The 141,744-nt window shown below is 48.7% G+C and overlaps 3 protein-coding genes across 7 annotated transcripts; 1 reads left to right on the top strand and 2 right to left on the bottom strand.

Moving 5' to 3' along the window:
* The first annotated feature begins 35,659 nt into the window (after window positions 1-35,659).
* On the top strand, window positions 35,660-78,937 carry ANXA11 (annexin A11). The gene is made up of 15 exons (XM_039240525.1): window positions 35,660-35,862; window positions 60,663-60,725; window positions 62,532-62,644; window positions 63,575-63,964; window positions 65,264-65,351; window positions 65,564-65,658; window positions 66,397-66,510; window positions 68,090-68,180; window positions 68,553-68,632; window positions 68,773-68,829; window positions 71,274-71,367; window positions 74,593-74,688; window positions 75,670-75,728; window positions 75,893-76,015; window positions 78,104-78,937. Exons 2-15 carry the CDS (start codon window positions 60,671-60,673, stop codon window positions 78,161-78,163), a joined length of 1,515 nt encoding a protein of 504 aa, XP_039096456.1. The 5' UTR covers window positions 35,660-35,862; window positions 60,663-60,670; the 3' UTR covers window positions 78,164-78,937.
* Window positions 78,938-90,434: 11,497 nt separating this feature from the next.
* PLAC9 (placenta associated 9) lies at window positions 90,435-103,221 on the bottom strand. 4 transcript variants are annotated; one of them, XM_039240516.1, is made up of 5 exons: window positions 103,003-103,221; window positions 102,351-102,440; window positions 92,507-92,604; window positions 90,976-91,102; window positions 90,435-90,538 (listed from the first exon to the last, which is right to left on the bottom strand). In XM_039240516.1, exons 1-5 carry the CDS (start codon window positions 103,052-103,054, stop codon window positions 90,492-90,494), a joined length of 414 nt encoding a protein of 137 aa, XP_039096447.1. In that variant the 5' UTR covers window positions 103,055-103,221; the 3' UTR covers window positions 90,435-90,491. The 4 variants fall into 4 exon arrangements, with proteins under 4 accessions (XP_039096447.1, XP_039096448.1, XP_039096450.1 ...); XM_039240517.1 differs by lacking the exon at window positions 103,003-103,221 and adding an exon at window positions 102,601-102,891; XM_039240519.1 differs by lacking the exon at window positions 102,351-102,440 and having other exon boundaries at window positions 92,507-92,601; window positions 103,003-103,201.
* A 20,401-nt stretch (window positions 103,222-123,622) lies between these two features.
* TMEM254 (transmembrane protein 254) lies at window positions 123,623-131,845 on the bottom strand. Of its 2 annotated transcripts, XM_039240512.1 has the most exons (4): window positions 131,713-131,845; window positions 129,559-129,662; window positions 129,305-129,364; window positions 123,623-125,323 (listed from the first exon to the last, which is right to left on the bottom strand). In XM_039240512.1, exons 1-4 carry the CDS (start codon window positions 131,800-131,802, stop codon window positions 125,203-125,205), a joined length of 375 nt encoding a protein of 124 aa, XP_039096443.1. In that variant the 5' UTR covers window positions 131,803-131,845; the 3' UTR covers window positions 123,623-125,202. The 2 variants fall into 2 exon arrangements, with proteins under 2 accessions (XP_039096443.1, XP_039096444.1); XM_039240513.1 differs by lacking the exon at window positions 129,305-129,364.
* Window positions 131,846-141,744: the final 9,899 nt, after the last annotated feature.

Here is a 141,744-nt window from a genome sequence, read left to right as displayed (position 1 = left end):
ACGCATGCTTTTGGGGAGTGCTGAGATTTGCTGGGAAACCTTGAGATGTCAGAGGAGAACAAGAAAACAGGAAGGTGACAGCATATGACGGCTGGGGGTGGGGGCATCATTTGGGGATGAGTTTGAATCTACAGGAGGAGCCTCTTGCACAGCTGTTGGGCCTGTGGCCAGGCTTTGGGCTTTAGGCCACCATCCCAGAATCTTAGAGGCAGAGACTCCTGTGCTCCACCCCATTCACAAATTTCCCAAACACTTTTGAATGCCCGGAGGCAGGCCCTGGGGTGGGAGCCGGGGTACAGTGTTGAATCAGACGCAAAGCTCTGCCTTGAGGAATCCTCGGTCTAACAAATGAGACAGTAAGACGGGCAGACGTATGAGTAGCCACATAGTTCTGATCCAGTGGGGTCGGAAATGAACATTATAGTAGAGGCAGGGACTGTACCAGAGAGGGGCAGGGGAGGAGGATCAGAGAGAGTCTAGTCTCGAAGGAATTGACTTGGGCTGGGGTATGGAAAATGAGCAGGTACGTGCCGAGGCCAGGAGCCGGGAGGCACACCCCAGGCAGAGAAAAGAGCAGGTGCAAAGGCATAGTGCCCCGGACGGCTGGTGAATCCTAGAGGCAGAGTGAGAAAGAATTCTTCCCTGGAACAGCCCCAGCGAGCTCAGGGGACCTGGCGTCATGAAATATGGTTTCCGTTCCTGGTCCTTCCTTGCGGTTATCACCTAAGGAAAGTCACCTCCTCTCTCAGAACCTCAGTTTCTTCACCTCTTTAATGAGGAGGGTAGATTTGAACTTAAAAAAATAATACGAAAATAATATACTACATTGTGTTCTTTAAAAAAAAGATATGTCACATATATACGTGTGATAAAAAATACATTTCTTGGTCCAGTCCTCCCTCCGACTTACATCCCCAAAGCAGAGTCTTTTAATCATTCATGTTTTTGTTTATTGAGGTGGTTAACCTCTAAAACTTTAAATTAAATGTTTGTGGATCTGTTTCTTGATTTGCCAACTTTAGGTAATCTATTGATGGTCATTGATTTTCATGGTATAATGAAAAGAATTTAATTCACACAAACTCCCTCCTTTGTCTCTTCTCTGTCCATTCCATCCATCCATCCATCCATCCATCCATCCATCCGTCTATCATCTATTATCATCATCTAATTCTGTCTTCTATTGGTTACATTGGAATATTTAAACAATGTACCTATACTTTGGTTTCTTGTTTTCTCACCTTTATTCAGTATCTCAACAACCCTGTTTGAGAATTTAGCTCTTAACTCCTCTACCTTTTATTTCTTTGTCTCCACAACTCCAGGATTCCATTGATTATATGTGTATGTTTTTATATTGTCAAGATTATTAACACTGATATCTGTCTTTAATCATAACTAAGTTTCTGTGCATTGTCTACAAGTTGCTTTAAAAATCAAAAATAACATGTATATTGTTATGACTGCATTAATATGATTTAGTCTGTAGTCAATATCTGCTATAATTACATTGTCTCTATTGTTTTTCTTGCCTTTTTTCCTGGGAGTTGATAATTGCCTTTTGTCCTTGCATTGTCTTTTTTTTTTTTTTTTTTTTTTTTAGTGTTTACTTATTTAGAGAGAGAGGAAGAAAGCATAAGTGGGGTAGAGGCAGAGAGGGAGAGAGAGAATCCCAAGCAGGTGTCACACTGTTAGCGCAGAGCCGAATGCGAGGCTCAGTCCCACAAAGCACAAGATCATGACCTGAGTCGAAATCAAGAGTCAGATACTTAACCCACTGAGCCACCCAGGTGCCCCCTTCCTTACATTGTCTGGTTTTGTCCTATCCCTAAGCCCTTCTGGTGTCACAATGATAATATGAAATCCCTGGAAATCTCTAGATTGTAAGCTCCACTAGGCAGGCATTTTTATCTGTTTTGTTCAGTGCTGTGTCTCCTCAACCTGCTATGTTGAACCTGAAATAAGAATAATTTTTATCCACCTCCCAAAACTATTAAAAACTCAGTTGTACCGAAACAACTTTTTTTAAACCTTTTTTTCTTTAAGTGTAAGCAATCTCTGCACCCAATATACAGCTCAAAGTCATGACTATGAAATCAAGAGTTGCATGCTCTTCTGACTGAGCCAGCCAGGTGCCCCCTGATAAACTTATTATGTTTTAATTTAATTTATTTAGTTCTATTATTTTTCTTTAGTAGGCTCCACACCCAACAGAAGGTTCAAACTCACGCCCTCAGGATCAAGCATTGCATGCTCTATTGACTGAGCCAGCCAGGGCCCCTTCAAAACAACTTCATAAGCATCAAGTACCGTAAACATAAAATGGTTTTCATTATTTCTGCTTAATTTCCTTATTTTTATTCAAATGTAGTAATCCTCTCCATCACCTCCCAGGCTAATGATGATTAAGCATCTGTATGCAGTAATGAGAAGCTCACTTTCTGTATTTGGGCATCTCTGATTCCCAGAACATCGTTCCTCTATTAAGTTTAAAATGATCTCTCCGTAATTTCTTTTTTTTTAATTTTTAAAAAAAATGTTTGTTTATTTTTGAGACAGAGTAACTGGGGGAGGGGCTGAGAGAGAGAGAAAGACACAGAATCTGAAACAGGCTCCAGGGTCTGAGCTGTCAGCACAGAGCCAGATGCCGGGCTTGAACTCACAAACAGTGAGATCGTGATCTGAGCTGAAGCCAGGTGCTTAACTGACCAAGCCACCCAGGTGCCCCAGTCTCTCTGTAATTTCTCACCCATGGGCCTTGCTCATCTTTCCATGGCCTTAGACTGTCAGGCAGCTGGTTGCCTCCTGGGTCAGTCCTTCAGAAATAGGATCGCTGTATCATGACCTTCTTTGGGCTTATCTTTTGGAAAGTGTTTTACTACAACTTCTCCCTTCCTTCCCCACCATACAGGGTTCCATCCTTCAACATCTGACCATGTGGCCCAAAGGGCACTGTCTATAACTGCCCACAGGCTCGAGGCCCATTTCAACATTCACAGTAAACATATGACTGGGCCAAAGTCAAACATTTAATGGTCTGAGCCACCCAGGTACCTCTTAAAATTTGTATTTGATCATTTTATAAAATCATGAGTGATTCCCAGGGTAGCTGGTTGGCTCAGTCAGTTAAGCATCTGACTTCGGCTCAAGTCATGACCTCACAGCTCATGGGTTCGAGCCCCGCATCGGGCTATGTGCTGACAGCTCAGAGCCTGGAGCCTGCTTCTGATTCTGTGTCTCCCTCTCTCTCTGCCCATTCCCTGCTTGTGCTCTGTCTCTCTCTCAAAAATAAACAAACATTAAAAAAATTTTTTTTAATGTTGAGTGATTCCCATTCAACGGCTTCAGGAACATTTTTGGGAAAACTGAAGTGCAGATCAGATAATATTTTAAAAGGTTTCTTGGAAATATTAACAGTTAGAAACCTTATTTGGTCTTCTAAATTGGGAATGTGGGGGTGGGTTTGCATATAGGCCCTTGAAATCCAAATGCCAGGAACCACCTGACTAAATAAATGGGGAAGGGGAAGAATGGAAATCCTGGCAGTCTCTGACTTCCCGGACAATGCCCTTAGGTCCTCTCTGAGCACAAGCAGTTACCTTCCCGGCTCTGAAGGCCAGCCCAGGGCAGGGACGAGTGAGGCAGAGCAGCCCTGACTGATGAGATAGCGAAGTGGGCAGGGACCAGGGCCAGCATGCAGGGGCTCGGGCTACAGAATGGGTTTGGCTTGTGCAGCACTGGAATGAGCCTTGTTATCTTTTCCTGTCTCGGAGGTCCGGGAGGTCCTGTGACTACTTCTCCCCAATAATGAAGGGAGGGGTACAACTGAGCGCCCAGCACAGCTGAGCACCCAGTAAGTGACAAAAGAGGAGATATAAAGGGGAGTTATTTGCCGGAGTCCTGAGAAGCCCCAGCCTTTGACTGGGGAGGGCTTACAGAGATCTGGGAAGCCTTCCTGGGGAAGGAGTCAGTTTAAGACTCTGAGAGTTACGGAGAGGTACAGAAGTGGCAAAGTGCATGATGTCTACAGGGACCAAGAGGCAGCAGTCAGGTCAGGCCTGAGAGTAGGTTAATCTGGAGAATGCTATGTTTAAGAAAGTCACTTAGTCGTCTTCACCACAGGGCTATCAACATGGTGGTATGACCTGTGAATCTCCAGGAATCAAATATTCCATGTCCCCCCACCCCCACCCTCCCACCCCATCATGGACCCTTTACCCAGAGAATGCTGTGGAAAGTCGGGAGAAAAGACGAAGAGGCTTGACGGGCCAAGATCATGACAAGCCCGACTGAGGTGCTCAGTCTTTCCTGTGTACGAGAGGAATGTGGGCTGAGTACTAAACATACAGATTCCAGGGCCCCATCTCTTGAGGAGAGCTTGGGAGCAGGGCCCAGGAATCTCTGTCTGACAAGCTGATGCCCACGTGAGGGTTCCAGTGACCACACTTTGAGTACTGGGAGTACAGATGAGACAGTAGCAGTGCTCAGAGGGCCCGGGAGCTACAGGTCAGACAGCAGTCACGGATTCGAGCCTCTGTAAGGGTAAAGGGCTGAGAGCTGAGAGCCTGCAGTCGGTCACTCCACCTCCCTCTGTTTTAAGGGGTGGGGGTGGGGAGAGCTGAGCTGCCTACCTTCTGTAGAGCAGAGGAGGTCCCAGCAGAGCCACTCGTCTCCCCCCTGGTGTCTGAGATCAGGTACTGCAGACCCAGAGAGCACCCGCAAGAGCCCTAGGAGGTGGACAAGACTCCCCTCAAAGCTTGCTTCTTCCAGGAAGCCTCCCCTAACTCCCTCCTCCTTTCTACGCTACTGCAGTGCTCATTTCTGAAACATACCGTCTCCCTTGGATCCACCTCTTCCTGATATCTTTACGACAGTCATTTTCGAGCTTACGCAAACACTGATAGCTTTCTGTCATGAAGCGGGGAGACTTGGGGATACTCTGGACAGCTGAAGGTCTACGGATTGCAATTAGAGTTACAAAAACAGCAACCGAGAAACAAATACCAGTGATGTACTGGCCAGGGAGAAGGAGGAGGGGAGTCAGAGAAATCTTCCATCCAATACGACCCTGCTTCAATAAAGTAGATCTACCAAGAGACGGCAGGGGCGTGTCTGGATGGCCCAAACTCTTGGTTTTGGTTCAGGTCACGATCTCGCAATTTGTGGGTTCCAGCCCCACATCGGGCTTGCGCTGACAGCACGGAACGTGCTTGGGATTCTTTCTCTCCCTCTCTCTCTCTGCCCCTCCTCTGCTCATGTGCACACATTCTCTCTCTCTCTCTCTCTCAATAAATAAACATGAAAAATTAAAAAGAAAAGAGACAGCAGAAAGGCAACCTACTGTCAGGCTCATTAGTATGACATTGTGGAAAAGGCAAACCCATGGAGACATAAATGAGCTCAGTGGTTATCAGGGAAGGTTTGGGGATGAGCTGAAGAAAGGAAATGCTTTGCAGTCAGGCTTGGAGGCAGGAGGAGGGATGGGTTAGAGAAGGCCCCAGAAGGCACCCTACCTCCACAGACCACAGTAGTGGGGAAAGATGCACGCTCAGCCAGCACACAGAACCCTCCCAACCCTGCCTTGGCCACTGACCAATGTCTGAGTGATGCGAGAGGTCCAGAAAATATGCTGCCGAACATTCTGTGAGCTGTGGGTCACAGGATCTTGGGTAGAAAATGAGATCAACAGTAAGAGCAACTGACTTGATTAGAGCTTTCTGTGTGCCGGGTGTGATGTGCTACAGGCTTTACATATATTATCTCATTTAATCTTCACAACAATCTCTGGAGTTATTATTATCCCCGTGTAACCCAGGAGAGGCCTGGAGTCCAGAGATGTGAGGTAATCTGCACAAAGTAACACAACAAGTAAGACAGATGGGATTTGAATACAGGCACCTCTGGCTTCAGAGCCCCTGGCCTCAAACACCCCTGCCTTTTACTGCCACACAGGCCACCTGCCATCACCCCAATGACAGGGGAGTCTCCTCCCCTACCTTCCTGCAGAGCACCCATCCTGCCTTCGTTTGCGCACCTCTACTGGCGGGTACTCACGATTTTCCCAGGAAAGTCCTGCTTAAATGAACTTAAAGTTGACTTCTGAGTACGTCCACCCACACTCGGTTACCCCTTTGGGCCCTGAGATAGTTGTTAGTGCTGCCCATCAAACATTCCCACCTGGTCTCGGGTACTGGGTAGGATTGCACTTCCCTGCCTCCTGAAATTAGGTATTCCCACATGACTTCCTCTGACCAAGGAAATATGAACACTTTATTTTTTTTAATGTTTATTTATTCTTTGAGAGAGAGATAGAGGCAGAGCATGAGCACAGGAGGGATAGAGAGAGGGAGACACAGAATCCGAAGCAGGCTCCAGGCTCTGAGCTGTCAGCACAGAACCCAATGCCAGGCTGGAACTCACGGACCGTGAGATCATGACCTCAGCCAAAGTCGGTCACTCAACCACCTGAACAGACACTTTAAAAGCCAGTATACAGTTCACCACATTCTTATGAGGCAGAGTTTGGGGGCTCATGTCTGTCTGGAGGAAAACCCACTTGGCTTGGACCCCCCCCGCCAAGTGACTCGGATGAACAGAGCCCCCTCCTGATCTGTGCTGTGAAGGGAGTAAGAAATAAGTCTTGGCTGAGTAAGCCTGAGATTCGGGGATTGTTCATTACAGCAGCGATGCCTAGCCTATCCTGGCTGACCTATCCTGGGTCCCACAGGGCAAGTCGATCTGCTCAGGACCACCAACAACCAGCCTCCTCCCAGTCTTCTCTAAGTTCTACAGCCCCAGTTTTTGTCAGCTGAGCCTCCCATGACTCGGGTAGCTGATGTCTTACCTGCTCTTTTCTTCTGGACACATTGCCATGTGCGAACTGGGCACAATAGCCCAAGAGCAATTGACCAAGCCCATTGCCTCTTCCCTCCTCCTCGGTCCCCTCCCCTTGTGATGCAGCCAGTGGTTTCACTAGGCCTTCACCAGCTAGACAAGGAAGCTCCAGCCCCCGATTCCATTCCCACCTGCCTGGTCCTAACTCTTTGGGCCCTGGATAAAGAGACGGCTTGGGATGTAGAGTAAGACTGACCTGGGTTTTTTTCTTGGCTCTGCTACTAACTGGGTTACTGTGGATGAGTTACTTAACCTCTCTGAGCCTTTTTGTCTCTCTCTCTCTCTCTTTTTTTTTAAGCTTTTGTTAATGCTTATGTATTTTTGAGACAGAGGGAGACAGAGCATGAGCGGAGGAGGGACAGAGAGAGAGGGAGACACAGAATCCGAAGCAGGCTCTGTGCTGACAGCTCAGAGCCTGACATGGAGCTCGAACTCATGAACTAGGAGATCGTGACCTGAGCCGAAGTCGGATGCTCAACTGACTGAGCCACCCAGGCACCCCTCTGAGCCTTTTTCTCAAATGAAAGACAGAAATACTAAGGCTGACCTTGAGATAGTTTCAAGTATCAGGTAAAGTACCCAGAACCTCCCTGGCATCTGTGGGTCTGTGCAGATACTATTTTCCTTCCTTTCCCCCTCACCTCCATCTCCTTCAGGCTCCCAAGATGGGGAAAGGGGAAGAGATTTCTGGAATGGGGCCCTGGGTGACTCCTGTACCACTGCTGTGGTCTGAACCAAGCCTCAGGCCAGTCAGGGGCCCCCCACCAACTCCCTTTTCCAGGGCAGCTGTCTGCTCCCTCAGCCCCCATTCCAGGGGGCTGCCCCGTGGGGCTGGGAAAGAAGGAAGTGGACTCCAGGCTGCAGATGTTCAGAGCTCAGAGCAGGCTGCTGGGCTAATCCCGAGGCTGCTGGCGAGGCTGGGCCAGAGCCTCAGAAGTAGGCTTCCAAGCGGCCCCCTCCTGCCTGCCGGCTGCCTGTGGCTCGGCTCAAATTTCCGAGGCCCCCAGCTCAGGAACAGCTGCATGGCTTCCCCTCCCGGCCTCCGAGTTCTCTTCCCCCGACGTGAGTCAAACGGACAGCAGAGCAGCGCTAGCCAGGGGTCTGGACGGAATCCAGACGTCTCCCAGCCCCTCAGCCCCGTTCTCTGAAGCCTTAAGGAGCTCAGACCCACGAGGTTTCTTGAGGCTTTCAACTTGGAGACGCATTTCCTGCTGCTCTTCATTGGGCGGAAAACCTCAGGCCCCGCTGTGATGCTCGGATTTTTGTCTGCCCCCCCTGCTCCCTGGCCGGGTGGGCTTTTCAAGATACCCTCTAACCAGCGTGGGGGGGCGGAACTGGGCTGGGACTGCGGCCATTAAGTTCAACGGCAACCCCACCTCTAAGCCCTCCCCCCCAACCCCCCCTCCCCCAAGCCTCCGCTTGCCTCTTCTAACTGTCTCCTGGGGCGCTGGACTTCTGACCTTCCCTCCCACGTCCCCATCATCACCACCCCCAGCAGAGGGGCGTGCCTGCGCGTGCACGTGCTCGTGTGTGTGCGCGCACGCGCGCTCACTGCCATTTTCTGAATGCTTGTCACCTGAAAAGCTTGTTTTATTTTATCCTCAACCATCTCGCTCTTTTCTCTTTGACAAATACGGAAATAGAGGAAAGAGAGGGTGAGAATCTTGACTGGTTCACAGAAGTAGGAAAGGACAAAGCCAGGGTTTGATCCCGGATTTGATGTTCTGATGATTTCGGAGCCCACTATGTCCTTTCTCCAGCCACTCAAGGGGGCTGGTAAGGACCCGACCGGTCACCTGCTCCGGGAGCATGCAGGGCAGCTGTGCGATGAGCCCGCATGAGCCACAGATGTATGTATGCCCTTTCAGGAGTGACAGCGAGGAGAGCCTGATTTAGCTGGCGGGCGATCCCCACCATCCCAGTGTGTGCCCGGATGGAGCATGGGGAGGGGCGGCAGAATCTGCTGCTATCCGCCGGGTCCCCAGTTTCTGGCACAGAGCTGTCCCTTTTTGTGTTGGGAGTGATTCCAAGTGCACTTTTCATGAATGACGTCATCCACTGAAGCTGGTGTCCACCAAAGAAACCGGGTTCTGAGCCAAGGCAGGGGAGCACCTGTCCTCACGAGTTGTTGAAGGACTGCGTGGACGCCCCCCGTCCCCCCCCCCGGCCCAGGTGTCTGCTGAGCTGTTTTCAAGAGTAATTTTGACTCTATGCAGTCTCTGCCTCTAATTACAAACCAAGTCCAAACACGAAGAATTGTCCTTTACTCCCAGGGAACTTGCCTCTAAAATGGCGGGATTCCAGGACAGGGGGGAAGTCCAAGGAGAGACTGGAGACCTGGGGCCTCTAGAGAACCAGGCCCCCCGTGCTCCCTGTCGCTCCTCCCCGTCTAGGTTTTTGGTGTGGGGAAGTGCGGGAGGGCTGGGCAGAGAACGGGATCTGGACTCCAACGTGGCTCTGCGGAGAGCCCCTGGGCAGGCCACTTACCCTCCATCCGGCCCGTTTCCCCATCAGACACATGACGCTTTTGGATGAGTACTCCTGCTGAGATGCTGGGGAAAATACTAATTTGAAAAGATATATGCACCCTTATGTTTATTGTAACATTATTTATAGGAACCAAGATATGGAAGTAACCTAACTATCCATCCATAGAAGAATGGATAAAGAAGTTGTGTGTGTGTGTGTGTGTGTCTGTGTGTGTGTGTGTGTGTGTATACACACATACGATGGAATATTACTCAGCTATAAAAAATAATGAGACCTTGGGGCACCTGGGTGGCTCAGTCAGTTGAGCGCTGGACTTCAGCTCAGGTCATGATCTTGCAGTTTGTGAGATCCAGCCCTGTGTCAGGCTCTGTGCTGACAGCTCAGAGCCTGGAGCCTGCTTCAGATTCTATGTCTCCCTCTCTCTGACCCTCCCCTGCTCATTCTCTCTCTTTCTCTCTCAAAAATAAACACTTAAAACTTAAAAAAAAATAATGAGACCTTGCCACTTGCAACAACATGGATGGGGCTAAAGTGCATTAGGCTAGGTGAAGTAAGGCAGTGCAGAGCATCAAGAGCCAAAATCCCTCTGTCGTCATTCAGCCCATGGGGTGAGCAGAGCCCCAACCAGAGTCCTCCCCCATAAAGTGCTAGTCCTCTCATGGGGACAATGAGTGCAAAGGAGCACATCGCCTTCTCTCTGCCCAGGCAGCTTTATGACGGCCACAGTGGCTGCTGGGCGGTGCGTCCTGAAGCGTCTGACTTGCTTTGGCCTTTATTCAGATCCCGTGGCCTGGGGCTGAGGGACAAGCTGTTGGGAAGAGGAGGAAAGTGGGAAGGAGGAAAAGGGTGACAATGAGCTCCCGCGGGAGCCTCTGAAGCTCCTGGCTGGTGAGTGGAATTTGTGATGTACGAAGCCTCATGTGCCTGAGCCTCACCGAAACCGTCCTCAACACTGTCAACTGGACAGGGCTTGGGCTGTTTAGGTGGGGAAATTGAGTCCCAGGGAAGAGCGGTGGTGGCTTGCCCAATCTGCAGCCGAACCAGAGACCAAACCTGGACCTTGTGATTCCCAGTGTGGGCTCGCTCTGCCTTCTTGACATCAGCATGGGGCCAGAGTGCAGGCTTGGAGGGGCTGTTCTGCCTCCCCTGAGGGCCCATTCTACAGCTGAGGAAGGAGATGAGTGGGTGGATCGGGGGGTGCTGGAGCTGCCACCCTTGCTCCAGCTGCCCCCCACTACGGCCCCTGCAAGCCTATTCTGCCCTCGCAGCTTCCCTCTCCATCCGTAAAATGGAAACTGTAGTTCCCTGGTAGGTGGTTTGTGGGGCCAAATGAGACCAACCATACCCGTGGCCAGGGTTGCAGGCTATAAAGCAGAGGAAAGACAGGCACGCTGCCTCCTTTGGCTCATCGCGGCCCCAGCGAAGACGAGGTCAGACTGTCCTGTCCTGCTGGACCCAAGTGGGTGTTTATCTCACCCCCCCCCGGGGTTGGCTTCAGGCCCCTTCGGCCAGTAGCACACTTGAACCAAACCCTGGCTCTGGGCCGCAGCCCTGGGCTCTGGGAAAGAACTACATGCATCAGGCCTTGATCCTCCCACCTCCCCAGACTTGGGCTAAATTAAGTGCATCCCAGGGCAGTGGTTTTGTCCCTAGAAACCAAACATGCGCTTCTTCCCTCCCCCTCCCCCCACGCACAGCTGTGCCTTCCATCAGGCCAGGTGGCTGCAGAGTTGACAGGCGTCCCAGCCACAGCCCCGGAGGCTGTCCTCCGGCCCCTGGCTGTCCTCCGGTGGCAAGTAGGGGGACAGCAAGGGGAGGGGAGCTACGCCCACACCCTCACCACAGGCCGAAGCCCCTGCCTTCCCCTCTTCCTTCCACACATACTTTCCCAGCCCCTTCTGAATGCCCCGCCTGCTCCTCCAGGCACGTGAAAGACAAAACCGATCCCTGATCCCTGCCCTCATGGAGCTTACGCCCCCTCCCCCGCCCCGTGAGGGGACAAATGGGGAGCACGCCGGCTGAGTTAAGCAGTGTTAGAAGGTGGCGAGCGCTACGTGGACAGAAGAGAAAAAGAAGACGTCCACGAGGGGTCAGGAGTGCCGGGGCGGAGGGGGCAGGCCCTGCAGTCTGAAACAGCGAGGTGCGGACCCACTTCCCGGGCGAACAGCCGAGGAGGCCACCAGACCTCCCCTCACCAGCGGAGTTCAGGTCTGGGAATGCTGGCCTCCGGCACTCGTTTTGACTGTTTGCAGGGGTGGGAAGGACATCCAGCTGTTGACATGGCTCTTCCGGGTCAAGCTTGGCGACAGCTTCTCCCTGTCCTGGGCAGGGAGGAGGCCAGGCTCTTCTGTGGGTGGAAGGGCCCCCAGAGCTCAGGTGTGCCCGGGGACAGCCCTGCGGTGGGGATGAGGCCAGTGCGAAATGCCCACCTGTGCCAAGCATTTGGGCCCTGATTTAAAACCAAGGAAACCCCGGTGGCCACACTGAAACAGCCGTGGCTGGGCATGCTGACCAGCGGGGGGCGGCCACGACCCAGGCGCTCTGAGAGGCATGGGTGTCTGTCCCCGACCTACCTTCCATGCCACCACACGCTCCCCTAGGCTCCCACACACTGTGCCGCACAGGCTCGTCCGTGGTACCGGGCACACACCCGTCCACACGGTGAGAACACAGCCGCCAAGCACACACCCACACCTACCGTACCGCCACACTCCGAAGGACCCTCCATTCACACTCACATCAACAAATGCCACACAGCAGAGACCGGCAACACATATGCATACTCCGTATACACATACACAATACAGCACAGACCTGTCTCTCTCTCTCTCACACACACACACATACACACGTCCACACAAACACACAGGCCACCCCCGCCCCTCAAAACACTGTGTCATACATAAAGCACAGGCCGAAAGTCTCGAGACAAGTTCTCCAAAACTGTCCCTGTCACTTATGGAGTTGGGAGGGTCCTGACTTCCTGAGCTGGCCCCAATGAGATATCCATCGGGCACCCACTTTATGTCCCTTCCAGGGCAGCACGAAGGGAGAAAAGGTCAGAGTTATCTTTGTGTCACTTCATCAAATGCCCACTCACAAGGGACTTTTTCTTTAATCACATGGGGCTCTTTGGGACAAGGGGAAGATATTCTGGCATAAATACCAGAAGTCAGGTTTCACTCCCAGCCTGTCGGCTTCCAGTTACATGTATGTCACTGGGTAAGATACTGTAGCTCCTCTAAACCTTAGTTTCTTCATCTGCAAAATGGGAATGAAAACTGCCTTTGCCAAACTTCTCCGCTGGAGTGAAATTCCATGTGAAGTTGCTTTGCCACTTGAAGAAGTACCAATACAAAATAGGATTGTCAGTAATTTGGGCACATTGTATATGGTTTATTGTCTAATCAAGGCAGGAAGCTTGGGCAGGGGGTGGAGGAGAACATGTCTTCTTTTGCTTTGTCTCCCCTGCTGTTTCAAGAGGGATGCTCACATGGAGAAGCCAAGATGGTGCTGCAACGTAGGCCGTCTCTTCTCATCTCGGCACCCGGCAGGAAGTGATTCTTGCCAGCATCCATCCTCCCGTGGGCTGTCCAGGGCAGAGAGGTTCGGGAGGGTGAGAACACCAAGGCAGGGCAGAGAGCCCAGCCAAGGAGGGGAGACAGAGAGCTACAGCATCACCAAGGCGCGGCCTGCCCACCCTGCTCAGGGCTGACACCAGCACTCTGCAGAAAGCACTGGAAGGCCCTCTGCACTGGAAGACAGCTTCTCGGTGCAAGGTTACAGTTGCTTTGAGCAGTCTCGGGGCTGGGGGTCCCAGGCAAGAAGGTGACTAGATCCCTGTGGCACGCTGTAAAAACACGCAGTAAGCTCTTAAAGCTTCCTGGCAAATGGGGACTCTGTCCTTCTCAAAATCCACAAAAGGTTGTAATAGTCTGGGTGGGGGGGCCCAGGTGGGCAGCTCTGAGCCACTGTTACTTTGTTGGGGTCTCTCTCAGGTAATAATTCTAATGGCACCCTCTGGAGCGAGGGCAACAGCCCTGTGGCTTTGAGGACCAGGCTCGCTCATTCTAATTTCTCTGTCCTGTTGGGGGCCTGCCTCATCTTCCGATGTGTCTGCGTTCCAGTCCAGGAGACCGTGGGGCAGCCTGGAGCCTCTGCCCCGAAGGGAGGGGGAAGGAGCCCTCTTGCTGGTCATTCTGTTTGTCGCCCCTTCCCCCACTTCTCTCTTCCCCTTTCTCCTATGAACTTGGGGAAGCTCATCCCTGTAGACTGAGTCTTTCTGGCTCCTCTGCCTCTGGTTTCTGATCAGGTTGGCCAAAGGGAGCCACAGGGGGCTTCTGGAGGGCAGGAGGAGCAAGCCCAGGGGGCATTCCTCCCTGGCTCCCTTCCCTCCCCATGAGCATGTCTCCAGTGGCAGATGTGACCTCCAGGATGGCAGTTCCCTCGGGAGACCCCTCCTCCGTGGCTCCGGCTCTCAAGGGGTCCAGAACAGTTTCCTCTATTCCCAGCAGCCTGGGGTGGTAAAGGATTCCCACTGTGGCTAGTCTTTGGAGCCTCTCCATTTCCTGCTTGTTCCCCACCCCGCCCCCACACCTCTGTAAGTAATATATTATAGCATCTTCATGGGTGTCACCTGAGGTGACTCTGTGTCCTGTAAAGACCCTACTGGATACAGCCCTTAAGGGAGAGTGATGTATAAACATCTGGTCCAGATGGAATGTTCTTGACTCTTGCTGCCTAAGCTCTGGGTCATTATCACCCTCTTCTCTCCCTACAGATTCTGCTTCTCCTGTATTTCTTTCTAGATGTACCACGTGACACCCAACTGTTGGTCTGAACACCTTCTATTAAATAAAAAATGGCTGTCTCGGTGCCTGAATGAATTGACTGAGAACCCGACGCGATGAGGCTGCCTTTTCCAGCCTCAATCAAAAGTTTAGGGACCCCAGAGTCAGCTGTCAACATCCTTCTTAGTGCAAGAGTCATGCAAGGAGCCTCTCACGATGGCCAGCCAAGTTCTGCTTGTGTACTTCCAGAGATGGGGAGCTCAGTACTTATTGAAGCAGTCCATTTTATTTACAAATGACTTGCTCTAATTAGCTCAAAGCAAAATCTGTCTCCCTCTAATTTCTGCTCCCAGGACACAGCCGTGACCTTCCCACCAATCTGCACCATCTTCCACACAAAAGCCCTGCAAAGGCATCAGTAAAAACTGTGTCTTCCTGAATCTTCTTTTCTCCACATATTTCATGTCTAATCCACCCCCCATGCGGATTTTGAGTCTGTGTACCAGCATAGTTCACAAGGTTTTTTGTTCATTAAGGCCCACATCTGACCACTGATGGCTAAACCTTCTCCAGTTACTCCAAGGTGGAGCAAAACATACTCCATGGCCAGCAGAACATAGCAGATTCCCCTCCTTTGAAGGCCAGCTCTGAACATCTCTGTCACCTGTCTCTATCCTCAACATCAACCAAATTCCAAGACACTCTCCCATAATCTCAGACACACATTAGGTGCCCAAGAAACATTAGTTCCCTTCCACCTTACACGATGATCTCAATACTACCTTCATGTTATCATTAATTCAAAGAAATAACATGCTTCAAGTATATACTAATTCTGGAAGACACAAAGATTTTTGAAATATAGTAAGACTTTACTAAAAGAAAAAGATTGAAAAGATGTGTTCCCTACCAACAAGGAGCTTAAAATAAGATATAAATAAACAAATGAACAACGGTAAGATACTATAATAAGTGTTATTTAGTCCCTCCTTCCAAAGTTTTTAAAATTATTCTACACAATTTCCTGTAACATTTTAGAGAGAGGTAGTATTTCATCCTAGAGGTAACCAAAAACAGAACAAGCATTTGTATAAAAACAGTATCATTAGATTTTGGATATAATATATATTATAACATATCTTGAAGTATACCAAAATTATTTTTCTAATTTGTACATTTAAAAAATTCCTTGGAGGGGCGCCTGGGTGGCTTAGTCGGTTAAGCGTCCAACTTTCACTTGGGTCATGATCTCGCGGTTCGTGGGTTCGAGCCCCGCATCGGGCTCTGTGCTGACTGCCAGTTCAGAGCCTGGAGCCTGTTTCAGAGTCTGTGTCTCCCTCTCTCTCTGACCCTCCCCTGCTCACGCTGTCTCTCTCTCTCTCTCCTAGAAATAAATAAAAAATATTAAAAAAAATTCCTTGGAGTAAATAATTTCTTCTTTATTGATTTACTGGATTTTATATATACTTAAGAAATTTTCATCCCAAGAAGCCCATGGAATGACAACTTTAAAGTGTTGAAAGTAAAAAAAAAATCTGCCAACATAAGAATTATACCCATTGAAATACACTTCAAAAATCAAAGTTTGAGGCTGTAGGAAAATGAAGACAATGACATCATTTTTAAATCTCCCCTTATCATCACCAAACAGAGCAACCAGATAGCAAAACAAAAAACTCATGGACAACAACAAAAATAGATGATAAAACTCTAGCAAAAACAAAAACAAAAAATTATGGCAAGACTGATAAAGAAAAGAGATAAAAATTACCAGCATTGGGAATAAAAAGAAGATATCAGTTAAACCCTATAGAGATTAAAAAGATAATAAAGGAGGCACCTGGGCGGCTCAGTCGATTGAGTTTCCAGACTCCTGATTTCAGCTCAGGTCATGATCTCAGGGTCATGGGATTAAGTCCTGCATCAGGCTCTGCACTGAGTGTAGAGCCTGATTAAGATCCTCTCTCTCTCCCTCTGCCCCTCTCCCCTGCTCACATTCTCACTCTTTCTCTCTCTCTCTCTCAAAAAAAAAGATAATAAAAGAATATTATAAACAACTTTATGTCAATTAACTTGACAACGTAGATGAAATGAATTTCCTTGAAAGGCACAAATTACCAAATCCAAATTATCTTACATCTATCGAAGAAATCACACCAAAGAGAATCTACACCTGAGTTATTTGAATGAATAAGAATAATTATCAAGGTTGTGGGATACAAAATGAAAATATAAAAATAGCTTGCATTCTATTCACTACCCACAGACAGAAAAGAAGCCGTTCATAGTTGAAATAAAAGATACAAGGTGCCTAAAAACAAATTTTGTGAAAGATATATAAGCAGAAAAAATTGGAAATCTTTAGGAAAGATACGAAAGAAGACATAGACCATAGTCCTAGATTGTAATATTCAGTATCTTAAAGATGCCAATCCCTCCTCCAACTGATTTAAAGATATAATATTATGATTCCTATACAAATCCTAACAGGTTTTCCCATGAAATTTGATAAACTGTCTCAAAATTTTTTTGAAAGAGCCAAAAGCCAAGATCCTCTTGAAGAACAAGATGGGCGCATTACTTCACCAGACATCTAGAATTACGAGAACGCTATAGCAATTAACACAGTGTGGTTCTGTTGCCAAGATAGACAAATTAACAATGACACAGAATAAAGAGGCCAGACACAGACCTTCCTTTGTTTGGAAATCGCATTCACGACCAGATTGCAGTTGCAGATCTATGAAGAAATAATGGACTAGTCAATAAACAGTATCAGGACAAATTCTTATCCATAGGGGGGCATAATGGAGTCAGATCTCTACTTCACACCAAGGGGGGAAATCAATTTTAGGAAGTTGGAATACTTCAGTGTGAAAAAGCAAAATAACAATTTTAGAGCAGAGTATCTTCACGACCTCAGTGTAGAGAATGATTTTTTCAACCCAGGAAATGAAATAAATACAAGAAAATGCTGATAAATAACAACTGTACTTGTTTTCTATTGCTGCACAATAAATTCGGCAGAGCTTAAAAGAGCACTCCTTTGTTGGCTCACAGATGGAGTAGTCCAGAAACCCACGCACAGCATGGCTGGGTTCCCTGCTCAGAGTCTCACAGGCTGAAAGGAAGGAATTGGCTGGGCTGGGATCTCATCTGGTATTCTAGGTCCTCTTCCAAGCTCATGGTGTGTGTGTGTGTGTGTGTGTGTGTGTGTGGCAGATTTAGCTCCTTGAGGTTGTAGGACTGAGGTCTTTGGGTCCTTGGTGGCTGTCCATCAAGGTCTATTCTTAGTTCCCAGAGATCACCTGCTTTGCCATGGAGCCCCTCCATCTTCAAAGCCAGCAATGGCACATAGAAACTCTCATGCTTCAAATCTCTGACTTTCCTCTGCTCCTGAGCTCTAGACTCAGGTTTGAAGGGACCACATGACTTGGTCAGTCACACCCAGATAACACCCCACTTGATTAACTCATACTCAACTAACTAGTCATCACAGCCACATCTGCAAAATTCCTTTTGCCGTAGAATATAACATGATCCCCAATGATACCTGTCACAGTCTCAGCCTTTGTCCATACTCCAGTGGGGGGCGGGGGGACATTATACCAGGGTGACGGGCATCGTGGTCATCTTAGAAGCCTGCCTGCTACAACTGCAGTACCATTAATAACTTCTCTCCCGCAAAAGGCATTTATAAGAAGGAGGAAGGGCAAGTTACAGAATGGGGTAAATGCTTTCCAATACACATAGATGATACAAGAGTTGTATCTCAAATATATTTTAAAGCTCCTACAGATTAATAAGAAAAGACAAAACAACAGAAAAACAGAGGAATAAACAAGCATTTCACAGAAAGACCACAAAGTAACAAATGTAAAAAAACATGCACATTATTACTTGGGGAGAAGTAAATGAAAGAAACCATTAATACACAATTTCACCCCCACCAAGTTAGCAAAACTGTAGAAAAGCTGACAGCATCGAGTGCTTGCAGTGAATTTGGAGTCATGGGAACTTGCACACACTTCCAAAGTGAGTTTCCATTGGTGCAATCTCTTGGGATAATGAATTGTAATCAGCTGGAAAATTGAAAATGCACATGATCTACAACCCAGCAATTCCACCCCCTGGGTTATACATGGCAGAAATACATGCACATGGATGTCCAAAGCAGTAAAAGCCTGGAAACAATAGGAAACAATTCAAATGCCATCCGTAGCAGAATGCATAAATAAATTATAATATATTCAAATGAAAATATATTCACATAACGGGTGACTTCAGAGGCAGCAATATGGTTCCATTTCTTAAAATTGGCGGGGACAGCTCAGGTGTTGGTTCCAGACTTCCTTCAAGAAGTCTTTCCAGCTCCTCCGTCCCTTCCCCTGAGCTGAAGTCAGAGGAGGGCAGGTGCTTAAAGATCCGAAGCCTAACCCACGGCGTCACAAACACGGGCACAAGGGAAGAAGACACCTGTCAGGCTTTCCAAGGGCGTCTCTTGATGCCCTCCACCTTTCCTTCTCAGTGCCCGTCTGTAACATTCTCTTCATCTTTGAAGATTCTCCCTCCGTCTCCTTGGAGACTATCCTAGTCCATGCACCTGCTGAAAAACCTGAAGTTCAGAGAGGTCAGAGGGTGTGCTTGAGGCACACAGGCATGGAGAGGCGGCCCTGGCTCTCTGGGGTCCGTGTCCTCTTTATTGGCATCATCCAAGGCCAGTTCATATCCCCATTCATAGCGTCCTTGGAGATAGTCCCTTATAAACACAGCAGGTGCTCAGCAAATGCCTCTTCCTCCCCCCAGGTCCTTGGCTAACTGTAAACGAGAGCTTTGCAAAACTATTTGATGCTGCTACATAGGAAATGACCAGCAGATGACAGCATTTACCTTTGCTGCCTCCTAACTCTTTTCAATTGGAAGCATAAAGGGAGAAAAGTTGGCTTTTGCATTCTCCAAGCACGCTGTCGGGTCATCCAGAGGGTCTATTTCTCCCATTTGAAGCACTTCTCTGCCTACTCCTTTGCTGAAGTAAACATAGTCCACATCTGCAGACGCTCCCATTTAGCCGCAGGAGTGCACAGTCATATGCAACAGGAACATTAACCTTTTGAGACTTAGGAAATGCTGTGATACAGCAGGCGGGGAAGGCAGCTTACTTAAGGTTCCCATTTTCATTCGGGGAAAGTGAGGCTCAGAGAGGCAAGGCAATGTGCTCCAACTCACACAGCAAAGTAAAATTTTCCGACTCATAATCCAGCACACCGTATTAATTTTACCACGTTAGTTCTCGAAGACAAAACTTTCCCTGAAGGCAATTTTCAGCCTATGTATGCAGACAGGAGATCTGAAAGTTAAAAAAAAAAAAAAATCCCAAATTCTGTGTGGTGAATAAGAAAAGAACAGCACAGGAAAGGGGTGGGGGGTCAGAGGAGCAAACCGTACCATTTTCAGGGTGGGGGCTCTTACTCTTGAAAGCAGTCAAGATGTACAAAAGGAAAGGAGCAGTGGTGGAAACTGTCGACCAGGATGACAAACATGTGGCCTGGGTCTGCTAGTCTATTCCTCCACGCCCTCCAGCACCCTTGCCCATGGCAGACATTGTTAATCGATTGTGAGACTCCTTCCCCCTGAGCTCAGGGCTTCCCAGAATCCATTTTAGCACAGGGCTCCACAACCCGCAGCCAATGGAAGGCCGAGGAAGCCTCTTTGCTCCTCCCCACCCTGCCCTGTGGCCTCCTGTGTGCCCACCATCCTTTACTGCGCACTTACGGGGTATCTGGAGCCGTGCGGAGTCCTTTACACTCGCCTTCCATTTGATCCACTTGACCACGAAGTCCCAGTTTTATAAAGAAGCAAAACGGAGACATAGAGACACTAAAGGCCTCCAGGTGGCAGCACCAGGATACAAATCCAAGCCTGTGTGTCTCCAAAAGCCATGCTCTGAAACTGCTAGAGCTGTGATAAGCCAGCGTGGGAGGGGGGCTGTGATTAGGTCCTTGATGGGAAGATAGTGACGAGGCTGACTGGTCTGCAGTGGACACTGAGCCCCAGAAAAGAGGGCATCGAAGATGCTTTGTTCAGGCATTCCTTGGACATATATTTATTAAGCACCTACTATGTGCCAGATACCTTCTAGATGCTAGGAGCATAGCGGTTAACAAAAGAGACAAGACACCTCACAATCAGTGGGAAAGTCTAACAAATCAGTGAGTCAACTCTACTATTGGTCAGGTGCTGCAGGAGGAGAAATAGAGGGTGGGGAGAGCCATAAAGAGCTATAAGGGCTTTCCAGTCTGGGAGATACGGGTTAGCCTGGGGGCCTGGGGGCCTGAGCTGTTTCGAGCAACTGAGGCAAATCGAAATAAAGCCTTAATGACACAGATCTTTTTTTTTTTAATTTTTTTTAATGTTTTATTTATTTCTAGGAGAGAGAGAGAGAGACAGCGTGAGCAGGGGAGGGTCAGAGAGAGAGGGAGTGACAGACTCTGAAACAGGCCCCAGGCTCTGAGCTGGCAGTCAGCACAGAGCCCGACGCGGGGCTCGAACCCACGAACCGCGAGATCATGACCTAAGTGAAAGTCGGATGCTTAACCGACTAAGCCACCCAGGCACCCCCTTAATGACACAGATCTTGACGCTCTCTAGGCAAATCATGGTGGTGAAGAGTCAGCGTGGGTAGGGGAGATGGGGGCTTGCCAGGAATACGTGGGACTCCAGAGGCCTTCTTCACTCTGCCAAAGGTGATGTGCCCGCGGGAAGGGCAGTCTTATCCAGAATACACCGGTTCCTGGACCCCCTTTTGGATTCTGGTGGATGTGGGTTGGAGGCAGAGTTCCATTCATGCGTCAGACATTTGAGCACCTAATGGAATCCATTTCATTCTCTGGAGGTCTCTGACCACTGCCAACATCCAGCCCTGCTGATGGGGTTGGAGCAGGGTGGGAGGTGGACTTTCAGTCTCTGGGCCCTTACTCCCAGCAGGGTCATGAGTAGGAACTTAGCATGCCACGAACAGTAGCAAGTATGGCAACTGGTGTTTGTCACTATCAACAAGTAGCTTGGTGTTTTGTTGGTGGAGGAAAATGACTGTCCGTGAGTCTGTGCAGTAACCCAGGAAGCCTGTTGTTCAGAGCATAATGCCCCTCTGTGTGCCCAAGCTGACAGACAGATTAGCTAGGCTTTGGGGGGAAATGAATATGCAAACAAACAAACAAACAAAAATGGCCTGGCCCTGCTGAAGTCTTCAGGTCTCCCTTGGGCACGTGAGCAATACAGAAGGGAATGGAGAAGGAGGAAGAAATGTCACCCTCCATAACTAGGGTTTTGGAAGTGTCTTGGCCGATTCTTTCATGCCACCTTGCCCCAGAGTTCACTGCTTTATGGAGGCTTTCTTGGGGCCAATGGGAAACCACGAATGGTGTTCTTCACTTGGGGCCTGTGAACGTTCTGGAAGTATCCACGCCCCCCCCAACCAAGCAGGATGGATTAATATACGTTATACATATGTGCACCTGCATGAATATACGTATCCACACATACATATTTCCAGCTTTCTTCGAATGCCCCTAGTTATCATTTATTACTTTTCAGCTCCAAGTTCACCCATGAATACGCGCAGCTTTCCTTTACGGAGAGCATAATGCTAAGCCTGCTCCGCGGAGGGTGCTGGGAAAACTCTGCAGGAGAAGGGGCTTCTGCCGCTGGCTTTGGCAAGTGTAGGACACCTTATGGTGCGCTGCCCCAGCTACGTTCCCAGGAGGCCCCCCAGAGACCTTAGAGTCCTGTCCACCTGGTGATCACTTTCCCATGACCCTCCCAACACTGACACTGCATGTTCTGTGCCACCCACCTACACTGCTGCCTTACTCCTCTACGTGTCCACAGACCCCCTCCGGGTTGTGACTCACCTGTGCTCCCGCAGATTGCTTCATCCTTGTCTAGCAGCTGAAGACCAGTGGTGGCCAAAGCACCAGCAAATTTCTCCACCATCCAAGGGGCTGCCATGAATCCTTCTCCAATAAGGTCAGATCCACAGTCTGGAGAGGTGGACCCCTTCTGAGGTTGTCCTTCGTTGGGTACTCTGCCTCAGCTGTAGGGAGAATAGCCCTGTAGGGCTCTCCTTACATCCTATAGTTAGTCTTTCATCATAAAGTAATATTCTTCATATTAAACGTCCATTGCTTCAACCCCTATTTGGTGTCTGTCTCCTTTTTTTAAAAAAATTTTCTAATGTTTGTTTATTTTTGAAAGAGAGAGAGGGAAACACAGTGTGAGCATGGGGGGGGGGGTGCGGTGCAGAGAGAGAGGGAGACACAGAATCTGAAGCAGACTCCAGGCTCTAATCTGTCAGCACAGAGCCCAATGCGGGGCTCGAACTCACAAATGGTAAGGTCAGACCTGAGCCGAAGTCGGACCCTCAACCGACTGAGCCCCCCCAGGCGCCTCTGGTTTCTGTCTCCTGATTGGAACCAGAATGATCCAGTACTTGTGGCTCCCAGAAGACCCACCGTACCTAGTCCCCCATGTAAAACAAAAATATAGAACTCTCAACTCATTGTTCAGCACACAGAAAATAATAAATCTAAGTGGCCATGTTACTATGGGATGTTAGAGACGGACATCAGTTCTGCTGTTACCAAAGTGCTGGCAGCTCTAGAGATGGAAAAAAAGAACTAAGGACTCAAGAAGTTAGAAAGTTGCCCAAGGTTCCACAGCCAGCTCAGGAAGAGCTGGAATTTGAACCCCAGTATATCCTATTCCAAAGCCCAAACTCTTAGCCACCATGAGGCATTTCTCCATAGCCAACATCTATTGCTGCCTCAAGTTCTGTGGCAGATGATTCCCAGTAGTTACATAATGTGTGTCCGTAACAACTGTGTTTGGTGAGCAGTGTTTTTGTTCCCGTGTTACAGATGAAGAGACTAAATTTCTTACCCAAGGCCACTCAGCTACTGAGCATGGAGGCATCATTTGAAATTGTCCCTCTGACACCAGAGCTATACTTTCAACATCTACACTGTACTGTTCCCTGGCTCCCATAACAGAAGTGAACACTGGGGGCAGAATGTACCTAGATCTGGAGACCGTGATGGGGGAAGCATTGGAAAGCACATGGCCCTTGACTTCCCATATGGTGCCTATTTGTTTCCAACCATGCCATGTGTGATAAAAGATAGAAAGCTGATGAGGGAGAAGGGTAGAGAACTATAGACCTCTCTCCCTGTGTCATTGCCCCACTATACCTGATCCTCACCCCAGCTCTACATGAGAGGAATAATATGCAGGCACTTCTGTAAGACTGGTTTGGAGAGACCTATGTTGGTCTCCAACCCTTATCCGGGGAGGGGATTCCCTGACACTCAACATGGCAGGCCCAGCCCCTAGAGCACCTTGCCAACACCCCATGCGCTGATTCCATTTCATCTACTACGATTGATTAGTCCCCTTTGTACCGTCTCACGCTTGTTTATCATCTTAGCCCTAAGACCCAGCAGCAGATAGGGAGAGGGAGATATGACCTCTTATAAGATCCAGAATATTTGCAAGTTGCTAAAACACACACACACACACACACACACACACACACACATGCAATTATTCACAATTCCAGATGCATGAGACCAAATAGTGCATTCACTTCTACAAAGGGTCCTCATGGAGAGGCCACTGTGGGCATGACAAGCAATGTGCTCAACAACACCCCTACCACAGATAAGGGGTCAATGTTCAAAGCCATGTTTTGTACCATGTACCTCAGTGGAGGTTGAGGGCCACCAACCCAAACACAAGCCACTACAAGTCAGTCTTCAAGAAGCCATGAGAGACGGTCAAACGCACACGTCTGTTGCCTCTGCTGAACAGGTAATACATTTAAGAACATGTGTCTAGAGACTGAATAAAATACATATATCACAGGCCCTCATCCACAAACAGCATTTCTTTTAGCCAAGCTTTTTAAGAAAGTACATCGTGGCCGTGAGGTTGAGATCCTACTTGGTATGTTTGTACTTTCCATTGCCATTTAAGAAAGGGGCCACATGCCTTAATAATAAATTGTGCCAGAACTTCGATTCAAGCCTCTTAGGAAAATGCAGGCGCCAGCAAGAACGTGTTCCTGAGCAAAGGCCAACTCACATCCCCTCCAAAGTGCGTCAAGGGAGTCCGTGCTGGCAAAGCCAAGAACTGCTTTAGGAGAAACTTGGGGAGTTCCCTAACAATGCAACACGTGGGTAATCAAGGCCCCGCAGTTCCACACCATACTGTGCATTGCAATAAAAAATCAGCCCAGAGAAACAGTACAGGAGTGCATAACCATATACCCCATTTGGCCACGCATATAAAACCCTGCAGCACGTTTCATTTTGAACAACAGGCCCTGCTAGTTAAACTGGTTGTGAAATGCACTCCCAAGGTAGCTAAATGAGGTGAGTTACTGTTACTAATTCTTTTTTATAGATCCCCTAAGGTTGAGGGTATCTATTAAAAAGGTCGTTTCAGACCCAGAATTGGTAGTCCTTGGTTTTGGAGGCAATAAGATAGAGGCATCAACTGTCTGTTGAAACCATTCTGAGTTCATGATATCAGAAGCAGGTCATTTGCATCCCAGAGAATGCTTAGCTTTCTGTTGTCCAGTACAGAGCAGGATGGCATGGTGCCTCCACATTTAACAACCTGTAAGGCACGGACACTGACCCTTCAGAACCCACACTGGCTGGTGGGCTACACTGGGCTCAGTAGGAAAACATACCTGTAACCCACCCAAAAGTGGTATCAAGTGGTTAACAGTAATGTTAAAAATTAAAGAAGTCATCTTTGACACAGCTTTGTTTTACCCACCTGGCAATTACAAATAGTCCATATTTCCTCCTATATGTCATGTCAAAGGCTGGAAAAAGATTAGCAAAAGTCATGACCCATTTAATACCATTTTGGGTGGATTTTGCCACCAGACCCTACAAGTTATAGCAGATGACTGTGCTCACAGCCTGGGCAAGTGGGCCAGGCCTGCAGATTATTGCAAAAGCCAAGCATATGGGTCTTGCTTATACATGTGGATAGGGCGACCAGTTCATCCTGGTTTACCAGACACTTTCCAGTTTTAGTAATGAATGTCCCGCCTCCTGGGGAGCTCCTTGGTCCCTGGCAAACCAGGATGGTTGGTCACCCTCTGGAGGCTTTCCTCCCAGGACGATGATCCTAGGCTGGCTATTTGCATTTAGGGATGTGGCACACAATGGTAAGTGGAATCTACGTGGCTGTAGGGCTTGTTGACCAATGGCGTTCACTGCAGGGTGTTTAAGCATCAATCAGCTTTTGCACTGAGGGAACCAGTAAATATCAGTCCCTGGAGGACATTTGTCTGGGGGGCTCATTTTCTCCCCAGGGGAATCCTCCAGTTCCCTGCTTGTGGATTGCTTACTTCCTGGAGAATAGGTCCCATCATTCAATATGCACATTTTTGCTTGATCCTTTTAGCTCCGTTCTCTACCTCCTCCTCCCAAATGTATTGTGTCTCACATGTGCCATTCTGCAGTCCCCACAGTTCAATTTATATGACAAATGAGTCCCCTTTCTCCTTGGTAGAGGGAACCTTTGCTGAAGGGGGCAGGAAAAATGAGAAGGGTTTCTACCTATGTCCCTGTTCCCATATGCAGCCTCATACTCTACCTTATATCTGTAAGGCTAAGCCTGGCTGCGACTCTGGAGGTGGGTGGGGAGAATCAACTGACTTTCTCCTTGATTTCTCCCTCTGGTGCACGCAAGTTAAAACATCCTCCAATCTATCAATCGATTACCACTCCTCCATATGTTTTCTGTCTTCAAAACGTGTGTTGAAAGTTTGCCTCCCACTTTATTCTCTCTTGTTCCTTTTATTTTTGTACGTTTCCACTATTGCCATGGTATTGGGATTTAAGGAGGGAGAGGAAATAAACTTGTGTTGCCAATCAACCACATTTTACTGTACATCCATTGCTCTAGTCTCTTTCTGTAACACCTAATGGATGGATGATGGCCCTTCTGGAACTATCTTCCATGTCTATTATCTTTTCTTTTCTTCATTCTATACCAATCCCTTTCTGTTTTTAGGGAAAATCACTTGGTCCCTGCTATCTGCTAGTTCACTCATTCTTCAGCTGCATGCATTCTACTACATAGCTCATCCACTTGGTGTGGTTTTCTTTCTTTAATTATAAATATATTTTTGGGGGTGCCTGGGTGGTTCAGTTAGGTGTCCGACTTTGGTTCAGGTCATGATCTCATGGTTTGTGGATTTGAGCCCCATGTTGGGCTCTGTGCTGACAGCTCAGAGCCTGGAGCCTGCTTCAGATTCTGTGTGTCTCTCTCTCTGTCCCTCCCCCCTCCATACTGTCTCTCACTCTCTCAAAAATAAACATTAAAAAATTAAATATATATACATATATATTTCATTTCCAACATTTCTAATTGGCTCTTTTTCATCTTCTCTTCTTTGAGAATATTAATTATACTTACTTCAAAGCTCAGTACCAGTTGCCCTATTTGCTTTTTTTAATCTTCGACTCTGGAGGCAGACAGCCTGGGGTGACAGAATTGTGACTTCACACACTAAGCTGTATGGCTTTGTAGGAAGTTACTTAATCTCTTACACCTAGCTTCCCCCTTTGTAATGTGGGATAAAAATAGTCCTGCCCTAAAATACTTCTAGTAAGGTTAAAGTTTTTAAATATATGTAATATGGGGCACCTGGGTGGCTCAATTGGTTAAGCATCCAAGTCTTGATTTCAGCTCAGATCATGATCTCACAGTTCATAAGTTCAAGCACCACATCAGGCTTTATTCTGATGGTGTAGAGCCTGCTTGAGATTCTCTCTCTCTCTCTCTCTGCTTCTGCCATCTCAAAATAAATAAACTTAAAAAATATTTTTAGAAATAAATACACTCAGTATGTTTAGAATAGTGCCTGGCATATAAACGCTCAGTAAACATTAGCAATGAGTATGTTTCTTCAGTGATATATCTTCCTCTCATGGTGCTGGTGCTTCTCAAATGACATTTGATTTTTTAGTAGTGAACTCAGGTTTGCCCATGAGATTTCCCACAAAAAGATCTCTTTGCATAACTCACTGTGACAAAGGGGTGAAAACCACTTTGCAAATGTGTGCTCCACACATCCAGAATGGGCAGGATGGATCCTTGGATGGATGCTCTTGAACTTGTTCTTTGGAGCTTAGCCACAACCCTTTCCTCCTTGGCTTTGCCATCCCTCTGGGCCTTGTCCTATCTTTCACTCCTTCATACCTGGAGACAGATACTTCTGTCGTGGCCATCTTGTCTCCAAGGGCGGACTTAAGGAGATGCTGAGGAATCTACTCATCTAACTGCTCCCATGGGGATGCTTGTCTCACCTGCCCATCAGTAGCCTGTTATCCAGTCCTCCCCCACCTCAGGCATGGAGTGTCCTTGTTGCTGCTCCTGCTTCTGTAGTATACAGTATAGCATACACATTCCAGAATAGAATGTATAATATATAGTATAGCATACACATTCCAGAACATAAACACTGTTTGTTCACGTGCTCAGCTGAAATGTTATATCTCATCCTGTCTGCTTTCAGTTTCTCAGGAATTCCTCAGTGTTTCTGCCTCTCTGAACGCTCCTTGTCATCTTTTTTAAAAATATCAATTTTTGTCCTTTCCTGCCATTTCTGGAGTTCGGGGCTGAAGAGAGAGACAATAGCAGGTGCTCAGTCCACTAGGGTGAAAGAGGAAGTCAGAGGGATTCTAGAGAAGATGACGATTAAGCAGAATCTTGGAGGGTGAGTAGGAACAACCAGGGTGAGAAGTAGAGAGCAGGGCTCTGCAGGCTGAGGGGACAGCATGAGCAAAGGTATGGGGACAGGGCACAGAAGGACGAGGAAGATGGATCACAAGCAAGTTGACATTTTGAGAGAGGCACGACTGGCATGCATTGCCAAAGGAGAGGCAGGCGTGGGCTTATGGGTCAGGCTAAGAGTTTAAACTCATCCTGGAGAGCTCATGATGGGCCTAAAGGAGTGACAGGGTCAGATGTGCATCGTATACCGCTCTGGGGGACAGACCTGAGGAGGGTGAGCCTGGGGCCAGTAAGAACAGTCAGGCATAGAAATCCTAAGGGCCTAGAAACTACAACAGCAATGCTTAAGGGGCGGAGAGTATGGGTCAGATGCAAAAAATGCAGAAAAATCTATAGATGGGGAAGATTTTCTAATAGTATTGGTTTTCTTCAGTAGACTAGAAAGAGATGCCCGTCTTCTGCCAGTGTGGACATATGGTTTTGTAGAATTTGCACAAGTAAGTCACTTGAGCCGTAAACAATTAATATTGCTGGTAGTGTCATGTCGTAGGGGTGAGGTGCAGACTGCCCAAAATGTACCTCAATGGAGTATTGATTATTTTGAGTTGAAGCCACCTGGGAAACAGCAGGTGCAGGACATTCAGGCCCTCCTCTGTCCTCCTGAAAGCAGGAAACAAATCTCCCATTCAAAGGTACCCTCCCTGTGCGAAGAAGTAAAAAGACATCCTCATCAACAGATAGAAACTTTAAAGGCAAGAAATCTATAGAAACAAACCTTGTTACTTTTTTATTTTTTTAAGTAAGCTCCATCCCCAATGTGGGGCTTGAACCCACAACCCTGAGATCAAGAGTCGTATGATCTACTAACTGAGCCAGCCAAGTGCCCCAAACCTTGTTACTTTTTTACTGATCCACTACTTCCGCCCCAGATTCTGCTTAGGACTTCTTACTAATCAAACCTCTCAGCCATTTTCTTTATCCTGTCGAGTCCTCATAAATTTATCATCTTTGTCTAAAAAGTATAAAAACTACCTGCCTTGGTCACTTGAGGTTTCAATTTCAATATTGGGCCTCTGTGCATAAACAATAAACCCTTGGGCTTTTTTTTTTTTTTTCCTGTTAACCTGTCTCATGTATATTTAATTCTAGTCCAACTGGAAGAACTTGAAAGGTGGAAAAGGAATTTTTCTTTTCCTACAACGTAAGTTTCCATCACTATTACCAAAGTTGTAAATACTTCTGTCAAGTTTCATGTATAGGCTGGGAGGTTTCTAGGCATTTTAAGTTTTCTTGTGCAATGTCCAATCTTAGATATCTCTTGAATCGATACAAGTATTTTCCAGCTTGTTATGGATGTTCTTACTGTAGCGGTAAATTGAGTTTGGTATCATCTTTGGTGATGTAGTTCATATAAAAGTCATCTTAGGGGCACTTGGGTGGCTCAGTCTGTTGAGTGTCTGACTTTGGCTCAGGTCATGATCTCTTGGTTCCTGGATTCAAGCCCCACGTTGGGCTCTGTGCTGTCAGTACAGAGCCTGCTTTGGATCCTCTGTCTCCCTTTCTCTCTGCCCCTCCCCCACTTGCAGTCTTTCTTACAAAAATAAATAAACATTAAGAAAAAAAAAGTCATCTGAAAATTTTGTCTTTCTTGGTGTGTGCATCTAGAATTTACAGCCTCCATCCATATAAAATACATGGGATAAGTTGAGATGTGATACAGTGAGATGCAGAAAGCATTTAATTCACACACAGACAGCACTCTTACAGTTTGTGCCTTGTAACACAGAATTCTAGTAAAATATATTTCCTGAAACTGTTTTTTAAAAAGATGTATTTATGTGTGTTTGTATAATTTTCTATGTTGTCTTATTGAGTATATTCCCTATAAGAGAGAGCTTCCATTAAAACAATTTGTTTAAAGTTTTATTTATTTTTAGAGAGAGAGAGAGAATTGGTGGGGGAGGGGCAGAAAGAGATGGGAACAAAGGATCCATAGCGGGTTCTGCACTGACAGGCTGACAGCAGTGAGCCTGATATAGGGCTCGAACTCACGAACTGTGAGATTATAAAGTTGGAGGCTCAACCGACTGAACCACCCAGGCGCCCCAGGGAGTGTTTCCATTTTAAATGGGCGTGGATGAGAATAGACTTACATGCTTAAAACTTCAAACATACAATGGTTGGACGAGTTTTCCATAGACTAGTTTCTGGTTTCAAAGATGTCAAATCTTGTTTCTCTTTCACTGCCTGCATATTTCTGAAAACAGGTGTTACAGGACATAGTCATTATTGAGCCATCTCTGGTTCTGCTGGCTAAATCACAGCCACATTCCTAGAAACCATATGTGGGAAGATTAGCAATAATGTTAAGTACACACAGAAGTGATTGTACATGGCATACACATTTCCTACTAAACCCTAAGTGTGTCTCCAGCTCACTTTTATTTTTATTTTTATTTTTTTGCTAAATCCCAAAAATGCCTATGGCCCCTCCAACGTGAAAGGTTTTTGGAGAACCCAGGGTAGAGAGAGCCAGATGTCTCAACTGTTTGTGCTTAAAATAGCTTACTTTTGCAAACTCTACAAAAACATTGGACCACAGAAAAGTTTGCTGAGCCTCTCCCATGCAGAGCCCATAGAAGTGAGGGGCGCTACTGTGGTACTCATCAGAGATACAGAACCCAAGAAGAAAAGCAGGTTGAAGGGAAAAGATGATTAGTTCTTTTTTTGACATGATAAATTTGAGTTTTTTGAGGGATACTCTGGTAAGGGTGTCTAGTAAGCACTTATTTATTCATAAGTTTTTAATTCTAGTATCACTTCCTTGTTTAAATGAAGAAAATTCAAACAATTCAAAGGGAAGTAGGAAAAGAAAAAAAAAACGGAAACAAGGAGAAAGTGTAATTCACATGATATTCAAAATACTAAGCCACCTGCATGGCCCATTTGCTGACCAATTAGAGAGCAGGGAAAGGTGCTAGAGGCCCCCTCTGATAAGCATTGACCCTTTTGTTGTTAGATTAGGGGAATGCCAGGGGTGGGGACACTGTGAGGTCTCAAGGCACAGTTATTTACCAAGGAGGATGGAAGAATTTCCATTTTTTATAATATACAGCATTTTATTAATGTCTTTTAGGTCAATATCAGCCCTGAGTGTGTGTGTGTGTGTGTGTGTGTGTGTGTGTGTGTAAACAAAAAAGGGACAGAATTAAGTCCAAATACTTCTGTAATCATTACTACTATAAACCAAACTCATCAATTAAAAGCAGAAACTCAGAGGGCGCCTGGGTGGCTCAGTGGGTTAAGCATCCCACTCTTGAGTTCAGCTCAGGTCATGATCTCGCCATTAGTGAGTTGAGCCCTGGGTTAGGCTCTGCGCTGACAGTGTAGGGCTCTGTCTCCATCTCTTTCTGCACCCTCCTCAAAAATAAATAAATAAACTTTTAAAAAAGCAGATACTCAGATGGATTTTTAAAGATTTGTATAAAAATTATATGCCACTTCCAGGAGACAAACCTAAAGAAGAGTGAAGTCTGAAAACAAGAGGGAAAAAACATACCAGACAAATACTATCTTAGACAGCAACGTTAATATCAGGCATAATAATTTTTTTAAGGAGAAAAGTAACAAAAGAAGATAAATCACTGAAAGATAAAACAATTATGAGCTTGCGTGAACCTAATAATTTGTTCTTAAAATTATAAGGCAAAATGAGACCAAATTATAGAGAACTTTGGCAAAGTGCAATAAAAGTGGAAAACCTTAAATCGACTCTCTTGGAAATCAACGGATTGAACAGAAAAACTCTGGGGTATAAACAATCTAATTAACTAGATTAGCAAACTGGATGGAGAAATACATAGAATCTTGTGCACTTACAAAAACTGGGACATTAAAAAAAAGTCTATCAGGTCACAAGGAAGTCTCAACAAATTCTAAAAAGAGCACATTTTCTCATCTCTAAGCATTAAAATTGGAAATCTATGACAAAATGGTTTCTTAAAAACCATGACTGTAAATCAAAAATGGAAAAACACTTCTAAATAATCCACGAATTAAGGATAAAATCCTAATGGAAAGAAAACCCCAAAATATTTATAACTGAGAGATAACAAAAGCATGGCATATTAAAAACTTGTGATATGTAGCTAAAGCGGGATGTAGAGGGAGATTTATAGTCTTATTTACATTTATTATAGCAGCAGCAAAAAGATTTGGAAAATAGATGGCCCTAAAGTTCAACTCTACAAACCGGAGAAAACACCAGGGCAAATCCAAAGAAAGAAGGAACAGAACCACAAAGATAAAAGCAGAAATTAAAGCGATAGATACTTAAAAAAAAAAGAAAAAAAAGGAATAAACATGATTTAAAAATTAAAAGTCGATTGTAAAGTCTGGCCAGACTGATCAGAAAAAGCCTTTCCGGATCCCATCCTCTCCACTGGCCTCTCATTCACCCAGAACGATCCTTTTCACAAGCCTGTATTTTGTCGGGTATTTACGATTTGTTTCCCCACATGAGAAGAGCTGGGAGTCTAGATCAAGGGCGTTTGCTTTCCTCCCTATTTCTCTGTGGCACCCAGCAGAGGGCCGATCACATTGGCCACACTCAAGCATTGTTCGTCGAATGACTCAATGTGAGAAAGATTATAATGGTCCTGTACTACTCAGGGCAGTGAGCACCTGTCTTATTTATTACAAGGCACTTACTCTCCCTTACCTCATTTGATGTTCGTATCGGCCCCTTGTAGCGGTGAAGCAGTGATTACAGATTTTCACAGATCATTTTGAAGATTTTTCTAGTTGAGAAAAGCGAGGCTCAAAGAGCATCTAACTTCCAAGTGACAGAACGCAGGTGCTTGCACACCAAACCTAGGGTCGTTTCCCCCACCCTAGTCGGAGCCCCACACACGTTTGTTGAAAATAAATGGTTGAGTCACAGTGAGGTGAGCACAGGGGTAGCTATTCACCATCCCGGCCTTGAAGAGCTCAGTTCCGATGCAGGCAAGTGTGTGCTACATGCAGAAGGAATTCCAGCCTAAGTGTTTTATTATTTGTTTTGGGTTTTTTTTTTTTTTTTTGAGGGTATTTAAAGAGACAGTTGCTCATCTATGAAAAAAGTGAGCCGTTCGAAGAAGCTTGCCTTTGAGGCCGCCGGGACGCGCGGCGCAGGGATAGGGTGTCCAGACAGAGGGCTGGGTGGGCGCCAGGTGACCTTCCCCGACAACGACCTGGCCCAGAGCGCGCCCGGCCACAGGAGCTCCCTCGGAACGCCGCGGGCTAGGTGGGAGCTTCACCCCGACGCCCGCTCCTGTGTCACCGCGGGCGCCCCCACCGCAGTAATACCCAACCTTGGCAGAGTCTAACCCTCGGCTCCTCTTCTGCTGGGGTGGGGGCGGGGCATTTCCTCTGAGTCGCACTGGAGCCTTCGGCCAGGGTTTCACGGTCACCCGCCCACTCATCTCTAAAAAATGCAGTCCGGCTCCGAAAAACGGCCGCGCCTTGCAGGGTGGGGGTGTTGTACAGGCCGCGGGAAAGGACCGGGTCCCCGGGGTTCCGAGTCGGGCGGCAGCAGGCTGCTCCAGGGCGTGGCTTCCGCATAGCACCAGCACCCCTGTCCCCCGCAGAGCCGAGACCGGAGTCTCCTCTTTGGCCTACAGCGCCCAGTCCTTCCTCCTCCCGCGCGCTCTGAAAATGGAAACAGGATCAGCAGCGCTGTTTGCAATAGCCCCGAGCCTGCAGCAACCTCAGTGTCTTTCTCTAAGGAGCGAGGTGACACGCTCGACGGCTTGCACCATGCAATCCTTAGGAAGAACCAGTAAGATCAAGGTGCGCTTGCCTGGAAAGGCCATCCAAGATGGAATGAGTAAAACACGCCGCAAAAAAAAAAAAAAAAAAAAAAAAAAAGTTACTGCAATACCGTTTTAAACAGTACATCTAGGTGTGTCTGTACACAGTGGAGTGTTGCAGAGAGAAGGATCTGGAAGGGCGCGCCTAAAGGTGGGCTTGGGAAAGTAAGAAATTTCAGTTTCTAAAAAATGCTTTTAAATGACTATTTGTGGGGCACCTGGGTGGCTTAGTTGGTTAAGCGTCCGACTTTGGCTCAGGTCATGATCTCACAGTTCGTGGGTTCAAGCCCCGCGTTGGGCTCTATTCTGACAGCTAGCTCAGAGCCTGGAGCCTGTTTCAGATTCTGTTTCTCTCTCTCTCTCTCTGACCCTCCTCTGTTCATTCTCTCTCTCTCTCTCTCTCTCTCAGAAATAAATAAAAAACATTTATTTAAAATGACCATTTGTTCATTTATTACCTGTGTAACTTTTTTTTTTTTCAAAAATAAGCTTTAAAAATTTTTTAAAAGAATTTTAACTATTCTTTTTCAGAATAGTTTTATATTGGGGCATCTGGGTGGCCCAGTCAGTTAAGCGTCTGAGGTGGGCTCAGGTCTTGATCTCACAGTTGGTGAGTTTGAGTCCCCCCACCCCCAAATTGGGCTCTGTGCTCACAGTTCAGAGCCTGAAGCCTGCTTCAGATTCTGAGTCTCCCTCTTTCTCTCTGCCCGTCCCCTGCTCTTGCTCTCTCTCAAAAATAAACATTAAAAAAAAAAAAAGAATAGTTTTATATTTACAGGGAAAAACTGAGAAGTTAACACTCCGTTTCTTCTATTATTAGCATCTTCTATTAGCATGGTGCTTTTCCAACAACAAATGAGCCAATATTGATGCCTTATTTACTGACGTCCATACTTCAGATTTCTAGTTCTTGTCTAATGTCCTTTTACCAGGATCCCATCCAGGATACCACAGTACATTATTTTCCTGTCTCCGGAGGCTTTTCTTGGCTGTAACAACGTGTTGGCAGACTTTCCTTGGCTTTGATGACCTTGACAATTTTGAGGAGTATTGGCCAAATTGTTTGTAGAATATCCCTCATCCAGGGTTTGGCTGTCTTTTTCTCATAGACTGGGTGTCGGTATTCTTAGGACGAAGACCACAGTCGGCACATACTATCACTGCTGATTTCTCTCTCTCTCTCTTTTTAAAAATATATTTTTTAAATGTTTTTTATTTATTTCTAGGAGAGAGAGCGTGAGCAGCGGAAGGTCAGAGAGAGGGAGTCACAGACTGAAACAGGCTCCAGGCTCTGAGCCGGCAGTCAGCACAGAGCCCGACGCGGGGCTCGAACCCACGAACCGCGAGATCACGACCTAAGCGAAAGTCGGACGCTTAACCGACTAAGCCACCCAGGCGCCCCTGATTTCTCTCTCTTGATGTTGACCTTGATCACGTGGCTGAGGTAGTTTGTTGGGTTTCTCCCCTGTAAACGACTCGCCCTACCACCACCATTTCCGTACGGTTGCGTGGCCTTTTTAATATGGAAAGTGTTCTCTATTAAAGAGAGTGGCTAACAATGGTACGAGGGGCTAGAGGGGGCTTGGGGAACGCCCTCCCCGAGATCGCCGCGCAGGGCGCGACCGTCGGGGGACGCGGGCGGAGCTGCGGCTCCTCGCCGACTTCCGAGCCTTCCGCGGGATCCCCTGCCAGTTAGAGAGCGGGCAGGCCAGCGTCTTTCTTCCGCGGCCCCCAGAGGGCTTAGCCCTCTGGGCAATGACCTAGGGGCGGGGCCAAGGCGCGGGCCCGCCCCTCGCCCCGCCCCGCCCCCAGCGCGAGCGGCTCCGCCCTGGGGCGAGCTGGGGCCCAGCCGAGTTTTCCGCCCGGCGGGCTCCTCCTCCCGCCCCGCCCTGAGGGTTGCGGCGCCCCAGTGCCCCGAGTGCCCTGAGTGCGCGGAGAGCCGGAGTGGGACAGAGCTCCAGGCCGATCAGGGCGCCGCGGAGCCGCCGCTGCCTGCGGCCCCCACCCCTGTGATCAGTGGCCAGGTAAGTTGAGGGCTGCCCTGCCCGCCCGGGGCGCGCTGCGGGGCGGCGGCGAGAGACCTGGTGGCGGCAGCGCGCGGTGGCCCCGCCGGTGAGGCCCGGGACTGCCCCGCGCCCGCTCTCGCCCCCGCCCTGCAGCTTCCTGGTTGCAAGGCATGGTGGTGGGGGTGGATGATGGTGTCGGGCTGTCGGTTCCGGACGGGCTGCGTCGGCCTGGCTGTCAGTAGATGGCCGCCCTCCCTGTGGGGTGGGAGGTGCACAGGCCGGGCCCAGGTCGCCAGGACCACGTGATTGTGCTGCTCGGCGGGGGTCCGGGGCTCAGGGGGTCCTGGGTCGGCGTGGGACGACCGGGTGAACCTGCGACCAGAAGGTGACTGGCTGGTATGGGGAAGGCCGATGGCACGGGCCCCTCTGACCTTGCTGAGTTCTGGAGAGTGTGTGTGCCCTTCCCGGAAAGGCTTGTGCTAAGGAGAGCTAGTAGGGGAGGCTGGCTTCAGGAACTTTCCTTCTGAACCTGGGAGGACGCAGATCCTGGGAACTGCTGCTGTTGGAGAGAATGCGGAACCGTCCGGGGTGCTGCGTTCACCAGTGTGTTTACCTTCTCTGCCTTTCTCCTCGCGCACAGTTTCAGGGAGGGGTTCTTGAACTTTTCTCTCCCCCCTGGGCCCTACCCACCCCTTTGAAGGCTTAAACAGGCAGAAACCAAGTCTCTCGAGGACGGTTGAGAAGTTCGTTCCCCTTCTGAGGAGAGGAGTTAAACTAGCCAATTCTAGCCCAAGCCGGTTACAGTTGGCCCCGGGGTCATTTATGTCCCCCCTCCCTCACTCCACATCAGTGACCTTGCTGTGGAGATTGGGTGTTTTAAGACACTCTGGGTATCCTAGGTAACCAGACACTCTGCTCTCTCTCCCGAACCCCGCGCTTTGCCCCTGGCTGTCCTGATCTGGGCATGGAGTGGTGCTGTGATGGGTGAGCCTCTTCCCTGCTGGAGCAACAAGGAACAAAAGTTTCAGGGGAGAGCAGGGCTGAGTCCAGGAGCTCGACAGGCGGGGTGTGTTCTCTTGCTCACTCCTAAATGGCTCTCATTATGTTCCTTCATTCCTTCCCTGCTCAAGTCAATTGTTGGGGATTCCAGAAGGATTAACAGTGCTCCTTCCCTCACCTCAAAGGCACTCTCTGTGCCTCTGGGTGGTCCCCGACAAGACCGGCCAGGTTAGGTGCCGGGGAAATTTGTGGCCCTGGCACTGGGTGCTCAGTCCCTCGGAGTCCTACATCCCTCCCTGAGCTTATCTCTTACTAGCATCGGTGTCTTGATTTCCTTATCTTTTAAATGAAGGTATCTTTTTAATACCTACCTTACAGGGTTGCTGAGAACTTAATGAGTTAGTATGTTACAACTATACAACCCAGGCGTTGACCTGAACTGGGGACTGGTACACCACACCCGTGTGCTCCAGGTGGACAGCACCCGCAGTAGATAAAGCTTAGAGCAGGGCCTGGTTCGTAAGTCCTAATCCGTGAGTGTCAACAATAATAATAACGCAATACTAATAGCTGTTGTTTCTTTCATGCTGAAGGTCCAATCAAATTGAACTGCCCTTCGGCCAGTTCCTTTGTTTCAGGTCATGTTGTTCTGTGCTCCTGGAATGCCCTCCTTCCCCATGTCTGCCCATTATTCACCACTCTCTTGGGAGCCATCCGGGTGCCTCCTTCTAGCAGAAAAGGACAAGATATCCTGGAGCCCACAGAGCCTTCCTCTCCCACTCCTTTGGCATCATTTCTCAATACTCACCTCGCTTAGTATTTGTATGACCACTTGTCTTCTCTCTGCCCTGTTCTTCATCCATCTGTGGAGGGGAAGGGCTGTTTCTTATCCATCTCCTGGTCTCACAGTACCCGGGATGGGCCTTGCCTAATGTATATGCTTAGCAGATGTTAGTGGAGTGAAAGAGGCAGTCCAGGGAAGCAAGGTTTTCCTTGGTTTGGATCCGCAAAAATAAATAAATAAATAAATAAATAAATAAATAAATAAATAAATAAATAGAAGAAGAAGAAGAGAATGAGATGGAAATAAGTCCAGACTGAGAGGTGGGAGTAGGAGATGGCTGAAAGTCCCCTTTGATTCCCTTATGTAGCCAGGGCCAGGGTGACAGATAGGGCCCATCCTGGATTGCTGTACCTAGAAGGCCAAGATCGATTAGTGATGCCTTGGTCTTGTGATTCAGGGGAGGATGGGTAGCAGTAAGAATCCAGCCAGAATAGGTTAGTGTGGGCTCTTGGCAATTCACTGCAGAACAGAGAGGGAGAGAGAGAGAGAGAGAGCGCGTGCAAGAGAACAAGCCCGTGTAGGCAGGAGGTAAATGTAGAAACGAAATCTGTGCCGAGTGCTGTATGTTCAGAGGACCCAGAGCCTTTCTGGAACTCCCCCTCCTTCCTCTTGCATTCACCTCCTCCTCTCTCTCCTCAGTGTCTGCCTTTCCCCCTTAAGCCTGAGCAGCTCCTGGCACTTGATCCCATGGGGGTCACCCAGGGAAGAGTCTCAGGGAAGAGTCTGCGTGCGGGTGCATTACTCAGTCACAGCCAAGCAAGCAGACCAGCTTCCCTGGATTTTTCTCTAGAGCACCTTCTTGATGCCTTTGTCTCCTGGAGCACTGAGAGTTTGAAAGATCCTAGATAGGAAAGTTGCTTAGGGGAAACGAAGAAACTGAAGTTTCTTTGCTGGAAATTTGCATGTTTAAAAGGAGTTGTTGCAATTCAGCGGAACTTTCTAATAACTACCGAAACCATACCACCGTAGGCCTCCTGACCCTGGCCCCTGGTCCCCATGAAATAACAGTCTGATGTCACCCCGTGGTTTGTTTTGGGGAGGATCCTAACAGTACAGCGTGAACAGTGACTCAGATAGATTGATGGGAGAAAGTAATGGGCCAAAAAGGAGTCCATAGACAGAGTTCTGATCCATTATGGGTCCCCTGGGACAAGCCATGGACCCACACAGGGTCCCAGTGTTCTGGATGGTAAAAGTGCCTACCCCGGAGGGTTCTTTGCAGAAACTGGTGAGAAGATGTTTGTGAAGGGAGTTTAAGATGATAGGATGTGGTGATGACAATGTTGATAAGTTGGGTACTCAGCGCAAGGAACCTTGGAAAGGGATGGAGTGCACAGGTGGTTGACCCCCCGTTCTGTGATCCTGTAGTGGCTGGTCTTCTGGGGACTTGTGCTCCTGAAAGTGCCACCGCCTTAGCAGTAAAGAAAGGATGACTTGCCCCTGAAATGGAGAGGGAAGTCCCGTGACCCCAGCCTTCAACACCTACAGCTTGGGGAGAGTTGGCCGGAAGGACAGTGAGAGGAGAGGAACCTGCGTGACGGTGGGGAGGAGAAGCCCGGAGGCAGTTAGCAGGGCGGAGGGAGCCTGTGGCAAAGGAAGCCTGCCAGTGGCATCTCTGGGGAGAAAGGGTGTTTTTCCAGGGCAGGGGGCAGAGGGGGGGTGCTGGTGATAGCAGATGTGAGTGTGCTGTGTCCACCTAAAAGGTCACGGCTATTTTTAGGAAGTGGGTGAAGAGCCATGTTTCTGTTGAACTCAGCATGAGTGAGTACCCACTGTTTGCCTAGCTTTGTGCTGTGCGCATAAAAGCAAAGGCCACCCCACCCACCCTGGGTTGTCCTCCTGGGTTCCCCTGAGCCGTGGAGCACTGGGTGAGAACCAGGACTGGAGCGTGGCCGTGATCATGACTTCAGTTTTGGGCAAGTGGAGTTTGAGGTGTCTCTGAGGTACCAAGTAGGCAGGTATGTGGGGGGCTTAGGAGGGGTCCGGGCTAGAGAGCCGTTTTTTTTGTCTGGATTGTATCTGATTTAAGGTATGATGGGATTGAAGAACTCACCTTCAAAGCTGAGTAAAGGAAGATGAGCCTATAAAGGAGTGGGGGGCAGGGACAAGGGGAAGTGACAAGGAGGGTATTCAGCCCTTTAGCCGGGGCAGTTTTTTTTTTTTTAATGTTTTTTTATTTATTTCTAGGAGAGAGAGAGAGACAGCGTGAGCAGGGGAGGGTCAGAGAGAGAGGGAGTGACAGACTCTGAAACAGGCTCCAGGCTCTGAGCTGGCAGTCAGCACAGAGCCCGACGCGGGTCTCGAACCCACGAACTGTGAGATCATGACCTAAGCGAAAGTCGGACGCTTAACCGACTAAGCCACCCAGGCGCCCCCAGCCGGGGCAGTTTTGGTAGGATGTTGGAGCAGAAGCCAGAGCGGAATGAATGGGCAGAGGAGTTGCAGGAGGTGAGGATTCGGGGACACTGAGTGTAGACAGCTTTTGAAAATGTTGGCTCTGAAAGGAAGGAGAGGATTGGGTGGTGTTCAGGAGGCCTGCACTGAGGGGGTATTTGTTTCCGTTTCTCAATTCATTCTTTTATTCCCATTCCACCCAGGAAGTTAGCCCTGTGGGTGGCCTGCAGCCCAGGGTGCCCCTGGTGTCTCATCTGTCATACAAAGACACCTGTAAATGTTTGCTTCTTTCACAGAATGGATTCATGCTGCACACCTTACTCTGCAGTTTGTGGTTTTGATTAGTTTATCACAGGCACTAACCCTGGGTTCACATTCCTGCTGGTCAGTAACAGCTGTGGGCTGTTCTGTAGTGCAGATAGACCATCATTTATACGACCTTTCCCTTCTTGACAGACCCGAGACTGTGAACTGTTTCTGTAGTTTGAAACAGTGTTGGAATAAACAACGTATAGGACCCTGATTGGAACGTCATTGAATGTATTTATTTATAAGGAAGAGTGGACGTTTTTATGACATTAAGTTTTCCAAATCAGGGATAGATTACAGGCCTTGTAATACATCTGTAGTAGATATTATGAATGGGGATCCAACTGGATATGCAAACTGGATAATAATTTTTGTGTGTTCTTTCCACTTTTTCTATTTGTTGGTCATTAATTTCAACCTTTATCATTATTCATTCCCTCTTTTGGTTATTTTGTTGCTCTACTTTTAATATCTAAATTGGTTCATTTATTTTTAGTCTTTTAATTCATTAATTAATTTTTTTAATTTCTTTTTTTTAATGTTTTATTACTTATCTTTGAGAGAGAGATAGAGCATGAGTGAGGGAGGGTCAGAGAGAGAGGGAAACACAGACTCAGAAGCAGGCTTCAGGTTCCAAGCTGTCAGCACAGAGCTCACCACGGGGATTTGAACCCATGAACTGGGAGATCATGACCTGAGCTGAAGTCTGATGCTCAACCGACTGAGTCACCCAGGTGCCCTTAAAAACCATGTAAAGCTTAACATTTTTGTTTGCATGTACAGCTCTAGCTGGTGAGCCTTTGAAATGCTCACCTTTCCATTGCTTTCTGGTTACCATGTAGATCAGGGTGTTTTTTTTAAGTTTATTTATTTATTTTTAGCAGGCTGAAGCAGGCTCCAGATTCCGCCTCCCTCTCTCTCTATCCCTCCCCGCCTAGTGTGTGCACATGCACTCTCAAAAATAGGTAAACATTAAAATTTTTTTGATTATTAATTTTAGGTGTATAAAGAAGAAAGGATGAAGGGATTCTCCCAGATCGTTGGCAATCTGTTCTCCTAAAACACAGATGACATGGTATTTAAGGCCAAAGGCCAAAAGCAGTAAATGACAGAAAATACAATCCGCTTATCGCAAAGATAAGCGTGATAAACCTGTACACACCAAACAGATGCCAGATGAATCCATCTGGAACAAATATAAGTACAGCTTGTCTTAAATAAAGATCATAGTAGAAATTTCTGGAATACCTCTCAGAATTTGATAGATACTCAAGGAAATGCAGATAAGCTCAAGTAAATAGATGTATCTATAATATGTGTCCCACAGAAAATACACAGCCTTCCCCCTCCCTGAAACCTTTGGGTAGAGATCATGTAGTTGCCACCAAGAATATCTTAATGAGCCCAATAAGAAGAAATTTTGCTGATCACATTCATGAATCATAACCCAATAAAAGCCCCAGTCAACATTAAAATATGATCATACTGCCCCACCCCACAAAAATACTCAGAAATCCAGGACGCTGTCTCCTAAAATATCCTTAGATCAAAACTGATCTACAGGGTGGGGCATCTGGCTGGCTCAGCCGGAAGAGCCTATGACTCTTGATCTCAGGGTTGTGAGTTCGAACCCCACATTGGGTGCAGAGCCACCCAGGTGCCCCAATAAGTGCATTTTTTAAGACAGTAAGTGACAGACTCAGAAATGAATCAGCTAAGGGTTCACTGCATGGCCTGTTTATTTTTAATTCAGACTTATGGGGAGTAGGTGGTGCTCAGGGCTCCCCCACCTGCTTCTTCGCTCCCTGATCATCATGAAATAATCCGGTCCCAGTGATCCCATGATAGCCAGCTTCTGAGGAGGGATGGGTAAAATAGGATTTGCCTGCAGCTCCAGGTACACCTGCCCCTTCCTTTATGTCCAAAGTCACAGACAGCTCCAACCGGCAATTACACTGTTCCTTCCTCTTTGCGACAGCACATGACCTTTCTCAATGCCACAGGGATGTGACAAAAGAGTCAGTGCACAAAAATGTCCTGGGGCCAAATGTCAGATAATAAAGACTTGGGCCCCCAAATCTTATACTCTTGTATGTTGGTGTTTGAAGTCACATCAGCGATTTCAGGGGAAATCCTAGTGAGTAGTTTTCCAAGCCCTGTGTTTGCAGGTAAAGGCAAAGGGCTGAAAAACGGGCTGGAAAAAACCCTCAGCCTGCTGAGGCAGGATTATTGAAAAAGGCCTCAATGTATTTTTAATAATAAGCATTTCCACTAATAGGTTTTCTTTGTGTTTACCTGATATGTCTTTGCCGGCCCTTAATTTTTAATCTTTTGTTTTTCATTTGAAAAAAATTATTTCCTCCATGATCAGCACATGACTGGGGGGATGGAGTGGGGGATGGCAAAAGCGCTGAGAATAGTAACAAACTGAAATTGTTGGTTAACGTCTTTGGAAGAGAATTCAGACTGTTAGTACGTATATTATATATATATAATATATACAGAGTATCCATATATATGTATGTATATATGTATGGGATTGGAAGTGGCCTTCATGAAAGGCCATGAATACATATGTATTTAAATATTCAGACTGTTCATATACATATATGAATAATTATATATGTTTTAGATTTCAAGTAAGCATCCGACTTCAGCTCAGATCATGATCTGACAGTTTATGAGTTTGAGCCCACACCGGGCTCACTGCTGTCAGCGTGGAGCCCGCTTGGGATCCTCTGTTCCCCTCTCTCTGCCCCTCCCCCTCCTATATATGCTCTTTCTCTCAAAAATAAACATTAAAAAAAAAAGATTTTATTTATTTATTTTCTTAAAGTAATTTCCACACCCAACGTGGGGCTGGAACTCACAACCCCAAGATCAAGAGTCGCCCGCTCCACCGACTGGACCAGCCAGGCACCCCCCCCCCAGCCCCCCACATACCTGATATTCTTGATTTTATTCCTCGCATCTTGTTTTCTGTTCATTATTTATCATACTTGGATGTTACTGCTTTTCCGATTTCTGCTGACTTGCTTCGGTTTCCTGCTTCCCTAATCCACCTGCATTTAGGTTTCAGGTGTGGTCACAGATAAAGAGAGGAGCTTCTCTCTCTCTCTCCAGAAAAGGGAGGCCAGGGTCAATGTCCGCTCCATGAGATTGTGCAGGCTCCAGGCTCCTTCTGTAAAGTTGCTCCCAGCATTCTCTAGGGCTTTTGGTTTTCAAATGTGAGCGTATGTTCGAATAATCTGGAAAGTTTATTAGAACACAGGTTTCTGGGCCTCACCCTGGTTGTGACTTAGGCAGTCTGGGGTGAGGACGGGGAATTTTCGTTTGTGACAGCCACCCTGGGTGGCCCTGCTCTAGGAACTTCCCTTACAGGCATGGCCCACGACAGTGGGCTTTCACGGCCCTGCTTAGTTGCCAGGGAGGCCTGGAAATACAGTACTTGTTTGAAGCCACCGTGTGCCAGGCAGCAGTTTGTGTTCTGTTACGGAAGTAAGAGGGGGCAGATGGCTGAGGGGGACAACCAGAAGTTCCTGGGACACCACGCACTGCAGTCTGTTGGTGAACCCCTGCTGTGTTTATCAGTCTTGCCTTAGGCCAAGCCGGCATCGCTCAGGTTAGGAGGTGGGAATGGCATGTCCCCACGGTGGCAAGCTCACACACGGTGCTGGGCATGGCAGCCTCCAACCCTGTGGGCTGGTGAATGAACAGCCAAGCAGCTGCTGCCGCCATTTCGCTGGTGCTCTGAGAATCATTGCTCCTTCTGGGCCGCCCATCCTGTCACTTGGAGCCACCGCCTGACCTTATAGGGCCCACCTGGATGTGGGTGGTCCCTAGGGTGACCTAGCTTTGGGCTAGAGAGTCTCTTGCTGTGCTTTGTTCTCCTAGCTCGCCTTCCTCAACCCCAGGTATGACGCATAGGTGACAGTTTCCAGTAGAGCTTGGGGGAAGAGGCCATTTACACTCTGAACTGGGCTGGGGCTCCTGGGGCCCCAGACAGGTCAGCACGAGTGGCTGCCAAGCCCCACTAAGTGCTGTTGTTAATTCCTAAGGAGGGAAACCATGTCACAGAGGCTTCCCTGGGGCAGAGGATGTTGTCTGTGCTGCACAGTTGTACGAGAATTTATTTGGGAGGCCAACAGTCACTTCCTCCTTGATAGCCTGTACGTTTCCCCAGCCCATTCTCCGGCCCGGGAAGGTGGGTTGGAGCCCAGAAGTGTGCTCAGGGGAGGGGAGCCCGCATGGACCATGAATGAATCAGCCTGGAAGTCGAGAGACAAGGTTCCAGTCCGTGTCCTGCCCCTGGTCTCTGCCTGAGACGCCAGGCAGACCTCTTCTGCTCTCTGGGTCTTGTGTCCCCAGTCTAGTAAAATAGGCCGGTTGAAGCAAACGATTTCACAAAGGCCACTTCCAATCCCAGTGTTCTAGAATTCCTGCGTCATCCAATGCTAGCACGCTGGGAATGCACTTTTTATTTCTAAGAGGTGCCTTTCAGAACTGGCTTGCTCAAGTTCTGCCCCGTGGTAAGGCCATTCTCCCAGTGCCACTCTCCCGGCCTGCTTTGCCCAGAACATCTCCAGGCTGGTCAGCCACAGGGGCCAGGCCTCAGAGGACCGTCTGAGGCGCTGCCTGGATAATGATTGACGTAGGCTCCAGCGAGTCTTAATTCATGGTCTGTGGGTGGGGAGTTGAATGTTTAACCGCACCTCGCGCAGGCTTTTTGTTGAGTGCCTGGGAAAACACGGTCGGGATCTGTGGAGTGCTGCCCTGGGGCTTTCGGGCTTGTTTCTGTGGCTTAATGGCACTGTGCCCAGGCCTGAGAGGCCAGGCAGCTTCTCCCTGAAGCCAGGGCACTGAGACTCTGCGGTCCCTGCAGAGTAACGCCGCTTACCCCCTTTCCAGCAGAGTTACGGATGTTCAGGCACCCTCTCCAAACACTTGCGGCCCCGCCTTGGTGTGGGAGGGAGAGAAGGGCATGTCCTTGATGAGTCCCCTCTACCCCCAGAATTCCTGACGCCTGTGCACCAGAAGCTTTGACCAAAGAGGCCATCAGAACAGGTGCCACCCAGGATGTGGAAGAGATGAATCAGGGTCCACTCGTATCCTGTCACTGTGTGAGGACCTCGCTGTGCCCAGTGGCAGCAGGAGGAGAGGCCTGTCCTACAGCTGGGCACTCACTCTTCCTAGGGAAAAGTAATTCTGCCTCTGGCACTAGTGGGGTGTGTGACCCTTGCTTGTCAGTCATGTCTAAGCCTCAGTTCCCTTCAGGTGATTTACCGATCTTGTAGGACCCTCGCAAAGATGAATGAGGTAGCCTCTGTTGAGATCATACGCATGCCTATCTAGGAACTGGAAAGGGACAGCATTGTTAGAGCACTGGGCAACATAGAAAACGTTTTAGGCCAAGTGCTGGTAAGTTCCAGGAAGAGCAGTCATTCTGGGTGGAGAGATTAGGGTGGGCTTCCTGAAGGAGGTGGGGCTCTGTCTCAGCTAAAGGAAGGCCAGGACGGACATAGGCTTAAGGAAGGCATGAAGGAGACAAGGAGGACCGACCAGGTTGAAGGACCTGTCTGAGCAGAAGCCCTGAGGATGGAAAGTGCCAGGATAATGCGCTGGCCGAGCCACGGACGTGCATTGCCTGCGATTGTTTCCGTCACAGATGCACCTCCAGGAATCTGCCATTTTCCCGCCAGGCACAGTGTAACTCTTGGCCCAGGGCCCTTTCGGCAGAGGTTAGGATGCTACCTGTGTGGGGGTCAGCCCATACTTGAGCTCTAAAAGAGACCCTTCACAGATCTTTATAGGTCTGTGACCTATGGGCTCTGGTGGGGGCTTCTTTCCCTTCCAGCAGTACAGGGTTGGCCGGGACTTTGTCACCATTAAGCCGCTGGTAAGTGTAATTTGAAGGAGAGGTTTCCTGGGGCTTCTAGGTGAAGGGGGAGGAGGGCTACCTCAGCCATTTGGAGCTGGAATAGATACTGGGTCGTGTCTTCTAGGCTGGAAGGGGCTGAGCCTCTCCAAAGCCATTTGAACAGCCACCTCCTGCTGCCTTGGGGCTTGTCCGCTTCCCCCACTTCGCTGTGAGAGAGAATCTGTGACAGGCCTTGAGCTTTCGTATGGCTCGTTGTATCTTAACCAGCGGGGCCCCTGGGTGACATCTGTCCCTCTGACGATGTGCGCAGGTGCCTGCGGGGACAGTGCAAGTGGAAACAGTGAGCAGCTGAAGCAGGCATGCCTGACAGAAGGGGTAGCCGCTGCCTCCTTCGGTGTGCCCTCCCGCCAGGAAGTGGAGGACCCGTGTGACCAGATCTCCTGTTTTTCCATTAGAAAACCCAGGGCTGCCTGTGTGGCTCCGTCGGTTAAGCATCCGAGTCTTCGTTTTGGCTCAGATCATGATCTCATGGTTCGTGAGTTTGAGACCCCGGGCTCTGCGGTGACAGCATGGAGGCTGCTTGGGATTCTCTCTCTCTCCCTCTGCCTCTCCCCTACTTGTGCTGTCTCTGTCTCAAGATAAATAAACATTAAAAAAATTTTTTTTAACGTTTTTATTTATTATTGACAGAGACAGAGCATGAGCAGGGGAGGGGCAGAGAGAGGGGGAGACAGAGAGTCTGAAGCAGGGTCCAGGGTCTAAGTTGTCAGCACAGAGCCCGACGCGGGGCTCAAACCCACAGACTGTGAGATCATGACCTGAGCCGTAGTCGGACACTTAACCAACTGAGCCACCCAGGCCCCCTGACATTGTGTCATTTCTTAAAGAGGGCCCCTCACATTGTACAAGCTCCAGGCCCCCCCAAACCAGGACTGACCCTGTTGTAGTGGCTGGCTGGCATCCTACCTTTTGGACAGTGAGGTCTTGTTTTGGGGGCAGGAGGTAGGGGTCCGGGGCCGGCCCTCTTGGGATCTTGTTATGTCACCCAGCATGCCACGTCTTCCTCTCTGGTTGTCAGTGTCCCCATTTGTGAAAAGGGCTGAGTGGGGTGGGTAGGAATGAGCTGAGTCTTCGCTAGGGGTGAGTGAGCTTGGTGCCCCAGTTGGCGTGGTCCTGGCTGGTGGGGGTGTGATTGCCTGTGCAGAGCAACCTTTTCCCTCCCTCCCCAGAGCATTTGCATTCCTGGCTGGGTGTGTCTGGCCTGGCCTCACAGAACCCACTCGGAGCCCCAGTCTCACCATGGTGATTCATGTTGACTGATAATACAAGGAAGCCAAGCTTTATTGAGCTCTTATTCCCAGACATACGGGAGAGGTGAGCACCTGGTGCTCCCTTTCCCGGTTGGAGTGGTTTTTTTGTGGTCTTGGTGGTTTATTGCTTCCCTTAAGCTACCATAGACTTGCTCACGGATCTTTTACACAAGGAGAGCAGGAACTTTTTCAGAGAGAACACCGTGGAAGGATTTGGAAAGAATGAGATCACTGTATGCATTAGTTTACTATTGTTGCTATAACAAATTACCACAACCTTAGTGGCTTAAAGCCACGCAGCTTTTTTTGGTGGTAAAATATATAAAACATAACATTGACTGGGGTGCCTGAGTGACTTAGTCAGTTAAGCGTTTGACTTTGGCTCCGGTCACGATCTCACAGTTCGTGGGTTCAAGCCCTGCGTCGGGCTCTGTCAGCTCAGAGCCTGGAGTCTCTGCTTCGGATTCTGTGTCTCCTTCTCTCTGCTCCTACCCTGCTCACACTCTGTCTCTCTCAAAAATAAACATTTAAAATACATGTATATGTTTTAAAAATTTAACCATTTTCAGCATATCTAAAAGGTGTGTGGCTCCACGACATTAAATACATTTACATCGCTGTGCGATCTTCACCACCACCATCTGTAGAACCTTTTCATCTTTCCAAACTGAAACTCTGTCCGTTAAACAGACGCTCCCCAGTCCCTGCTCCTCCAAGCCCCTGGCCGCTCCGAGCGCCTCCTGGAAGTGGGATCACACAATATCGAGCCTCTTGTGATGGGCTTATTTCACGGAACATCGCGCCCTCCGCACTCACCCCTGTCATAGCACGTTTCTGAACCTCCGAATCCCCTTCCTTTTTAGGGGCCGAATAACATCCTGCCCCGTGTCGCACCCCACGTGTTGTCCATCCATTCCTTCTCATGGACGTTTGGGCTGTTCCCACCTTTGGGCACTTGTAAAGTGCCGTGGACAGGGGTGTGCTCGCATGTGTGGGTCCCTGCTGTGACCCCGGAGCGGAACTGCCCTACTGTCCGCCCCAGCGGCTATACCACTTACTGCCCGACCTTTGTTTTTACACTTTTGTCTCACAGGCCTCGTGGTGTTTATTCGGCCAGGCTGTATCTTTTCTGGAGGCCCTAGAGGAGAAGGCACCCTTGTCTCCTGAGGCTCCAGAGGCCATCTGCGCTCCTGGCTCCTGGCCCCTTCCTCCGCAGTTAGAATCCCTCTCGCGCTTCAAATCTGTCCTCCTTGCTCTTCCTTTTCATCCTCAATCTCTGTGTGGGCTGGATGCCTGGTGGGGGGGGGGGGGGTGCCAGACACTAAACAGGTTGGGGTGTATGTCCAGAACCCTTTTCCCCCTTTCCAAACATCAGAGCCTGTCCCCTTGGCCTCTTGGGAGAGACCAGCACTGTGTGAGTTGGTCACAGAGTTGGGAGCTGTCCCATACATTACAAAGATTTGTTTTCTTCTATTGCTTCATTTAGTACTCACGGCAACTCCAAGGTGGGTGGGCAGGTCCTATCTTTGCAAACCACATCGAAGTTCAGAGAGGTAGAGTTGCTCAGGGAAGGCCACACAGCAAGTGGTGGAGTGAGGACCCAGATCCTAGCTTCCAGGCTAATGCTTTTTTAGGGAGAAAGTTAAAATTACCTGAGTGCCTACTATATGCTCATAAGCTACCTGGTGGGTAGCTTTGCATATGGGATATCAGTGTATCGAATCCTCACAGCCATATAGTAAGATAGGTGCATCTTCCCCAATTTTCCAGGCAAAGAAAAAGGCTCAAAGGGATCAAGCCCAGGGTCCCACAGTCAGCAGGTGGTAGAGCTGGACTTGGAATCATTGTCACTTGGCTTGAAACCCTGTGTCTTCCCTCTGGTTCCTCCGCAGCAGTATTAGAAGATGATATCAGAGCTGCGTGGGCTGTGGACACATACAGCTCATACAGCAGAGCCGAGCCGTCTCTTGTGACTGTCCTGTGATATTTGTGGCTCTTGATGGGGGAGCGTGGGCTGTGTGCAGATAGGGAACCGGTTTGGGGTAGGGGAGGGAGGGCATTTGGTGGTACCTGCAGAGTACCTGGGATGGACGCTGGTGCTTGGGCTATGCGACGTGGGATGAGCCACTCGGCTTCCTGTCACCCCACCCGGGGTGTAGGGGGCGGGCAGGGAAGGAACTCCCCAAGTTCCCTTCCTGCAAGCCACTGAAAGTTGTGTTGTACAGAAAGTAACTGCACCGGGGCATGGACATGGTGCACCCCTGGGGCCCAGGTGATCCTGGGGAAATGGCCTTGGGGTGGACCTTGCGGGGGGGGGGGTAAGGGAGGGACTTGAGAGTCAAGGGGGCAGCCAGGAGGGCCTGGGCACCCCTGCTGGCCCCTCCTACTTTGTTTCTCAGGTGCTGCCGGGAGCAGCCCCTCTTGCAGCAGCAGTATGAGTGGTGTAAGCCCTGTAGACCCAGGCGGAAGTGGTGAAGCAGAGACGACCTGTCTCTCCTCAGCCTGAACTGCACTTGGAAACACAACCCACGGTTCCCCTTTTCGGGGTGGGTTTCTGCAGATCCTGATCCTGGCTTGGACTTGTCACTGCTACCGTGTCTGTCACAAGACCCTTGGCATCTGCAAGGACCGAGGCCTGAGCCCTCATCATGTTCTGGGCTTGGGTGTGGAGCCAGATGTTGACACCGTATCTGGGTTCACCCTCATTTTCCATTGCTCAGAAATCCTGATCAGGACTGGCATTGACTAAGCGCTGGCTCTTCCTGAAGCCTGTTGGGTGCGGTGTCAGAGGGAACTGTCCCCCGTGTTCCTGAAGCCTATCGGTGTGGTGTCAGAGGGAAGTGCCCCGCGTCCTCCCGAAGCCCGATCGGTGGGGTGTCAGAGGGAACTGTCCCATGCAAAGGAGCGAGACAAACCAGGCCGGTTGGAGAGTTGCGCTGTGGAGGGGTGGGGGAAGACCCCACACGCACCTCTTTGTGCGTGCTCACAAGTACCTTCACATGAAAGCTTCACTCTGTCCCCTTCTCATCTCCAAGGACCCAGTCTATAAGGGCAGCTGAGACGAGAGAAAATGGCTTCTGTCCATGTGGGGGGTCCAAGTGGAAGTACTGAGCCCGGTTCCTGGGTGCCGCAGGGCTGGAGCGTTGTGCAGGGGCGTGGGGGCTGCTCACCCAGCTCCCTCCTCCTGGGCAGGCTTCTTCTCCAAGAGGCCTTTTCAGAGATGCTCCTCTTCTCTCACCCCTTCCCTCCGCCCCCCATCAGCTTCTTGCCTCTGCTTCCCTGTCCCCTGCCATTCCTGGGGATTGGACCAGCACCCCACCCACCCACCCCTGCTGGGCACCCAGGCATGCAGAGGGGAAGGAAAGAAAACTCTGCCCGTTTTGTGTTGGTAGTTTTCCCTTGGGGAGATGAGAACATCAACACAGCCATTCCCAGGGCCTGCTGCTCCCAGGGCTGGGCTTGGTGTGGGAGAATGAGCTGGTGGACTAGACTCCATTCTTCACATCCTCTGCCCCCACCTCTAGGGTTACCCCCAACTCCACACCCTGTCCCTTCTGCCTGCACATTTCTCGTCCTGAGTATTAATCAAATGGTCCAGGATCCTCTGGGACCCTCTAATTCTGTTTGCTATTTTATACCGGGGAAACATACAATGAAAGGTAAAGTGATACAGGGTTTGATATTAAACTGTTACTATCCCCAATTTACAGATGTGGAAAACTGAGGCTCAGAAAGGTTAGGTAACCTGCCCAAAGTAACACACCTAGTAGATAGCAGGACTGGGATTTGAACCTGTGCAGCTGAGCATCAGAGTTCATTTCTTCCCACCACCCTATGCTGCCTTTGAGGAAGTACCTGGGATCGCATTGAGGCTTGATGTCCTGATTCCTAATCCCATACTATTCCATCAACTGCTCTATTTTAGTTTTTGAGATACTAGTTTCTGTGGCTGGTGGGCTCTGTGAGGAAGTATAGTATAGCAGGGGGTGAAAGTCCTGGGCTTTGGAGCCTGACTGCCTGGGTGTGAATCTTGGCTCAGTCATTTACTAGCTGTAACGTTGGGCAAGTTTCATAATCTCTCCTTACCTCAGTTTCCTTATCTCAAATAGGGGATCATTATTTTAGTGTTTTATAGAGTTATAAAGTTGAATTCCACATAAGGCACTTAACAAAGTGCCTAGCACATAATTATCCAATAAACGGTAACTATTGTTATGATTGTCTAATAAGTTTGGGAAATTTGGGCATAAAGTTAAGCAGGCTCCTTTGTTATAGGACTTCTCAGAGCCTTTGTTATGCTATTATGAATTGGCACTTTGGGGAGAGGATGTAGTAGGCAGCATTTTCCAAAGTTTTTGGACAACTCTCTCTCTTTTTAAATTGCATTCCTCTAAATTCTCAACTTGCAAGACGTTAAGCTGCAAGCCATCCAAGAACACGGCTCTGGCAGCACTGACCTGTACATCAAGCTGCCTGTTTCTGCTTGCTAAGGCCGAGCTGGGGGTGGGGGTCCAGGTTAGTGCCAAGCCAGCTCTGAATGACTGTATGTGGCATAGCTCTGGCTGTGCCTGGCTTCCCTCCTACCCTGTAGAGAGGGAAGTGGTACGAGCCTAGGCACCTTCTGGCCATATGGAATGGCCTTGACAAACCCCGGTTCAAAGTATATGTACTGCTGGAAGAGGGGCCTGAAAGTAGGTCTCCAGTGGCGGGGCCGCCTGGGACCACCCGGCAAGCCAGCCTGGCCTGGGATGAAGTGGCCACAGTTTTCGCAGCTTGGCTGTGTTAGGAGAGAGCAGGCAGCAGGCAGAGTTCTACCATGGACCCTCTCCCTAGGGTGTTAGTGGCTTGCGGAAACAGTGTCCGCGGTGTATTTTAGCTGCAAAACCAGAGGGGTTGGAAATTAGATAATCTTCATGGCCCCTTCCAGTGTGTACATTTTGGGAGTCTGTAGACCTAGGATTGGAGTGAAAACCTCAAGACCCCCTTTAGGAGTCCTAAAGTGAAAAGGAAGGACATGCCCTTTAATGTGAATTCACCCACCCCAATCCCACTTCACACCCATGGGTTAGTGAGGTCTGGGGAGATCGGGACCTGGCTCCCGGTCACATGTGGGATCCTTTTCCATATAAGATTCTTGGGAGTGGATTACTTTAGGTCGATGTTTCTACTTGCTTTGGGCCTCATTCGCATTCGGTCTGCGTCATTGTCTCCCGTTGTCCAGCCCTGTGACCCGGGGAGGAATGGCCCGCCACTCCCAGGGCAGCGTGTGGAGGCCAGGAGTTGCTCAGACTAGCTGAGGGCGGTCTAACATCTCCCCAAACAGTGCCAGGAGGAGTGCCAGGTAAGAGTGTGCACCATTAATCACACCGAGTCAGCCTAAACCTAGCCTTGTGCTGGAGCGAGGAGAGTTTGCAGAGAAGCAAATAAATCTCTTTTGCTTTAAAACAATTGTATACACATATGAACATACATAAACCACCACCACACACACACACACACACACACACACACACACACACACTCACACACACACACACACTTATGTGTATGTTTTGGGGAAGGGGATCTTGAATTATACATTAGAAACTGCTCAGTGGCAACTTTGGGTAGAGTTAGATCTTTTGTTTTCACTTTGTGTCTTTCTGGTTGTGTTTGAATTTCCCTACAGTATGTTCTAATCTTTTAATTTTATTCTTTTATTTTAGTTTTATTTATTTATGCATTTATTTTTAATGTTTGTTTGTTTTTGAGAGTGAGACAGAGACAGAGGATGAGTGAGGGAGGGGCAGAGAGAGAGGGAGACACAGAATCTGAAGCAGGCTCCAGGCTCCCAGCTGTCAGCACAGACCCTGATGCGGGGCTCAAACTCCTGAACCTTGAGATCATGACCTGAGCCAAAACCAAGAGTCAGATGCTCAACTGACAGAGCCACCCAGGCACCCCGTTCTTTTTTTTGTTGTTGTTCTATTTTTTTTTTAATGCAATTTATGTTTTAGAGCAGTTTTAGGGTCACAGCAAAATTGAATGGAAAGCACATTACTGTCAATACCCCTTATCAACACCCTCACTAGGGGTACATTTGTTACAATTGATGAACCTATGGGGACATATCGTAATCGTCCAGAGTCCATTGCTTACCTTAGGGTTCACTTCTGGTGTTGGAAGTTCCATGAGTTTTGACTAACGTACCCACCATTTTAGTATCATACAGAATAGTTTCACCAGGCCTGTTCATCCCTCCCTACTCCCTAAATTCCTGGAAACCACTGATCTTTTTACCACCGATGAGTTTTGCCTTTTCCAGTCTGTCAAGAGTTGGAATCATACATCATGTAGCCTTTTCTCATATGCACTGAAGCTTCCTGCACGTCTTTTCATGGATTGATAGCTCATTTCTCTCTAACACTGAATAACATTCCATCATCTGTGTATTTATCCATTCACCTACTTGAGGACTTCTTGGTTGCTTTCCAATTTTGACCATTATGAATAAAGGTGCTGTAAACATCTGCGTGCAGGTTTCTCCTTGCACAGCTCCCTGGAGCTACTACCAAGGATTGCTGGATCATATATGGTAAGATATATGCCATACTGGAAATATGCTGCCAGACTCTTCCAAGGGGTCTGTACCATGTCGCAGTGCCACCAGCAGTGAGCGAGACCTTCCATTGCTCCAGGTCCTCGCCAGCGTTTGGTGTCGTCGCTGTTTGGGACTTGGGGCTTTCTGATAAGTGCACGATGGTATCTCGTTGCTGTTTAATTTGCAGTTCCCTAATGTGTGCCGGAGAGCATCTTTTCATATGCCTTTTGCCCAGTTTTAAAAGGTTTTTCTCACTGTTGAGTTTTTAAGAGTTCTTTTCTATATTTTGGATACAGCCCTTTATCAGATGTGTCTTGCGTAAACTTCTCCCAGTTGGTGGCTTGTCTTCTCTTCTTTTCATTTTTAAAAATATATCAGCAGAGAATCATCTGAGCTGCATGACTTAAAGTCTATATTTAAATTCTTGCATAAAACCAGATTGAGGATTTAATATTCAAAGACGAATACACAGATGAATACTCCGGCCCCTGGGCTGGGGAAGGCCAGTAGAGAGATCACCCTCACCCCCCAAAGCTTCCACTCTGGTCCAGGGCTTGCTGCAGAGCACAGGGGTGGGGTGGGGGGGTCTCGGGTGATGCCTCTCCTCTGCTCCACGTTAGCCTGCTGCAAGCGCTGTCCCCCACCTGAGTCCCTTGCTGGCCTTCTGTGACCTTGTGCGGGCACAGCACTGCCACCACCCACCCCTCCCTATCCCTTCCTTGTCCCCGAAAGTCAGCCTGGACACCAGGAGGTGTGCACAGCCCAGCCTTGCTGGAGGCTTCTGTCTCCCTCTCCCCTTGTTAAAGTGGGGAAATGACGAGGCTCTCTGTTATGGGCAGGGTGGGGGGCAAGTGAGTGAGAGGAGTAAGGTGCTTGGACGAGGCTGTCCGTTATGGGCAGGGACGAGTGGGTGGGAGGAATAAGGTGCTTGTTCTAGATAAGTTTGCCTCTCCTGTGAACACAGCATTTCCAGATTCCTGTGTTTGAGGACTCTGGCAACTGCCCTTGCGGAGCCCTTGAAATTTAACAGTATGTGTGCACGTGTATACACAGCTTGAGGAAACAGCCCCTTTTGCAGTCCTTGAGACTGAAGGGTATCCAGGCTCCCTCTGCACCTGCTGTATACTTTCATCATTCGCCTTGATGAAATTATGAAGCAGTGTTCGTGAGCAAACAGCTAAGGAAGAATTCTTGAGACGTTGCTGGTGCATGAAGGTGGTTTTATTATAACACAGGGACAAGACCCCTGGGCAGGAAGAGCTGCACTGGGGTCGTGAGGAGTGATTTATGATACACTTTTAAGTTTGTGGAGGGAGGGGGATAGAGATTAAGTTTTAAAGGAATTTTGAAGCAAGGCTTTCAGGAGTTTGAGGGGTTAGCTGCTGTTGAGATAAGGTCAGTTGTGGTTTTTAATAAAAAGCCTGAAGGCACTAAGGCAGCCATGATTCCCTTGAGCAAGGTCACACTCTGCACGCTTCAGGTGTCTGTTAGTGGGCTGCAGGCTGTATGGAGATGTAATTCAAGCTACATTTCTCTTGCTTTAGTTTCCCTCATCAGCCTGGCACTAGGAGGCTCGGTTCTGAGGGGATCCTGGGGTACCCGGGTCTTGGGGCTTGTCCTCGGAGCCTCCTACTGGGAATAAAGGCCGGGAGTATAAACTAGAAGGTGTCCCCGTTCCTGAAAGGAAAGAGCGTCTCCTGGAGTGGGGAGCGCAGAATCCGTTACATCAGAATCACTGGGGATGGGGATGGGGTGATTGTTTAAATTGCCGATTCCTCGGTCCTTCCCAGGCTGAAGGGCCCAGAATGACTGGGGCCAAGGCACAGGCATTTTCTGCGGGTTGTGTAGACGATTCTCATGCATGATGAGACGATTCTCGTGCATGATGAAGCAGTGCTACCCAGACTGTGGTCCACAGGCAAGTGGTATCAGCACCACCCAGAAGCTTCTGTGTGGAAAATGCAGGTTAGAGGCCTGTCCCAGATGTACCAATGCAGAGCCTGTGGGGAAGGGACCCAGCAGTCTGGGTTTTAACAAGTCCGAATGGTTTTGCAGACTGAAGTTGGAGAAGCACGAATTTCACCAGGGACAGCGACAGCTGGGTGAAATCGAGTGTCCAGCGGCAGGCCGATGGCCCCCGTGAGAAAGCAAGGGTCCCACACAGGCCCAAAGGTGGCAGGTCTGGAGGGTGGAAGTTGGCCAGAGGCTGGTTTCTAAGAACCAGAGCAATCCTGGAAGAGGCCAGCGGCCTGCCTTGTGGCATAAGCTCTCTCCAGTGAGTCCCTGGGTCAGCATACGGTGACCTGAGCCACCGTAGAATGGTGGATCTGCCCCAGCCTGTTAGAACCGCATCAGCGATGTGAAGCATTCCTCCCCAGGCACTGTTTTCTTTGCTGAAAGACAGAAGTAGGAGAAGGGCCGGGTCAGTGCAGAAGGTGTGATACTTGCAGATGCCAAAGAGAAAGCAGATCTGCTGGGTTGTAACGCACTGTGTTCTCCTCTGCGATGGAGAGCGAGGGCTGGACAGGCACGGGGGGAGGAAGATGAGGGGCCCTGTCAGTGCTGGGGTGCCGGGAACACCTTCACTGAGTACAGCAGGCCCTGGTGGTGGCCTTTTTTTTTTTTAAATTTTTTTAAAATGCTTATTATTTTTGAGAGAGAGAGAGAGAGTCAGAGGATCTGAAGCAAGCTCTTCACTGACAGCACAGAGCCCAATGCAGGGCTCGAACTACAAACTGTGAGATCATGACCTGAGCTGAAGCTGGCCGCTTAACTGACCGAGCCACCCAGACGCCCCCGGTGGTGGCTCAAAGTTACGCAAAGACTGGACGATGAGCAGATTTCTTAGTGTTCACAAAGGGGAAAGCATGTGGACATGGTGAGTCAGAGAGTTGGATCCCAGCAGCCTCCTGGTTGGGTAGGCACTGGGGGCGGGGATGGAGCACCCCAAGGGCCCGCGAGGTCATCCAGCTGCCATTGCCCTTCTCCTGGGGATCATTAGGCAGATAAACCAGAGGACTGTAGGCATGGGCAGTGTGTTAGGCTCCTCGTTTGGCGCAGGCCCCCTTTAAAGCGTTGTGAACTTGATGGGGACTCCTGTGTGGCGTTGTGGTGGAGCTAGGGGCCGGAGAGCTGGCGGAGTGGCTGCACCTGCAGCTGTGGGGCTGGAGCGTGGTGGGCAGTGACGGTTCAGGAGGGTTGTCCTCGGCGCTTTTTCTCCCAGTCACTTGGAGAAGAGCAGATGTCATGCTTACCAAATCAGTGGCTGTAAAACAAAGCTGAGCACCAAGAGGTTTGGTATCAGGAGGTCAGGACACCTCAGCAGGCTGAGCAGCAGGCAGAATGATCGGGAGTTTAACAGGACTCTGCATCAGGCCTCCTTGTCCAGAACTTTCTCTCAGTGTACCCACCCAGGGAGGTGGGGACGCGGGAGGCCGTGGTCTTGCCCTGCCCTGTACTCCTGGGGGATCACCAACTGGGGCCTTTGCTTCCGCAGAGGGCTGCAAGACAGAGAAGGGAGTGAGTTGCAGACCGGAAGTGGTGGGGACGTGAGGCTGCTTGCGGGAGAGGGCGGGGACTGGAGGGGGAGACCTGCCCCCTGGATGCTGGTTTAGACCCGGCTTACTGCCAAGGGACAGATTTTGACTCTTGCTGGGAAGTCTGTGAAGCCCTCCTGGGAATGAGCATTATCACCAGATGGCGGGGGGATGGGGGAGCAGTCTGAGGTTGCCCTGTGGGCCTGCCTTGGGCGAGGACACACTAGTGGACCCTCTGGGTCTGGAACCCCCCCCCCCAACATTTCTGTAATAATGTTAACCTCAGGCTCTGAGCTGGGGCTGCCTGGGGCTGAATAGACCCTGTGTTAGTTATTTAAATCTTTGAAGAACAGCCCTGGCCTCAAGTGAGCTCAGAAATCCGCACCTGAATTGGGCCTTTTTTTAAAGCTGTTTTTTTAATAGGCAATACATGCATGTGGCAACAAAGTGTAAATATAAACCGTAAGGTTCAGTTCTATCCCCAGTTTTCCCTTCCAAAGGCAACCAGGATTACTAAATTTCTTGTTTATCGTTCTAGGGATGGTGTGTGTGTGTGTGTGTGTGTGTGTGTGTGTGTGTGTGTGTACATATACATCACCAAGTTTGTATGTTTACATTTTTTTTTTAAAAAAAAGATGTTAGCTTAGTATACACGCCATTTACACCTTGAGTAATAATGGTGATCATTGCCTGTCCCCGTATATGAGACTGGCTAATTCTAAAAATAGCTACAGCATATTTACTGTATGGGTTTGTCCTGATTCACTTAACCAGCCCATTACAGATGGTTATTTAGGGGTTTGTTATAGCAGAATGGCCCCAGTGAGATCCACATCTGTGTCGTTTCACACAGGTGTAAGTGTGCCTGGGTAATCGAATTCTAGAAGGTGAGTTTCTAGGTCAGACGGTGGCGTGTTACATTCTGACATCCCTGTGCTTGTAATTGGCAACTCTCCTCATGTATTAGTGTGTGCGAGAGCCTTCAGTTGCTTTTCTAGAATTGCCTGTTCACATCATTTCCGTTCCTCTAGTGGTTATTGGGTTTTTTTTTTAAATCGCTAAACAGTTTACTTAAATTTTTCATTTCTCTTGTCTTTCCATTGTTTTCCTTATTTGTTTCTTATTGTGCAGAACTTTAATTTTATGTCTTTGGGGCCTGGGGCCACCTCTTATGTTGAAATCTCTAGCTGAAATTAATTTTGATGTATGGAAACAGGGTAGCCTCCAGCTTTTGGTTGTTTGTGGTTTGTGTGTTTTCCCCCCTTCCTGGCTATGGATGGGGCTTTTTGGCCTCAGTCTTCTGGGAGGAGACGAGAAGGGCGTGGAGGGGTCTCTGATGCCCAAAACACCTGCTTAATGGTGATTTCCAGACATAAGGGCATCTGGGACACAACTGCAGCTCACACCGACCTCTGCAGGCGCTTCCTCTTCCCATCAGAAGGTTCCTGGCCCATCCATCATTCAGATCTCCAGGCTCTCCTCAGCAGTAGGGTCTGAGGATTCCGGCAGAAGGGACGGGCCCTGGGAGGGCTCTGTGCTAACAGCTCAGCCAGCCCCAGGGGTGAGAGTCAGACCGAGGGCAGCGCCCCCGGGACCCTCAACCTCACCATGGTGTGCAAGGGGAAGGATCTTTGGCCCACTCTGCTGGTGGTGAATTCTAGCTCTCTCCAAGGTCACTAGGCCCTCATCTGACCTCCTGCCACCCTGTGTATAGTCGCCTCTGGTGACACATCCTGTATCCATTATTCCTGTGGGGCCTGTGGGACCAGTGGCACCTTAAGGAGGCCTGTCAGCCTCCTTGCCAACAATATGCACAGACCTCCAAAGCAGCTTTGAAGGGCAACTCGAATCTTGTAGGTGAACGATGGCATGTAGAGCAGTGGTTCTCAGAGTGGGGTCCCTGCGCAAGCAGCGTCACCCTGGGGTTAGTTAGAAATGCAGATTCTGGTTCTGCAGTGGAGCCCAGCACCGGGTTTAAATGCCCCCCGGGGGTCCTGATGCACACGCTGCAGTTTGAGAACGAGGCTGGGGCCCCACATACAGGGAGACTCCCGTGCCCTGGGGTCAGCAGTTGGTGTCCCACCACTCTCACCTGTCGCCAGGGGCCACTGCAAACTGTGGCAGTCGCTGATGAGCAGGAGTGAGTAGGCTGCATGACAGTCGAGTGGCTCAGGTCCCAGCCGGTCTGTGGCCCTCCTGGGCAGTGTAAGTGGTGTGCGGCACGGCAGAGGGATTATACAGAGGGACTGTGTGAGAGCAGGTGTCCCACCCGGCACCAGCAGGCGCAAGGCCCGGGTTCCGGGCCATTCTCCTTCCCTGCTCCTGATCCTCAAGAAACTTACCCTTCCTGAGCGCCCAGGTGCCTCACTCTCCCTCCCTCCAGACCCGGGGTCAGATGGTGCATCCTAAGGTCTCTTGTTTCTAGGAATGAGGACTCCGTGCCACACGCCTGTGCCGGAGGAACCCGAGGTTGGAGAATGAAGAGTGTAGCTTGGGGCAGATGCACTTCGGGGTCCTATGGGTAGTGCGGGGTCTGTAGGTTGGGCTCGGGACAGGCGCTCTGGCTGGGTGGTGACGAAGGCACTGGAAAATAAAGACAAATAGACCCAGACCCCCCTGAGAACGCAGCAGTGTGCGCTCGCCTTTGAGGTCGGAGAACTGCTCCCCACTTTCAGCATCCTGTGTCAGCAGAGGTGGGAGTGAGGGGTGGGGAGGGGCTTTTGCCAGGAAACACGGCCACTGGTGTGTGGTGAAGCCTGTCGCCGTGGGCACGGGCACGGTCACGGGTCTGCCCCTGCTTCCCTGTTCTCGCTGGTGGCCCAGCAAGGAGAAGGTGACCTGGGCCGGCCTGGGTCCTGCCCGAGGTACCCTCTCCTGCAGTGGCCCCGGCTTGTGGCTGTCACTATTGTTGAGAAGGCTGGTGGCAGCTCCCCACAGAGCCTGAGCACGGTTTCCTCTTCCCTTTCAGATCGAACCATGAGCTACCCAGGTTATCCCCCGCCCGGAGGCGGCTACCCGCCGGCCGCACCAGGTAAGAGGCTCCGGGCTGGTGGGGAAGGGAATGCCCTGTCCGTCCTACGCCCAGGAGTGAAGAGCGAGGGAGGAATGGGGCTTTCCAGTCATTTCCTCACTACCCCAAGGTCTCAGCCAGGTGGGGAGGGGCTGGAGAAAATCCTGGACCCAGGGCCTATGGACTTGAAGCACTTCCGGAAAGCCGGGACGAGGCCTGGACCCAGTTTCTTGCTTTAGTAGCTGATAGAAGCAGGCAAACACCTTCTTTTCTCAGAGACTCTGTTTTCTCCTTGGCAAATGGTTTCCACTATCTCCCCTCCACTGGGCTGTCGCAGATACCAATGAGGCAGCCGGGTAAAGCCTCTGGCACCGTGTCCTCCCAAGCACTGTTAGGTGACCGTGGCCCCTTGTCACTTCTCCTGCCCTGTGCTCAAGCCTGCGGTTGTGCAGCAGCAGGGTCCCCCCCCCCGTCCCCCCTCCCCCCCGCCAAGGGAGGAAGAGGAGGGCGGCACAAGGGTCAGATGGTCGTGCCGCAGCGGCCCGACGCTGGGACTGAGAGCTGCGGGGCCACACCTGTCTCTTCACACTCAGAAGGCAGCTACTCTGGGCCCGCCCCCTCCTAGTTCCTGAGATGAGACTGGGCCCCCACAGCCGGGGAGGAAACGAGGTTCCCTGGGATGCGGGGGCAGAGGGGACCTGGCCAGGCTGGTCATCCTGAGGTCGCCTGAGCCGCACTGCCCGTTGCCCCACAAGACCACCAGGCACATGCATTTCCCCAGAGCTGAAGTCCTGGAGTCTGAGCGCCCGTGGCCCCTGCAGGCCATTCAGCAGGAGGCGAAGAGGCCTGGAGCTTGGCTGCCGTCATGTGGCGTACGGAGTCAACGGGGGGCGTTTCCCGGCCCCGGGATGCCCGGTGGGCCTCGTGGGCCTCTCCCAGTAGGGACCCTGCCCTTGTGTTCTACCCTTGCCGCCTCCGCCATGCTGAGCAGCAGGGAGGGGGCCGGAGGTGATTCCCGGCGGCACCTGTCCAAGTCCCGGAGCCCCGGTCAGGACCGCGTGTAACGCCCTCGGCCCGCACCGTGCTGCTGGCTGCCACAGCCCTTGTCCCAGCGCCTGCCGCAGCCTGGGAGCCCCTCACGGGCGGTAGGCCTCAGTCCTGCTCACAGCAGTGAGACAAACGGATTGTTATCCCCACTTCTCAGCCGAGGAAGCTGGACTAGAGGGGCTGAGTCCCTCGCCCCAGGGCACACACCCAGTCCCTCTGGGTTCAGAGCTGGGGCTTTGTACTGCTGTTCCCCAACTGGCCCCCCCCCTGCCCCCGCCTTGTAGGGATGGGTGTCTGTGTTTTCTGTGACCCAGCCCTGTCTCCCTCCACCCTCCCATCCTGCTCTCCCTGCCCTTCATGGACTTGTGATCGCAGGTAACCCAGGCGGCAGGACCCATACCCCTCCCTGACATGCTGTTGCCTCATTGCGGGTTCTCCGGGCTCTCTGGGCTCTACACAGTGTCCCCAAAGACCTGTTTTATGTCTGTATTCCTGTTCCATGATGGTGAGCCCAGGAGGGCAGTCTGCCCTTGGCCCTCCTATGGAGGTCCTGGGAGTGTTTGCTGAACCCCACCTTCCTCGGAAGGAGGTGGGGGTCCCTCTCTTCTCCTCCGGCAGTGGGACCAGGTTCAACTTTCTTGCCTCAGTGTTTTCCATAGGGTCTGTTGTGCTGTCCCCGAGGCCCTGCTTTGGCCTCCCCCCGACCCCTGAGAGCTTGATGCTTTGCCTTTCCCCATTGGGGTGCCGGCAGGGTGCTAAAGGGCTCAGTGTTGCTTTCAGGTGGCGGTGCCTGGGGAGGTGCTGGCTACCCCCCGCCCAACATGCCCCCCATCGGGCTGGATAACATGGCCAACTACGCAGGGCAGTTCAACCAGGACTACCTCTCGGGAATGGTGAGTCCAGCCGTCCTCTGGGGCTGCTCCTGGGGCCACACCTGCATGGCCAGAGGGACAAAGACTGCTGGCTTTGGTGGCTTCAGAGGGGTCTGTGTGTGCACCTACCTGTGGTCAGGCACTGAGTATGCAGCTGCACTGAGGACGAAGGGTTTCCATGAGGCCTTTCTCCGGTTCAGTGTCCCTGTGCATCTTGATTTACCATCTGTAAAATGAGGGGAAGGGAAATGGCGTTGGGCTGCCGGGCTCTCAAGTCCCTGTCAGCCCTGAACTGGGTAGGGCTGGTACCTTCATAGAATATGTATTGAGCACCTTTTTTTTTTTTTTTTTAAGTTTATTTATTTTGAGAAAGAGTGGGGGAGAGGCACAGGGCGAGAATCCCAAGCAGGCTCTGCACTGTCAGCACAGAGCCTGACTTGGGGCCCATGACATTGAGATCATGACCTGAGCCAAAGTCAAGAGTCTGATGCTTAACTGGCTGAGCCTTCCAGGGGCCCGGAGACATGCTACTTTTATTGTTACTTGGCTTGTAAAAGAATTAAGTTTATAATCTAAAAACAACTGCTCGCACAGTGTAAACCGTGCAGCCAGCACGCAGTCTCACTTGTGCCAGGCTTGTTCTAGATGCTATGGATATGTGAATACAACAAACAGAAATGTCAGCCCCATAGTCTGTGTCTACTGGGAAGACAGTCGCCATAAGTAAACTGTGGTGTTGGAGCAAACAGGGTTGCCCTGGGCACAAGTCAGATGAAGGGTCAGGGGTGCAGGGAGGGTGGATGGGGGACAGTTGGGTGGTCAGGCTGGGCCTCACTGAGGAATCGCTGGTGCTTGAACTATGAGCTCTGGGCAGAGAAGGATAGATGGACGGGTGTGGCCGTGCTCATCAGGGAGGGCCGTTGATCTTAGCCTCCTTTTGTGGACTTTCAGGCATCCAGCATGTCCGGGACATTTGGAGGAGCCAACGTGCCAAACCTGTACCCTGGGGCCCCGGGGGGGGGTTACCCTCCCATGCCCCCTGGGGGTTTTGGGCAGCCCCCTTCGGCCCAGCAGCCTGTTCCTCCATATGGGATGTATCCGCCCCCTGGAGGAAACCCACCCTCCGGGATGCCTTCATATCCGCCATACCCGGGGGCCCCTGTGCCAGGCCAGCCCATGCCACCCCCTGGGCAGCAGCCCCCAGGGTCCTACCCCGGACAGCCGCCAATGACCTACCCCGGGCAGCCGCCAGTGCCGCCTCCCGGGCAGCAGCAGCCGGTGCCAAGCTACCCAGGATACCTGGCGTCCGGGACTGTCACCCCTGCCGTGCCTCCGGCCCAGGTGAGTGCCCGCCCTGCACCGCCCTTTGCCCAGGGCTGGGCCCCAAAGGCCCAACACATGTGGCTCCGTGGCCTCTGCCAGCAAGGCCAGGCAGGGGGTGGGGGCCAGATAAGGGCTCGGTCCTCCATCCATAACATCTTGCTTTAACGGGGTGTCGCGTTCTCTCAAACTACCTCCCCCCCCCACTTGGCTTGTGCTCTGGAAAGACCTGAGGGAGCTGGCCTGTTTCTTTCTCCCAGTTTGGCTAGATTCTCCACGCCTGAGCTGGGTCTGAACGTCCCAGGTTCTCGTCATTCCTCCTTTGTCATTTACTGCCCGGGCTCTGTGTTTTGTACAAACTGCCCAGGCCACTGGCCTCAAGGCTTTGTGCCTAACAGCGCTTAGTCTTTAGTCCCCTGAGGTGCCTCTCGGGCTGGACTTAGAGGATTCTCAAAGCTGCCCTTGGCTGGGGAAGGGTGTTGGCGGTTCCTTCGGGGCCACTCTGGGCTCATTTTGGAGAGCATCTCATGTTTGCAGTGCCTAGAATTCATTGTCTTGGTTACGGGGCCAAACCAGCCAAGCATCCTGCTGGACTACTATTTTTAGACTGAGGGTCTCTGTCTTCCCTGCCCCCACAGTCCCCTACCCCCGCCCTGCTCTCCCTCCTCCCTGTGCCATCCACCTCATCCCCTCTCGGAGCTTCTCTCCTTAACTCTGCTAAAACCGGTGTTGAACTGGCCGCGGAGCTTGGTCCACCAGGAGACCATTTAGGCAGGGAGATTTGTGTGCCGGGGAGCGCAGCTGTTAGTGTGAAGTCCGGCAGGCAGGCAGGTCACAGAGCCTGGAAACCAGTGGGCGTTCCCTCGTGAATGCTGGGCACCCACATTTCTGGGGGGAGAGCACCTTTCTCTCATTTGCACAGAGGTGCCGCGTGGACTGCCCAGACCCTGTTCAGAGGAGCCCAATATGTGCTCACATGCACTGTGCCGTGAGGCATCAAGAAGAGGCCAGTGGCCACTGCTCCCAGGGCCTCCCCTTTCACCGGGAACCCAGGCCCAATCCTGAAGGCCCTGGGCAGGGGCCAGATTTTCAGAATCAGGGCTCAGCTAGAGCTGGGTCCCTAGCCACGGGAGCCAGGCAGAAGCCTCGGGACCAGAACATGAGGACACGTTATGATCCCAGTAGGCCCACTCAGTTATTGATTGCAGGCTCCTTCAGGTACCCCAACATGGGGCGGTAAGGTCACCTCCAGAGTCTGGGCTGGGGAAGTCTTGCATGCGGGAGAAACGACATCTTACCCAAGTCTGTCTGTCCGAGCAGTATGGAAACCGAGGCACCATCACAGACGCTCCTGGCTTTGACCCCTTGCGAGATGCTGAGGTTCTGCGGAAGGCTATGAAAGGCTTTGGTGAGAAACCCGCGGTGGCTCGCATCCTAATGGCCCCCTGGCTCGCCAGGCCGCATGCAGGGCATCCGGGGACAGGGACCCTGGTCCCAGGGGCGAGGGGAGAGGAGGTGGACGTGGGGGTGCGGTTGGCACGTCCGTGAGAATTCGAGGGCCCGGGCCACGGTGGCCCCCACGGCCGCAGCCCTGCCCACACCTACCTCGTCTTCCCCCAGGGACCGATGAGCAGGCCATCATCAACTGCCTGGGGAGTCGCTCCAACAGGCAGCGGCAGCAGATCCTCCTGTCCTTCAAGACCGCTTACGGGAAGGTGAGGGGGACTGCGGGCAGAGGGAGGCCGCTCTCCACCAGGCTGAGGCACGTCCTCCGGCACAGTCCCGCTCACCCTTGCTTTTCCTTGGTGCCAAGTGAGTCTAGATCTCCTGGATGGGCAGTAAGGCCCATTGGGTCGTTTCCTGCTGCCCACCCAGTAGTGGCCTCTCGGCTCATGGCATTTTCTAGAGCGGAAGGATACTCTGAGGGGGAGATCCCAAAGGCCAGGGGGCACTGCGGTTTGATGAGAGGCGCCTAGAGATCTGGGCTCCAGGCCTGGCTCTGCTGTGACTCCCAGAGACTACGGACAAGGCATCGCCCTTTCACCCCCTCCCGCCTGGCCAGTTTTCCCTCCAGGGGACCCAGGCTGTGAGTCCCTGCCCTCTTCACGACCGCTCTAGGAGGTGTAGCTCACGGAAGAGCTTTGAAGGAAAAGGCTTTCTGTTCTGAACAAATGCAGTGGGACATGTTTTGAACTTCTGGGCTTTTGAATCTGAGGCAAACACGGGCTGCCTTGAACAAGATGATGTCCTAGCCCCGTGTTTCTGCAGCTTGAATGTGCCCGGGTCCCTGGGGAAGCTGGCTCAGATGCAGCCCCAGCTCAGCAGGTCTGGGCTGGCTGAGATCTGGCTTCTGTGAGGTAGATGCTGCTGGTCCCCAGACCTGGCACATTGTCCCTATTAGTCACCTCCTGTGGATTCTCAAAATTGGTCTGTCTGTTTGAATATTCGACCAGGATCTGATCAAAGATCTGAAATCCGAACTGTCAGGAAACTTCGAGAAGACAATCTTGGCTCTGATGAAGACCCCAGTCCTCTTTGATGTCTATGAGATAAAGGATGCCATCAAGGTGTGTACACGTGTGCATTCGTGTGTGTGTCCATTTGCATGCATGGATGCACAGGCCAGGGAAAGGTCTGGCCTGCATGGTGTGCTTTAACCCGTTCGTTAGCTGCTGTTGTGAGTGTGGCTCCTGGGCCTTCTCGGACTAGAGTCCGAGTTCTGGTGACTTCTCCAGGAGGCAGCAAAGGGGTCATTCATCATCGGAGAACACCTTGGTCTCTGTCTGAAAAGCATGGTGACAAGAGATTCAGCCACAGAAGAGATGAGCTGTCCCTCGGTCCAAATTCCACATGGATGCAGCTTCTGACTGGCCTAGTTGGGGTTAATATCTGCCCCCGGTCTAGTCATGTGTGACCAAGGCGAGGGTCCTATACTTTCTGTACAGCCCTGTGGCTCCCGGGAGCCACAGCAGGCATCCTGTGGACGGGGAGGGGGCAGCTCCCACAGAAGAAGGAAACCCTCGTGAACTGAACAGGTGCTCCAGAAGGAATCCATCATTTTTCAGGGGGTCTGAGGGGCACAGTGGCTTTTCCTGCCCCCAAGAGGAGAGGCAGAGGATTCAGGATGGAGCCTGGAGGGGAGAGAGGACCCTGCTCTCAGATGTGCCCTCTCCTGGGGACAGGTCCAGAGGCGGTTGGGGATGGCACCCCAGACCTCTGGCTGGCCCCTGCCCCCCAGCCAGCTGCATGAGGTGGAGGTGGTTGTTGACTATAGGAAACAGCACAGGTTGGGGTCATCTGTCCTTGACAAGCTATATGTCCATGAGCATCTGTAAAGTTGGAAAGCAGACGCTCTTTCTTGTGGCGTGTGGTGAGCACTGGGCAAGGTAGCTAACAGAAGCTCTTTGTAAGCTGAGTAATGTAATAGTGTAATCGTGAAAATCGCTAGTCCTGTGTGGTGCTTCCTACATGACTGGCGTGTTCTAAGTGCTTTTCCTGCATATCTCATTTAATCCTCATGACTTTTCAGGAGGCAGGGTTAGTGTTGTTCCCATTTGATGCACAAGGAACCTGAGGCACAGAGAGGTTAAGGTGCCTGTGGTCACACAGCTAAGACCAAGGTTCAAGGCAACCTAGCAGCCATGATGCTGACCGTGTCCTCGGCTTCCTCCCCGTCCCTGACGTGGTTGGTCCTCTCTCTTGGCCTCTTCTAGCGGTCTTCAGATGATCCACATCTGGTCTAGGACCCCCATTTGTCTACACCCCTGCTCTTGCGTTATACCCATTTTTCGGTTGTTTCTTGTCTCATTTGTGGGCCGAACTTGGAATGACACAGGTCTGGGTCTACACCTCAACCCACCATGAACCGTGTGGCCTCGGACAAGTCACTACACCTCTCTGGTGCTCAGTTTCCTGGTGGCACGGTGGGGTGTCCCTTCCTGTGATCTGTTTCCGTCACCATGTTGCCATCATCCTGCCGTACTTTTCTGGGCCTGGGGCCTCCACCGCCAAGCGGGGTGGGTGTTGCTGGGGCAGCGGCCGCTGCTGCTGGGATCTGTGCTGCAGGGCCTATGGCCCTGGCTCGTTCCCGGGATGCTGGCGAGGGAGCTGTGACAGGCCTGTGGTTTGTGTTCTCTGCTGCTGCAGGGGGCTGGCACCGACGAGGCCTGTCTGATCGAGATCTTCGCCTCCCGCAACAATGAGCACATCCGGGAACTCAGCAGAGCCTACAAAACAGGTTAGTCTGGTGCCCCCCTGCCCCCGCATGCACCCATGCTCTCTGGGCCCCGGCCGCGCCCTTTCCCACGGCCTCCTCAACTTCCCTGGCCTCCTTATCACCTCGTCTTCTGCCACCCCCTCCACAGGGGGCTCCGATCCAAGACCCACCCCTGCCTGCTGTTCACGGGGCAGGTGACTGGGGTCAGGGAGGGGTGAGGGGGAGAACTTCTCGGGTGTGGTGTGGGCCAGGCCAGGTGGGCCTGGAGGTCATGGCCCTGTGTCCCCGGAGGGCTGTGTGGACCACCTCTCTCCTCGCGCCCGCGCCCTTCTGCCACGAGGGCCTGCTGTTGGCTGTGGCTGCAGGTGGGCCTCCCCTGTGTCTCCCTTTCAGAATTCAAGAAGACCCTGGAGGAGGCCATCCGAAGCGACACGTCAGGGCACTTCCAACGGCTCCTCATCTCTCTGTCTCAGGTACCCTTCCTACTACCCAACTCGGAGGCTCAGAGCAGAGGGGGGCGGACCTGTGAGCAGTGAGGAAGGGGGGGAGGGAGGGCAGAGGAGGCACACAGCTGCAGGCAGGAGCCTTGACCACACGTCCTGCTTCCTTTCAGGGAAACCGGGACGAAAGCACCAACGTGGACATGTCACTCGTCCAGAGGGACGCCCAGGTGGGTGTGCTGGCCAGGGGCCCCTCCTGGGCTTCCGGCGTCGGGGTGTACCTCCACTTTCTTTCTTTATGTTTTCACATGTATTTATTTTGAGAGAGAGGGAGCACACAGGAGGGGCAGAGAGAGAGAGAGAGAGAGAGGATCCCAAGCAGGCTCTGCACTCAGCATGAACCGTGAGATGACAACCTGAGCGGAAACCAAGAGCCAGGTGCTTAAGTGACTGAGGCACCCAGGCGCCCTGCCCCCCACTTTCCTGCTGCGCGAGGCAGGAGCTCTGGGATGGGCAGAGTGAGTCTCAGATGGGCTCTGCTGCTTATCGGCCATGTGACCTTGAGCATGTCCGGGCTCCCAGCCGTCTGTCTATCTTTATCCCTCCTCCACCTCCCCCTGCTTCTGATCCCTCTGAGCCAACGTATGAGATAAGTATTGCCAGAGTTGGTAGATTAGTTATGGGTGCAGGATGTCACGTGACCTGGTCCTCTTCCTGCCTTTGGTTGCATATATCATTGTTTGCAAACGGGCAGACTTCACACTTGCCTCACAATGCTTTTGAAGGTCTGAGCCCAGGAGCCTGCTGTCATGTTAGTTGTGTAGCCTTAGAATCCTGCCCTTGTCCCCAGCCTGGTACGATTGTGGACAAAAGGCGAAGGCCTCTGGCTGTTCCTCTTTGTCCAGGCATTGGGCTCCTCTCTAGAGGAGTCTGCGTTTCCCACCAAGGAGCTCACACCATAGCAGTTCTGGTGGGAGAGAGAGAGCTGGCTTTGCCTCGCTCCCCTTCCATCACTCTGCTGTCGGTCAGATTGAAGGGGACCTCGTGGAGGGGACAGCTGTTCTTATGCTCTGGTCCGTTTCCTTCCAGATGAGGAAACTGAGTCTCAAAACATTTGAGCCTTGTGCCCAGGGAAACCTGGAGGCAGAGACCAGATAAGGGCCTGGACTCCTGGCTTGTTCCCTGTCCCCAGGGAACAGCAGATGCCCTCCTGCAGGGTCTGCCCTAACATTCCCTGGGCTTGAGACAGCTGTTCCCATTTCTGGACTCAGGGCTGGGCCCCCCCGCAAGCTCCCAGGCTCTGGCTCTCGTCCCCATGGAAATTTTCCTATTCCCGTTTTCCTGCTTCCTAGGCAGTCCATTCTCTTGCCGAGGCAGAAGTTGCCTCAGTTTCTTGGTTTTGTGGCTACTTCTCTGTCTTCTTAGTTGTGGACCTGCTTCTGCCTCGCCTTGACCCGTGGGATCTCCACGCCCCTGGTGGCTGCCCCCCTCCCCTGCCTCTCGGTGCCTTTAGATCCATGAGACACTACTGGGGCCTCGAGGGCACCTTCAGGCCATCTGGTGCTGGGGTTGCAAGTTGGCAAATGTTTTGGGCTCCAACTTTAAAGGATTTAACAGGCAACTGCGGATTCTGCCCGTTTGCAAACATCATGGTAGACACAGTGAAGCACAGGGAAAGTTCCCATCACGTGCAATCCCACATCCACGGTTAGAGGCTATCAGCTGTCATAATATTTATTGTTTCACATGTTCCCCCTTATAGATAGGGAAGCTGCTTATAAAGACTGGGAAATTTTACATAGAAATCTGGATTTCTGGCCACTGTGAGCCTGGCTTCCCTATTAGGGGTGCATAGCAGGTGCTGGGAAGCAATCGCCCCTCCCCATGGTTGGCCTCAGTCCCCACCACCCCCTGGCCTGACAGCCAGCCCGTTTTCCTCATTTAAGGTTCCCAGCTAGGGGCACCTGGATGGCTTAATCCGTTGAGCGTCTGACTTCGACTCAGGTCATGATCTCATATGATCTTCGTGGGCTCGAGCCCCACATCAGGATCTGCGCTGACAGCTAGCTCAGAGCCCGGAGCCTGCTTCAGATTCTGTGTCTCCCTCTATGCCCCTCCCCTACTCATGCTGTCCCTCTCTGTCTTTCAAAAATAAATAAACATTAAAATTTTTTTTAAAAAAAGACTATGTCATTTAAAAAAAAAAGTGAAGTACCCAGTTAACCCTTTTGGGCTTTCAAGTTTGTGACCCTGGATCTAATCTGACCTCCACATTTTAAAGATGAGGGAGTGAGGCTCTGAGCGGGCCAGTGGCCTGCCTGGAGTCCTGTAGCAAGTTGGTAGCCAAGCCCTTGTTCTGCTTTGCCCGGTGCGGCTACTCCCTTGCTTGGGTTAAAGCTACTCCTTGCCCGTCCTGGCCCCCATCGGCCTTGGTTCTGCTAGTCCAGGGTGTCCCGTCCTGCACCCCTCCCTGCCCACCACCCTGCCTCAGAATCCCCTGCGTTGCCAGCCAGAGGATGTGTGAATGGTGTCTAGTTCCACGCGGTGAAGGGAGCACAGCCAGGGCGCTGCTCCCATTTCTTTCCCCTGTGGACCTGCAAGGCTGTCATAGGTGGCCTGGGCCTGCTCTCTGGGGTGAGGCCGGCACTGACTGCCCATCTTCCCATCTGTCCAGGAGCTGTATGCCGCTGGGGAGAACCGCCTGGGGACAGATGAGTCCAAGTTCAATGCAATTCTGTGCTCTCGGAGCCGGGCCCACCTGGTGGCAGGTAAGGCGGTCCCAGGCCTCCCTGGGGCCAGATAGATGAGGTCAGACAGGGTGACAGGAGGAGACAGCTTGCAGAAACACTGGGCGGTCCCACTCCGCGTGAGGCTTTCCTCCACCGTAAAGGTGCCCCCTGGTGGTGACTTAAAACATCTTCTTGGTGGGTTTCCTCAGTTAATGTGTGCATCTGGCTCTGGAGGAAAGCAAAGGAAGAGGTGAGAGGAATGGCAGCCTCCTGATGGCTGGTGTCTTTCTACACCAGAACGTGGAAAGTAGAGTTCAGACAGCCTTCAGGAGCACCTGTTCCAGTGCTTTCCGGCGCATGGCATAAAAACATAAGCATAACAATTGGGGGCACATGGGTGGTTCAGTCGGTTAAGCGTCCAACTTCGACTCAGGTCATGATCTCACGGTTCGTGGGTTCAAGCCCCGCGTCGGACTCTGTGCTGACAGCTCAGAGCCTGGAGCCTGTCTTCAGAATCTGTGTCTCCCTCTCTGACCCTCCCCTGCTCACGCTGTCTCTCTCTCTCTCTCAGAAATAAATCAAAACATTTAAAAAAATATTTTTTAAAACAATTAATCATACATTGTACAAAAGTAACCTTTATTTACTTCTTGACTCAGAATTGATAAGCCAGGCTCCTGCCGTGTGCCGGGTCGGGGAGGAGATGTGGAGAAGCAGGAGGGAACAGCATCATGGGATGTCTGCTGTCCTCAGGCTCACACACCAACAGTAAACAAAAATTAAATAAAGTCCCTGCCAGATGGCAAACGCTTTAGAGGCAAACTATAAAGTTGGAAACGGGGATAGAGAATGGTACAGGGGTCGACGATGGTGCTTGAGGTGGTCCTTGCTGAGGTCATGACATTCGAGTTAAAAGCATGACAGTCGGGGCATCTGGGTGGCTCCGTCGCTTGAGCGACTTACTCTTAATTTCGGCTCGGGTCATGATCTCATGGTTCAGTTGGTGGGTTCAAGCCCCGTCTCAGGCTCTTGTGCTGACAGTGTGGAGCCTACTTGAAATTCTCTCTCTCTCTCTCTCTCTCTCTCTCTCTGCTTTTTCCCCACTCGTGCGCTCACTCTCTCTAAAAATAAATAAATAAAACTTGCTTAAAAATTAAAAAGGAATAGAAATATGACAGAGTTTCAAGTGCAAAGGCCCTGAGCAGGGCGGCTCCCAGCAAAGGGGGTCTTTGAGGCCCGGGGCAGGAGGCGTGAGTGAGAGCCGGAGGAGGCGAGGTCAGAGTGATGGGCGGCCCTGGGGACAGTTGCATGGACTTGGGTTTTCATCCTGAGTAAAACCAGAAGGCATTGGAGGACTCGGGGTGGAGAAGGGATGTGGTTTAACTTAGATTTTGCCTGTTCATTGGCTGTTGTGTTGTCCAGGGTGGAGGGCTCAGTGCCAGAGCATGAAGGCAGCTGGGAGGCTGGTGGCCTGGACCGGGTGGCAGGCGCAGAGAAGGGGAGGGGCAGATACTGGGCCTGTGGGCTGATGCAGGGGGACGTGAGCGGAGCCAACCTTGGAGGATGGGGGGAGCCTGTCTCCCGGCTGGGCCCGAGGAGGAGTGGAGTGCCCGCCTCTCCGCTGCGATCAGGAAGCTGTGGACGGAGCAGGCTTTCGGAGGGAAAGAAGTCAGGTGCCTCAGTCTAGAGATTCCAGGGGGACAATTGGGTTTAGATTCTGGAGGTCAGGAGAAGAGGTCAGAAGTCTAGGCTAGGGCTGGAAGCTTGGGAGCTCTGCGTGTGTCATCGGTGCTTGAGGCTTTGGGACTGCAAGAGGTTCCCCCGGGAGGGGTTCTGGGGGCAAACCAGTGGAGGGCAGGGCCGTGGCTGTCACAGAAGACCGTGAAGGTACACCCGGGGAAGGGGAGTCCGGAGACCAGCCGTGTCGGAAAGGCAAGCATGCGAGGTGGTGAGGATGGAGAATGACAGCCACGCTTCGCAACACAGTGGGGGCCCAAGGGGAAACCCAGGCACCCGTTCTGTGCGGGCACTGAGGCTGCACTGCGTTCAGCAGGGGCGGGGCGGGGCCGCCAGGAAGTTAGGCCCCCCAGCTGGTCACGTGGCAGAGCTCAGGTCTGAACTTGGGCCCTGGCCCCAGAGCACTTCTCGACCCCTCCGCTGCACTTTCGCGGAGCACGAGGGAACGTATTTCCATCTGGGTCTTCGTGTATTTCAGTGAGCGCAGAGTATGTAAGTAGTGCATCGAACCCAGAGTTTCAAAACTATGATTACTTGGGAGGAAAAGAGAAGCTGATCTGAAGAAAATAGGAAGTAGTGAAGACCAATCCAGCTGCAGCAGAAATCACAACCAGAGATGCGAGTGACCGAGGTGTGGGGGGCAGTGGGAGAAAGTGGGACCCGGGCAGGGCAAGCGGGGTTTATAACCAGGCTCAGAGCTGGAGTTAGGACTCAGGTCCCTTCTGTGCCGCCTGCCTCTGTAGGAACCTGGGGTCCTGCTCCCGTGCCTGGCTTGTCCTGGCACAGGCTATGGGGGCTGGATAGGACTTAGTGCACGGTCCGATGGCAGACAGGACAGACACACAGATACTGGAGGAGGATTGTGGGTGTGGACGGAGGGAAGGGATTTGGGAAGAGAGCGAACCTTCTGGTGTGTGTGTGTGTGTGTGTGTGTGTGTGTATGTGTATGGAGAGGTCCTGGGTGGGGATGTGAGGTATGACTTGGCAGTCTGGTGAGGGGATCACATGAGCAGGCGGGGGTTGGGGGCACATGTCTGCCTAACGAGAGCTGGGTTGGCACGGTCGGGGGGGCCTTGTGGGGTGCTGCGGGCAGAGGGGAGGGGCGGGCCCTGGCGTTTCCTCGTGTGTCCAAATCTCTTCTTAATAGGACACCAGTCAGATCGGATTAGGGCCCACGCTAAGGGCCTCAGTTTTTTCTTATTTTTAAAGTGTTTATTTTTGAGAGAGAGAGAGAGAGAGAGAGAGCCCCAAGCAGGCTCCCTGCTGACAGCACAGAGCCCCCACATGGTGCTCAAACTCCCATATCAAAAGATCACGACCTGAGCTGAAACCAAGAGTTGGATGCTTCACCGACCAAGCCACCCAGGCGCCCCTGTAAAGGGCGTCATCTAACTTAATCGCTTCTTTAAAGTCTGCGTTGTCAATACGGTTACATTCTGAGGTGTACTGGAGGTTAGGACTCCACCATTGTGGGTTTGAGGGGGACAGAATTCAGCTCGTAACTTGTCCCTTCTCTCTTTCTGCTAGTTTTCAACGAGTACCAGCGGATGACGGGTCGAGACATTGAGAAGAGCATCTGCCGGGAGATGTCTGGGGACCTGGAGCAGGGCATGCTGGCCGTGGGTCAGTGTCCTGGGGTCGCTGGGCCGCATTGGCAGCTTTCAGTGTGCTCACCGCTCTCTCCTTCAGGGGTGGCAGCTAGTGAACCACGTGATCCAAGATTGCTAAATCCTGGGCCTACTGTGGGGGGGGGGACGGGACTGCCCAGCACCTCCCTGCCCGGCGCTGCCTGCCCAGCTGCCCCTCCCGCAGTCCTGGAGGCCTACGTGTTTGTCGTGTTTGTGTCTCAGGCGCAACTCCAGGGAAGGGAGCTGCGGTGCGGGCACCCGTGGGAGCGCCGCCAGCCCCTCTCCCGGAGGAAGATGACTCATATCCTGCCAAGTTCCCTCTAAAAATACATCCCTGCAGGCAGTTGTCAGATGTTTTTGATGGAAACACGTGGAAAGATTTTTACTTGCAACAGCAAAACAGGCCCTGGCTAAGGAAAGCTGGCTGAGCTCCCAGAACGGCTCAGGGCTGTGTGGTCCACGGCAGGGCCCGGTGGGCTCACGTCTGGCCACCGTCAGGGCTTGGGCCCCGGCCGCGTGGCCCTCGCCACCTCCCCGAACCCCGTGGGGACGTAGCGGTCTGCCCGTCCTTGGCTGTGCTTTTCTTGGAGCTGTCTGGTGGGATGGGCCCTCCCTCCTGTGCCTGTCCTTCATGGTGTAGGGATCACGGCCTGAGGTCTCTAAGGAGACATTCGTTCCACTCAGCCGTCCTTTCTCGGTGAAAGTCCCAGCCCCTTGCAGAACGCGGTTCCCTGGCACCAGCCGTGTTTCTTCCCTGCACGGCTCCTTTTGCCACATGGGTTGCCAGGAAGGAGGCTGAGATTGGTTCCCAGACCCTGCATGATTCTGTCCCAACGACCCAGAGCCGAGATCACAGATGATTGAGCCTGGAGGAGAAATGGGGAGAGGAAGATGGAGGCGGTGATGGGCCTCCCATCCGAGGTCCCTTGGACTGAGCGTTTCCTGCACATTAAGTTACGCTGTTTGTCTCTTGTAGTGAAGTGTCTCAAGAACACCCCAGCCTTCTTCGCTGAAAGGCTCAACAAGGCCATGAGGGTACGTGCCTCCCACATGCAGGGGGCGGGGCGGGGGAGTCTCAGTCCTGCTCATGACCGGGGCCCGAGGAGAGCCACCCCTCGGCTAAGAGGACAGAGGGCCCACGGGCGGGTGTGGGACAGCAAGGAGGCCCACTGCTCACGCCCTTGGCGGACTCTCTCCAGGGAGCGGGGACAAAGGACCGGACCCTGATTCGCATCATGGTGTCTCGCAGTGAGGTCGACCTCCTGGACATCAGAATGGAGTATAAGCGGCTGTACGGCAAGTCACTGTACCACGACATCTCGGTACGGGCCCCCTGGGGGATGGATGCTCGGGGACCTCCCTGCTCAGACCCCTGGCCTCTGCCATGCATGGGCATCTTGCCTGCGGGCTTCGTACTTGCTCTCTTCAGCTTCCGCTTGTTTGTAAGAGTCGCCCCCAGACTATTGTAAGCTCCCGAAGGCAGGCTGGACCTTGACCTTGTGTGGCGCCCCATCCATATCTCCTCAGCCTCCAGCACACCTGCTGCTCAGTAAATGGAAGGGAGGGGGAGTGCAAACACCAGTATCTGAGGAAACACAGGGCCTCCCCACCTTGGTATTTGTCACCCTGTGACTCTGACGTGTCGGTGAGGACCCCCATCCCCAAGCTCTCTGGAGCTCAGCCCCCTGACGGGTACTTCCTTCACCCAGCCTCACGGCAGAGGCAGCGTAGGAAGGCACTTGAGAACAGGGCTCTGGGGTCACAGCCGTTCCACACAGCCGTCCTTTCTCCATCAGGGTCACAGTCCCGAGGTGGCCCCTTGCGCTGGGGCAGGAACACGGTTCCTCATCAGGCTGGAGTCCAGCCCAGCTCTTCCCCTTGCTAACTGTGACCTTGAACAGATTTCTCACCCTCCTGGACTCCAGCTCCATCATCCCCAAGACGGGGATAATTGTAGTTCCCCCTAGGAGTTCGGGAGCCTTGAACGAGACAGCCGCTACGAAGCACATCATGTGACCTGTGGCAGGTCTAAGAAATGCGAGCTACTCTTATCACTGTGTTCCAGGGCCGGTCTGACAAAATGCATTCCTGTCGGCCGGGGGTGGGTCTGACCATTCAGTTCTGAACGGGCATGAGCCTTGAAACCAAAGCCCCCACAGCCAGGTTCCGATTTCAAACTCCCTTGCATTTGATGTTGGGCCTGTCACTGAGAACAGCTGAGCTCCATTTCCTGGCTATAAAAATGACGCTGTTGATAGCAGAGGATTAGTGATTCAGAGTGGCTCTTGTGTACCCGTGGGCACCTGGAAGATGCCACAGGCCTCACCCTTGAGGCAGGAAATGGTAGAAGGAAATGATCAGAAGTTAGCTAAGTAAGGGGCACCCGGCTGGCTCAGCCGTCAGAGCATGCAACTCTTGAACTTTTGGTTGTGAGTTCAAGCCCTGTCTAGGGAATAGAACTTACTTAAAAAAGAAATTAATTTAAAGTAAATAAAATTAGGGGCACCTGGGTGGCTCAGTTGGTTAAGTGTCCAACTTTGGCTCAGGTCATGATCTCTCTCTGTGCTGAAAGCTCAGAGCCTGGAGCCTGTTTTGGATTCTGTGTCTCCCTCTCTCTCTGCCCCTCCCCAGCTCATGCTCTGTCTCTCTATGTCTTAAAAATAAATAAACATTAAAAAAAAATTTTTAATAAAGTAAATAAAATTATTTAAAGGAAATAAAACTTCTTTTTAAAAAAGGAAGTTAGCTAAGTGTTTTCTCCATTTTTAAAAATTTCTTTTTTTAATATTTATTTTTGAGAGAGAGAGAGAGAGAAATTCTGTGCACATGCAAGTGAGGGAGGCGTAGATAGAGCAGGACACAGAGGATCCAGAGTGGGTTCTGAGCTGACAGCAGAGAGCCCGATGTGGTGTTCGAACTCAAACACCATGAGATCTTAACCTGAGCCGAAGTTGTTGGATGCTTAACTGACTGAGCCACCCAGGCGCCCCTCAGCCGGGATGCCCAGGTAATAACAGTACCCTGCACCTGACACAGGACATTACACTTCCAGAGCACACTTAGTACTGCATCAGGGGCCGTCTGCCCTGGGAAAAGACCTCCATGAGTTAGCTCAGAGCTAGGGGTTTTGGGGGGAGCTTTTTAAAATTTTTGAGCATTTGTTTTTCAAATTATGACTTTGATCACTGGGGTGAGTGCAGCTTTGTCTTTTTAGCGGGGGTTTGGGGAGGCTGAACTGCACCTCGCTGGGTTGTGCGCCAATGTGAGCCTCTACCGCCACAGGACCTGGGCGATGGGAGGGGTTACCCCTGTGGGGCCTGCCTCTCTGTAAAAGCGCTCGGGGCAGAAGATCGGAGGCCGAAACTGGCCGCAGCTCCCTCAGCCGCTGTTTTCCTTGTTTCTGTAACCAGGGAGACACTTCAGGGGATTACCAGAAGATTCTGCTGAAGATCTGTGGTGGCAACGACTGAGCTGTGACTAGTGGCTCACTTCTGTCCACCTGCGGGCAACAGCGATGCCAGGAGAAGGTCCAAACAATGTCCATCTGTTTCTAACAAATCCACAGAGTAGCCCCCCGGGTGCCCCAGGGCAGCCCGTCCGTCCGTAGAGCCTTGGCCCGTCTTCTGCCGCCTCTCCTGCTCCGTATATCAAGCTCGTGCTGAAGGACCTGGGTCCCCCCCTCCCTCAGGGTGCCTTCTCCTCCCCAGCCCTCACGGCCGCTTGCTGCTAAAGTACATGTTTTATTTCTTGACTGCTGCAGTCATTCCCTTTTGCTTGTGGCTGAGACTCCTAGCTTCATATTAGTCATCTGGTTTTGTATTTTTATTTGGAGGCGTCTTTTTTTATAATAGCCCCTGCCAGACAGACGCATACACGTCTGTGCTGTGTCCACGTTTTGGGTGAGAGAGGTTGGCCGGGGGGTACCGTGTCCTCGGCAAGGAGTAGAAGGGAAGACCTTTAATGGTAATCTTTGCATCTGGTGAGAATGTGTCATCAGCTTTGTTATTGCCAAACTCACTCCTTAGAGTTTTCTTAGAAAAGGAAAAAAAAAAAAAGAAGAAGAAGAAGAAGAGAAAGGCCAGAAAGTCTTCTGTTCCTTCCTCCGTGCAAAGCCATTGGAACACGACCAGCTCCCTGCCAGTCACAGGGCTTCGTGTAAATTACATGAATGTGCCTTAAACCTGGATGTCCATAGCCAGAAACTTTCTAAATTAAAGTCAGCCAGCTCTGGAACACTTTGGAAACGTGTCCCCGGTGCCAGCTTGTTTTCTCCTGCCCCCTGATTCTGCCTGTAGCTCCGGGTCTCGGCCTCAGTAGCCGGTGAAAGTGTGTATGACTTTAAGTAGAAGCATGGTCAGGAAATCCTGAGCGGTGGTGATTTCCAGAAACCCGGCTTGTAAGGAATGAGAAGGGAGGTTCTCGAGCTCCGTGCTCAGGGCCCAGCTGCCGAAGCGGCATGTGGGTTTTGGTCAGATGTGAGTGCGGTGTCGTCCACCGAGCGCAAGGTAGAGGAGTGTGGTTCTTCATCCGGGTCCCGAAGAAGAAGCACGGGCAGGAGGGTGTGTGTGTGTGACTCCTGGGCGCCGGAGAGGAGGGTGGGGACGTCCCGGAGAGGCACAAGACTGGCGCCTCCCTCCAGGGACCCTTTGGTCTGAGAGGGTGCCCGTGCCTGTGGTCCTGGTGGCCCTTTGGCCCCTTGGTTGGTAGTGTTAGGAGAGGGTGAGTCTAGAAGGGTCACAGTTTCGAGACATCACTGTTCTGTCCAGAAGCCTAGAGCTTGCCTTGCCGGACACAGGTCTCCACTCACTCCCGTTCTGACCTCCGCTGGGATTTAGAAAGGAGAGAATTCAGGGACTGAGGTGGGAGATGAAGCCAGCTGGGCCCTGGCAGGGGCCCCACAGTAGACGTCTGGGTGGGAATACCACCTGACCCCTCACTATCACCTGGGCACAGTGAGAGGAGAGCATGGCCCAAGGGGCATGGAGCTGCCATGAGCTAGACCCTAGCCCGTTCCCCCTAGACCCACCTCCCAGCCGGAGAGGTTGCTGTGGGCCCTGGAATCGATGGTGGGCCCCGCTCTTCACCCCTGTTTCCATGCCTGCAGCCTCTTGAACAAGGCCCAGGGTGCCTGCTAGAGGTGCTACCCGCCCCCCAGGGCAGGCCCTTTGCCCTCAGGTGCCAGGAGGGCCCTGCCTGGTGGGATGGACTGATGGGCATGACACAACTGTGAACTCAAGCTGACCCCGGCGACAGCCTCCTGAGCCGTTCCAGGGCCTGCCTTCAGCCCCCTCTAAGGTGACTGCAAATGTCTTGTGACATTACTCTGCCCTGCTGTCTGCACTGAAAGTTGCAGCCTGGTGCCCAGCAGGCTGTGTCTGACTGTATGCGCCTCTACTTTGGTCCCCGGAGAGTCTTTTCTGACATTTGAATTTATTGCTCACATTTAGGTATCGAGAGGTTTTATGTTTTTTAAAAATCCGGAATGCTGGCTTCCCTTGAAAAATCCAATTGTGGCCACCCTGCAGACCGGGAGCTGCTGGAGCCACGTTGCAGCTGCCCCCTTCAAGCACACCCTCTCTGTTTAGCCACCAGCCCCCTGCACCCTATTGCATGTTACCTCTTCGGCCCCCATAGGCCTCGGGTTTGAGGCCCCTGGTTCATACGCTCAGAGACCACCTGCCTTTGACTTGGTCTTGGTTTCTCTCTATCTTCCTGCCCCTCAGGCTGCCCCCTTGGTCACGCCCATGGGACCCAACGCGTAATGAGTATGGGCTGGAGGACTGTATGACTTCAGTGAGCTCACCTCAGGGGCAAAGGCATTTACTGCCTTCCGAGGTCAGCAGGAGGTTATTAACTGTTGATTATGCCCAGGACAAAGAAGACCGAGAGGAAGGCCTTCAGCCTTCTGGGGCATCTTTCTGGGAGAGAACTACCCTGGGTCTTTTCCTGCCTCCTGGAAATGTTGGTCACGGCCAGTTCATGCCACACATCTCAGGTCGCTTCCAGAAGAGCTACTAGAGAGTGAGATAGCAGGTAAATTCCGCCCTGAGCGAACTCTCAGCAGCTGTGGGCCCTTGGAAGGACACCGTTAGGGGCAGGAGCGTGACTGCGGCCAGGTGAGCGAGTCACCGGTTTTGGGAGCAAAATTGAAGAAATCCTCCTTCTTGCTGTATGTTAGGCCATAGAAAGGTGCTTGCTTTGTGGATGGAGAAATGGTCCTGAGACGGTGTTCTCACACCCCAGCGAGCATCAGGATTATCTGAGGCGCTTGTTCCCGTGCAGGCTCCCGGGCCCCACCTCACGGATCTGAGCAGGCCTGGGGGCCGGGAAGCTGCCTCTGCCTCCTGCTTGCCTTGTCATTCTGGTACAGATCTAAATGCTGAGCTGAGACCCAACTTCTGAGACCAGAGGTGTTTGTTCACACATAGGGCAGGTGAGCCCGAGGCAGGCTGTGTTTGGAATTCGGTCAGGTGACGGAAGATGGGGCAAGAGGGATCTGTGAGATGACCCTCTGCAGATGCCCATGGTCAGAGTGACCGCTGGTGACCATGCTATGTCCTTCCTCTTGCTTGGGCAAGGGGTCACAGCCCTAGCTTCGGACTTAGCCCCATACTTCTGCTGCCGGTTCCCTCCTGCCCTGGCTCACGGAAGTGGAGTTGGACTTGGAAACAAGAAACCAAGCTGGACCCTCACCAGTATCTTCACGGCAGGTAACAGCTTAACTTTTCACCTCATCAAACCTGAAAGCACTCTGGCCACATTACTCAGTCTTCTGCCTGGCCCCTTACGGGGACCCTCTCCATGAAAGATTCAATCCGTGAAGCCCTCAGCTTGACGAGGGACTCTTACCCTCAGCCCTCATTCCATGGAAAGCTCTCCTTGGCCCAACACTGGTGTCCATTCTGACCCTGGCTCCTTCCAACAGTAAGAGTTGACATCCTGAAGCAGAAAAAGCACCAATCTGGGAGTCAAGTATCTCGTCCTGATCTCAGATCAGCCACTGGTTTGCTCTGTGATCCTGGAAAAGTCATGTCCCCTCTTTGGGCCTTTGTTGTGCTTTTGTGAAACGAAAGACTAGATCAGAGCTTCTTAAACTTCTATGTAGCCAGTAAAAATGGAGGAGTAGGACCCCCAGAAGTATTCCTCCTCCACAAAAGCAACAAAGAAGGTGACGAGAATGGTCAGAATCAACTTTATTCGAACTCTGGAAACTAAATGAAGGTCTGCGGGAACCAAATGCTTGATTAAAAAAAAGAAAGTCCATAAGAGGGTCCTGTTGCATTTTCATATGCCCCAGCCCTCTCCCCCACGTCCCCGTGGCTCGGCAGCACCTTCGAAACCATACCCCACAGTCCTTGTATGGGTCCACAGCACTGTAGGGAACAGAATGGATCTTGTCCTCAAGAACTATGGATATTTTGATCTGTCTGGTGGCTCCCTTAAAGCAACTGGCTCACATGACTTGAGTTTATTTCACCTAATTTGGTGGAGGTGGGTGGGAGGGGGGAGGCAGCAACCCTGGGGGACATTTGAAGGCAAATGTGTTAGATGCTGATGCCTGGAGGAAGGGATAACAGTTGGGGCAAACAGGAGATAAACTGAAAAGTTTGGGGAAGAAAGGCTATGAAATAGTTCGGAGGATAATGATTTTGGAGAGCGCACAAATCGCTGGCAATCTGGAAGGGCACACACATGCCCAGGGCTGAATGCACGCTTAGCAAATACATGAGAAGGCTCTCAGCACTCACCTCTGGCTGGCCTTGGGGCTCCGCACAAGCGGGAAACAAAGGCTTGGGTAGAGGCATAGACCACTTGGGCCGGGTGTCAAACACCCCAGCACACACACAGCACATTTGCAAAGACTGGGAGATCTGGGGATGGAGGGTGAGGAGTTGGTTCCAGGAGTTTAAGGAAATGTGTGGAATCCCTAGTGACTGCTAAGCTAACTGATTTCGGAGACTTCAATAGCCACACCTAACAAAGAATACAGACTTAAACTAGTTCAGAAAACTCACTAACTTACAACTAACACAGCAAGCCGCAACAACAAATCCTGGGAAAGGGAAAGACTCCGATGTCCAGAGTTGTCACATTATAATGTTCAAAATGCCCAGTTTCCAACAAACAGTTTGAGGCATGAAAACCAAGAAAGTATGAGCCATACACAGGACACCAAAAAATCTGTGAGTAGAAACAGGAAAACCCAGATATTGGACTTCCCAAACAAAGACTTTACATCAACTCTCTTTAAAAATGCAAATTTCTTTTCGGTTCCCTTTTGTACCTTCATAACAGAAATAAAATCTGTATTAGAATAGAAGAGCGATAACATTCCTGTTATTATAAAGAAGAACCAAATAGAAATCCTAGAGTTGAAAAGTACAGTAAAAGTGAAAAACTCACTAGAGGGGTTTAAGAAGAAATTTGAGATGGCAGAAAGCATCCACAAACTTCCAGATAAGCCAGTTGAGCTTTCCCGGTCTGAATTGCAAATGAAAAGAGAATGAAGAAAAATGAGCAGAACCTAAGAGACCTATGAGACCCCATCAAGGGCACCAATATGCATGTAATGGGAGCCAGGGAAGAGAGAAAGCAGAAATATCTGATGGAACAATGGCTAAAAACTTACCAACTTTGATGGAACAAGTTAATCTACACAGCCATGAAGCTCAGTGCACTAAAAGCAAGATGAACAAAATGACCCACGAGACACATTATAACTAACCACAAGAGACAAGGAATCCTGAAAGCCATAGAGAACTCACTTGTCACGTACAAAAGATCTTCAAGAAGATTAAATCTGACTTCTTGTCAGAAGCTATGTAGGGCAGAAGGTACTGGGATGACATAGTCGGTGTGTGAAAGGAAAAAAAATGCCAACCAAGAATCCCATATCTGGCAAAATATTCTTTAACAGTGAAGGAGACGTTAAGGCATTCCTGGATAAACCAAAACTGAAAGTCTGCTTCTAGTAGACATGCCCTATAAGAAACACCAAAAGTCATTCAAGCTGAAATGAAAGACACCAGGCAGTAACTCAAATCCACATGAAGAGAGAAAAGACATTGGTACAGGGGACTGCAGAGGTAAGCATAAACTTAATACGTTTTTTGGTTTGTACCTCTTTTTTTTCCTGTATGACTTAAAGACAGTGACACCAATCAATAAATATAACTCTGTTGATGGGCACAAAATGTATAAAGATGTAAATTGGGACAATAATGACAGAAAGGAAGATGGTGGGGCTCTGTAGAAGCAGTTTTTATATACTGTTGAAACTTGGTGTTAATTCAAAATGATTGTGACAAATTAAGATTTTAATTTAGTCCCCAGAAATAACTAACACATAGTAAAAGAACTGTGAAAGGAATCAAAATGGTACACTTGAAACCATCTTTCTCACACAAAATATGGCAATAATAGAGGAATTAAGGAGCCATAAAACACATAACATAGAAAACAAATAGCAAAATGGGACACACCTTTACTTAGTAGTAATTGCTTTAAATATAAATGGCATAAACTCTCAAAAAAGTGGAGGTTCACAGACAAAAGATATTATATCCTGGTAGATGGGTTAAATCCATTAAGTTGTAACAATTATAAACATATATGCTCCTAACAGTACAGTCCCAGAAAGTTTGAAACAAAACCGGACAAAATTGAAGGGAGAAATAGTTGATGATAGTTGGAAACTTCAACACCTCACTTTCTTATTGGAGAGATCCATTAGACAAAAGATAACAAGGAAACAGAACTCTTGAACAACACTGTAAACCAACAGACGTATATAAAACAGTAGACCCAACAACAGAATAGTCATTCTTCTCAAGTTCACATGGAAAACTCTCCACACAGACCACAAAACTAATTAAAAAAATATTTTTTATGAGAGAGGGAGCATGAGCAGGAAGGGGCAGAAAGAGGGAGACACAGAACGTGAAGCAGGCTCCAGGCTCCAGCTATCAGCACAGAGTGGGACACTGGGCTTGAACCTATGAGCCGTGAGATTATGACCTAAGCTGAAGTCAGATGTTCAACAGACTGAGCCGCCAAGCTGCCCCTAAACAAATTTTAGAAGATTGAAACTATACAGGATATCTTCTATGACCACTGTGGAATGAAATTAGAAATAAGTAACAGGAAAGAATCTAGAAATTTTACAAATAGATGGAAATCAGACAACATTCTTTAAAAAAAAAAAAAGCAGAGGAAATACATAGTTGTAAATGCCTACATTAAAAAAGAAAAAAGATGGGGCGCCTGGGTGGCTTAGTCGGTTAAACGTCCGACTTTCGCTTAGGTCATGAGCTCACGGTTCGTGGGTTCGAGCCCCGCGTCGGGCTCTGTGCTGACTGCCAGCTCAGAGCCTGGAGCCTATTTCAGAGTCTGTATCTCCCTCTCTCTCTGACCCTCCCCTGCTCACGCTGTCTCTCTCTCCTAGAAATAAATTAAAAAAAAAAAAAAAGAGAGATCTCTAGTCAATAACCTAAACTTTCCCTTTAAGGGATTAGAAAAAGAAGAACAAGCTATACCCAAAGCAACCAGAAGGAAGGAAATAATAAAGATTAGAGCACAAATAAACAGAACAGAGAAACAACAGGATCAGTGGAACTAAACAGTAATCCTTTGGAAAGATGAACAAAATTGACAAGCTTGTAGATTGATTGACAGGAAACTCAGTTACTGAAATCAGAAATGAAAATGGGACATTACTGATAACCTTATAGAATAAAATTTTATTTTTAATTTATTATAAAGTCATAAGAAAATACCATTCATAGTTGCATGTCAACATATTAGCTAGCTTACATAAAACGGGAAAATTCTTATAAATACACAATTCTCAAATGCGACTCAAGAAGAAATAGAAAATCTGAATAGACCTATAATAGATTAAATCGGTAATAGAACACCTCTTAACAAAGAAAAAGCCAGGACCAGGAGGCTTCACTGATTAATTCAATCAAATATTTAAAGAAGTAACACCAAATTGCACAAAAAACCATAAAATACCTAGGAATAAACCTAACCAAGGATACAAGAGATCTGTATGATGAAAACTATAGAAAACTTATGAAGAAAATTGAAGAGACAAATAAATGGAAAAACATCCCATGCTCATGGATAGGAAGAATAAATATAGTTAAAATGGCATTACTACCCAAAGCAATCTACACATTCAATGCAATTCCAATCAAAATTGCACCAGCATACTTCTCAAAGCTAGAGCAAACTATCCTAAAATCTGTATGGAACCACAAAAGACCCCGAATAGCCAAAGTAATACTGAAAAAACCAAAACGGGAGGTATCACAATCCCAGACTTTAGCCTCTACTACAAAACTGTCATCATCAAGACAGTATGGTATTGGCACAAAAACAGACCCATAGACCAATGGAACAGAATTGAGAACTCAGAAGTGGACCCAAAAGTATACAGCCAACTAATATTTGACAAAGCAGGAAAGAATATCCAATGGAAAAAAGACAGCCTCTTTAACAGATGGTGTTGGGAGAACTGGACAGCAACATGCAGAAGAATGAAACTAGATCAATTTCTCACACCATACACAAAAATAAACTCAAAATGGATAAAGGACCTGAATGTGAGACAGGAAACCATCAAAACCCTAGAGGAGAAAACAGGAAACAACCTCCTTGACCTCCACCGCAGCAGCCTCTTACTTGACACATCCCTGAAAGCAAGGGAATCAAGAGCAAAAATAAAGGATTGGGACCTCATCAAGATTAAAAGCTTCTGCACGGCAAAGGAAACAACCCACAAACCTAATAGGCAACCAACGGAATGGGAAAAGATAGTTGCAAATGACATATCAGATAAAGGGTTGATATCCAGAATCTATAAGGAACTCACCAAACTCCACACCCGAAAAACAAACAACCCAGTAAAGAAATGGGCAGAAGATATGAACAGACACTTCTCCAAAGAGGACATCCAGATGGCCAACAGACACATGAAATGATGCTCAGCATCCCTCCTCATCAGGGAAATACAAATCAAAATGACACTGAGATACCACCTCACACCAGTCAGAGTGGCTAAACTGAGCAAATCAGAGAACACGAGATGCTGGCGAGGATGTGGAGACACGATCACCCTCCTACACTGTTGGTGGGAATGTAAACTGGTACAGCCCCTCTGGAAAACAGTGTGGAGGTTCCTCAAAAAATTAACAGTAGAACTCCCCTATGACTCAGCAATAGCACTGCTAGGAATTTACCCAAGGGATATGGAAATGCTGAGGCATAGGAGCACATGTACCCCAATGTTCATAGCAGCACTCTCCACAATAGCCAAAACATGGAAAGAGCCTAAGTGTCCATCAACGGACGAATGGATCAAGAAGATGTGGTTTATCTATACCATGGAATACTACATGGCAATGAGATAGAATGAAATCTGGCCATGTGTAGCAACATGGATGGACCTTGAGGGTGTTATGCTGAGCGAAATAAGTCAGGCAGAGAAGGACAAATATCATATGTTTGCACGTATAGGAGGATTAGGAGGAACTTAATGGAGGACAGTGGGGGAGAAGAAGGGAGGAAATAGTGGGGGAAAGGGGGAGTGGCAAAGCATGAGAGACTCTTGAATGCTGACAAAAACTGAGGACTGATGGATGTGGGGGGGGATGGGCACAGAGAGGGGCACTTGTGGGGATGAGCACTGGGTGTTATATGGAAACCAACTTGACACTAAACTATTTGTAAAAAAGTAAATAAATAATAAAGAAGTAACACCAATCCTGCACAAACTTCTCAAAACATAGAGGAGGGAACACTTCCTGACTCTGATGAGACCAATGTTACCCTGATACCAAAGCCAGACAGAGATCACAGGGGAGGTGCAAAACTCCACAATGAAATAGCAGCAAACCGAATCCAGCAGTGTATTTAAAGGATTAGCCACCACTCCCAAGTGAGATTTATCAAAGGAATATAAGAATCATTCAATATACAAAAATCAATCCATGTAATATACATGGTTAATCGGATAAAGGGGGATAAAAACCACACAATCATCCCAACCGATGCAGAAAAAGCATTTGAAAAAAAAAAAAAAAAACACTGCTTTTGGATGATTTAAAACAAAAATGTAAGAAAAGGAATATTTTACCAACCTGATATAAAGAGTATCTGTGAAAAGCCACAGCTGACATACTTCATAGTGAAAGAAGATCTTTCCCCTAAGATCAGAAATAAGACAAAAATGTTTGCTCTTGCAACTACTAGTCAACATAGTATTGGAAGTTCTAGTCAGGACAATTAGGCAAGAAAAAGCATCCAAATTGGAAATAAGTAAAACTTTCTATTCACAGATGACATGATCTTTTATAGAAAATTATAAATCCTATCCACACAAAAGCTTTAGAGCTAATAAATGAATTTAGCAGAGTTGCACGAAATAGGATACACGATCAAAAAACAAAACTCAGTTGTGTTTCTATATACTAGCAGTGAACCATCTGAAAATAAGACTCCATTTATAGTAATATCAACAACCAAAATATTTAAGGATAAATTTGTTGGTGTAAGACTTGTACACTGAAAACACACACAAAAACACAAAACGCCCTGTGCTCATAGATTGGAAGACTTAGTATTGACAAGGCAAATACTCTGTAAACTGAGCTGCAGATTCAATCTAATCCCTATAAAAATTCCAGCTGCCTTTTTGAAGACATGGACAAGCTGATCCTAAAATGTATATGGAATTGCAAAGAACCGGTCCACAAATAACCAAAAACGGCCTTGGAAAAGAACAACATAGTCCGGGATCTCACACTTCTTAATTTCAAAACTTACTTCAAAGCTACAGGAATTCAGACGGTGTGATGCCCACATAAAGATAGGCGTATAAATGGGATAGAATTGAGAAACTAAACATCTATCTTTAATTGATTTTTGACAAGGATGCCAGAACTATTTGATAGGGAAGAAATATTCTCTTTAACAAATAATGCAGGGGCAACTGAACATCCACAAGCAAAAGACTTAAGTTGGATCCCTACCTCACACCATATTCAAAAAGCAATCCAAAACAGATCCAAGAACTAAATGTAACAGCATACACTATAAAAATCTTAGAAGCAAACAGGAATAAATTATGACCTTGGATTTGGCAGTGGATTCTTGCTGACAGCAAAAAAAACAACAAAAAATTGGACTTCATCAAAATTAAAACTGTTGTAATTCAAAGGACACCTAAGAAGGTAAAAGCCCACAGATTGGGAGAAAATATTTGTAAGTCATATATCTGAAAAAGCCTAGTATCCACAATACACAAAGAACTCTTACCACCCAATAACAAAAAGACAAAAAACTCTTAAATGAGCAAAGGACTTGAATAGATCGTTCTCCAGAGACAAATGGCCAAGAAACACACCAAAAAAGATGGTCATCATCATCATCATTAGGCAAACGCAACCTAAAACCACAATGAGTTACCACTTCATACCTAATAGGAAGGCTATAATTAAAAAGACACACAGTGAAGATGTTGAAAAATTGAAACCCCTCCATACACGTTGCTGAGGGGAATGTAAAATGGTATAGCCGCTGTGAAAAAACAGCTTCATGATCCTCAAGAAACTTCAGAATAGAGTCACTCTTTGAGTCAGCAATTCCAAGAGAAATTAACACATGTTTATACAAAAACTTACACATAAATATTCTTAGTGTGATTCATAATAGCCAAAACGTACAGACAACCCAAATGTCCATCAAATGATGCATGAGTTAAATGTGGCACATCTATATGACAGACTATTATTCAGCTACACGGGAATCAAGTACTCACACATGCTACGATACGGACGACACTTGAAAGCATTATGCTCAGTGGTAAAAAAAAAAAAAAGTTTGACACAAAGGCCGCATATAATGATTCTGTTTATATAAAATGTCCATAGAGACAGAAATACTAGTGGCTTCTGGGGGAAGGTGGGAGGGAGAGTAGAAAGTGACTTCTTGGGGGGCGCCTGGGTAGCTCAGTCGGTTAAGCATCCAACTTCAGCCTAGGTCATGATCTCGCGGTTCGTTGGTTCAAGCCTTGCGTCAGGCTCCATGCTGATACCTCGGAGCCTGGAGCCTGCTTTGGATTCTGTGTCTCCCTCTCTCTCTCTGCCCCTCCTCCCCCTCACACTCTGTCATGCTCTCTCTCAAAGAGAAAAAATAAACATTAGAAAAAAAGTGACTGCTTGTAGGTACGGGGTTTCTTTTGGGGGTGATGAAAATGTTCTGCAGTTAGTGTACAACAGTGTGGAGTCACTGAATTTGTACAGTTTAAAATGGTTAAAAATTTGAAACTTATGTTGTGTGAATTTTACCTCAATAGAAAATATTTAAAATCGCACACAAATCTGCACACCTGTCCCCTAGGGATCTCACTGGAGTGTAGATTCTGATTCAGGAGGGCTGGGCTGGGCCCCAAATTCCGCCTTTGTGACAGGCTCCCTCTGCTGCTTATCTGTGGCCACATTCTGGGTAGTGAGGCTCCTCAAAGGGCCCTTCCGCTGTGTCCCCTTACAGGTCTGGGCCTCACGTGCCTCACCTCTGACCCAACCCCTGTCCTGTCTGCCCCTATGAATAAGGAGGGCAGAAGCAACCCACCCAGGTCTCCCAGGCCTGAGCCTGCAGGGCGATGTGGGCCTCGGGGCCTGGGAGCAGACAGAAGGGGCTGTGGCTACAGGGTCACTGTCACAGACACAGAAAGGACCAAAGGAGTAGCTTTTATTTTGCACAAGGCTGAGGAAGGAAGGCAGTCACGGGGTGTCACTTCCAGCTGCCGGGCAACTCGGGCTCGGGTGCTCCAAAGCCATCTGAAAGAGAGGGGACAGCTTGGGGAGTGCTGGCGGCCCCCAGCTGCCCCGCTCCCAGCACCCCCCCCAAGTCCTGTGACAGGGAACTCGGGCCCCTCCGCCGCCCCGCAGAGGGCTCGGGTGGTGCTCTGGCGTGGTGCGGGAGTGCTTCCCTGCAAGGAGACCAGGGGCGTTGAGGCAGGAAGATGGCTGGGGAGGCGGCCACTCTGCCCGGGTGGCACTAGGTGGGACCCAGGTGCAGAGGCTGCAGCGCCTCCAGGTGCGGGCGAGGGCAGAGAATATTCGGGGCGAGGCGGGGAGGGGGTGACCGGGGGAGGGGGTTTGCCTCCCCACTCTGACCCGAGGCCTCTCCGGGCCGTCCAGGCCACACCTGTGCAGTGGGCAGCCACCCCCCGCCCCCCGCCCGAGGCTGTCCTCTCTGCTACCGAGCTGCTCACCGTCTCCGAAGAGGTCGGGGGTCGGCGGGCTGAAGGACCCCGGGGGCAGGTTCCAGGCCAGCTCCTCCAGCTGACCCAGCAAGCCTTTCACTTCTGTCTCCAGGTGCTCCACCGTCTTCTCCACCATCTAGAGCGAGAGGGATGGGAGGGGGCATGGGGGAGCAGGGGGGCAGTAGTGGGCACGAGAGTGGAGCCGGGTCTTGCTCCATCGGCCACATCCCAAGGGGCACGCGGCGACCCAGTGGGGCGCAGTGGGGGGAGAACTGAGCACCCGCGGACCTGGGTCCTTCTGGTTCAGGCTCTGCCGCTGCCGGCCTCGCCATTCCCCAGATGACAGACAGAATCCTAGGGCTTCATTCTCTAAGGCCGCTGCTGGCTCTGGCACTAGGCGATTCACCCAGTCACAACAGGTTTGACCGGGAGCAACCCTCCTTTTTTTCCTTTTTTCCTTTCCGGACTTCGCCACTGGGAGCCCACATTTATTTTGTCGCCCCGCCCCCTGGTGGCAACTCTGCCGAATGATAGGTTTGGGATTTTGAAATGTCCTTTATCCAGGGTTCCTAACCTTTCCGTGAATGAATCTCATTAGCAGTCTGGTGAACTACAGACCCCCTTCTCAGAAAAAAACTTTAATTGAAAAAAAAATAAAGCATATAGGATTTCCAAGGACGCCAAGTGCATTAAAATACTATTCAAGTACTAAAAAGTAAATCTTTGGTGTCAAAATGTATGTACTTATTAACTTATGAAATAACACGATCTAACATCAGGTCTAACAAGTACTGTATGACATGCTGATAAGGATGAATGATGTCTTGATATATTCACAACAACTATCATGGAGTGAAATTATCTGATTTCTATTGAGAACAAAGTCACAATACTGTTAGTACTACTATGGCTTGTTGTCTATAGTGAATTGGAATGCTAAATTTCAGTCAGAGGTTTGTGAAAAAAAATGTAATTTTTTCCCACACAAGTTTATAGGCTCCCCCCCACCCGCCTCCCCAGTTACAAACCGTGGCTGTATAACAAAACACAGAGACTCAATTTCCACCATCTCATTGTATAATTATGTGGCGATCTCTAGCTGGATGTAAACAAGCCCTCCCCCCGCCCCCTGCCCACGGGGAGCAAGGTCTATGAGAGCTGGTCAGAGCCCAGATGGGGCAGGGAGATGTTTAACACAGTGGTCGCAGAGCAGGATTGGCATGAGGTTTTCCGATTTTCCAAAGCAAGATTGTCCTGAGCCCTATAAATCTACCAGCCTGGGGGCGCCTGGGTGGCTCAGTTGGTTAAGCATCCAACTTCTGCTCAGGTCATGATCTCGCAGTTCATGACTTCGAGCTCTGCATGGGGCCCTCTGCTGACAGCTCAGAGCCTAGAGCCTGCTTCAGATTCTGTGTCTCCCTCACTCTCTGCCGCTCCCTCGCTCGCATTTTGTCTCTCCCTCTCAAAAAAAAAAAAAAAAAGGCTACCAGCCTGCCAGGTGGTCCTGAATCTGTATGTTTTCCCAAGTCACCCTGATTACCTCCTCTATGACGTCTAAACGGTCGTGGACAGCCATGTGTCTGTCACACCCTGTGTTCCAAGGTGGGTCTCCACGGGAGGGCACGAAGGGTTCAGCTGCTGTGGAAAAACAAGCCTTGTCACCATTCCCTGTAACACCAGCGAGTCCTGTAAAGCACAGGGCTCCGTGAGGTGGGTCCTGAAAACAGTCACAGAGAAGCAATGGAAGGCTCAATGTGGGACAGAAGGGGAGGGTGCTGCCCCAATCACTTGCTTGTCTCTATGGCCATGGTGACTTCCATACCCAGGTGGGCTGCTTCAAGAATGTGCTGCCTGAACTGCATAGGGTAAGGAAGGGAGCCAAGGTTCCAGACAAAGAGTATGGTGTGGGCAAAGAGAGAGGCATACAACAGCATGGTTCCGTGTGCAAACCCTCAGGGAGCTGGTGTGGCTGGAAAGTAGAGGGTGGACTCGAGGACGCTAGGTCATGGAAAAGCCAGAGGCCCTAATAAGCCAACCACAGTGCGTATCTTGGGGTTTATTTCAACACAAGAGTCACATGGTTCTATGTGAATTTTTTAAGTACAGAGAATGGATTGGAGGGATTTGTCTTTGAAGGCAGGAAGTTATTGCAGGAATCCGTCCATGTGGGAGGTGATGAGGGGAGGCAGTAGGAATAGAGAGGATGAGTGGGAGGTATTTTAGTCATCACACTGACATTGGTGACCAAGTTATTAATACCGGACATTTGATGAGTACTTACTGTGTACCACATTGTCCGCTAAACAAGTGTGTGAACTCATTCGATCCTTACAACAACCTATTTATTATCCCCAGTTGATGCAGAGGGGTAAAATGCTGTGTCCTATGTCACACAGCTAGTTAAGTGGGATACCTGAGGTCCAACCTGTCTGGCTCTTGGTGCATCATTTTTCTACCCAATGTTGGTTCCTCCTTGGTTCCTTCTGGCACCACCCGCCATCACACCAGAAGGTTCTGAGCTTGGGTTTTGTGTCGGTGACCCTGAGAAACCTGTGAGGCATCAGAGTTGGCCGGAACCTTGGAGAATGCAGACAGTCTGGAAGAAGGCCACTGTCCCAGAAACAAAGAGAAGGAAGGGGTTTCCCTGAGGATGAAGCGGCCCACATGGCCTAAAGCAGCAGGGAAGTCTAGCAAGATAAGGATTGAAAAACAAAGCGATGGGAAAGCCACTGCCAAATTCCACCCCAGCCCTGTTCTCACAGTCGTGGAGGCAAAGCAAAGCCAAGATGCCATGGGATGAGAAGGCAAGAGAGGTCAGAAGGTGGAAACTTAGAGCCTGAAAACATTTTTTATGAAGCTTGTCTGTGAAGGAAGGGAGATCAGATCACATGGTCTACAGAATGTCTCTTGTCATTTCTACTATTTTAAATGGAAGAAACAACCACACTTACAGCCTGAAGGAAAGAACTGAGCAAAGGACTGGGAATGCAAATTGGTGCAGTCACTCTGGAGAACAGTATGGAGGTTCCTCAAAAAATTAAAAACAGAACTACCCTATGACCCAGCAATTGTACTACTATTTATCCAAGGGATACAGATGTGCTGTTTCGAAGGGCCACATGCACCCCAGTGTTTACAGCAGTGCTATCAACATTAGCCAAGGTATGGAAAGAGCCCACGTGTCCACTGATGGATGAATGGGTAAAGACGATGTGGTACATATACACAACGGAGTATTACTTGGCAATCAAAAAGAATGAAATTGGGGCACCTGGGTGGCTCAGTTGTTGGGCGTCCTACTTCAGCTCAGGTCATGATCTCACGGTTCATGGGTTCAAGCCCTGCGTCGGGCTCTGTGCTGAATGCTTGCTCAGAGCCTGGAGTCTGCTTCAGTTTCTGTGTCTCCTTCTCTCTCTAACCCTCCCTGCTCATGCTCTGTCTCACTCTCTCAAAAAATAAATAAAAAATGTAAAAGAAAAAAAAAGAGAATGAAATCTTGCCATTTGCAATTACATGGATGGAACTAGAGGGTATTAAGCTTAGTGAAAATAGGCAGAGAAAGACAAATATCATATGACTTCAGTCCTATGAGAACTTTAAGATACAAAACAGATCAACATAAGGGAAGGGAAGCAAAAATAATATAAAAAAGGGAGGGGGACAAAACACAAGAGACTCTTAAATATAGAGAACAAACAGGGTTGCTGGATGGGTTGTGGGAAGGGGTAGGGGCTAAATGGGGGAGGGACATTAAGGAATCTACTCCTGAAATCACTGTTGCACTATATGCTAACTTGGATGTAAATTTAAAAAAATAAATAAGTAAATTATTTAAAAAAGAAAAACACAAAACAAAAAAGAACTGAGCAGAGGAGAGGGGACACAGCAGAAATGGTAAAGATAGACTTCTACTCAACGGGCCAAGAAGTTGAGTGAGTTCTCACCTGCCGGCCTCTGTTCACTCTGTAAAGTAAGAGGGGACTCATCTGCTGGTCATACACATTGGCTTGTGAAAGAGGAAGCTAGCTGCAAAGCTTTCAGGGATTCTGTACAGGGGCGTGGGGGGGTGTTAAACGCAGCCAGTAAAATGGGAGGCGCGGTGGGAGCATTTATGTCATGGAAAGCACAGCCAATGGCCTGTTTCTGTTCTTGTCTGTTTTTGCGAGCCGCTTTATCAGCAGACCCCTGGGGAGGAGGCCCAAATACAGAGATGACTTCAAAAGGAGATAAGGAGAAGGAGGAGGGCCATGCAGAAGGACCCGACTCCGGGAGGCGCTCTGGAAACACCAGTCCCACAGTGTTATCTCCCAATAGGCCGGGAGTGCCCAGGATAGGTGGCTGGATGGAGTGGAAGCTGGGAGTCTGCAGAGAGGGTATGGGCATCTGAGGTATAGATGGGGCCAAAGAGTTCTTGGACTTGATCGATCTAGGTGTAAAACTGTTGTAAGACCCGAGCATTGGCTGGATTGCCCAAGGGGACATAGAGAGTCCCCCAGAAGGCTGGCAGTTCTTGAGGTGAGCATGGAGATGGTGAGCCATTTTGCTGGTGATGAACGTATAACTCTGATAGGTTGAGTGACCTGCCCAAGGTCATACAGTTAGCAAATGACTGGACCCCTAGCACCCTCCTCCTGATCCCACCGCAGCAAGCTGGCCTTCTGGATCTCTCCGCCAGAGGCTCCGCGTCCTGAGATTTTCCTGTTCCAACTCTCCCTGGATCCTAACTCTTCCACTTAGGGATGAGAACTAACAGCAGAGACAAAATTTCCTTTCACTCTGAGCATCTTTTACAGAGATCAATTTGTTTCTACATCTTCCTTTTCATTATTTCCCTCCACTGAGCTTAGAAAAGCCTCTTCAAAAGACAATGGTTTTGGGGCATCTGGGTGGCTCAAGTCAGTTCAGCGTCTGACTTTGGTCATGATCTCACACTTCATGGGTTCAAACCCCGCGTCGGGCTCTGTGCTGACAGCTCAGAGGCTGGAGCCTGCTTCGGATTCTGTAACTCCCTCTCTCTCTGCCCCTCCCCTGCTTGTGCTCTGTCTCTGTCTCTCAAAAATAAATAAACATTAAACAAAAATTTAAGAACAGACAATGGTCTTGTTGACTTAGGGGACGGGGGGAGACATTACCATGGTACTTTGGTTATTTTTTTCTAGTATATGTGCGGCTGAAGTGAGGACTGGTAATGTCTTTTAAAGGGGAGTCTTTTCAAGATCCATACTGAAATATTTAGAGATGAAATGCTATGATGTCTTGGATTCACTTCAAAGTAATCCAGGCCTCGGAGTGGGCGGGGGGACACGGGTGGCCAAACAAGACTGGCCGAAATTGATAATTGTTGAAATTGTGTGATGGGGACATTGGAGTTCATCCCACTAAGCTCTCTACTCTTGTATATATGGTTTGAAATTTTCCATAATAAAAGCCAGTCGTCTGCTAGGGTTGTTACCCAAAGGCAGAAGCCATCGTGGGGCCACGTGCACAGATGGGAAAGGTTCGGGACGAGGGAGGGGGTTGTCTGAGGGACCCCCCCTCCCCCAGGTGGTTGTGCTCCGTTCTGGGTCCTTGATAGGCAGAAGCAGGTCTAGAGGCGGCCACGCTGAAGGGACTCGAAAGTTAGACTCATCTGTCTCAGCTGAAAGAACTGGGGAGCTCACTCTAGGGAGGAAGGGCTTCCTGGGGGCCAAGAAGAGCTGCTTTTCCCCACAGGAAGGACTATCCGTGACCAGGTCTGCATCCTCCCACTTCCTCCATAGGCTCTGCCCATGGGCCTCTGGCCAAGTCTCTCCCAGAGCCTCGCCTGCCCTCTCCCAGACCCAGCGTGGGCCCCGGGGAAGCAGTCGGACCCGGCTGGCCAAGTGTGGGGATCTGCCCGTCCCGTAGGCCGTGAACACCACGAACCTACTCCCCTCGGCTGGCCTGAAACATCCTGTTTTGGACGAATCTGCGATGAGGTCTGACTTGGCCTCAGCAGCCCTCTGGGGAAAAGGACAGGCTGGAGCTGCTTTCCACACCACCCGGCACTAATCCCTCGCATCTGGACAGGGCTGCGTCCCGGGCTCCGAAGCACGGCTGGCCGGGAGCTCATCCCGCCCTCCCTGCGAGCCCATCTGAGACAGAAAGCTGCCTCGGGGCCTACGCAGCTGCCCCCTCCCTGCCGTGTGGGCCCCTCACTCAGCCCTGACCTCGCTGCACGAGGGCCCCCAACACGCTGGGGACCCCCATTCTCACGGCCCCCAGCCACCGATTGGTGTGGGCCTGTGGGAAGCTTACCTCTCCTCCCTGAGCCTCTGCAGCCTCCTTTGCTACCTCGGGGTGGGAAGGCCTGACCCACCGCCACCCCCGTGTGGCTCCTTGGGGATGCTGAAGACAAATCTCAGAGCCTGCTCAGAGGCCTCCAAAATGAGCTACCAGGGCAGAACCGTTGTGGGTAAAGGACAAATTGCTTCTTGGATCAGAAGCTCCAGCAAGACAAAAGCTGGGTGTCTTCCGTGTCTCTGAGCTTCCCCGGCAGTAGAAAGGGGCTCAGGATAATGCCTGCCTCATGGGGCTGTGGGGACACTCCAGAGTGGGGAAGGCTGAAGGGTTACCAGAAGCGTGCTCGCCAAGCCAAGGCTGGGGGTCCCCACGTTCCCTTCCTTTCTCTGCTCCCACCCTCCCCGCGCCGACCAGTTGGGAAATGGACCTTCTTGGATGCAGGGCTGTTTTCCCTGGCCTGGCTCCCACTCAGGGCCTCTGAGCACCTTGGATGGCGGCCATGGGTGGAACCCAGCGAGCTGGTGAGAGCAGGCTGTGGTGGAGGCTGGAGGCCCAGCAGAGATGCTGAGCTAACTTCTCCAGTTAAAGAGACATGGCCACTGGGTCCCCATCCTCTGAGGCAGGAAGTATGGCCCCTCCCACTTACAGGCATAGGGGACCTTTCGTGTCTGAGACTCAAACACCATGAAAGCATGCACAACTCGAAGGATTTCTGGTATGACACGTAATTTCTCAGAGGAGACCCCAAAGATTGCTGCGCCTTCTGATTTGTCAAAGACACACTCCACTTTGACCAGCAATGTCCATCAGTTAGAGGTTAATTATATTTGCCCACATGCCACATAACAGAATAATAAAATTGACCACATTTAATATTCGTATTAAAATTTGTGATTCATTTAAAACCACCAGTGGTTGAAAAAAAGTGTTTTAAGCAGGAGAATACTCTTTTCAAACAATGAAATGAAGAATTCCAGTATGTGGGACTGCTCTGGCTGAACCAGGAGAGAGACCCTTGAGCCCCGCAAGAAAGAGCTCAGATTCTGAGGCATGTGTTTGGGAGGGACATGCCCTCCTATCTCCCTTCATCTCTGGTCTTTGTTCCAAATGGGGATCTGAGCCTTGCTGATCACTCTGAGAACACATCAACGTCATTTCCAGTACATCCAGTATCTGGCTGCAGTAGGTAAGCCAAGCTACTAGAACAAAGGCCCCCATTCCCCCTCAACTTCACATGTATTTATTCATTTTCTCATGTGTGAGTTCAGAGGTAGGCCGGCTGGTGGTCAGGGCTATCAGGGAACCCTGATCCCTTCTATCTTGGAATACCAGGCTTTTTAGTCTGCGGGGTTATAGTGTACTAGAACATTCCAAAATCCCCCAAGATGGAGAAGGTGTAAGAAGCCATTCAGAATAAACCTCTCTCCGTGCACCGTGAAAAGCATACAGGGCTGGGAGTCAGAGACGCAGCCCCACCTCTGAGACTTCCTGATGATGCTCTTTGCCTCTCTCTCAGACCGGGAGGGAGGGGCGCTGCCAGGTCTACTTGGCAGGACTGGTGTGTTGATTAAAGGGACTCCTGCCCTTGGAACTGCCAAGCGATGTACAAATGGCATGGAGGGCATCTACCAGAGAAAGCTTCCCCGGGGCTCTGCCTCTCCACACGGAGCCAGGGCTCTGCTGGATCCATAGACCGGTTCTCAGGAAGGAGAGGCATCTGCTCTGGGAATACACTTAGGTAGGGGTGCATGGGATGCCGGGGAGGGGCTTCTTCAACAAGGACACAAAGGGCTGGGGGCTGACTGGCTCTCTGGCTCTTCAGCAAGCCAGTCCCACTCACTGGATTCTTGGTTTCTTCACCTTTTCAATGGGCACAGCCATGTTCCGTATGTGAAGCTCCTATCAGTTAGTGATCACTCATTATGTGCTAAGCTCTGTGTTGGGTGCTTCCGTATCTCATTTGGCTCTATGATGAGCTCAGTACTCTTACGTCACGTTTTTACAAATTAGAAAACTGAAGATCAAAGAGATTGGGTAACATGCCCAAGATTACATAGTTGGTAGGTGGTAGGGAGAGGATTTGAATCCTATCTGCCCGACACGGTCTAGACTGCACGGGCAGTCATGTGACCTTGTGTAAGTTCAGGGCCTCCCATCTCAAGGTCATAGCTGCCTCCTCTGTGAAAGGTAACGGGAAGAAACTTAGCATGTCTGACTCCATATTGCTTTTATGTCCCTTGCCTAACCTATAGCTTAGAAATGTTTGCTTAGCTTTGCACACAGGCATGTTAACCATGGAGGAATTTTGCGTACAACTGAGATTTGCAAAAACTGCTTTCTGACCTGAAACCTACCCCATTCGAAGAAATACAGAAAATGACTCCGCTACATTTAAGAGTTACAGGAACGACACGGCCAGATTTCTACATGCAAAGATCAACGGACCAAGGGCAAAGAAGTTTCGCAACTGTTTTCAACATCTACAGATAACAGTCACCTTCTGACTCAAACCTTCTCCCTGTTGCCCTTCTTCCTAAGACAGAACAAGCTTGACTCTCATGCTCTGAGAGGTGGTTCTTTGGGACAACAGTTCACCATTGCCCCGGGTTGCTGGCTTTCCAAATAAAGTCGCTTTCCTAGCCCAACTCTCAACTCGCCTATCGTTTGGCAAGCAAATACGCTTGGACATAGTTACAAAATGAGGGGCTGGACAGGTATGAGGCAAGGGGGGTTTGTTTCCATGAACTTTGCAGCTGTCTGAGGCCCCATAAGAGCCCAAATGTGTGCCTGGGATTGAATCGTCTTAGTGGTTCACTCCCATGATACCCATTTTTATAGGAAGAAATGCCATGACCCTCAGCCCTTCAGCATCTTCCTCTTTCACTTGAAGCAGAAAGCAGAACCCAGTGGAAGACAGACATCCACGGGGACCTAGAACACAAGAGGACAATGAGAGCATGCCCAAAGGGCCCCAAGGCATGGGTGACAATTGGTAAAAGAACCAGGCTCTTGGAGTGTAGATCTCTCTGATGGGAAAACAGGAAAGGAACTCAGCAGAAACCTTAACTTTTAAGAAGGGCTCTTATAAGTATCCGAAGCAGTTTGCTTTTGCAGGTCAGTATGAGAAATCGCAGTACCACAATTGAAAACCTGAGACAATTCACAAGAATTAGTAGAAATGACCAATATGCATTTAAAGAAAAAGTTCAACCTCAGTATAACCAAAGAAATGCAAATTAAAACAACAAACCATCTTAACATCTTCTTGCAGAACCGCAAATGTTTCCAGATCTACCAGTTTATAGATAATACAGGCGAGAGAAGAACATTTAAATGACTCCCAGCGGATGCAATCAGCCAAAATCTAAATGTGGAAAAACTTTGTAGGACAAAACAACCCAGCTGTTTCCACAAATACATCTTAAGGAAAAGGGGGGGGGGACGGAGAACTTACATATTAAAGGAAACGTAACTGACATGTCAGCCAAAAGCAACCTGTGCACCTTATATGGATAAAACAGAACCAAATGGAATAACATGACACGATGGGGGATGTGGATATTTGACAATATATATTAAGAAATTTTCATCCCTTTTTAGGGTATGATAATGGTATTGCAGTTATATTTATTAAAATATTACTTATCTTTGGAGCACCTGGCTGGCTCAGTTAGGAGTGCATATGACTTTAAAGAAATTTTTTAAATGTTTATTTATTTATTTTTGAAGGAGAGACAGAGACAGAGCACAAGCAGGGGAGGGGCAGAGAGAGAGGGAGACACAGAATCCAAAGCAGGCTCCAGGCTCTGAGTTGTCAGCACAGAGCCTGATGCGGGGCTCGAACTCACAGAACATAGGATCATGACCTGAGCTGAAGTTAGCTGCTTAACCGACTGAGCCACCCATGCACCCCATGGAGTACATATGACTCTTGATCTTAGGGTCGTGAGTTCAAGCCCCACACTGGGTATACAGATTATTTAAATAAGTGAAACTTAAGAGAAAAATAAAAAGATTACTTATCTTTTAGAGATACTTAAGGAAATATTATGGATGAAAATATATGGTGCCTGGCGTTTCCTTAAAAATTATTGGAGGGAGGGGACAGAATATGGGGTGATCGAGGAAGCAAGACAGGCCACGAATCGATACTCGCCGAATCAGCCTGGCAGGAACCTGGGGCTTCACCATGCTGCTCTGCCTTCACACCCAAGAGATTTCATCGTCAAACGACAAGAAAAACAGCGGTAAATTGTCTGAAGTCTTAAAGATTATACACAAAACTGTGTGAACTCGATGTGAGATTACATTCAGACATTTATACTTTCCCCCTTTTTAAAAGATCCATAGCAATGAGCACGCATAATCAGAAGGAATGTTTAAAAATGGTTTTAAATTAAGCACATATACTGGTCATGACTACCGGGGCCACAATAAAGTTAGCCACTTGTGGGTGGTGGCCAGCTCCTTCTTCTGGGGAAGCACAGACTCAGCTTTGTGCCCTCAGCTCCTGCGGGCAGGGGGGATGGGGGGGTGGGAGGAAGGGGGAAAGAAGGCCATGCCCCGTGGGCTTGGCTCTACAATCTCTGTGCTGAACACAGTCCCAGCCACTTCGCACACAGCCCATGAGGAGGCATTGTGGGTCCTCCTTAATTAGTAGGTGGGGAAACTGAGGCTCAGAAAGATCAATGGAGCTGAGGGGATGAGAGAGGGAGCCCCTGTGTGTTGCATTCCATGCTGGGCACTTCTCCTTTCATTCAGTCTCTGCAGTCAGCTTGGCAGGGAGGGTATCAGTTGCCCCAACTTACACAGGAGGAAGCAGGCTCACAGAGGTAAGGCAACTTACTCAGCCTTCTCAGCCAGGGGCTGCCCAGGACCAGCACGGCCTCCACCCTGCCCCTGGGTGCTCCCACCCACAGTTGGCTGTGCCCTGAAAGGCACTGGCCTGGGAGGCTTCCTTCCTAGTTCAGGGCGCTTAGCCTATGTGATTCATGTCCACTGGCTCCCGGCTGATGGGCAAGCAGTCTGATGGGGGCAAGGGCCTGCCTACAGGGGGTAGCAGGCTTGGGTGCTTCGTGGGGCCTCTGGGGGGCACCACTGTGAGGCCTGAGCCTTCCCCTCACCTGCACTGCTGGGATGGGCGCCAGCTCCCTCTGGCTGGGGACTGGGGAGACAGGGGTACATGGGAGGGAAGTACATAGAGCGTGCAGAATCTGGGGGTGGAAGAGAGAGCATCTGGGTGTACCCCCTGCTTGACTCTCCCCGGGGAAGGTAGAGGGGGCAGTGCAAGGCAAGGACCCCAGCCTGCGCCCAGCCAGAGGGCCTCTCCCTCCCGCCCCCCCCTCCCCAAAACCCCGGCCCAAGGCGGCTCACGGGAAGATCTCGGCAGGTGAAGCAGTGGCCTTTCTCCTGGGGCCGCCTGCCCGCGCGCTGGTTCTGCCGGGCCAGGCCTGGGTCATTGTCCGCCGGAACTCAGCTTCCCAGGGAGTGCCCTGCCCGTAAACCCAGGCCCAGACGCCTTCCACAGGTCCTCGGTGGAGGGGGTAAGGGTGGGGGGGGGTACTGGGGAGGATGTGTGCTCACTCTGCAGACTTGCCCTCCCCCTCCCCTGCGATGCCCGGCTCCTCTCTGTCCTGGGGGCGTCGGGTCTCTCTCCCGCCTTCCTCTTTCGGTCGCTCTCACGTCTTTCCCACCCCCGTCCCCGGGCGGTCGCCCCTTTCTCCATCCCTCCGCTCTCCCTCCCCCTCGGTTCCACGCGGGCCCGGCCCCACTCACCGGCGGCGCGGAGCAGGGCGAGCCCGGCCAGCGCGCAGAGCAGGGGCCGCATGCCGCCGGCCGGCCGAGCGCAGCGCGCAGTCTGCCCGCCGCCGCGCCCCCGGGGCCCGCCCGCAGGAAATGCTCGCGGCCCGAGCCAAGATTCCTGGGCGGCTCCGGGCTCTCGGGCTCGCGCGACCCGCCCCCGCCGGGGACCCCGCGCGGGCGGAGGGGCGCCGTGCCAGCCCGGGCCCTTCCCCAGCCGGGGGCCGCCGCCCCCCCACCGTCCCTGAGGCTCCCGGGGGCGCCCCGGGCGCGGGACAGCGGGAGGGGCGGGGACTGCACCCCCCACCCCCGCTCCCACCCCCCACCCCCGGGACCACCGCGCCCCGCCGCGGCTACTCGTCGGAACCCATCTCACAGACCCGCAGACCGAAGCGTAGGGGCCGCGCCTTCCTCGGTGTCACCCACAGCTCCGCGCAGGACCCGGACCCCGAACGCACCGAGGGCGGAAGCTTTCGTCAGTCCACCTACGAATAAGTAATTAATTAGAGCGGACAAGGGGCCCTGAGAGAGCCTCAGTGGTGGCGTCTGCCTTTCGTAGGCACTTCCCGTTCTGCTGACAGGCAGCAGCGATGTTAACAGGTACTTTTCAGAAAAAGGTAAAATCGTGAGTTTCATACAGATACAAAGTGAGCGTGTGCTGCAGATTTTATTTCACTCACTATTAAGGAGGGAACGAGTAAGAGGTGACACCCAGTCCGAGAACAGACACGGGCCTGGGACCCTGGCAAGAAGGTACAAGTGGACACGAGACCGGCTTCTCCCGCGCGGAGAGGGAGAGTCGAACGCTGTCACCGGAATGATTTGCCAGTATGTAGACCACACTTAGTTTGCATCGCCCTCTACAACGTACAGACTTGGGAAGTGGCTTGAAGGCAAGGAAAGACGCAGAGCCTCTCATAGAATCAAACTCAACGGGTGTTTGGCAGATACTTCAGGTCTGTACTAGGTAAGTGTTAGGTAAGCTCTGGACAAGGGAGGTGAGAGAAAATTCTCAGCATCATATATGTCTGCCTCCAGGAGTCCATGGTCTAGGAATCGCCCTAATATTAATAACCCACAGCTCAGCTTCAATCGATTCTCTGATCTTCACTGCCACTCCGGGGGGAGCATATCGTTACATCCATTCTGCAGATCAGGACATCGAGGCTCAGAGAGGTTAAGAACCTTGCCGGTAGTCACGTGGCTGATAAATGCGGACTCAGGATTTGAATCTACTTCTACCGCCTCCGCAGGCCAGGGTTTATGTATTTATCCTTAAATAAAGATCTACTTTCACACTGCCCCCGAAAGCCGGGTTTTCTTTCTCCATCTGAGCAAACCCAGAATAAGAGGTGGGTGAGTTTTTCGGTGAACTTCAAATCTGCACCTGCCCGCACAATAGTCACCCACCCAAAAAGTGCCAGAAAAGGTAACGTCCAGTGAAAACAAGAAATGAAGGCTGTAGCCCTATCATCTGCTCTGCAGAGCTTTGAGGGCCGGGCCTGCCCAGGAACACACCTTGATCCATCAGGCGTCCCCACTGGGGGGGGGGGGGGGCAGGATCACTGGCACCCTTGCACATCCAGGCTGCTCCTGTGTCTTCCCGTTCCCAGACCCTCCCTCGTCACTTCCTCCCCCAGGTAATAGCCACAGGCACAGAAATTCCTGTTCTGAGTCAGCAGATCTTGCACAGAGACTTAGGATCTAAGATTTTCTAAAAAGCTATCATGGGGATTAGGATGCCCAGAGGAGCCGGCTCAGAAAAATCCATTTCAGAATGCCAACTGTATCTCACACTCCGTAGGACATTCCTCAGCAGTTTAGCCAGGTGGGAAGGTGTCAAAGAACAGCCAAAGCCACAGGGATTCTCAAGAGCTCGGACCAAGTGGGCTACTTCCTATTTTGAACCTGCAGAGAAAACAACACGTGTACTAGTGGTAGAGTCACAAACTACTAGAGTGTGTAGAGTAAACCCGATCGCCCTCCCTGTCACCGCCTTCCCTGGTGCAGCCGTTCCAGTCCAGATCTGTCAGCCATTGTGGACTCTTCCACTTCCTCGTGCATGCATTATCAGACACAAACGTGCATACATGGGATTGAATAATTTTTTTTAAATGTTTTATTTATTTCTAGGAGAGAGAGAGAGACAGCGTGAGCAGGGGAGGGTCAGAGAGAGAGGGATTCACGGACTGAAACAGGCTCCAGGCTCTGAACTGGCAGTCAGCACAGAGCCCAACGCGGGGCTCGAACCCACGAACCGCGAGATCATGACCTAAGAGAAAGTCAGACGCTTAACCGACTAAGCCACCCAGGCGCCCCGGGATTGAATAATTGATATTGGGGGGCGAGGTTGCTTTCACATTCGTGTTTACCTCAGTCAGAACATTAAATCTTGAAGATCGTTCTGTTAGGACACAGAAATCCACTTCATTTGTTTGAAGAGTTGCAAAATATCTCACGAATGGATGCCCCCTTATTTGTGCAGATAGTCCTCTATTGATGGACATGTACTTTCTTTCCTTTTTTCCCCAATATAAAGCAGGCTTCAATGAACATTCTTTTGCATGTATCTTTATGCCCACATTACATACTCATATGTTTCTGAAAGGCTAGATTCCTGGAAAAGAAATCATGGAGTTTGAGGGCCCGTTACATTTTGCTGGTTATGCCAAAAACTGTCACTAAGCCCCGCGGGAGGAGGCAGGCACTGAGAGCATGTCTCCAAGGGGCGCTCATCTCCGTTGTAGTTAATGTAACTAATGTTCCCTGTAGTTAATGCAGTTGGGCTGCAGGAGGCGCCATTGACATATAATACTTGTGAAGTGGGGCTGGCTGAAGTCTTGGATCTAGCAGCGAGACATGCATATTTCGCAACCCTGGATACTTAACTTTTAAAATGTGGACAGTTTGACGATGAAAAATGTTAACCTTGTTTTCATTTACATGCTATTTAGTATTTGCCTAGTCAAATATTTTTTTCTATTTTCCCTTTTTACATATTTTGATTATTAATCCAATGCCTCTTCCATATGTTGGCAGTGTTTCTTTCCATTCTTCCAACGTCTTTAACTTTCTCTGTGGTGTCTTTCATCATACAGAAATTTTAGATAATTAGGTGACCAAATTTCTCCGTATTTTCTTTTACAGCTTCTAGAGTTTACAACTTGGTTGTGATTCCTCACATCAAGACTATAAAAATATTTTCCGATATTTTTTGCCAACTAGTCTAAAGCTTTTTTTAAAAGTATAATCTCTGACCCATTTAGAATTTTAATGTGGTTGCGAAGAAAAATTCAAACTTAAGTACGTTCCCAAATGGGCATCTAAATATCCTAATGCTCCTTCTTGTGCATGAAGGGTCCTTCTAATGCATCCTTTAGCCACTAATCTGAACACACAAATTAAATCGTTATTCATTCCTAAGCGGAGTTCCAGAAAAATCTCTAGCCATCGTGTCTGTCATAAGGTCAAAGAAACAAAACTCAAATGACCATATCGTTTCAACAAACACCGAAACTATTATTTGGTGAAATTAAACAGCCCTCCTAGACCCAAAACAACAACAAACCCTAAGAGGTAGAAATAAAGAAAATAAAGGGATATTTCCTTAACAAGATAGCAACTTTTACCTCACACAAGTAGTTCATGCATGCATATAGGAGAGAGGAGAGAGGCATTCCTTGTTAAACCAGGAATGAGGTAAAGAGGCGATGCTTGTCACTATTAGTTTTCCTTGGTGTGATTTATGCAACGAAACATAAACGAAGAGGTATTGTGAAGGTGACAAAATACTGCTAATCGTAGAAGGGTCCATTGCTTTCTTAGAAAATCCTTAGAAGGAACACTCGAATTACTCCATGAATTGGCTGGATTGACTTAAGTGCTTGGAAATCAATTTATTTCCACATACCACGGAAATCAGCCTAAAACACACAAAGGAAAACTTCTGGGCCAGATGACGTTAAGGACATAGTCTGTTAATACCCTCTTTCCAATGTCCTCTAGAAATGAGCAATAAAATTTAAAATAGAGGAATCAGTATCAGTGCCAGGAACTAGGGAAATATGTCAACCATACGCCAGGCCTCAGCAAGTTCATGGCCAGCTGGACTAGTGAAAATAAATATCATTACCTACTGTTACTCTGTTATCTGCTAAGCTTCTCGGAACCTGGTATTGGGCAAAGGCTGTCCACAGGTTGTCTTATTTTATCCTAGTCCCAATAAACCTGTAAGGTGAGTCTCCTTATCCCCATTTTTCAAATAAGATTTGGTGAAAGTCAGAGAGGAGCGGATCCCAGGTCGGAAGCCGGGTAGAGGTGATGTTAAAATCCATGCTCTTATGTGATATTAGGCCTCTTGACTCTCAGGGCCCAGCTGGGTAAGTAGTTAGGAGGTCTGGAGGGAGGTGGAGGGGAGTAGAAGCCAGACAGGGTATTTGAGGGTTCAGAGCGGCAGGTTCTTGGCCATTAGGGGCTCACCCATAGCATGCCACGTAAATGGAGTGCTGTAACTTGCAGAGGGTTTCATTTAACTCTCCCATCAGCCATCGCCCTGGCAGGTAGTGTCAAGATTCGCAACGTGAGGCTTAGAGAAGTTCAGAAGTGTCCCAAGGTCAGATACCACGTAGAAAGGCAGGGATCCGCTCCCAGGGAGCCCACGCCTTCACAGGCAACTCCGGGCAGTGCTCTGGGAGCACGAAGGGAGGGGAGTCAGGCAGAGGCTTGCTCTCCTAGCCCGCACCCAAGGCAAGGGGCCAAGGGAGACAGGAAATGGAGGCTGGCCATCTCTGGGGGGCTGGGGGGTGGGAGGGGGAGGGACAGCCCAGTTGAAAGGGCCTCAAGGGTCAGAGCTGGGCCTCACAAAGCCTCCTTGTCCTCTTTCTGGGCACAGGCGAGACCCATTCCAGGAGACGCCTCGGCGCTGGTGGGCCAGGCCGCCTCCTCTCAGCATCGATGGAGCAGGCTGCTAGCCCGGGGCCGTGCAAGCCGTGGTCAGAGGAAGCAAGCTGGTGGGGCCCGGCCATGGATGTCTCTGGCTAGGTTCGGGGATAGATAGTGGGGGGGTGTGGGGGGGGTGTAGGGGGGTGGGGGGGCTGGTAGGATCGACAAGCTCAAATTCAATAACTTTTTTTTTTTAATTGCCAAGTTAGCTAACATACAGTGTCTTCTTGGCTTCAGGAGTAGAATCCCGGGATTCCTCACTTATATACAACACCCAGTGCAAGTGTCCTCCTCAACGCCCAGCACCCCCTTTCCCCTCCCTAGAACTTTTTGTTTTTTAACTCTGCTCCCTTTCTTGCATGTGGTCCTGAATCTCCCCAGACAGGAAAAGATGTAAGACGATGGGAAAATCTGCTCAGTACAGGGAGCCAAGCCATCGGGGAGGGTAGAGGTTTGACATTAATAATGATAATATCAAGGGGCGCCTGGGTGGTTCAGCTGGTGAAGCGTCCGACTTCAGCCTAGGCCATGATCTTGCCGATCTGAATTTGAGCCCACTGACATCTCAGAGCCTGAAGCCTGTTTCAGATTCTGTATCTCCCTCTCTCTCTTAGCCCCTCCTCCACTCACGCTCTGTCTCTCTGTCTCTCTCTCAAAAAGAAATACGCATTAGAAAGAAAAAAAAGACAATGATATTATCAGTAATCACAGCCCAGGGAGCTGATGGTCATCGATCCTGACCGCGTTGGAAGCAGCGTGGTGTGCTCCCTTTCTCAGTACCGGTGGCAGCCGCTGTGGAAGATGGGTTCTGTGGTCATCCCAGAGTTTGGCAACAAGAGTCTCCCAGCCGGTGTTTCCTGAAGTGAGGAGTCCACATTTAAAAGTGGAGGAGACCGGCTGAGTGGAGTCTAGCGAGGTATCCCGCCTGCCCAGAGATATTTTTGCAGAAATTCACATTGCTTGGAGTCCATTCAGGTCATTGTAAGAGGCAGTGACATTTCCCAAGAGCCTGTTGATGCTTCATTCCGGTATCCTCCGTGGCTTGGTGGGTGGGGAGTCGGCTGGCATCACCCTGGCTCTTTAAGAATCTTGTCTGCAGTGCTTTCTAGGGAGATCTTATTTTGCTGCTCAAGGCTGGAGCTGGGGTAAAATGTGGACTGTAGACCCTGCTTGGCTAACTATTCAAAGCATTTCAGGTAGAATACCTCAGTAAGCAAGGGAAGGTGTGGGTTTAAACCCTGACTCTGTCCTCACTGGCTGTTTAGCCTTAGGCAGGTGACTTCCTTTCTCTAAGCCTCCATTTGCTCACCAGCAAAGAGGGGGTCCCGATAGCACCTACCTCACTGCGGAAAATGCGAATGCCCCTGCAGGCCTCTGACCTGCTTCCCCGAGTGTCCCTGAGCCTGTCCCTGTTGTTTCCTGGACTTGTGTGCATGTTGTGAGTTTCTTGGGGGCAGAAAGGGTGTGTGAGGAATGCCTGACAGGCCTGTGGAGGCCCTCGAAAGGAGTTCAGAATTTCCAGCAAGTCAGGAGAGTCGGTTGCTGACTAAGTAAGAGCCAACAGCAGATGCTGCTTCCTGAGGTCAGTTCTGAGTCACAGTCCCAGGAAGGCGATCTGTAAACATAAGGCTTTTCCCAAGCACCTCAATCTTTCGAGGGCCTTGAATGCTACCCTCAGGAGAGGCTGCTTTTGTGCTATGGGCAGAGGTACCGGAAGGGTTTTTGACCAAAGGATGACACGATCATGCCCAGTCCTTTTCTTCTTCTTTTAAAAATATTTTTGTTTTGAAATTATTGTATTGTATTTTAAGTTTATTTATTTGTTTTGAGAGAGAGAGTGCAAGCAGGGGTGGGACAGAGAGAATCCCAAGCAGGCTCCGTGCTGTCAGTGCAGAGCATAACGCGGGGCTCAATTCCACAAACCACAAGGTCATAACCTGAGCCAAAATCAAGAGTCCGATACTTGGGGGCACCTGGGTGGCTCAGTCGGTTAAGCGTCTGACTTCAGCTCAGGTCATGATCCCGCAGTTCGTGGGTTCAAGCCCTGCATGGGGCTCTGTGCTGACAGCTCAAAGTCTGGAGCCTAGCTTGCTTCAGATTCTGTGTTTCCCTCTCTCTGCCCCTCCTCTGCTCTCTCTCTCTCAAAAATAAATAAACATTAAAAAAAGAAAAAAGTCCAATACTTAACCCACTGAGCCACTCAGCTGCCTGAAAGTCATTTTAGACTTAGAAAAATAGTACAGTGAGTTCTTTTATAGGCTTCCCCAGCTTCCCCAAATACTTACATTTTGTATGACTACAGAAGAATTAGCCAGGAAATTAACAGCAATACAGTAGAATTAAAGAATCTATAAACTTTACTCACATGTGGCCAACTGTCCCCCTACTGTTCTCTTTCTGGTCCAGGATGCCATCCAAGATTCCATGCTCCTAGGTGCCGCTAATGCTCTGCAGTTCAGTCTGGGTGCTGGTCACATAGGTGTGCTGGAGTCTTAAAATGAACATACATCAATATAAATTTCTTGAAAATTTTCATGTTGTCTTCATTTCAGCCCAGCTGCTACAGCAACCCCATTAACTGAATAGAATAGGGCCAATCTCTAAACTTTAGTCTTAGAGTTTAACTCTTTCTCTCAATCCCAGTTGAGAAAACCTGAAGGCAATGATTGAAAGATCATGTAAATTGGTGTTAACTTTTATCACCTCTAATCTAGACCCCCACCTGCATACTGACATCTAAACTATACGTGTTTTTTAAAATGTTTACTTATTTACTTGAGGGGGTAGAAGGGCAATGGGAGAGGAGATAGAGAATCCCAAGTAGGCTCTATCCTCTCAGCATAGAGCCCAACATGGGGCTCGATCCCACAAACTGTGAGATCACTACCTGAGGCAAATCAAGTCAGATGCTTAACCAACTGAGGCACCTAGGGGCCCCTAAACTATACATTTTGATGCTAACCTTCCAGGGCTAGTATGCTTGACTTAGCCCCAGCTGGTGCTGTAGGGTGGGAAGGGATTATTCAAGACCCACCCAACTAGAAGGGTGGGGAGGTGGAGGGAAAGGAAGTGACTTGCCCAAGGCAACCCCATGCTGGGAAGAGACCAGATAACATGATGAAGGTCAATGCCAGCTACTGATCTTTCAGTTACCACCTTCCAGGTTTTCTCAACTAGCATTAGGGAAAGAATGAAGCTCGAATGTGTAAAGCTTTCATTTTTGTAATGAACTGTGATGAGTAGGGCTTCTGTCCAGTGTATTATTAAAAGATACATTTTTGGGGTGCCTGGGTGGCTCAGGCGGTTAAGGGTCTGACTTTGGCTCAGGTCAGGATCTCATGGTTCATGACTTCGAGCCCTGCTGACAGCTCATAGCCTGGAGCCTCCTTCAAATTCTGTGTTTCCCTCTTTCTCTGCCCCTTGCCTGCTCGTGTGCTGTTTCTCTTTCTCTCAAAAATAAATAAACATAAAAAAAAATAAAAAGATACATTTTTTTCAAAAAGGTGAAATAGTGATTCTCAAACAGATATAATGCAAACATGTGTTAAGAATTTTATTTCACTGATTCAATAAGGGAAAGAAGCAGATTATAATTGGTCCAAACAAGAAGTTTAAAAGCACAAATGTATAGAAGTAGAGGACTATGGAAACAAATGCATGAATGAAGGCCAAACCAGCTTCTTCCAGGGTGGAAACCTCTATTAGTCAGGATAGAATGTGCATGTCTAGAAACAAGGATTATTTTTCATTGCTGTCAGTTGCCTACATTTTACAGAATTGCAAAAACAGCCCCCATGGAATCAAAACCAGAGTGCAGAAGTGATACTACAACCAATGCATAATTTTCCACTGAAAGAAAATTTCCTACAGTTTCCTCCTCTTTCGATCAAAAGAAATTCCGTCTCTTTCCATGCAACTTCATCATCAATAGTAACATATCAAATAGATGTCTCTGGCACCTCTCTTTTTACAAGGCGAAGTAACAAATCCCTTGTGATTTTCCTTGGGCTTTCTGGCAAATCTCAGACATCGTTACAACGTTCTTTTGTTTTATGTTCAGGATTGATCTGAGGAAGGCAAAAATCCAAAGTTGTCAGGAGATTTGAACACTTAAGGTAGGATCATGGGTGCCTGGGAAATACTTGTCTCCCTACTTGAAAGTGACAATAAAACATTTAAAAATAAATACAGAAAGTGACATAACTGTAAAGCACACTTAGCATGCTCCTAAGTTAGAAACCTTGTTTTAAATAATTAAAGGCATGATAACATCAACATAAAAGTCAGATAATTATTCTGGTAAAACTGGGAGTCTTTGCTCTCTAGGCAGATCACATGGGAAAAAGAATAACTTTTCATATAATGGGTAACAGTAAAATAGGAAACCAAGGAAACGGGGCCATAAAAATTAAGAAAAAATTTCTAATATATTTTTTAAGTTTATTTTTATTTATTTTGAGAATGAGAGCCCAAGTGGGGGAAGGGCAGAGAGAGAGGAAGGGAGAAAACCCCAAGCAGGCTCTGCGCTGTCTTTGCAGAGCCAGGTGTGGGGCTTGTACTCACAAACCATGAGATCATGACCTGAGCCAAAGTCGGATGCTTAACCAACTGAGCCACCCAGGCGCCCCTAAAATTTCTAATATTTTAAACATGTTTCATAGTGTCTCAGACTCCAGTGTTATAAACAAGGCAAATGAATTTCACCGTTAAGTCTTTCATTATGCTCTTTCATATTCTACAACAAACTGTTTAGGAATGATCTCAGAGAATGCACAAGGTAGGAACTAATTTCCTAACATTGCTAAGACGCTATTAACTTGTGATACATTCATTATTGCTTTTTTCATTGAATTACTAAATAAGCATTACAATTTTTTTTTTCAATTTCAACTTCAAGGCAGTAAATATCACTAGTTATAGCACACAAGATGGGAATGGAAACTGGTGCAACCCCTCTGGAAAACAGTGTGGAGATTCCTTAAAAAATTAACAATAGAACTCCCCTATGACCCAGCAATAGCACTGCGAGGAATTTACCCTAGGGATACAGGAGTGCCATTGCAGGGGGCACATGTACCCCAATGTTCATAGCAGCACTCTCTACAATAGCTAAATCATGGAAAGAGCCTAAGTGTCCATCAACTGATGAATGGATCAAGAAGATGTGGTTTATCTATACCATGGAATACTACATGGCAATGAGAAACAATGAAATCTGGCCATGTGTAGCAACATGGATGGACCTTGAGGGTGTTGTGCTGAGCAGAATAAGTCAGATAGAAAGACAGATATCATATGTTTTCACTTATAGGTGGATTAGGAGGAACTTAACAGAGGACCATGCAGGAGGGGAAGGGGAAAAAAAAGTTGAGAGGGAGGGAGGCAAACCATGAGAGACTCTTGAATACTGAGATCAAACTGAGGGCTGATGGGGGTGGGAGAAAGGGGAAGGGGGGGTGATGGGCATGGAGGAGGGCACTGTTGGGATGAGCACTGGTTGTTATATGGAAACCAACTTGACAATAAACTATGAAAGAAAAATAAAAATAAATAAATAAATAAAATAAACACAAGAAAAGCTGTTTGGTGTCCTCAGTATGCCTGAAGAATATATAGGGAGTTTCACCAAACAAACAAACCAAAAACAAACAAAACCCAAAAAAGCCAATGGGAATACTGCTGCTTTAGGGAAAACTACTCTTTTTCTGGAAAAACAGAAGCACACACAATTGTCTTTCTCTGAAACTATTGCCCCGAAGCATCGTGTCAAGCATGCTCATTGATGATAACTTTCAAGCAAAGCGGTTTCCATGTCACAGAGAAATACTCGTGACTAGCCACTGTCACCCATTAGCATTTTAGCAGATGAGCGGAACTCATGAGGACTCAAATGCAATTTTCTGCAGCCTTGAGCATCCTAATAGTACAGCTTCTCCAAGTGGCGAAAATGAACACATTCATTAAGAGATGCAAAGCTATAGGCTATCTGTAGCATATAAAAAGAAAAAGAAAGAAAAGTCTATGAACTTAAATTATGCTTAGTTTGTATGCCTCCATATTCTATTTTGCTTAGAAATAATCTACACTTAAATATGGAGAACAGGGGCACCTGGTGGCTCGGTTGGTTGAGCATCCGGCTTTGGCTCAAGTCATGATCTCACAGTTTGTGGGTTCGAGCCCCACATCAGGCTCTGTGCTGACAGCTCAGAGCCTGGAGACTGCTTGGGATTCCATGTCTCTCTCTCTCTCTGTCTCTCTCCCACTCATGCTCTGTTTCTCTGTCTCAGTAATAAACATAAAAAAAATTTTTTTAAAGATATGGAGAACAAACAGAAGGTTACTGGAGGGGTTGTGGGAAGGCGGATGGGCTGAGTATTTGAATGTGAATTTCTGAGTATTTGAATTTGAATTTATTTTATCATGAGTGAGATTTAGTATCTTTTAAAATATCCAGAACTACTTGTATTTCCTTTTCTGTGACCTAGATATTTATATCATTTACTCCTTTTTCTATTGTGTTATAAAGCTTTTCCTTATTGTGGGAGTTCTTTGCATATTAAGGAAGTTCGCCTTCATCTATGAGATGAATTCCCTATAATATTTATCCCAGTTTCCTTATTGTCTTTTTAGTCTGCTTATGATAATTTGAACAAAGAATTTAAAATTGGGGTGTCTGGGTGGCTCAGTCGGTTAAGCATCTACCTTCGGCTAGGGTCATGATCTCATGGTTTTTGAGTTCGAGCCCCGCGTCGAACTTAAATATGTATTTCACGGAGCAGTGGATTTCACTGTGACTACGTTAACCCCAGGGAATGATCTTATTCTCTTTACATCTGTCATCCAGAACCAATGAGCCATGCACTGCACATTACAAACATAGGCTTTGGACTCCCAGGGATCCCAGCTTGATTCCTGGTTCTACTGCTCACTGGTTCTGACTGTTAAAGAACTACTCAATTTCATCAGACCTCAGTTTTCTAACCTGGAAAATGGGAGCAGCGCCTACTCCCTAAAGGTTAGTGAGGATTAAAGGAACGAATGCAAGCAAGGCTCTAAGCATAATGCCTGGGCCACAGGGAGAGTTCAATTAAACGTTTGCTCTTATTATCAACAGAGAAGCCATTCCGTGAGATTCTGCAATTTCAAAACACAATGGGATGACTTAAGGAATTCGGGCTTCTGGCCAACAGTATGGTTTGTAACAGGCATGACAAGACACCAGGACGATACTAGTGTCTCGTGGAACACTGAAATTTCATAATATATTTATTTTCAGTTTCCTAGGAAATATTCTGTAATCCCAGGACATAAGCCCAGCAAACTCGCCAACAGTGCAGATGTTAAAGCTTCACAAACACTATAAATACCCCTATTCTGTATACATGTGCAACATATTACTGGCGCATCTTTAACCAACGGCAAGAAAATCCCCAGGTCTGCAGAGTGTTTACAATATTTGTACGTTGCTATGGAGACGGTATCAAAGGCAGGCACCCATAACATGTACAGGATGTAGGGGTTAAGGGCAGCTAACAACAATGGAAATACTTCTGACTCTTCATGCATCATTCTTGGATAACATTTGTAAATAGCTGGGAGGTGAGGCATGCTGTTGAGAGCAGTACTTTGGACGTCTCATCCAACACTGCTGGCCGGCAGCTTGGTGAAATACGGATGAGTCAGGGACCTAGGTCTGCCATCAGACTGGCTGTGTGACACTGGTGGTGACATTGCTGCCACTCGGTTTCTCTGAAGGTAAGACGAAGGGGGTGGCTATCTGAACATTGCTGCAGTCTCTTCCAGCATTCTGATTACGAGGGCCACAGACACGATTTCATCTCATATCCTCTGTTGTTTAATGCCATTCTCTCTCAGTTGAGCAAAATTAAGATAGATTTTTTAGTTGGCCAACCTGGACTTTCTTTTCCCACTGTTACCTGTCATGTTCACAGACAGACGGGCTCCAGCTGGCTCTCACCCTATATTGGAAACAGATTCTCCCCGCTCTGAGGAAGCTTTTCTTCCCGCCAATGGATTGTGGGCAACCCAGCTCTTGTTGGCAAATTGTCAGAATTAAACAAAAATCAGATGAAGTTACCAAACTCACACTGTCCTGCAAGTCCTTCTGGAGACCAACAGTTAGTTGCAATTGACATACTGCAACATGATCTGGTCTTTAAGTCGTAATATAGCACAGTACCACTCATTTACATTAAAGATACTTGCTCACATAACAACAGACATTTTGCAAGAGTGCATGGCCAGCAAACACTTGGGAATTGTCGCCTGGGAGTGGGGGGCGGGCGGGAGATGGGGATAAAAGGAAATAAAACAAGGGGTGAGTAGATATTGAGACTCAAAGACATGATGAAACTCACCCAGGGTGACACAGGGAAGAAGTACTGGGTAACAATGTGAGCAGAGCTGTGGCTCAAAAGCAAAGACCCTTCTGCATTATACCCACTGTCTTCCGTTCTTCAGGGGAAACAGCAGGAACAGGGGTGGGGGGGAGTGTGGTGTGGCTTATTATCTATCAGTTGTCTCAGAGGGTTGCTGTGTTGTTATTTTTCCCTTGGAAAGTAAAGTACATGTGGAATTCCCTCTTCTGGAGCGTTCTCCTGATTAGATCTTGTGTTTTTTGGGTGGCTTAGCTGAAAAGGTAAGGTAAGGTAAGGTAATTCAACGTGGGTTTTCTAAGGTTATATCAGGGGCACTGTTCTGGCTCATAGAGATTTTCGAGGACGCTGGAGGGTTAGAAAGTGGAAAATTTTACAAAATTAAGTGGTTTGCTCGATATACCATGCTCCCAGGGATGGGTCCCCCAGTCTTTTGCCAGATGTTTGGTGAAAGAGCCTCAGCCCATATTTGTCTGGAAAATCTACTCCGTTGCGGGCATCTATCACAGGAATTGATACCTAAGGAAAAGGTGGAATAAGAATATTTCTTTGTTTGCATTTGCAAAACTACACACAGGAGGGATAAATAAAAATGAATACCTGTTATGGGTAAGGGTAAATAAAAGGGTTGGGGTGCCTGGGTAGCTCAGTCGGTTAAGCATCCAACTCTTGGTTTCGGCTCAGGTCATGATGTCACAGTTCGCAGGCTTAAGCCCTGCGTCCGGCTCTGCACCGACATTGCAGAGCGTGCTTGGGATTCTCTCTCTCTCTGCCCCTCCTCCCACTTGCACTCTCTCTCAAAATAAACTTTAAAATAAGCTAAGACACTCAACAACTCTTAACACCCAGCAATGTTTTTCCTAAAGGCCCTGAGCCCGCTCTTCAAAATGTAAGCATCATGGAGGCCAGGGCCCCATCTCCTGGTCACCATGGGAAGTTCACCTAGAAGCCTTGCTCCGAGATAATGACCACCTGCTCATCATTAGACTCAGACGTCTTCCCTTCCCTTACGATGAAGGTAATTGATATAGACGGCCACCCCAACTGCCAGGCGAGTTTGGGAGGAGCTATGAAAGAAATAGATTCCCCCACGGTGCTGTCGGGCCCTCCTGCACAAGGACTAGCTATGGGTTTGTCTTAAGATGGTGTGAAGGATGGAGGTGTCTGCTTGGCTGCACAGACGAGTGTGGTTTCTTTCTGTCTTCGCAATCATATGCGCTGATGTACCCCGCAGTCTGGTTTAGCGCTTATTCAATAATAAAACTGTTTTCTTTCTTTTCTGCACTTGTGGAGAGGATTTTCTGGCAGATTTTATGTTTAACTTTCCTCCCTAATGTTACCTGCAGGGAGAGGGTAGGGATGGAGAAGGGAATAAGACCTCTCTCTCTTTTTTTTTTATTAAAATGTTTTATTTCTGAGAGAGAGAGAGACAGAGAGCCAGCGAGCCAGCATGAGCAGAGGAAGCCAGAGAGAGAGGGAGACACAGAAACCCAAGCAGCCTCCAGGCTCTGAGCTAGCTGTCAGCACAGAGCCTGACGCGGCGCCTTGAACCCACAAACCGTGAGATCACGACCTGAGCCTAAGTCGGACGCCTAACCGACTGAGCCACTCAGAAGCCCCCAAGACCTCTCTAAATATGCCCCTTTCATAGGGGCACCTGGGGCACTCGGTTGGTTAAGCAGCTGGCTTCAAGTTCAGGCCATCATCTCACAATCCATGAGTTCAAGCCCTGGGTCGGGCTCTGTGCTGGCAGCTCAGAGCCTGGAGCCTGTTTCGATTCTGTGTCTCCCTCTCTCTACCCTTCCCTTGCTCACACTCACTTGCTCTGTCTCTCTCCTTGAAAAATAAATAAACATTAAAAATTTTTATATAGTTTTGCCTTCCAAGGCTTGTTGGTGTCTTCCGTATTAAAGGATGTAATGTAAAATTGACAAGTCTAGTGAAAAAGAAAACCCAAAAATTTAAATACAAGTTAGGAAATGAACCTGAAACCTAACTGAATACCAAACCAATTAATAGCATATTCACAAGGAGAAAATAAATATAACTCCATAATATATGTCATAACATATTGCAAAGACCAAATGACTGCAAAAAACGTTCGTAGTATTATTGGCTGATGAACTGAGCTCTCCCGAAACTATTTAGCATGTGCTGTAGGATTGAGTAAGTAAATACACTGAGGTTCACACAGCCCTCTCGCTGTGGGAGGAGGGGTCACGGAGAGAGGCAGAGCCCTGTGGCAGTAGAACTGCTGTGAGGAGGTATCAGTATCGATTTCTGATTTAAGAAACAAATCTATGTTCCTAAGTCTGTCCTCTGAATGATGCTGTGGCAACGACACCGTTGGCAATAAGAACACACCAGATCTTACTAAGTACCTTTCTTCGATTAAAGGAAGCCAAACAGCTTGGGGCTGATTCTAGGGTAGGTAAATCAGCTTGTTGAAAATACTCAACAATATAGGAGGACATTTCAAAAGGACACAGGGACCACCTTGAAGGGGCTCCCACTGGCCAACTTGGAACATCATGATAGAAATGGTTAAAATCAGAGCGCCTGGATGGCTCAGTCAGTTGAGCGTCCAACTCTTGATCTCAGCTCAGGTCTTGACCTCAGGACTGTGAGTTCAAATCCCACAATGTGCTCCACACTGAGCATGGAGCCTACTGGAAAAAAAATAATATATAAAATTTAAAACAATTCATAAGTTCACAGTGAAACCTCCAATATTAAATGAACAAAAAATGAAAGTAGGTGAAGCAAGGAGAAAGGAAGTTTTTTTTTTTTTAATTTTTAAAAATATTCATTTTTGAGAGAGAGAGTGTGTGTACGAGTGGAGGAGGGGCAGAGAGAGGGAGACACAGAATCCAAAGCAGGCTCCAGGCTCTGAGCTGTCAGCACAGAGCCTGAAGCGGGACTCAAACCCATGAACCGTGAGATCATGGCCTGAGCTAAAGCTGGTCACCTAACTGACTGAGCCACCCAGATGCCTCAAGGAAATCTGTTCTTTACAGAATGGCAACTAATGCAGACGAAATGATGGAAATAGGAAAATTACCAGCTCATAAACATCATGGTAAAAATTGGTTGAGGCAAGATTCACCAATGGATAGTTTATAATGGATAATCATCAGTGGGTGGGGAATATGTGGTCATGTGGTATTGAAGTATCAGCCCACACATCTCTTATCAACTCCAAGGGAGGGACAACACCTTTAAGATGGGAAAACCAACTTAATCAAGTAATACAATTTAGAACCACCGATAAGGGGGACACACATCACCACGTGTGCGTCAGTGTGATGCACTGCAAAGAGCCTGACAGTGCTCTCCCAGCGCATTTCATCTCATTTCTGATCTCGAGTAGGCAGGCAAAACCGGGGGCCATGCTGCGACATAGGCTGCTCCCGGGCGCTCCAAACATGTCAGTCATTCAAGGCAAAAACATAGACAAAAACAAGGCAGAGGAACGCTTCTAGGTTAAAGAGACTAAGGAAAGCTGACAGCTAAACAGTGTGTGTGATTCTGGATCTAGGACTCTCCCACCCTCACCGTCCCAAAGGCTCTGAATGACATCAGCACAAGGGGGGAGAGTCCAGTCTGAACCGTGTGGAAGACAACATTACGTTTCCTGGGAGTGATAATTATGCAACATAATGCTTCCGTTCTTGGGAGATGCACACTGAAGGTGAAGTGCAGTGGTGTCTACAAAGGCTCTCCAATGATTCAGGGGGAAGAAAAGAAACAATATTATATGGAGGGTCAAAAAGAGAGGGGTAAGGCAAATACAGCAACATGTTACTAACTGGGGAACCTGGGAGGCGAAGGGTATATAGATGTTCTCTATACTCGTCTTGCAGCTTTTCTGCAGGCTTGAAAATTTCCAAATAAAAGCAATATATATATATCCTATATTTGATTTTTTGGGAGTTGTACCTAGTTGCCCAGCTCATGTTCTATCATCCCAATTATTTTCTTAAACTGATTGGTCTATTTCCCCTTCAAAAAGGAACTATTTCAATTTCACGTCATGACCAGGTAACTTACCCGATTGCCTGCCCTCGCCCTCTACACATGCGTACACACACAGAACCTGCATTTTCTGCGCAGTTTCACACGACCCATCTACATGGGTACATTTGAGAAGCACAGGACACATCACTGGTGATTACCAACCTTCCAGTAAAACTATTGTTCAGTACGTTACAGTTTACGAAGTTGCTTTATCTAGATTATTTCACTTAGGTTTATCATTCATTCTTTCATCCCAGCCGCAATGTAAAATTGATGAAACTGAGGTCCAGGAAAGTGACAAACTTGCCTAAAATCGTGTGGCTGGAGCCAGGTGAAATGCCACACTTGAATATCATTGAGTAGCATAATGCTTTTAAAATGTTAACAGTTTGCTGAATGCATCATCATTAATGTGCATGGCAATTTAGGTAATAATTGTGCTTTATTCTTACATGTTACAGAGAAAAAAAATATAAGGAACAAGCCAGGCAGGGCATTTCATAGTTACTCTTGCCTACGAAGATTTCTTAAAATGAATTCATGTCTAGTACAGACATGAACAGCCTTGCGGGGGTGGCCCTCACATGCCTGAGGGTTAGGGAACACTTATCTTATAGATGCCATTGCTGTCATTTATAGCAACACCAAAACTTTGGTGGCAGTTTTTATCAACTAAGTTCTATTTACTAGGAACATCCTGTGCAACATGTTGGTACAAAGAAAAAGTGAAAGTAACTCCGGAGGCAGAGTCCCAAGTCCCTGAAGGGGAAAGACAGAGACATGAGCTGGAGGCAAGGATGGCGATTAAAAAAAAAAAAAAAGGCTACGCATAATCCTAGGAGCTCAACACCCTGACCTTGAGGCTTCCACGACCTTGGGCCTGACACATAAAGAACCACAGGTCCAGGACACGTGCTCCCCTCTCCCACCTGGGCCCCAGGGTAATCCCGGCATTCAAGGCATTCAATATAACACATTGGCATTGCCGGTCCAGCCCCGCCAGCAAAGAAGCGGGGATCCGGCTAAAACCAGGCAGTGAGCCCCCAACCTGTGGGAGGAGTTTCCCATTCAATGGACAGCAGCCTCCTTTAGAGACCGCCCACTGTGTGTCTCAGCTCCCTGCCCAGAGAGACCCAATAATATCCAAACCCCAAACAACCTAGGGGCCCGCTCTCCCACCTTGGGAGGGCACCTTCCCTTTAGGAAACTGCTTGGTGCTCGCTGTTTCCTTCTGGCTCTTTACTGCAGCATGGGTCCCCGTGTGAATCCATTCCCACAACGCACTCTCTCACCCTGGACACTCATGAACATTCCCTTGACCCGTATGAGGGTGCCAAAGGCTTTTTTCCCTAATCCACCTTTGCGACTCACTACAAACAAAAAGGAGGCAACGGGTAAACTCAATCCTATTAAGCCTAGAAGCCATCCTAAAATGTTCATAGAAATTAGAGTATTTTGTGTAGGGTTTTCAAACATCCACGGTGAAATCAGAGTTCCACATAAAGTTCTTTCTCATAACAGAGTTCTTCCTCATAAAGAGAAGTGTGAAGTGACAATTGGATGTCCAACCTTGGTAAAGAAAGAACCAGAATTCCCAACTTAAGGTGGGCAAGGAGGCTTGCAGGGAGGTGTACGCGTACAGCTGCCTTACTACCATCTTTTTGCCTGTGCCAATAAGGGGCAGATCAATATTTGCTAAACTAAAAGCTTTAATTAACAAGGCTCCAGGAAGTGTCTGGGCAAAGATTAAAAACGTGGCTGCAGTGTTCGTTAATCTCAACAGCAGGGCCTTGGACTGCTCATGTGTCTTCAGTCCCTCCGTGTAAATACGTACCGCCTGCAGGTGGCCAGCTGTTTTGCTAAAGAACCTCTTTACACGTCTGGAATAGGACTCTTACGCCCAAGTCTTGTTTTAAAACCATGGCTTGAAAAAACATGTTTTGGGGCACCTGGGTGGCTCAGACAGTTGGGCATCCGACTTCGGCTCAGGTCATGATCTCACAACTCGTGGGTTCGAGCCCTTCACTGGGCTCTGTGCTGACTGCCAGCTCAGAGCCTGGAGCCTGTTTCAGATTCTGTGTCTCCCTCTTTCTCTGACCCTCCCCTGCTCACGCTCTCTCTCTCTCAGAAATAAATAAAAACATTTAAAAAAATGAAAAAGCATGTTTAGACGCAGACTGGAGTCCTAAACAAGTTGAGTGTTTACAAGGAGAAATTATAATAAACTGGCCTGTTACTATTGAAAGTGTGAGGTCATTAGTTTTTTTCCATTAGTCCTTTCTTTTTTGTTCTTCCAAACTACTTACATTCCCAAGATCTCTGGGAGAGGGGCTGGGGGTGAGGAAGAAAACACATTAGTTTGTCTGCCTTCCACGGCTGCTTCTGTTAAGATGCTTCTGGTCCTTTCTCCTCCAAACACAACAAGCATGTCTCTCCCATATCACCATCACGACTGCCACACAAGGCCAACAGCTCTCGCATTTGTTTTCTTGCCCCACAGACTTAATTTCTATGCTCCTGGGCTGCAGAGGAGGGGAGAGACACAAGAACCAGTTGGGGTCTGGCCTGTGTGATGTGAAGTTATGGTATGTAGTTTACAGCCTTACAAAATGGTCTATACCACGTACTCATTAAGATCCTTTTTTACTGTAAGCCATGGTAATACCCCAACTGAGATAATAGTTTATACTTTTGGCGCTTAAAAAAGTGAAAATATTCCTCTTGCCTGCTGCATAGGCTGTATCAGATGCTGAATGAAATATAAGTGAGGGGCGTCTGGGTGACTCAGTCAGTTGGGCATCCGACTTTGCTCAGGTCATCATCTCTTGGTCGGTGGGTTCAAGCCCCATGTCCAGCTCTGTGCTGACAGGCTGGAGCCTGGAGCTGCTTCAGATTCTGTGTCTCCCTCTCTCTGCCTCTCCCCTGCTTGTGCTGTCTCTCTTGCTCTCAAAAATAAATAAGCATAAAAAAAAGAAATATAAGCAAAAACAAAAGGGGAGCAATCCTGCGGTGAAAGGAGACACTCACGTCCACCCACGGCTTTGTGTGTGGAAGAAGTGGGTTCCCGGCAGCTCTACAAACATAACGAGGACATAGGCCCTGCCGCTCGGCCAGTCTACATGCCTTTATGAGTGGGAAACAAAGCCTTGATATTTGAACTGTACCAACCGTTCCATGAATAGAGTCCCCTTGGAAAAGAGTAGAATCAAATGTGTGGCAATAACAAGACTGACATACAAAAGAACATTTGAACAGAAGGCAATTCACAGCATTTATTCAAGTCAATCCATTTCGTTCAATAATCTGCCACATCGTTGCTGTCGCCATCACCATAATATTGTCGTTATTATTTCTCTTTTGAGAGGGCCATGCTTTTAAAAAATCTGGGTTAGGTTTCCATGGTGTTTCACCCTATGACTAAAAACCTCTCTCTTCACCAAAAGGCAACCCCTTCACCACCAGGGCAACTGGAAAAACTGAAATTTAGTTGTAGAAAGTGATCGCCACCAGAAACAATTCATAGTCCATCACCTTGCAGGGCTGTACTCTTACTTACTTGGGGCCTCTTTTGGGGCGAGGGGGCTGCCTCTCGTAAATGTTTGCTTAAAACAGGTAACATGCCCTCCTGCATCATAGAAGGAAAACTAAGGTCTAGTCCCTCGAGAACAGGTCCTCCTGGAAAGGAACCTTAATGGCCCCTGGGTGACTGGGTCATTGTGCCAAGGTCAGGGGGCAGAGGCAGTGACCCTCCTGCTGTGACCAGTCAGTAGTAAAAAGGTCCCATCAGGTGAATGGGAGAGGTAGTCGCTAGCTTCCAGTTAGAAACTCTAGCTCAGGAATGTCCGTGTTAAGAGTAAGCCAGAGCTGGAGGGAGATGTTAGAGTCTGGGAAAAAGATACAGCCTTCCCACCCGGGGGCCCACATAAAGGTGACGCCACCAGCCACGGGCGGTCCTGTGCCTCTCGGAGAAGAGAGTCCACTGAGTGGGTTCTGCGGTTTCCACAGAACCACAGGAATGACGCTGAACATGTGCAAAGTTACATCAGTTTCCGTCCTTCATCCAGAAAACACTGCTAGGACACCTGTGGGCAAGGCAATGGGCCAGCTGCCGAAACAAAAATCTGTCTAAGATGTGAGCCTGACCAGAAGCAGCAACCCAGCAGCGGCCTTCAGACCCCTGCACACCAGAGTGCTGTGCCCTAGGGGTGCATGGAGGGAAGGCTGGCTTCCGGCTGGCAAGACCAGAGAAGGCGTCCCCCAGTCCTCTCCTCTCGGCACCCGGCGTGTCCTCTGTGCCTCTATGTCGCTGCTCAGCCTGGCCCATTCCATGCATCTGCTCATCTTTCTGATCTTTCTTGGTGCTGAGAGAAAAGGAAGTTCGAGAGGATACGATCCTGCCTCACAGATGCCTACTGTGCTTGGAACTGATATGTTATGGAAATGTCACTCTGTCTTGGTTCAGAAAGGTGCAGTAAACTGGGGGAAAGACAAGCTAAGATGGGGTGAAAAGAGTGTAGTATTTTAGTCAGAAGGCGGGAACAAAATTATACCAATAAGGAATTTTAGTGCACAGCTTACACCAGATAGAATGAGCCCCGGCACTGCCGAGGACCTCAAGAAGACAGCTGGAAACCCTGTCTGCAGAACTGGGAAGCTTAAATCCTTCCTTGTCATGAGTCGGGCTCAACGAGAGCATATGAAGTAATGACTAACTAGAGGGTCTTAAACTTCTGGGAAGTAGAAAGATCAAGTAAAGTCAGCAGCTTCCTTGCCTTGTGAAGTTGAAGGTCAAAAGTGTAGGGAAAGCATTTGAATATCTTCCTTAAGTTTGTTTTTGGCGTTTCGGTCTGTAAGCAATTAAGATGGAGAGAGACGCCACCCCAAAGAGGAAAGTCTGTAGGAACCAGAGCACTTGAGCCCGACCGTCCGTGATGCCTTTAGACCTAAAAATAAGAAAGAGAGAAACTTAACCACCAGAATTTTAATGTTATGGTTTCCTAAGAGTTAGTCTTGCATTTTTAATTTTTTTTATTATTTATTTCTTTACATTTCTTTTAATGTTTATTTGTTTTTGAGAGAAAGAAATACAGAGCACAAGCGGAGGAGGGGCAGAGAGAGAGGGAGACACAGAATCTGAAACAGGCTCCAGGCTCTGAGCTGTCAGCACAGAGACCGAAGCGGGGCCCAACCCACGAACTGTGAGATCATGACCTGAGCCGAAGTCAGACGCTTAACCGACTGAGCCACCCAGGTGCCCCTGGTCTTCTATTAAAAAAAAAAAAAAAGGATTCCTTCTGTCTACTTTTATTAGGCTTATTTTTGCCATTTTCCTCCAGTTTCTTAACTCACGTGGTTAGTTCATTTATTTTCATTTTTCTTGTACATTTAGGATGGTACACTCTTACCTCAGTCACAGCTGGCTACTGCCTATGGCATGGAATTATAAAACTGTTTCCCCTGTGACTCTGATGAACGTAAAGAGTTAAAAAGCACTGGGATGCCTTTAGAGGAAGAGTTTTGAAGGTAGACCCAATTTAAATCCTAGCTTGGCCAGCTACAAGCTGTGACGCCTGGGCAAGCCACTCCTCTCTCGACTCTGTTTCCTCCTCTGAAAAACCAAAGTATCAGTGTTTATCCCAGCAAATTTGGGGATGATTTAGGAGATGACATACACAAAGTGTTTAGTCAAGAGCCTGGCTCACAAAAATAATAAACGCCTGGCTATGGCCATTCAAACTGCTTAAAACAGCTCAAAACAAAAGGGCCTAACAGAAATGAATGGCTTGCTGGTCTCATCTGTAAATAAAGAAGTCTCATGTGGGTGACTTCTAATTTAGAAGACTATTTGTAGAAATGACATTGTTTTCCACACTAACAGATTAAAGGAGAAAAATCATATGATCATCTGGATACATGCAGAAGCATCTGAGAAATTACAACACTGATTCTGAACACAAGTTCTCAGCTAACTTAGAAACAGGATGGAACTTCCTTACTCTGACAGAGGAGGTCTACGTGATGCTAGAAAAAACAGGGTGCAAAATTTGAAAGATCTCCCTTTAATCAGCAACAACGCAAGGGCCAGTAGATATGAGGAATTCATGTTCATTCAGTGCTATTTACAATAATAAAAAACTAGAGACTTAAAAGTCCATCGGGGGGGATTTGTGAATACAGTGAGGCACAGCCATAGAATAGAATACTATGCACTAACAGAGGCAAATTTATAGATGTAGACATGGAAAAATAGGCATATGTGACAATGGAAAAAGTGATAGAAGAGTTTATGTCTATATTTATATATATTATGGTAGCTATGAAGTCAAACATAGAGTCCCATCTTATCTCTGGTTAAAAGGGATTCACCAATTCCTTGTTATTGCTGGGTAGTATGATTTGGGGGTTACATATATACATTCACTTAAATTCATTCATTCATTCATTCATTCATAATGCAAATGGAGTATTTATTCTGAGGTACAGTGACAACTGACATACTGCAACATGTGGGACCATGAAAAAAGAATTTCAAGAGCATAGGAAGAGTGACCTAAGCTCTCCATGCCTGCTCCCCGGCTACCCTTCAGAGACTCGGACAGCACGATGTTAAATTTGCGTCTTTTGGTTTTCACAAGAGACTCCAAATGCCAGTAACAGTACAGGTGTCAGATACTCCAACACTGTGAATTCGAGGAGTGAGACCACACCTCCAAGCTAAGGTTCCAACACAAGGCGGAAGGGGCCAGTGCACAGGGCTACTAGTGCTACGGCATTTCCCGTCACAAGTCAGACTCAAAGAATCGCTTCAACAGAACCATCCAAAGAGCTTGATCTGAGTCCCCTGGAATTTAGGGGAAGAGATTACTATCTGATTCTAAAGCTTAAAGACACAGGTTTAGTTTGGGACGCCTGGATGGCTCAGTCGGTTAAATGTCTGACTTTGGCTCAGGTCATGATCTCATGGTTTGTGGGTTCGAGCCCCGCATGGGGCTCTGTGCTGAACATTTACTCAGAGCCCGGAGCCTGCTTCACATTGTGTCTTCTCTCTCTGCCCCTCGTCCGCTTGCACTGTCTCACTCTGACTCTCAGAAATAAATAAATATTAAAAAAGCTATTCTTAAAGACTCAGGTATAGCTTGCCTAATGGGAGACCAAAGATACAAGGCCGCAACTGGAAGTGCATGTACCTGCAGATTTCTTGCACTGGAAGGGTAAGGAAGCTGTTACTGTGAGCCCTCCAGATCTGGCAGAAGGCCATGGGCATGGGCGGGCTTTAAAGGAGCCCTGCCCCAGAGGCCCTAATTGAAGGGTAGAAGAGATCTCAGTAAAACTCCCCTCATTCACAGATCCTGAAGGGCAACTGCAAGAGGCAGGCTGGCGGCGGCATCTGAAGGACCCATCAGGGGAAATGCAGAAGGGAGGTCCGCAGCGATGGCCTGGTTTCTCAAAAATCCACTGGGGCTCTGCCAGGGAAAACGAGCCAAAACCGGGCATGCAACAGCCACAGCCCGCAGCTGCCTGACCACAAGGAGGACAGTGCCCAGTTCCCCCCAACGACTCCCACCATGGCGGGCCACAAGCAGCTGTCGCTATCAAATAGGAAAAAGGGATGGCCTGAGAGAGAAGACACCAACCACACTCTCTTCCCTGCAGCAGGCTCCTGAGCCCCAGCTGGATGAGAGCAGACACTTTTGACTTTGGTTAACTTAATGGATTTAATCAACAGCCTGGAGTGGACTGGAAAACCTACGGAACTGCTTCGGATTTCATCCGCGGCTGGGGGGGGTGGGGAGGGGAGAGGTGGACAACAATCTACAGGGGGAGTGTAACTGGAGAGGTATGCACCCAATAGATATTAACTGCTATTAAAACAGTTGTTCTAAAGTATGTTAGTTCTCACCTTTAGAATACAACAATAACGGAGGTGACAGTTCATCTCGACCAGAAAAAAATTAGTTGCAAAGTAAATCTGGCGGGACAGTAACTACTGCTTCATGCCAGCACGCTGTCTGTACGATGTGCTTACGGAAGTACTAATGTAAAGAGAATCCTTCCAAGTATGCTCACACAGTATTAACTTACATTGGCATCTGCTGAGCGGAGTCTAGCCCAGAGGCTTTTTCATTTTTAACTTGCAGAATTAACCCAGAATTATTTGTGGAGCTTGAAAACAAATAACATAGTCCCATTTCTGAAGCAAGACCAAATCAGGATCTCTCGAGAAAGTTCCTCAGGCGACTCAGTCATGAAACTAGGACTGAGAGTCATTGGCCTACGTCCGTATCTGGGCTTTTTTCTTTTTATTAAAAAAAAAAACAAAAAACTTTTTAATGTTTATTTATTTTTGAGAGAGAGAGACAGAGTATGAGTGGGAAAAGGGGTAGAGAGAGAGGGAGACACAGAACTTCAAGCAGGCTCCAGGCTCTGAGCTGTCAGTCTAGAGCCTGACATGGGGCTCAAACCTACGAACTGTGAGATCATGCCCTGAGCCAAAGTCAGACGCTCAACGGGTAGAGCCACCCAGGTGCCCCTAACTTGGCTCTTTTTCAAACTAGAAAGCAAACTCCAGATATTTTGTTCTAGTTGGAACTGTTCAGAGAATATTTTAAAAATGAGAAAAACCATCTAAATTAAGTTGCTCATTAACTGACTATAACTGACTAGCCAACACAAATGAAATGAATCCATTTGTTAAATATTTACCGAGTACTGCCTCTGGGCTAGGCTCAGTATTGGCATGGAGATTCAACCCTACCCTGAGAATGCTCTTGGCCTACAAGTGCATGAATTATTTAAATGTGGGTACTCTCAACTTATATCAGATACCAAGAGAAAAATGACAAAGACCTATTAAAAACAGTTACTTGCAAAAAAAAAAAGACAAACAACAACAACAAAAAACCCAAAAAACCCCCAACACTTACTTGCACAAAACCATGGCATACAAGGCCTCTCCCACGTGAATCAGCCAGGCAAGCCAATACCTGAAACAAAAGTCATCCTAGCTTAAGGTGACGGTTATCTGCTGATGAAATCAAACACAGAAACCTCAAAAAGAAAGGTGCCTTAATGTGAACTAGCAACACTCTTAGACGTCCAAAGCCAAGGGCAAGCCTTCCAGGTCTATGGTAGGGCTGGAGCTGCAGGGGCCACATCCCACTTCCGGAGCTCTCCTTACCCATTGTGCAGGAGGGTGTGATGGTGGTCCACCAAGTACTGAGTGAAGAGGCCCAGGGGCCCTAGGCTCTGGTAAGGAATACTCTGAGGCCAGAAGACAATCCACTGAAAAAGAATCAGAGGCACAGAATACCTATTAGGTCACTGAAATCAGGTCATGTTTATCTTTGAGAGAAACCATGAAATAATCCTGATTCTACAAAAACAACTAAAGACCAAGGAAACTGAATTAAGTCATCTGGGCTTCCATTCTCCATTTCTATTTTCCTTCTTCCTCTCTTCCTTCCTTTCCTTTCCTTCTTTTCTTTCTTTCTTTTAAGTTTTATTTATTTATTTTAGGAGAGATAGAAGGCAGTGAGAGCAGGGCAGGGACAGAGAGTGAAGGAGAATCCCAAGCAGGCTCCACACTGTCAGCACAGAGCCCGATGTGGGGATCAAGCTCGCAAAACTGTGAGATCATGCATGACCTGAGCCTAAATCAACAGTGAGGCGCTTAACCGACTGAGCCACCCAGGCGCCCCTCCACCTAACATTTCCTAAAAGCTATTCTGGTGGGAGATTTACACCAAGGAAGCTATGTGGTTATCAGACTCTGTGTCCGGGCTGAATGACTTCTATTCTTAATTAATTCCACCCAAAACATTATTTTATGCAGGTTATTAATAAGTTTAAGTTTCCACGCCCTGGCTAGCTTCTTTACTGCAGAAGCTATGGCTTGAACCAAACCCCCATTTAACTTAGAATTCCTTAGAAAGAAGAATTCCTCTTCTTTCACTTTTCCTACCTCTAAAACCTCTAAATCCACCTCTCTGGAGCTGAAAAATATGTGAGTCAAGTCTGTGAAGTGCTAACAGCAACTATCTAATCACATTAGGTTTGTGTAATTGGATCAACTTGTCTCTATGTTGTAACCTCTGCCGGATTTTTCTGAGAATAATAAGTGCCAACAGGTCCAAAATGTATTGTCTCATTCAGAGCTCAGGCAAGAAGAGCAGTCCTACGTCTCTCATTATGTTGTTACCCATCTAAAATTTAAATAAAGCTTAAAATATCACTGCACCCTCCAAAACCAAAAGGAATAGAAAAGGCAGCACCTGGCAGCCCTATAATATCCCAGTTTGAAGTCCCCAAAGCTTTCCTCCATCTGTTTTCTAACTAGTCAGGAACCCAGAACCACAGAATAGAATTGCACCTTTGAAAAATTCCAGTTCAATCCCTCCATTGTACATATGAGGAAATTGGAGCCAAGGAGATCAGATTTGACGACAAACCCCACTGTGGACACGACATGACACTTCTAAGCCCCAGTGTCCAAGGATCTCCCGATCAAGATTCAAATACATTTGCCTCTTTTCAAAATTACACCAACCTAGTCCCCAACCTGCTTTTCCAGGCGTCCCTATTATCTTTCTAAAAGAACTGTCGGCGAGACAAAAGTCGCTCCTCCTCTCGGCAGAGATCTCGTCTCCCTGATCCCATATCTATGCCATAACATTTATATCCTCTCTATCCCTTCTTCAGGTGCATCCCCGTTTCCCAAACCATTCCAACTGTCTCAAACATGGTTTCGGAAGCCCTGTCCAGAGCCGGCAGGCCTACGGCAGCCTGTCTACGTGAATTCTCCTCGGTGAACTCTACTCACGCTGGGTTACACCGTAAGAAGTGTAGAGGGGCGAGCACGCAAAGGCGGGCCCACCGACCTTCCGCTAACCCAGGCAACCGCGGAGCGCGCAAGCGCGTACCTCGCGGCCCGAGCGCCCCTCGCCCTACGGGGGCCTGGAGGGCCCCTCCCAACGCCTCACCGCGAAATAGCCCAGTCCCAGGACGGTGACCAGCGAGGGCAGACGTCTGGCTCGACGGAAGTAGGCAGAAGCAGCCCTGCGGGCCTCGGACCTCATCACCACCATCTTGAAAGAGCTATACGCTGAATCACGGGGTGGGGAACCATCCCCGCCCCCGCCCCCATCCCGACAAAGCCCGCGGAGCCGGTTTCTCAGGACCGAGAGAACCCGGGAAAGGCGCGGGCACAGGAGCGCGCCTGCGCCTTCTTCCCCGGGCCTGGTCCCCTGTCCCTGGGCTCCGAGCCGCATTGCGCCTGCGCGACCTCCCCCGGGGCTGGCGAGGGACCCGCGCTCCGAGCGGCCGCTCCCCTTACCGTGTAATACCCAAATGAAAGGATGATGACGGCGAACCAGAACAGACTGCCCCTCTGGAAGTGCGCCTTACCGCCGGCCGCTGTCCCCATAGCTGCAGCACGGCCGCCAGACTGCGAGGTGCGCGCTCCGCGGCGCGCGCGGAGGGGAGGCGGGGCCTGGGCGAGCGCTCCTCCCCCCTCACTCCCGCCCGCCGGAGGCACCTGCGGGCTGGGAGACTCGGAGAGGCTTGCTGGGCTCTGGCCACAGGGACGGGTCCAGGTCTCGCAGGGAAGACACCCCCCTCCTCCCGTGTGTGGCACTTCCCCGGGCTTGAAAGGAAAGTGTTGGAACAGATGGTGCTTTCCGCCTCCAGTAACCGCGAGCCTGAATGAATGGACGCTCTTCCTCTTCATTCGCGAAGATGTATGAACCATACAGCACAGCACTCAAGAGCAGAGGCTGAGGAACAGACGACTTGGGTTTAAGCCCTGCCTGTGCCACTGATTTGTGACGTAAGCCTACACTAGTCAGTATTCAATAACAAAAATCCAAGTGAGGAATTGGTCAAATTGACTTTACTGAAGGATTCCCGAATGGGGCAGCACCCATCTAGCGAATCAAAAGGAGTTGCGGAGAAGAAAGGGTTTTTTTGGTTTTTGGTGTTTTTTGTTCGTTTGTTTTAAGACAGAGAAAGGGCATTAAATAAAAGGAATTGGTTAGCAAGGATTGTGTTGTTTTAGGCAATGTCTCCCTGCCGAAGGGTAAGGGGCTGACCAAGAAAGTCCAATTATTTGGTTGAAGTTTACATCAGGGAACTGCACTAAGTTAGGTATTAAGTCTTGGATGGGGTCTTAGTTTCTCCATCTGTAAAATAGGGATATATCTAATACTACCTTAGGGCTTTTGGGTGGATTAAATGAGTTAATACCTACCTATAATAACAGCACTGGTAAAGTGTCAGGCCTATAGTGCTTTATAAGTTTTGATTATAAAACTTGTGTCAGGCTCTGTGCTAAGTATAATTCCGAAAGAACTCTGCACAGTAGATTATTGTCCTTCACACAGAAGAAGAGGAAACAACACATAGAAATGTCCAAAGTCATGTAAGTGGGCAGGACTATTGGAATTCAAGTGGTAGCCAAATGTTCTGGCACTCAACGACTCCATGAGGTGTGGAATATTTCCATAACTTCTTCAGTGACATGGGAACAGCCAAGTTTCTGTTTCCTTAATTTTTTTTCCAATGTTTTATTTATTTCTGAGAGAGAGAGACAGCGTGAGCAGGGGAGCATCAGAGACAGAGGGAGACACAAAATCTGAAACAGGCTCCAGGCTCTGAGCTAGCTGTCAGCACAGAGCCCGACACGGGGCTTGAACCCACGAACTGCGAGATCATGACCTGAGCCAAAGCCAGGCATTTAACCAACTGAGCCACCCAGGTGCCCCTTCCTCATTTTTTAACATGAGTGTATTGGTCTACCTTTTTTTTTTTTTTTTTTAGTTTTAAATTTATTTATTTTGAGAGAGAGCACAAATGCATGTAAGTGTGAGAAGGGGAGGAACAGAGGAAGACAGAGAGAATCCCAAGCAGGCTCTGCTCTGTGAGCCGAGAGCCTGACGTGGAGCTTGAACCCATGAACCATGAGATCATGACCTAAGCCAAAATCAAGAGTCCTGTGCTTAACTGAGTGAGCCACTCAGGTGCCTTTGAGCTATGGTTTAAAGAATGAATTCCAAGGGCGCCTGGGTGGCTGAGTCAGATAAGCATCAGAATTTGACCCAGGTCATGATCTCATGCTTCATGGGTTTGAGCCCTACATAGGGCTCTGTGCTGACAGCCTAGAGCCTGGACCCTGCTTCGGATTCTGTGTCTCCCTCTCTCTCTGCCCTTCACCTGCTCGTGCTCTGCCTGTCTCTCTCAAAAAAAATAAACATTAAAAAAAAGAATGAATTCCACAGGGCACCTGGGTGGCTCAGCCAGTTGAGTGTCCGACTCTTGATCTCTGCTCAGGTCTTGTTCCCAGGGTCGTGGGATCAAGCTTTGCATGGGGCCCTGTGCAGGCAACTCAGAGCCTGCTTGGAATTCTCTCTCTGTGCCCCTCCCCAACTCATGCTTGCACTCGCTCGCTCGCTCTCTCAAAATAAATAGATAAATTTTATAAACAATAAATTCCAGCATATGTGACGCAGTCCATTTCCTGGATAAATCACGGTGCCCGTCAACTTTGGCGTTACCAGTCCTAGACAGCTTTTCTTAGTACTAATTCTTTCCCACCCACCATTTTGTTGATTCTCTTCTCTGTCAATACCTGTGCTTTCTCAGCTTTTACTTCTTGTCCCCTAGACACAGGTTTTTCCTATGATCTTTTCTCTGTATTTATAGTACTTTTGAGATTCAGTTTTTGCCTCCATCTGGATGACTCCAGCCTGAATGTCTCCAGCCTCAGCCTCCCTCCACTTGCCTGCTGGTCACCCCTACAAGTGCCACACCACACTTAAAAGACGCATCTGCTATTATCCACAAAGTCAGTCCTCACCAAGGCTCCCCTGTTTATGTTAACAGCCACTTCCTTCTTCCAGGAATCCAGCTTCCTTCCTGCCTACCTTTGGCTGCCCTCCTAGCTAGCCAGCTGCCAAGAGTTCTATTGATGGGGTGACATTACTTCCCATCCTTCTAGATTAAACCATGGCTTAATTTCTACTGCCTCCCTCAGTCATTCCCTCCTCTGTTCTACCACTTCAACCCACATGCAATCCCTTTATCAAATCCGACCTACAGTACTCTACAAAGTACAGTTCTAACCAAACCTTTATGTTACCAAAAGCTTTCAAGAACTTCCCTAATTTTAGGGGCGCCTGGGTGGCTCAGTCGGTTAAGCGTCCGACTTCGGCTCAGGTCATGATCTCACGGTTTGTGGGTTCGAGCCCCGTATCGGGCTCTGTGCTGACAGCTAGCTCAGAGCCTGGAGCCTGTTTCAGATTCTGTGTCCCCCTCTCTCTCTGACCTCCCCTGTTCATGCTGTCTCTCTCTCAGAAATTTAAAAAAAATAAATAAATAAAAAAGAACTTCCCTAATTTTAGGCTATTGTTTTTCAGTATATCTCTCCTGGTATTAGTCTGCAGCAAGGGAGATAATAGGAGAAATATCTCAGGATAAACGCTGTTGGAAAGGCAAAATAGCTAGGGTCAAAGAGCTATGGGAAGCCAGGTTTTAACTTCGTATCTTCCACTGTCATGCTCTGAGCCAAGGGTCATAACCAAGGGTCTTACCATTAGACCATCATGTGCACATAAGGAATCCAGATGAAGGTACTAAAGATCTTTACTCAGATGTGAGTAGTTTATGTCCATTCATAAAGAACGCACAGTTAGGGGGTGCCTGGGTGGCTCAGTCACTTAAGTGTCAGACTTTGGCTCAGGTCATGATCTCATGGTTTGTGAGTTCAAGCCCTGTGTTGGGCTCTGTGCTGACAGCTTGGAGCCTGGAGCCTGTTTCAGATTCTGTGTCTCCCCTTCTCTCTGCCCTTCCCCAGCTTCTGCTCATTTGCTCTCTCAAAAATAAATAAAGCTGGGGCGCCTGGGTGGCTCATTCAGTTGGGCATCCACCTTCAGCTCAGGTCATGATCTCACAGTTCGTGGGTTCGAGCCCCACGTCAGGCTCTATCTCTCTCTCAGGGAAAAAAATACATTAAAATTTTTTTAAATAAATAAACTTAAGTAAAAAAATTTTTAATTATAAAAAAGAACACACAGTCAACTGAAGATGTCAGCTGGAGATTCAAAAGGGTTTCCTCTTGGGTGTCTGGGTGGCTCAGTTGGTTAAGTGTCTGTCTTTGGCTCAGGTCATGATCTCGCAGTTTGTGAGTTTGAGCCCCACATCGGACTCTGTGCTGACAGCTTGGAGCCTGCTTCAGATCCTGTGTCTCCCTTTCTCTGTGCTCTTCTTCCCCTCCCCTAATAAATAAATAGTTACTTTTTTAAGGGTTTCGTCTCAGCAAATCAGCAAATTGTTCATTATTCATATGTCTATTCAGGTTGAGCTCTATACCTAGCAATGCTATCTTTACTGCTCGCCCTAGAATCAAAAGAACCCAACCTGATCGAATATTATTCCTTCCAGGAAGTTCAGAAATTGTTTTCTATTGTACTACATTCAAAACTGCAGCACACAGAGGATAATCAGCTCCTTAGCAACTCAGTGATACTGTTGGAGAATATCTCCCCAAATTCATGTGTTTCTCAAATATTTGAGTTTATTCTGTATTTTTTGCTCCCCACGTCTTCATCCTAGGTCTTTTGCAGCCTGTGGACCTGCTTGAAGAGTGTGTGTTCCAGGGGCCCACAATGTGGATGGTAAAGGTGGTCTTTGGGGAGCACAGGCAGGTGCAGCTCTGAAGCATTCTCTGACGTTACATGTAACTGACATTTTTGTCTGCCGCTAACTCATGTTTTATTTTTCCCTCCTGCAGCTAAGCTAGCTGCGAGGCAACTGCTTTGATGGCGCCTCTGTGTCCTTCAGAAAAAGTCTCCATTGTTTTTGAAATATGTGATATGATTTTAAAAGTCCATTCCTATTGGGGTGCCTGGGTGGCTGTCAGTTAAGCCAGCCTGATGTTGGCTCAGGTCATGATCTCACAGTTTGTGGGTTCGAGCCCCAAGTTGGGCTCTGTGTTGACAGCTCAGAGCCTGGAGCCTGCTTCAAATTCTGTGCCTCTCTCTCTTTGCCCCTCCCCTGCTCATGCTCTGTTTCTCAAAAATAATACTTTTTAAAAATCCATTCATATTATCACATGAGATTTGAAATTTAAATGTTATATCTGTATTTAAAGCAGAGGAAGAGCTGCTAGTCTTTTTTTCTTTTAAGTTTATTTATATATTTTAGAGAGAGAGTGTGTGCACTAATGGGAGAGGGGCAGAGAGAGAGAGGAAGAGAATCCCAAGCAGGCTCCACAACGTGGAGCCCAATGTGGGACCGGAACTCATGAACTGCAAGATCATGACCTGAGCCGAAGTTGCACACTTAACTGACTGAGCCACCCAGACCCACAAGAGCTGCTAGAGTCTGAAATATGATTCCAACTGTTGCAAATTTTAAAATGGTTCTAAAATGGGGCACCTGGGTGGCTCAGTCGGTTTTGTGGATTCAATCCCTGCATCAGGCTCTGCACTGACAGTATGGAGCATGCTTGGGATTCTCTTTCTCTCTCTCTCTCTCTGCCCCTTCCCTACTCATGCTGTCTCTGTCACTCTCAAAATAAAAAAATAAACTTTAAAAAATAAAATGGTTCTAGAGGCGCCTGGGGGGCTCAGTCGGTTAAGTGTCTGACTTCGGCTTAGGTCATGATCTCATGGTTCGTGGGTTTGAGCCCCACATTGGGCTCTGTGCTGACAGCTCAGAGCCTGGAGCTTGTTTCAGATTCTGTATCTCCCTCTCTCTCTGACCCTCCCCTGCTCACACTGTCTCTCTCTCTCTCTCAGAAATAAATAAAAACATTAAAAAAATTTTAATGGTTCTAAAAATATTTAAAGACTTTTTTCATTTCTTTCTGTAAACCAAGTTTCTCTTTGGTGATGGCTATCAAGAGTTTGAAGAGAACATTGTTTTTTTATGTTTACTTATTTATTTTGAGAGAGAGCACACAAGCAAGAGAGGGATGGGGGCAGAGAAAAAGGGAGAGAGAGAATTGATGAGGGGCTTGATCTCATAACCATGAGATCATGACTTGAGCTGAAACCGAGTCTGATGCTTAATCGGCTGAGCCACGCAGGTGCCCCTAAAGCTATGTGGCCTGGAAGATGTGCATTATTTTTATTTTATTTATTTATTTATTTATTTATTCATTTATTTATTTTAATTTATTTATTTGACAGAGAGCAAGGGAGGGGCAGAGCAAAAGGGAGAGAGAGAATCTTAAACAGGCTCCATGCCCATCGAGAAGTACAAGAACATCCTTAAAAGTCTTGATCAGGAATTGATAGTAGGCATTTTACACAGAAAATCTTATATTAAAACCTTACATTTATTAAGGAAAGTTTATTAAGAATTCCTGTTAAAGGTTTGAAATAAACTTGATACATACATTTAATGCTTAACATTGTGTCTCATATTTCGTGTTTATTTTTCAAAATTACATAGTATGAGAATAGCAATCATGTATATTTTTATTAAGCCCCAAATAGATACCTCCGAATCCTTCACAACTAATCTCAGAGTATCTTACAGTGTCCTTTCCTCCCTGTCCCATGACATGACAAAGTTGAAGAAGCACTAAGCTAAGGGGCTGTGGCAGGAGTCAAGGCAAGAGGTAATAGTGGTTTGAGGGGCTCGGTCGGTTAAGCGTCCGACTCGATTCAGGTCATGATCTCACGGTTCATGACTTTGAGCCCCGCATTGGACTCTATGCCAATAGCTCAGAGCCTGGAGCCTGCTTCGGATTCTGTGTCTCCCTCTCTCTCTGCCCCTCCCCCACTTGTTCTCTGTCTGTCTCTCAAAAATAAACATTTAAAAAATCTAAAGACTTATCTCTTAGAAAGAAAGAAAGAACGAACAGTTGTTTGAACAATATAGATAGAGGCCATAGGGATCATAGATAAATGAATAGGTTTGAGAGATACTGAGGCAATGGCTTTGTTGAAATTAGCGATTGGATGTGGAGGAAGGAGGTAACGGAAAGGACAATGTAAAGAATAACTCTCAAGTTTCTCACTTGTGCAACGCGGATGAGAGGGGTGCTGTCCACAGAAGCAGAGAAGACTGGAGCAAAGTTGGGGGAGAAAGAATACAATCAGTTTTAGTCATGTTGAGCTGGGAGAGGCTTCCAAGTGTAGTTATCAGACAATCTTGGGAAAACATGGCACCAGGGAGATACAGGCCTGCTGACAATAATTTAAGTCACAGACATGGATGCTGTCACCTAGGGAAGATGTGTACAGTGAACAAGAATAGGACTCAAAACAGAGCCTTAAGGAATAAAATATTTAAGGCACAGGTGGAGACAGAGGAATTGCTAAAGAAATTTGCAGAAACCTAAAAATTATGATGTGGAAACCAACCGGCAACTTCTTAAACACTTCTAAGAAGTTAAACATGAAGTGTCCACAAGTGGATGTATAATGTTCTTTGCGGTATAGATTCGAGTCCAAAATAGGTGGAGGGGGCTAGGTCAGGAGCTGAAGGCAGGCTTTGCTCATACCACCGCATTCTGGTACGGTAATAATGTCAAGGCATGAGTATGGAATAGATTTCCTTTACCACCTTGTTGTCTTCAGTTAGAGCTTCTAAATGTTAAGACATGTAATATGTGAGCCTTCATTTATATTCATGCCTGGGACCCCGCAAATGTTAGGAGAAGGTCTGTTTTTCATGTGTTAGATTTTTTTTAAGCTTATCTATTTTTGAGAGAGCACGCACATGAACAGGGGAGGGGCAGAGCGAGAGGAGGCAGAGAGCCCAACTCGGAGCTCGAAACCACAAACCATGAGATCACGACCTGAGCTGAAGTCGGACGTTCAACCAACTGAGCCACACAGGCTTCCCACATGTATTAGAGTGTTATTCTTATGTACAAGGGTCTATAGGTAGATTTACCTGTAATTTCCTTGGATTTGTAATTGCCTTGGGTTTGTAACTTCCCACATTTCCCAGAGACAGTGGTGTTAGCTTCCTTTCAGCAACTTACCCCTGTGCTGTCAGCACAGAGCCTGATGCGGGGCTCGAACCCATGAACTGTAAGATCATGACTTAAGCCGAAGTCAGACACTTAACCGACTGAACCTCCCAGGCACCCCCAAAATACCATTGAAAGAAGATTTAATAAAACCTAAATTGATATGCAAGTAGCATATTGCTTGGTTATCATGGAGATTTCTTAAGTACTTGACAGTTTTGAAAATGCTTTGTTCTCCTGACCACTTTAAATCTTTCACCAATCTTAAAAATTACTAATTTTTTCAAATGTTTATTTATTTTGAGAAAGAGATAGAGCGTGAGCAGGGGAGGGGCAGAGAGAGAGGGAGGCAGAGAATCAAACTCATGAACCATGAGATCATGACCTGAGCCAAACCCAAGAGTCAGACACTTAACCAACTGAGCCATCCAGGCACCTGTTAAAATTACTAATTTTTAAGATATTTCTCTTTCTAGACTTTGTAAGGGTAAACTTAAGTTCCTTTTATTTCCAAATAATCATTACTATTTAATACATTTAAATTGCTTATTGAAATTTATTAATAAGTTATTATGGTGACACTATTGATTGCTTTCAGAAATACCTGATACTTATAAAAAAGAAATACCTAATATTTTAACTAAAATAGATGTAAAATCAGGGGTGTCTGGCTGGTTCAATTGGTAGAGCATGTGACTCAATCTCAGGGTCATGAGTTCAAGCCCTACACTGGGCATAAAGCGTACTTTAAAAATTAATAAAATAGATGTGAAATCAGACAGAATAGGCAGGTTTTTATTTTATGAGCTTCTGAGTCACGTTTAACATCATGATATACTTCAGCATCAGTTTTTAAAAGCAAAAACTTAATCAATAAGAACATACTTGAGAAATAAAAATAATCTTCATAGAAACAGTGCTCTTCTCTATAAAAGTGCATTTGTTAAGTGTTTTATTTCACAGCCTGGGTGGCACAGTCCCACGTCAGCTCAGGTCATGATCTCATGGTTCGGTTCGTGAGTTTGAGCCCTGCATTGGGCTCTCTGCTGTCAGCGCAGAGAGAGAGGGAGACACAGAATCTGAAACAGGCTCCAGGCTCTTAGCTGTCAGCACAGAGCCTGATGTGGGGCTTGAACCCGTAAACCGTGAAATCACGACTGAGCCATCCAGGAGCCTCTCAAATATTTTCTAGAATACTATTGAAAGGAGATTTAATAAAAGCTAAATTGATATGCAATTTAGCCTTGGATCCTCTGTCTCCTTCTCTCCCTTCCCTGCATGCTCTCACTCTCTCCCTCTCTCAAAAATAACAAATAAACATTTAAAAATGGCTTTATTTCAGACTAGTATGTCAAATCAGTGTTCTTAGATGGTCTTTTTCAGAAGAAATTCCAGAAGCAATTTGGCTTCCAGTATGGGAATAAATAAGGGTGTTTTATTTTGCATGGCCTCAGGTAAATCACAAATTAAAACTTTCCACTAAAATGGTAGTCATCTACTATTTGTTATTTCACAGACAATTCACTCCACTTGGCTGAAGTCATAGTCAGGGTAAGGGATATATAGTGCTTGAAGCCTGCAAGGCTGAGGGGTCCTACTTTGCATTCTTATTCCTAAGCAGCCCCTTTCACACCTTCCCCAAGTTCCCCAGCACCCCCAAAGCTACTCTCAGTGGTGCTAAACTCCCTTAAGTACATAGAGGCTCTAGGAGTGCCTGGGTGGCTCAGTCGGTTGAGCGTCCGACTTCAGCTCAGGTCATGATCTCACAATTTGTGGGTTCGAGCCCCGCATCGGCCTCTGTGCTGACAGCTCAGAGCCTGGAACCTGCTTCGATTCTGTGCCTCCCTCTTTCTCTGCCCCTCCTCTACTCAAGCTCTGTCTCTCTCTATATCAAAAATAAATAAAAGAAAAAAAGAAAAAAAAAAACCTACATAGAGGCTCTAGATTTAAAAGCCATCTCTGGGAATTCAGAGTGTTCTGAGAGGCAAATTGGACTGTCAAGTTTAAGGTGGATAAGTGAAAAATTCTGTTAAATTTCCTTTGGGATGCTAGTTAATCTTCTAGAAAGTGTTAATTCAATTATGTAACACACTTAAACTTTAACACAATGTACGGGAGAAGAGAAAGCACAGAGGCATTCAGAAAGTTAGGAGAAATGGCCTAAACAAAAATCATTCCCAAATAGTGTTTTAGCTTGATCTTCAATATTCACTTGCTCTATCACACTTGATAAGTTTAGGAAATCGATATTTAAACCTCAGATAGTTGAAGAAATATTAGGACTATTAGAAGAATTCAGGAAATGGAATTAGAACAATTATTCTTTAAATGGAAACTCCTCCTTGTAGTGCAGAAGACAATTTTAGCATGGATTATTAAACTCAT

This window comes from Hyaena hyaena, unplaced genomic scaffold, assembly GCF_003009895.1.
Source record: "Hyaena hyaena isolate Hyena2069 unplaced genomic scaffold, ASM300989v1 scaffold_176, whole genome shotgun sequence".
NCBI lineage: Eukaryota > Metazoa > Chordata > Mammalia > Carnivora > Hyaenidae > Hyaena > Hyaena hyaena.
The sequence above is the reverse complement of the archived record's forward strand: the minus strand, read 5'-3'. Positions and strand labels throughout refer to the sequence as shown.

What these genes read in the sequence shown, in the direction of transcription:
- ANXA11 (XM_039240525.1), top strand. Translation starts at nt 60,671, where the DNA reads ATGAGCTACCCAGGTTATCCCCCGCCCGGAGGCGGCTACCCGCCGGCC. An exon ending in CTACCCGCCGGCCGCACCAG is followed by an intron (nt 60,726 to 62,531) that starts GTAAGAGGCTCC and finishes TGTTGCTTTCAG; the next exon opens with GTGGCGGTGCCTGGGGAGGT. An exon ending in AGATAAAGGATGCCATCAAG is followed by an intron (nt 66,511 to 68,089) that starts GTGTGTACACGT and finishes CTGCTGCTGCAG; the next exon opens with GGGGCTGGCACCGACGAGGC.
- PLAC9 (XM_039240516.1), bottom strand. Translation starts at nt 103,054, where the DNA reads ATGCGGCCCCTGCTCTGCGCGCTGGCCGGGCTCGCCCTGCTCCGCGCC. An exon ending in CGCCCATCCCAGCAGTGCAG is followed by an intron (nt 92,605 to 102,350) that starts GTGAGGGGAAGG and finishes GTTTTTCCACAG; the next exon opens with CAGCTGAACCCTTCGTGCCC. An exon ending in CCCCGACCTCTTCGGAGACG is followed by an intron (nt 90,539 to 90,975) that starts GTGAGCAGCTCG and finishes CCTCTCTTTCAG; the next exon opens with ATGGCTTTGGAGCACCCGAG.
- TMEM254 (XM_039240512.1), bottom strand. Translation starts at nt 131,802, where the DNA reads ATGGGGACAGCGGCCGGCGGTAAGGCGCACTTCCAGAGGGGCAGTCTG. An exon ending in CACACCCTCCTGCACAATGG is followed by an intron (nt 129,365 to 129,558) that starts GTAAGGAGAGCT and finishes CTTTTGTTTCAG; the next exon opens with GTATTGGCTTGCCTGGCTGA. An exon ending in TATGCCATGGTTTTGTGCAA is followed by an intron (nt 125,324 to 129,304) that starts GTAAGTGTTGGG and finishes TCTTATTTTTAG; the next exon opens with GTCTAAAGGCATCACGGACG.